Raw genomic sequence first — 144,179 nt, forward strand, 5'->3', positions numbered from 1 at the left:
GAGGAGAGAACAGGGATAGACAGACACATAGTTGACAGGCTACAGAAGAGGCTACGCTAATGCAAAGGAGATTGGAATGACAAGTGGACTACACGTCTCGAATGTTCAGAAAGTTGAGCTTACGTAGCAAGAATCTTATTGACTAAAATGATTAAAAATGATACAGTACTGCTGAAGTAGGCTAGCTGGCAGTGGCTGCGTTGTTGACTTTGTAGGCTAGCTGGCAGTGGCTGCGTTTGTGATTCGGGGGCTAGCTGGCTAGCTAGCAGTGTTGATTACGTTACGTTGCGTTAAAAGAACGACAATAGCTGGCTAGGTAACCTAGAAAATCGCTCTAGACTACACTATCTTTGATACAGAGACGGCTATGTAGCTAGCTATGTAGCTAGCTACGATCAAACAAATCAAACCGTTGTACTGTAATGAAATGAAATGAAAATGTGATACTACCTGTGGAGCGAGGCGGAATCATCGGAAACATCTCTGGAGAGACCTTGTCCTGTAGCCCATCCCAGCCTTGTGCAGGTCTACAATTGTATTCCTGATGTCCTTACACAGCGCTCTGGTCTTGGCCATTGTGGAGAGGTTGGAGTCTGTTTGATTGAGTGTGTGGACAGGTGTCTTTTATACAGGTAACGAGTTCAAACAGGTGCAGTTAATACAGGTAATGAGTGGAGAACAGGAGGGCTTCTTAAATAAAAACTAACAGGTCTGTGAGAGCCGGAATTCTTACTGGTTGGTAGGTGATCAAATACTTATGTCATGCAATAAAATGCGAATTAATTACTTAAAAATCATACAATGTGATTTTCTGGATTTTTGTTTTAGATTCAGTCTCTCACAGTTGAAGTGTACCTATGATAAAAATTACAGACCTCTACATGCTTTGTAAGTAGGAAAACCTGCAGTGTATTTAATTGTTATTTATTTATTTAACCTTTATTTAACCAGGTAGGCAAGTTGAGAACAAGTTCAAAGTATCAAGTATCAAATACTTGTTCTCCCCACTGTATATATGTGTGTATGTATGCATATGTGTATGTATATGGGTATATATATTTACCAAAAAAAGATATGGGGGATGATGAAATGATGCAGACAATTACATTGATGGAAGCAACAATCCTCCCGCAATATTAAGCTAATCCACAACAAACACACTGGAGCCAACACCCTGCGCAGCCAACACCCTGCGCAGCCAACACCCTGCGCAGCCAACACACCACAGCCAACATCCTGTGCAGCCAACACACCACAGCCAACACCCTGCACTATGCATAAAATAAAATATTAAAAAGAAACAACTAGGTTGCGTTTGCAAGCCAAGAGCTCTTAATCATAGAAAACACCAGACATAGACTGTCAATACACACCATCTTTCCTGTGACAGATCAGTGAAGCCAAGGTCCACCAGGGACCTATAGAGTTCTAAAACTATAACCCATTCATATTAGTTGCACGTTCCATATTTGTAATCAACTCAGAATGTTCTGCTGTACTCAGTGTCTCAAGTACCACCCTGCATCCCACTGTTGACTTGCTTCTGAAGCTAAGCAGGATTGGCCTTGGTCAGTCCCTGGATGGGAGACCAGATGCTGCTGGAAGTGAAGTAAAAAAGTTTTTAAAAATGTAATTCCCCAATGCAGAGATTAGGGACATTGCCCTGTGTAGGGTGCCGTCTTTCAGAGGGGATGTTAAACAGGTGTCCTGACTCTCTGTGGACACTAAATATCGATTGGCACTTATCGTAAGAGGAGAGATGTTAACCGTGGTGTCCTGGCTAAATTCCCAATCTGTCCCTCATACCATCATGGCCAGCTAATCACCTAACCATTTACAATTGGCTCATTCATCTCCCCTGTAACTATTACCCAGGTTGTTGCTGTAAATGAGAACATGTTCTCAGTCAACTTACCTGGCTAAATGACAAAATCAAAACTGAATTTAATCAAATGCTATTGAAAGATGAAGTGCTGTAACCATGATGGATATTATGCTAATTATGGAAAGGAATAAGTACAACAAACTATACTGAACAAAAATAGAAACACACATTCAACAATTTCAAAGATTTTACTGAGTTACAGATCATAGAAGGAAATCAGTCAATTGAAAAATTCATTAGGCTCTAATTTATGGATTTCACATGACTGGGCAGGAACGCACCCCTGGGAGGGCATAGGTCCATCCCCCGGGGAGCCAGGCCCAGCCAATCAGAATTAGCTCTGTTGGACATGACTGCAGTCAGCATGCCAATTGCACCCTCCTTCAAAATTTGAGACATCTAAGGCGTTGTGTATTTATTACGGATCCCCATAAGCTGCGGCCAAGGTAGCAGCTACTCTTCCAGAAAAATTAAGGCAGTTTATACAATTTTAAAAACATTACAGTACATTGACTGTGTGCCCGCATGCCCCAACTATCACATAAACTCAGCAAACAAAGAAATGTACTCTCACTGTAAACTGTGTTTATTTTCAGCAAACTTAACATGTGTTAATATTTGTATGAACATAACAAGTACCATGTACCTGTCTCGCAGGTGTGATGTTTGGATGTACCGATCCTGTGCAGGTGTTGTTACACGTGGTCTGACACAGCTGTCCATCCTGTAGCGTCTCACAGTACGGACATTGCAATTTATTGCCCTGGACACATCTGCAGTCCTCATGCCTCCTTGCAGCATGCATCATGGCTGTACGACCAAGGCATGTTCACGCAGATGAGCAGGGACCCTGGGCGTTTTTTAGAGTCAGTAGAAAGGCCTCTTTACTGTCCTAAATTTTCATAACTGTGACCATAATTGCCTACCATCTTAATGACCGTTCCACAGGTGCATGTTCATTCATTGTTTATGGTTCATTGAACAAGCCTGGGAAACAGTGTTTAAAACCATTTACAATGAAGATCTGTGAAGTTATTTGGATTCTTTTGAAAGACAGGGTCCTGAAAAAGGGACATTTATTTTTTGCTGAGTTTATATATAGTGCATATGCTATCGTGTTTGTTGCTTCACAGTCCCCGCTGTTCCATAAGATGTTTTTTTTTAATCTAATTGTACTGCTTGTGTGAGTTACTTGATGTGGAATAGAGTTCCATGTAGTCATGTCTCTATGTAGTACTGTGGAATAGAGTTCCATGTAGTCATGGCTCTATGTAGTACTGTGGAATAGAGTTCCATGTAGTCATGGATCTATATAGTACTGTGGAATAGAGTTCCATGTAGTCATGGCTCTATGTAGTACTGTGGAATAGAGTTCCATGTAGTCATGGCTCTATGTAGTACTGTGGAATAGAGTTCCATGTAGTCATGGATCTATATAGTACTGTGGAATAGAGTTCCATGTAGTCATGGCTCTATGTAGTACTGTGGAATAGAGTTCCATGTAGTCATGGATCTATATAGTACTGTGGAATAGAGTTCCATGTAGTCATGGCTCTATGTAGTACTGTGGAATAGAGTTCCATGTAGTCATGGCTCTATGTAGTACTGTGGAATAGAGTTCCATGTAGTCATGGCTCTATGTAGTAGAGTTCCATGTAGTCATGGCTCTATGTAGTAGAGTTCCATGTAGTCATGGCTCTATGTAGTACTGTGGAATAGAGTTCCATGTAGTTCCTATGTAGTACTGTGGATGGTTCTCTATGTAGTACTGTGGAATAGAGTTCCATGTAGTCATGGCTCTATATAGTACTGTGGAATAGAGTTCCATGTAGTCATGGCTCTATGTAGTACTGTGGAATAGAGTTCCATGTAGTCATGGCTCTATGTAGTACTGTGGAATAGAGTTCCATGTAGTCATGGCTCTATGTAGTACTGTGGAATAGAGTTCCATGTAGTCATGGCTCTATGTAGTACTGTGGAATAGAGTTCCATGTAGTCATGGCTCTATGTAGTACTGTGGAATAGAGTTCCATGTAGTCATGGCTCTATGTAGTACTGTGGAATAGAGTTCCATGTAGTCATGGCTCTATGTAGTACTGTGGAGTAGAGTTCCATGTAGTCATGGTTCTATGTAGTACTGTGGAATAGAGTTCCATGTAGTCATGGCTCTATGTATTACTGTGGAATAGAGTTCCATGTAGTCATGGTTCTATGTAGTACTGTGTTTCTCCCATAGTCTGTTCTGGACTTGGGGACTGAAGAGACCTCTGGTGGTATGTCTTGTGGGGCATGCATAGGTGTCCGAGCTGTGTGCCAGTAGTTTAGACAGACAGCTCGGTGCATTCAACATGTCAATACCTCTCATAAATACAAGTAGTGATGAAGTCAATCTCTCCTCCACTTTGAGCCAGGAGAGATTGACATGCATATTTGCTCTCTGTGTACAAATCAAATCAAATCCAAGGGCCAGTCGTGCTGCCCTGTTCTGAACCAATTGCAAAGTCCTTTTTTGTGGCACCTGACCACAGGACTGAACAGTAGTCCAGGTGAGACAACACTAGGGCCTGTAGGACCTGCCTTGTTGATAGTGTTGTTAAGAAGGTAGAAACTAGGGCCTGTAGGGCCTGCCTTGTTGATAGTGTTGTTAAGAAGGTAGAAACTAGGACCTGCCTTGTTGATAGTGCTGTTAAGAAGGTAGAAACTAGGGCCTGTAGGACCTGCCTTGTTGATAGTGCTGTTAAGAAGGTAGAAACTAGGGCCTGTAGGACCTGCCTTGTTGATAGTGCTGTTAAGAAGGTAGAAACTAGGGCCTGTAGGACCTGCCTTGATGATAGTGCTGTTAAGAAGGTAGAAACTAGGGCCTGTAGGACCTGCCTTGTTGATAGTGTTGTTAAGAAGGTAGAAACTAGGACCTGCCTTGTTGATAGTGCTGTTAAGAAGGTAGAAACTAGGGCCTGCCTTGTTGATAGTGCTGTTAAGAAGGTAGAAACTAGGGCCTGTAGGACCTGCCTTGTTGATAGTGTTGTTAAGAAGGTAGAAACTAGGGCCTGTAGGACCTGCCTTGTTGATAGTGTTGTTAAGAAGGTAGAAACTAGGGACTGTAGGACCTGCCTTGTTGATAGTGTTGTTAAGAAGGTAGAAACTAGGGCCTGTAGGACCTGCCTTGTTGATAGAGTTAAGAAGGTAGAAACTAGGGCCTGTAGGACCTGCCTTGTTGATAGTGTTGTTAAGAAGGTAGAAACTAGGGCCTGTAGGACCTGCCTTGTTGATAGTGCTGTTAAGAAGGTAGAAACTAGGGCCTGTAGGACCTGCCTTGTTGACAGTGCTGTTAAGAAGGCAGAAACTAGGACCTGCCTTGTTGATAGTGCTGTTAAGAAGGTAGAAACTAGGGCCTGTAGGACCTGCCTTGTTGATAGTGCTGTTAAGAAGGTAGAAACTAGGGCCTGTAGGACCTGCCTTGTTGATAGTGTTGTTAAGAAGGTAGAAACTAGGGCCTGTAGGACCTGCCTTGTTGATAGTGTTGTTAAGAAGGTAGAAACTAGGGCCTGCCTTGTTGATAGTGTTGTTAAGAAGGTAGAAACTAGGGCCTGTAGGACCTGCCTTGTTGATAGTGTTGTTAAGAAGGTAGAAACTAGGGCCTGTAGGACCTGCCCTGTTGATAGTGTTGTAAGAAGGTAGAAACGGGGGCCTGTAGGACCTGCCTTGTTGATAATGTTGTTAAGAAGGTAGAAACTAGGGCCTGTAGGACCTGCCTAGTTGATAGTGTTGTTAAGAAGGTAGAAACTAGGGCCTGTAGGACCTGCCTTGTTGATAGTGTTGTTAAGAAGGTAGAAACTAGGGCCTGTAGGACCTGCCTTGTTGATAATGTTGTTAAGAAGGTAGAAACTAGGGCCTGTAGGACCTGCCTTGTTGATAATGTTGTTAAGAAGGTAGAAACTAGGGCCTGTAGGACCTGCCTTGTTGATAGTGCTGTTAAGAAGGTAGAAACTAGGGCCTGTAGGACCTGCCTTGTTAGTAGTGCGGTCTAGAAGGCAGAGCAGCGCCTTATCATGGACAGAATTCTCCCCATCTTAGCTACTGTTGTATCAATATGTTTTGACCATTTATTTCACTTTTATTTAACCAGGTAGGCCAGTTGAGAACAAGTTCTCATCTACAACTGCGACCTGGCCAAGATAAAGCAAAGCAGTGTGACAAAAACACAGTTACACATGTACAGTCAATAACAAAAGAAAAATCTATGTAGGGAGGCGGGCAATAAATAGGTGAAAATAATTACAGCATTAATACTGGAGTGATAGATGTGCAGATATTTCCCCATTCTCATCGACGGGGCTGTAGTGGAGCAGGTCCAAACACACAAAGACAGTTGTGAAGAAGGGCACGACAACGCCTATTCCCCCTCAGGAAACTAAAACGATTTGGCATAGGTCCTGAGATGCTGCAACATCGAGAGCACAATACAGCTGAACTCAATTCTGCCTTCTAAATACCAGCTGAAAGCAAATTCTGACAGAATAGACCTCACTGTATTCTTGAGACATTTGTCATTAATCCCAACATGATGATACTCACTCAACTTCAAAAGCTGTTCCTCTGTAAACTGCAGAAGCAACTCTTCAAAAGGAGCACGGACAAAATCCTCAATAGACGCCATAATGCTACAACCAAAATGAACAGATTAATTGCCCAAACTTTGAACTGCCCTAATGAGCACATCGACTACATAACAAGTACATAGCATGCAAAAACAGATCAGTGTATCACTTGAGTTTCCCCAAAACCTATTGTTTACCCTTCGGTAGCTATTGATGCACTAGAACCCGTTGGCACGAAGAAGGAACCAGCTTGCAGGTAACCAACCCACGGATGTGCCCCCTCAGACAGCTGCTCTGACCGCTATCACCACACCAAAGTAATAAACGACACAACGTGCTCCCTGCAGGAACTCAACGCTATATCTAACAGGAGGAAAGACCATTAGCTCTGGGCAATGAGTTGTGTCATACACGGCACCTTCATAATCCCATGACCCAACAGGGAACAGAAACAAAGTGTCTCTAGACAGGAAAAGAAACTTCGTCATCTTCTCTCCACTGATGCACCACATCAAAACGTGTAATAAATGAACAAGTCATCAACCCGATACCTTAGAAGGCAATTTCTCTAAAACCAATTGAAGTGTTTAATTAAACACATAACTACAAAAAAGTCACCATGTAATAAACAATATCGCCATACAGGCTTCTGGGACAATAGCAGAACTAAGCAATCCACTTGACCCACCAAAGAGTCAGCAATTAGCGCTAACAAATTACAATATACCATGTATAGTAGGGATAATGTCAAAATAGCCAAGGCAAGAATCCCAGATGAGCCCTTGTCACAACCTGGCACTAGATGGTGACAAAAAGGGGAAGTTAAGGAGTAACAAAAATATTTATGAAATAACTAAGTATAAAACTACAAAGGAAAACTAACCCGTGAAGTGTGAAAGTAGGCATGTGAGGGGTGTAATGGAGTGTGGTAAAATGGTGCAAGGTGCAACCAGATCACAAAGCAAAATGGTGCTTGTGGAGAAGAGAGGGAGGACTGAGCACCAGGACCTTTTATCACCTAGTTGATCCCAAACCCAGGTGCAACTTGTCACCTTAACAACCCAATCAGCTCCACCTGTCCCCAATCTGAAAATAAAAACACAGAGGAGGCAGGGAGAGAGTAACAAACAGACTGGACCACAGCTCTGTCCTCTATAAACAGACTGGACCACAGCTCTGTCCTCTATAAACAGACTGGACCACAGCTCTGTCACCTATAAACAGACTGGACCACAGCTCTGTCCTCTATAAACAGACTGGACCACAGCTCTGTCCTCTATAAACAGACTGGACCACAGCTCTGTCCTCTATAAACAGACTGGACCACAGCTCTGTCCTCTATAAACAGACTGGACCACAGCTCTGTCCTCTATAAACAGACTGGACCACAGCTCTGTCCTCTATAAACAGACTGGACCACAGCTCTGTCCTCTATAAACAGACTGGACCACAGCTCTGTCCTCTAAAAACAGACTGGACCACAGCTCTGTCCTCTATAAACAGACTGGACCACAGCTCTGTCCTCTATAAACAGACTGGACCACAGCTCTGTCCTCTATAAACAGACTGGACCACAGCTCTGTCCTCTATAAACAGACTGGACCACAGCTCTGTCCTCTCTGAAGATATTGTAGGACCAGGGCTCCCGAGTGGCGCTGTGGTCTAGGCGTCACTGAAGTACCTGGTTCGAATCCAGGCTGTATCACATCCGGCCGTGATTGGGAGTCAGCGTCGTCTGAGTTTGGCCATCATTGTAAAGAAGAATGTGTTATTAACTGACTTGCCTCGTTAAATAAAATAAAAATGGTCCACAGTCCTGTCTTCACAACTCCTTGGTCCAGTATGACCTTTTATCTTTACGTTTGATGGAACATTATGCTTAGTTTAATGGGGATAGATGAACCACACACTAAAGATGCAGAACAGGACTTTGTGTTGGGCAAGTTGTACAGCAGAGATGGAGATGTATCTACTACTAAGGAGGCCACTGTTTCTCCAGTAACCAAGATAACTATGCAGCTTAATTTGATCACAGGAGCAAAGATCCATTCATGCTGCTGCAGTGTTAATACTGGGATGCTGGTTTGACGTGGCTTATGGAGCCCATATTCTATTAGTTAAATAGACATTTAGCAGTAACATCTTGATGTTAGCTATGGATGAGGACTCACAGGTGTGAAGACTGACTACAGTAACCGTTTAGGAGAAGCAGGAAGCCAAGGAAGACCTGGTGAGGTAAAGGACACATCGAGAGAACAGCACAGATATAACAGCCAACACTTGACCACGTGATGAATGAATGGCAGGTAAATAAAGATGCATCTTTAATGAGTTAATGCAGGCATTCTCTCAGACAACAATCTTTTTCCAACATTGCAACAGAACACAGAATGACTGAGTAATTCCATGTAAAAGGATGTCACTTTCTGTCATTTACAAAATCTTCTAAATAGGCATCTGCCATACCACATAACAGCAGCTATGACACACTGTTAACGACCAACATGTGACCCACCAATACACACATCATGGCTGTACGACCAATACACACATCATGGCTGTACGACCAATACACACATCATGGCTGTACGACCAATACACACATCATGGCTGTACGACCAATACACACATGGCTGTACGACCAATACACACATCATGGCTGTACGACCAATACACACATCATGGCTGTACGACCAATACACACATCATGGCTGTACGACCAATACACACATCATGGCTGTACGACCAATACACACATGGCTGTACGACCAATACACACATGGCTGTACGACCAATACACACATCATGGCTGTACGACCAATACACACATGGCTGTACGACCAATACACACATCATGGCTGTCCGACCAATACACACATCATGGCTGTACGACCAATACACACATCATGGCTGTACGACCAATACACACATCATGGCTGTACGACCAATACACACATCATGGCTGTACGACCAATACACACATCATGGCTGTACGACCAATACACACATCATGGCTGTACGACCAATACACACATCATGGCTGTACGACCAACGTGAACCATTCATGCAGGTTCAGATCAGGAAAAGTTTACATTTCTTCCATTGATGAATTGAATCATTTGAGGTCCTGACTGCTTAGAATGTGAAGCTGGCCTGACCGACCCCTGACCCCTATAACAAAGACAGTGATACTCAGCACCCTGTACACGTCTAAGACTGTTGGAGCCTAGTTTGCACTGAGACTGGACTCAATTAATTAAAATCCTTTACAGATACTTGTAGATAATTGCAGAAAAAAAATACAGGACCATGCATTAGTCTTTCCCACGTTTATCTTTTGCCAAGCACAATAGATTAAGAATATACCATGAGCGTACAAAACATTAGGGACACCTTCCTAATATTGAGTTTGCAACCCCCTTTTGCCCTCAGAACAGCCCCAATTCTTCAGGGCATGCTCTAGAAGGTGTTGAAAGAGTTCCTCACTGATGCTGACTCCAATGCTTTCCACAGTTGTGTGAAGTTGGCTGGATGTCCTTTGGGTGGTGGACTATTCTTGATACACACAGGAAACTGTTGAGTGTGAAAAACCCGGCAGCGTTGCAGTTCTTGACACACTCAAACGGGTGCACCTGGCTACCATACCCCATTCAAAGGCACTTAAATCTTTTGTCTTGCCCACTCACCCTCTGAATGGCACGCATACATAATGTCATGTCTCAAGGCTTAACAATCCTTATTTAACTTGTCTCCTCCCCTTCATCTACATGTCTCCTCCCCTTCATCTACATGTCTCCTCCCCTTCATCTACATGTCTCCTCCCCTTCATCTACATGTCTCCTCCCCTTCATCTACACTGATTGAAGTGGATTTAACAAGTAACATCAATAAGGGATCATATCTTTCACCTGGATTCACCTGGTCAGTCTATGTCATGGAAAGAGCAGGTGTTCCTAATGTTTTGTATACTCAGTGTATAAATATTTGCATGTTGGTAGTAGTATGGAAACCTAAATCTCTTGAAGTTGAATCTATAGATTGCTCTTTGCATAAGTCTCCCATCATCCAATGGGAGACTGTTTGGGGAAAGAGCCTTTCCTATTCGTCCAATACTTTTTCTAGTGTAGAGGCAGAGACTATCGACATGTTCAAGTCTTCCATACAATAATAACAGCATCAACACAGTCTTAACGCCAGGAAACACCTTCTGAAGATGGTTGAACAGTCATTTACATAGAAATGGTGCCATCAATATGGGGCATACTCATCTTTTAAAAAGTGTAAAGAATTGACTTTGCACTGAAAGTGTTCACGATTTTTAATGTCTAGTCACAAAATGGGCTTAACATTACAAATATATAATATTTCCCATGAATCAAACGCTTAACACGTCCCTATAGAACTCCATATCAAAATTACTATGGGAACTAGTGCAATCTGGAGGCAGCCTGGTCTGTGGGACGGGCAGTCTGGTCTGTGGGACGGGCAGTCTGGTCTGTGGGACGGGCAGTCTGGTCTGTGGGACGGGGCAGCCTGGTCTGTGGGACGGGGCAGCCTGGTCTCTGGGACGGGGCAGCCTGGTCTGTGGGACGGGCAGCCTGGTCTGTGAGACGGGGCAGCCTGGTCTCTGGGACGGGGCAGCCTGGTCTGTGGGACGGGCAGTCTGGTCTGTGGGACGGGGCAGCCTGGTCTGTGGGACGGGGCAGCCTGGTCTCTGGGACGGGGCAGCCTGGTCTCTGGGACGGGGCAGCCTGGTCTGTGGGACGGGGCAGCCTGGTCTGTGGGACGGGGTAGCCTGGTCTGTGAGACGGGGCAGCCTGGTCTGTGGGACGGGGCAGCCTGGTCTGTGGGACGGGGCAGCCTGGTCTGTGGGACGGGGCAGCCTGGTCTGTGGGACGGGGCAGCCTGGTCTGTGGGACGGGGCAGCCTGGTCTGTGGGACGGGGCAGCCTGGTCTGTGGGACGGGGCAGCCTGGTCTGTGGGACGGGGCAGCCTGGTCTGTGGGACGGGGCAGCCTGGTCTGTGGGACGGGGCAGCCTGGTCTGTGGGACGGGGCAGCCTGGTCTGTGGGACGGGGCAGCCTGGTCTGTGGGACGGGGCAGGTACAGAGTCAAATAGAGAGAACACAGTGGATCAGCTCCAATGGCAGATAGATTAAGGCCATTTGAAATTACAGAAAAATAGCGACAAAACTTGAGGACCAAAACCAAACGTTACTTTCTACCAGTTGTAGTCAGTCTCCCATGCTACCAGCCCTGTTCAGATAGAAACCAATAGGATGAGACGGGCAGTCTATGAGGGGACTGGGGGGGATCTCTTCTTCATAGTCCTGTGTCCCCATGGTGTCTCAGCTCTCAGTCTGGATCAGTGGGCTGCCTCAGCTCTCAGTCTGGATCAGAGGGCTGCCTCAGCTCTCAGTCTGGATCAGTGGGCTGCCTCAGCTCTCAGTCTGGATCAGTGGGCTGCCTCAGCTCTCTTTCTGGATCAGTGGGCTGCCTCAGCTCTCAGTCTGGATCAGAGGGCTGCCTCAGCTCTCAGTCTGGATCAGAGGGCTGCCTCAGCTCTCAGTCTGGATCAGTGGGCTGCCTCAGCTCTCAGTCTGGATCAGTGGGCTGCCTCAGCTCTCAGTCTGGATCAGAGGGCTGCCTCAGCTCTCAGTCTGGATCAGAGGGCTGCCTCAGCTCTCAGTCTGGATCAGTGGGCTGCCTCAGCTCTCAGTCTGGATCAGTGGGCTGCCTCAGCTCTCAGTCTGGATCAGTGGGCTGCCTCAGCTCTCAGTCTGGATCAGTGGGCTGCCTCAGCTCTCAGTCTGGATCAGTGGGCTGGATCAGTGGGCTGCCTCAGCTCTCAGTCTGGATCAGTGGGCTGCCTCAGCTCTCAGTCTGGATCAGTGGGCTGGATCAGTGGGCTGCCTCAGCTCTCAGTCTGGATCAGTGGGCTGCCTCAGCTCTCAGTCTGGATCAGTGGGCTGCCTCAGCTCTCAGTCTGGATCAGTGGGCTGCCTCAGCTCTCAGTCTGGATCAGTGGGCTGCCTCAGCTCTCAGTCTGGATCAGTGGGCTGCCTCAGCTCTCAGTCTGGATCAGTGGGCTGCCTCAGCTCTCAGTCTGGATCAGTGGGCTGCCTCAGCTCTCAGTCTGGATCAGTGGGCTGCCTCAGCTCTCAGTCTGGATCAGTGGGCTGCCTCAGCTCTCAGTCTGGATCAGTGGGCTGCCTCAGTCTGGATCTGGGCTGCCTCAGCTCTCGTCTGGATCAGTGGGCTGCCTCAGCTCTCAGTCTGGATCAGTGGGCTGCCTCAGCTCTCTTCCTGGATCAGTGGGCTGCCTCAGCTCTCAGTCTGGATCAGTGGGCTGCCTCAGCTCTCAGTCTGGATCAGTGGGCTGCCTCAGCTCTCTGTCTGGATCAGTGGGCTGCCTCAGCTCTCTTTCTGGATCAGTGGGCTGGATCAGTGGGCTGCCTCAGCTCTCAGTCTGGATCAGAGGGCTGCCTCAGCTCTCAGTCTGGATCAGAGGACTGCCTCAGCCCTCTGTCTGGATCAGTGGGCTGCCTCAGCTCTCTGTCTGGATCAGAGGGCTGTAGCAGTCAGGACTGTTTTAGGCGTTTCCTCGGCAGGCCGAAGGGCGGGCACTGTGCCGATGCCAAGGCTCTGAAGGCCTCGGCCACTAAGTGAGGGTGGGACTGGATCATTGACTTCCAGCCTGCCGTCTCCATTATGTCCGTGGCATGACTGCAATACAACCACACAGACAAGAAATTAACACAGAGACAATAAAAACCAATTTAGATGAATGGGGCTGTAATGATAGAATAAATACCCCCCTCCCGTCCAGGTAGTCTATTAACCTGTTACTCCTACCCCCTACTTTTTCGAACATTCTGTTAAAAATCGCGCAACATTTCAGCGCTCTGCTACTCATGCCAGGAATATAGTATATGCATATGATTAGTATGTGTGGATAGAAAACACTCAGACGTTTCTAAAACTGGTTAAATCACGGCTGTGACTATAACAGAACGTGCGTTTCATCGAAAAGTGCAGGAAAATCTGATCACTGAAAATGGAAAAATATATCCATGCGCCACTTCAACCCATTGATAAAGGTGAACCACATTAAATGGGGCCGAGGTTGCAATACCTACAGCTTCCACACGATGTCAACAGTCTTGTCATTTGCCTAGTATTTTTTTCTTGGTCAAACTGACGCAAGGCAGAGCCTTTCTTCCGGTCTCTGACCGGATATTTTGGTTGAGATTTACCCGGACATTATTTCCAGACGTACAGCTATAGAATTTACATCGCCTCGTGATCAATTTGATCGCTTATTAACGTTTACTAATACCTAAAGTTGCATTACAAAAGTATTTCGAAATGTTTTGTGAAAGTTTATCGTCGACTTTTTTAATTTAAAAAAATGACGTTGCGTTAAAAACAATGTTTTTTTCCTTGATTACAGTCTTCATAGATCGATATCTAGGCTATATATGGACCGATTTAAATGAAAAAAACACCAATAGTGATGTTTATGGGACATCTAGGAGTGCCAACAAAGAAGATGGTCAAAGGTAATGAATGTTTTATATTTTATTTGTGCGTTTTGTGTAGCGCTGACTATGCTAATTATTTTGTTTACGTCCCCTGCGGGTCTTTTGGGGTGTTACATGCTATCAGATAATAGCTTCTCATGCTTTCGCCGAAAAGCATTTTAAAAATCTGACTTGTTGCCTGGATTCACAACGAGTGTAGCTTTAATTCACTACCCTGCATGTGTATTTTAATGAACGTTTGAGTTTTAACTAGTACTATTAGCATTTAGCGTAGCGCATTTGCATTTCCAGATGTCTAGATGGGACGCCTGGCCCCCCTCGCCTGGCTCACTCGCTCTCCTTCTCCCCCCCTGCCTGGCTCACTCTCTCTCCTTCTCCCCCTGCCTGGCTCACTCTCACCCCCTGCCTGGCTCACTCTCACCCCCTGCCTGGCTCACTCTCTCTACCCCCTGCCTGGCTCACTCTCTCTACCCCCTGCCTGGCTCACTCTCTCTACCCCCTGCCTGGCTCACTCTCCCCCCCCCCTGCCTGGCTCACTCTCTCTACCACCCTGCCTGGCTCACTCTCCCCACCCTTGCCTGGCTCACTCTCTCTCCCCCTGCCTGGCTCAATCTCTCTCCCCCTGCCTGGCTCAATCTCTCCCCCCCTTGCCTGGCTCAATCTCTCCCCCCTGCCTGGCTCAATCTCTCTCCCCCCTGCCTGGCTCAATCTCTCTCCCCCCCTGCCTGGCTCTGAGGCTATAACAATGGATTATCTTTGGAAGAGATAAGAGTTTGTTATTAAGCTGGTGTCATATATGCATGTATATCAGCTAGTTCCATACTCCCCATTATTATTATTATGAGGTGTTGTGTCCAGACCATTATTATTATTATGAGGTGTTGTGTCCAGACCATTATTATTATTATGAGGTGTTGTGTCCAGACCTGCTATTATTATTATGAGGTGTTGTGTCCATACCATTATTATTATTATGAGGTGTTGTGTCCATACCTGCTATTCCAGTTGTTCCCATCTTTACAGCCCAGCTGTCGGAGGACGCTGCACCTACAGGAGATAACAGAGCAGCGCTGAGAGAAGGTAAACATGGCTGACGCTGCACCTACAGGAGATAACAGAGCAGCTCTGAGAGAAGGTAAACACGGAGGACGCTGCACCTACAGGAGATAACAGAGCAGCGCTGAGAGAAGGTAAACACGGAGGACGCTGCACCTACAGGAGATAACAGAGCAGCGCTGAGAGAAGGTAAACACGGAGGACGCTGCACCTACAGGAGATAACAGAGCAGCGCTGAGAGAAGGTAAACACGGAGGACGCTGCACCTACAGGAGATAACAGAGCAGCGCTGAGAGAAGGTAAACACGGCTGACGCTGCACCTACAGGAGATAACAGAGCAGCGCTGAGAGAAGGTAAACACGGAGGACGCTGCACCTACAGGAGATAACAGAGCAGCGCTGAGAGAAGGTAAACACGGAGGACGCTGCACCTACAGGAGATAACAGAGCAGCGCTGAGAGAAGGTAAACACGGCTGACGCTGCACCTACAGGAGATAACAGAGCAGCGCTGAGAGAAGGTAAACACGGAGGACACTGCACCTACAGGAGATAACAGAGCAGCGCTGAGAGAAGGTAAACACGGCTGACGCTGCACCTACAGGAGATAACAGAGCAGCGCTGAGAGAAGGTAAACACGGCTGGCGCTGCACCTACAGGAGATAACAGAGCAGCGCTGAGAGAAGGTAAACACGGCTGACGCTGCACCTACAGGAGATAACAGAGCAGCGCTGAGAGAAGGTAAACACGGAGGACGCTGCACCTACAGGAGATAACAGAGCAGCGCTGAGAGAAGGTAAACACGGAGGACGCTGCACCTACAGGAGATAACAGAGCAGCGCTGAGAGAAGGTAAACACGGAGGCGCTGCACCTACAGGAGATAACAGAGCAGCGCTGAGAGAAGGTAAACACGGAGGACGCTGCACCTACAGGAGATAACAGAGCAGCGCTGAGAGAAGGTAAACACGGAGGACGCTGCACCTACAGGAGATAACAGAGCAGCGCTGAGAGAAGGTAAACACGGAGGACGCTGCACCTACAGGAGATAACAGAGCAGCGCTGAGAGAAGGTAAACACGGAGGACGCTGCACCTACAGGAGATAACAGAGCAGCGCTGAGAGAAGGTAAACACGGAGGACGCTGCACCTACAGGAGATAACAGAGCAGCGCTGAGAGAAGGTAAACACGGCTGACGCTGCACCTACAGGAGATAACAGAGCAGCGCTGAGAGAAGGTAAACACGGAGGACGCTGCACCTACAGGAGATAACAGAGCAGCGCTGAGAGAAGGTAAACACGGCTGACGCTGCACCTACAGGAGATAACAGAGCAGCGCTGAGAGAAGGTAAACACGGAGGACGCTGCACCTACAGGAGATAACAGAGCAGCGCTGAGAGAAGGTGAAGAAGGTAAACACGGAGGACGCTGCACCTACAGGAGATAACAGAGCAGCGCTGAGAGAAGGTAAACACGGAGGACGCTGCACCTACAGGAGATAACAGAGCAGCGCTGAGAGAAGGTAAACACGGAGGACGCTGCACCTACAGGAGATAACAGAGCAGCGCTGAGAGAAGGTAAACACGGAGGACGCTGCACCTACAGGAGATAACAGAGCAGCGCTGAGAGAAGGTAAACACGGAGGACGCTGCACCTACAGGAGATAACAGAGCAGCGCTGAGAGAAGGTAAACACGGAGGACGCTGCACCTACAGGAGATAACAGAGCAGCGCTGAGAGAAGGTAAACACTGGGAGGACGCTGCACCTACAGGAGATAACAGAGCAGCGCTGAGAGAAGGTAAACACGGAGGACGCTGCACCTACAGGAGATAACAGAGCAGCGCTGAGAGAAGGTAAACACGGAGGACGCTGCACCTACAGGAGATAACAGAGCAGCGCTGAGAGAAGGTAAACACGGCTGACGCTGCACCTACAGGAGATAACAGAGCAGCGCTGAGAGAAGGTAAACACGGCTGGCAGGAGGGATTCATCACTGGGTCTTTCTACAGATACTTGCCTGTTGATAAAATCTATGGCTTGTGCTTTGAGCTGCTCGGCACTGTGTAAGTCCGCCAGGATCAGGGTATCAGCCACGTTCTCCACAGAGAGGCTGGTGCACAGAGCCTCTTCACACATCACCTTTAAACGCTCCAAGGCATACTGGTGGAGAGAGAGAGGAGAGGGTTAGGGGTGGTTAGGAGTCGGTCTGAATAGAAGAATAACACAGTCTAACAGTTTACTGGGAGAGAAGAGAATGTGACCTGCTGTTGTATCAGGCGCATGTGACAAATACAATTTGGTTTGATTGTAGGGTTACAGTCATCTTGGACCTGGTCCTGGACTCTGTCCCACGATTTCAAGGCTGCGTTGAAACAATGACTACAGCTCAGTTAATCCCCTACCATTGACTGGTAAATGATCCAGGAACAGCTCAGTTAATCCTACCATTGACTGGTAAATGATCCAGGAACAGCTCCTACCATTGACTGGTAAATGATCCAGGAACAGCTCAGTTAATCCCTACCATTGACTGGTAAATGATCCAGGAACAGCTCACCTACCATGGTAAATGAATCAGTTAATCCCTACCATTGACTGGTAAATGATCAAGCTCAGTAATCCCTACCATTGACTATAGGTAAATGATCCAGGAACTCAGTTAATCCTACCATTGACTGGTATAATCCCTACCATTGACTGGTAAATGATCCAGGAACAGCTCAGTTAATCCCTACCATTGACTGGTAAATGATAGGAACAGCTCAGTTAATCCCTACCATTGACTGGTAAATGATCCAGGAACAGCTCAATTACATTGACTGGTAAATGATCCAGGAACAGTTAATCCCTACCATTGACTGGTAAATGATCCAGGAACAGCTCAGTTAATCCCTACCATTGACTTTACTGCTCAGTTAATCCCTACCATTGACTGGTATATAGGAACAGCTCAGTTAATCCCTACTTTGGTAAATGATCCAAAAAATGATCCAGACATTGACTGGTAAATGATCCAGGAACAGCTCAGTTAATCCCTACCATTGACTGGTAAATGATCCAGGAACAGCTCAGTTAATCCCTACCATTGACTGGTAAATGATCCAGGAACAGCTCAGTTAGACTGGTAAATGATCCAGGAACAGCTCAGTTAATCCCTACCATTGACTGGTAAATGTTTAATCCCTACCATTGGTAAATGATCCAGGAACTCAGTTAATCCCTACCATTGACTCTAAATGATTTACCCTACCATTGACTGGTAAATTTTTTTAAATGATCAGGAACAGCTCAGTTATAAATAGGTCTTTGATCCAGGAACAGCTCAGTTAATCCCTACCATTGACTGGTAAATGATCCAGGAACAGCTCTTAAAAATGATCAGGAACAGCTCTACATTTTTGACTGGTAAATGATCGGAACAATTAATCACTGACTGGTAAATGATCCAGGAACAGCTCTTACCCTACCATTAATCACCTGACTTAAATATCAGGCTCAGTTAATCCCTATGTGACAAATACAATTTGGTTTGATTGTAGGGTTACAGTCATCTTGGACCTGGTCCTGGACTCTGTCCACGCATTTCAAGGCTGCGTTGAAACAATGACTGGTAAATGATCCAGGAACAGCTCAGTTAATCCCTACCATTGACTGGTAAATGATCCAGGAACAGCTCAGTTAATCCCTACCATTGACTGGTAAATGATCCAGGAACAGCTCAGTTAATCCCTACCATTGACTGGTAAATGATCCAGGAACAGCTCAGTTAATCCCTACCATTGACTGGTAAATGATCCAGGAACAGCTCAGTTAATCCCTACCATTGACTGGTAAATGATCCAGGAACAGCTCAGTTAATCCCTACCATTGACTGGTAAATGATCCAGGAACAGCTCAGTTAATCCCTACCATTGACTGGTAAATGATCCAGGAACAGCTCAGTTAATCCCTACCATTGTGACAATGAGTCGTCATAATGCGGCATTACAAGTACATTATCCTAGGGGCGTTGGCAGACACAATGTAAGTAACTTAATTTATGTCCCCCTAATTGTCCTGAATACCTTTGTTAATCCTACAGCTAATGTATGCAGTAATCATGCGCCTATGAACCAGAGTTACACTGTTAGCACTGAGGTGGTGTGTCCCAGTAGGGAGACCACTGAGGTGGTGTGTCCCAGTAGGGAGACCACTGAGGTGGTGTGTCCCAGTAGGGAGACCACTGAGGTGGTGTGTCCAATTAGGGAGACCACTGAGGTGGTGTGTCCAATTAGGGAGACCACTGAGGTGGTGTGTCCCAGTAGGGAGACCACTGAGGTGGTGTGTCCCAGTAGGGAGACCACTGAGGTGGTGTGTCCCAGTAGGGAGAACACTGAGGTGGTGTGTCCCAGGAGACCACTGAGGGAGACCACTGAGGTGGTGTGTCCCAGTAGGGAGACCACTGAGGTGGTGTGTCCCAGTAGGGAGACCACTGAGGTGGTGTGTCCCAGTAGGGAGACCACTGAGGTGGTGTCCCAGAGGTGGTGTGTCCCAGTAGGGAGACCACTGAGGTGGTGTGTCCCAGTACGGAGACCACTGAGGTGGTGTGTCCCAGTAGGGAGACCACTGAGGTGGTGTGTCCCAGTAGGGAGACCACTGAGGTGGTGTGTCCCAGTAGGGAGACCACTGAGGTGGTGTGTCCCAGTAGGGAGACCACTGAGGTGGTGTCCTAGTAGGAAGACCACTTTATGCAGCTCACCCTGCACTATCAGCTCCAATATGAATAACATGAGCAAGTCTACTTCTGATAAGCTTCCCAGTAAAGCATTTAAAAACAATCAAGCAACGAGGAAAAGTGCTAAAAATAGCCCATATTAAGAAACAAGGTCCATGAAGTGGAAAACTTGCTTGTAACAGATGACATTCATATTCTGACTATCTCTGACACTAATTTAGATAATACCTTTGATGATGCAGTGGTAACAAGACATGGTTATAGCATTTTCCGAAAATAAAGAAATGCCAATGGAGACGGTGATGCGATATATATTCAGAACCACATTCCTGTAAAGCTTAGTGAGGATCTCATGTTAAATACTGTTGTAGTAATATGGCTACAGGTTCATCTGCCTCACCTAAAGCCCATTCTGGAGGGAAGCTGCTGTAGACCAGTCAGTATCTGGATAATGTTAAATACTGTTGAAGTAATATGGCTACAGGTTCATCTGCCTCACCTAAAGCCCATTCTGGTGGGAAGCTGCTATAGACCAGTCATTATCTGGATAATGTTAAATACTGTTGTAGTAATATGGCTACAGGTTCATCTGCCTCACCTAAAGCCCATTCTGGTGGGAAGCTGCTATAGACCAGTCAGTATCTGGATAATGTTAAATACTGTTGTAGTAATATGGCTACAGGTTCATCTGCCTCACCTAAAGCCCATTCTGGTGGGAAGCTGCTATAGACCAGTCAGTATCTGGGTAATGTTAAATACTGTTGAAGTAATATGGCTACAGGTTCATCTGCCTCACCTAAAGCCCATTCTGGTGGGAAGCTGCTATAGACCACCAAGTGCTTACAGTCAGTATGTGGATAATGTTAAATACTGGTGAAGTAATATGGCTACAGGTTCATCTGCCTCACCTAAAGCCCATTCTGGTGGGAAGCTGCTATAGACCAGTCAGTATCTGGATAATGTTAAATACTGTTGAAGTAATATGGCTACAGGTTCATCTGCCTCACCTAAAGCCCATTCTGGTGGGAAGCTGCTATAGACCAGTCAGTATCTGGGTAATGTTAAATACTGTTGTAGTAATATGGCTACAGGTTCATCTGCCTCACCTAAAGCCCATTCTGGTGGGCTGCTAAGACCAGTCAGTATCTGGATAATGTTAAATACTGTTGTAGTAATATGGCTACAGGTTCATCTGCAAGTGCTTACAGTCAGTATGTGGATAATGTTAAATACTGTTGAAGTAATATGGCTACAGGTTCATCTGCCTCACCTAAAGCCCATTCTGGTGGGAAGCTGCTATAGACCAGTCAGTATCTGGGTAATGTTAAATACTGTTGTAGTAATATGGCTACAGGTTCATCTGCCTCACCTAAAGCCCATTCTGGTGGGAAGCTGCTATAGACCACCGAGTGCTAACAGTCAGTATCTGGATAATATGTGTGAAATGGTTGATAATGTATGTGACATCAACAAAGAGGTATATTTTCTGGGTGACCTATATTGACTGGCATTCATTAAGGTGTCCACTCAAGAAAAATATAAAAAATGTAACCAGTGGATGCAACCTGGTTCAGGTTATCAGTCAACCTACCAGGGTCGTTACAAACAGCACAGGAATTAAATCATGTATTGATCACATCTTTACTAATGCTGCAGAAATGTGCTTTAAAGCAGTATCCAGATCCATAGGATGTAGTGATCCCTATATAGTAGCCATGTCTAGGGAAACCAAAGTCCCAAAGGCTGGGCCTAATATAGTGTATAAGAGGTCAGGCTGGGCCTAATATAGTGTATAAGAGGTCAGGCTGGGCCTAATATAGTGTATAAGAGGTCAGGCTGGGCCTAATATAGTGTATAAGAAGTCATACAATACGTTTTGTAGTGATTCATATGTTGATGATGTAAAGAATATTTGCTGGTCTGTGGTGGATAATGAGGAGCAACCAGACGCTGCTGGTCTGTGGTGTGTAATGAGGAGCAACCAGACACTGCTGGTCTGTGGTGTGTAATGAGGAGCACTGCTGGTCTGTGGTGTGTACCAGACGCTGCTGTGGTCTGTGGTCTGTGTGTAATGAGGAGCAACCAGACGCTGGTCTGTGTCTGCTGGTCTGTAATGAGGAGCAACCAGACGCTGCTGGTCTGTGGTCTGTGGTGTGTAATGAGGAGCAACCAGACACTGCTGGTCTGTGGTGTGTAATGAGGAGCAACCAGACACTGCTGGTCTGTGGTGTGTAATGAGGAGCAACGAGGCTGGTCTGTGGTGTGTAGCAACCAGACGCTGCTGGTCTGTGGTGTGTAATGAGGAGCAACCAGACGCTGCTGGTCTGTGGTGTGTAATGAGGAGCAACCAGACGCTGCTGGTCTGTGGTGAGTAACGAGGAGCAACCAGACACTGCTGGTCTGTAACGAGGAGCAACCAGACGCTGCTGGTCTGTGGTGAGTAACGAGGAGCAACCAGACACTGCTGGTCTGTAATGAGGAGCAACCAGACGCTGCTGGTCTGTGGTCTGTAATGAGGAGCAACCAGACGCTGCTGGTCTGTGGTGTGTAACGAGGAGCAACCAGACGCTGCTGGTCTGTGGTGAGTAACGAGGAGCAACCAGACACTGCTGGTCTGTGGTGTGTAATGAGGAGCAACCAGACACTGCTGGTCTGTGGTGAGTAACGAGGAGCAACCAGACGCTGCACTTGACACATTTAAGAAACAACTTATTCCAGTTACTAATTACCTATTAAGAAAATGACTGTAAAAACAGTTAAATCCCTGTGGATTGATGAGGAATTGAAATTGATCCTCGTTGAGAGGGATGAGGCAAAAGGAATGGCAAATAAGTCTGGCAGCCCAACTGATTGGCAAACGTACTGCAAATTAAGAAATCATGTGACTAAACTCAATAAAAATAAACTATACTATGAAACAAAGATAAATTATATAAAGAATGATAGTACAACGCTTTTTTTAATTTTACCTTTATTTTACTAGGCAAGTCAGTTAAGAACAAATTCTTATTTTCAATGACGGCCTAGGAACAGTGGGTTAACTGCCTGTTCAGGGGCAGAACGACAGATTTGTACCTTGTCAGCTCGGGGATTAGAACTTGCAACCTTTCGGTTACTAGTCCAACGCTCTAACCACTAGGCTACCCTGCCGCCCCGCTTTGGGGCACCTTAAACAAAATTTTTGGAAAAAAAGCAGACTCGGCTCCATTATTCATTGAAACAGATGGCTCATTCATCACAAAGCCCACTGATATTGCAAACTACTTTAATGACTTTTTCCTTGGCAAGATAAGCAAACTTAGGGATGCCATACCAGCAACAAACACTGACACTACACATCCAAGTATATCGGACCAGATTACTTTTGAATTCCGTAAAGTGAGTGTGGAAGAGGTGAAAAAAATTGTCAATCAACAATGACAAGCCACATCGGTCTGACAACTTGGATGGAAAATTACTGAGGATAATAACAGACGATATTGCCACTCCTATTTGCCACATCTTCAATTTAAGCCTACTAGAGAGTGTGTGGCCCTCAGGCCTGGAGGGAAGCTAAAGTCATTCCGCTACCTAAGAATAGTAAAGCCCCCTTTACTGGCTCAAATAGCCGACCAATCAGCCTGTTACCAACCCTTAGTAAACTTCTGGAAAAAATGGTGTTTGACCAGATACAATGATATTTCACTGTATACTAATTGACAACAGACTTTCAGCATGCTGATAGAGAAGGACAATCAACAAGCACAGCACTTACACAAATGACTGATGATTGGCTGAGAAAAATGTATAATAAAATGATTGTGGGGACTGTCTTGTTAGACTTTGAATCAAATTGTATTTGTCACATGCGCCAAATACAACAGGTGTCGACCTAACAGTGAAATGCTTTACTTACAAGCCCTTAACCAACAATGCAGTTTTAAGAAAATACCTAAAAAAGTAAGAGTTAAGAATAACAACAAATAATTAAAGAGCAGCAGTAAATAACAAGAGGGAGGCTGTATACAGGGGGTACCGGTACAGAGTCAATGTGGAGGCTATATACAGGGGGTACCGGTACAGAGTCAATGTGGAGGCTATATACAGGGGGTACCGGTACAGAGTCAATGTGGAGGCTATATACAGGGGGTACCGGTACAGAGTCAATGTGGAGGCTATATACAGGGGGTACCGGTACAGAGTCAATGTGGAGGCTATATACAGGGGGTACCGGTACAGAGTCAATGTGGAGGCTATATATACAGGGGGTACCGGTACAGAGTCAATGTGGAGGCTATATACAGGGGGTACCGGTACAGAGTCAATGTGGAGGCTATATACAGGGGGTACCGGTACAGAGTCAATGTGGAGGCTATATATACAGGGGGTACCGGTACAGAGTCAATGTGGAGGCTATATACAGGGGGTACCGGTACAGAGTCAATGTGGAGGCTATATACAGGGGTACCGGTACAGAGTCAATGTGGAGGCTATATACAGGGGGTACCGGTACAGAGTCAATGTGGAGGCTATATACAGGGGTACCGGTACAGAGTCAATGTGGAGGCTATATATACAGGGGGGTACCGGTACAGAGTCAATGTGGAGGCTATATATACAGGGGGTACCGGTACAGAGTCAATGTGGAGGCTATATACAGGGGGTACCGGTACAGAGTCAATGTGGAGGCTATATACAGGGGGTACCAGTACAGAGTCAATGTGGAGGCTATATACAGGGTATTACGGTACAGAGTCAATGTGGAGGCTATATACAGGGGGTACCAGTACAGAGTCAATGTGGAGGCTATATACAGGGTATTACGGTACAGAGTCAATGTGGAGGCTATATACAGGGGGTACCAGTACAGAGTCAATGTGGAGGCTATATACAGGGGGTACCAGTACAGAGTCAATGTGGAGGCTATATACAGGGTATTACGGTACAGAGTCAATGTGGAGGCTATATACAGGGGGTACCAGTACAGAGTCAATGTGGAGGCTATATACAGGGGGTACCGGTACAGAGTCAATGTGGAGGCTATATACAGGAGTACTGGTACAGAGTCAATGTGGAGGCTATATACAGGGGGTACCGGTACAGAGTCAATGTGGAGGCTATATACAGGGGGTACCGGTACAGAGTCAATGTGGAGACTATATACAGGGGGTACCAGTACAGAGTCAATGTGGAGGCTATATACAGGGGGTACCGGTACAGAGTCAATGTGGAGGCTATATACAGGGGTACCGGTACAGAGTCAATGTGGAGGCTATATACAGGGGGTACCGGTACAGAGTCAATGTGGAGGCTATATACAGGGGGTACCGGTACAGAGTCAATGTGGAGGCTATATACAGGGGTACCGGTACAGAGTCAATGTGGAGGCTATATACAGGGGGTACCGGTACAGAGTCAATGTGGAGGCTATATACAGGGGGTACCGGTACAGAGTCAATGTGGAGGCTATATACAGGTGGTACCGGTACAGAGTCAATGTGGAGGCTATATACAGGGGGTACCGGTACAGAGTCAATGTGGAGGCTATATACAGGGGGTACCGGTACCGAGTCAATGTGGAGACTATATACAGGGGGTACCGGTACAATGTGGAGGCTATATACAGGGGGTACCGGTACAGAGTCAATGTGGAGACTATATACATGGGGTACCGGTACAGAGTCAATGTGGAGGCTATATACAGGGGGTACCGGTACAGAGTCAATGTGGAGGCTATATACAGGGGTACCAGTACAGAGTCAATGTGGAGGCTATATACAGGGGTACCGGTACAGAGTCAATGTGGAGGCTATATACAGGGGTACCGGTACAGAGTCAATGTGGAGGCTATATACAGGGGGGTACCGGTACAGAGTCAATGTGGAGGCTATATACAGGTGGTACCGGTACAGAGTCAATGTGGAGGCTATATACAGGGGGTACCGGTACAGAGTCAATGTGGAGGCTATATACAGGGGGTACCGGTACCGAGTCAATGTGGAGACTATATACAGGGGGTACAGACAATGTGGAGGCTATATACAGGGGTACCGGTACAGAGTCAATGTGGAGACTATATACAGGGGGTACCGGTACAGAGTCAATGTGGAGGCTATATACAGGGGGTACTGGTACAGAGTCAATGTGGAGGCTATATACAGGGGGTACCGGTACAGAGTCAATGTGGAGGCTATATACAGGGGGTACCGGTACAGAGTCAATGTGGAGGCTATATACAGGGGGTACCGGTACAGAGTCAATGTGGAGGCTATATATACAGGGGGTACCGATACAGAGTCAATGTGGAGGCTATATATACAGGGGGTACCGATACAGAGTCAATGTGGAGGCTATATACAGGGGGTACCGGTACAGAGTCAACGTGGAGGCTATATACAGGGGTTACCGGTACAGAGTCAATGTGGAGGCTATATATACAGGGGGTACCGGTACAGAGTCAATGTGGAGGCTATATACAGGGGGTACCGGTACAGAGTCAATGTGGAGGCTATATACAGGGGTACCGGTACAGAGTCAATGTGGAGGCTATATACAGGGGGTACCGGTACAGAGTCAATGTGGAGGCTATATACAGGGGTACCGGTACAGAGTCAATGTGGAGACTATATACAGGGGGTACCGGTACAATGTGGAGGCTATATACAGGGGGTACCGGTACAGAGTCAATGTGGAGACTATATACAGGGGGTACCGGTACAGAGTCAATGTGGAGGCTATATACAGGGGGTACTGGTACAGAGTCAATGTGGAGGCTATATACAGGGGGTACCGGTACAGAGTCAATGTGGAGGCTATATACAGGGGGTACCGGTACAGAGTCAATGTGGAGGCTATATACAGGGGTACCGGTACAGAGTCAATGTGGAGGCTATATACAGGGGTACCGGTACAGAGTCAATGTGGAGGCTATATATACAGGGGGTACCGATACAGAGTCAACGTGGAGGCTATATACAGGGGTACCGATACAGAGTCAATGTGGAGGCTATATACAGGGGTACCGGTACAGAGTCAACGTGGAGGCTATATACAGGGGTTACCGGTACAGAGTCAATGTGGAGGCTATATATACAGGGGTACCGGTACAGAGTCAATGTGGAGGCTATATACAGGGGGTACCGGTACAGAGTCAATGTGGAGGCTATATACAGGGGGTACCGGTACAGAGTCAATGTGGAGGCTATATACAGAGGGTACCGGTACAGAGCTAATGTGCGGGGCTATATACAGGGAGTACCGGTACAGAGTCAATGTGGAGGCTATATACAGGGGGTACCGGTACAGAGTCAATGTGGAGGCTATATACAGGGTATTACGGTACAGAGTCAATGTGGAGGCTATATACAGGGGGTACTGGTACAGAGTCAATGTGGAGGCTATATACAGGGGGTACCGGTACAGAGTCAATGTGGAGGCTATATACAGGGGTACCGGTACAGAGTCAATGTGGAGGCTATATACAGGGGGTACCGGTACAGAGTCAATGTGGAGGCTATATACAGGGGGTACCAGTACAGAGTCAATGTGGAGGCTATATACAGGGTATTACGGTACAGAGTCAATGTGGAGGCTATATACAGGGGGTACCAGTACAGAGTCAATGTGGAGGCTATATACAGGGGGTACTGGTACAGAGTCAATGTGGAGGCTATATACAGGGGGTACCAGTACAGAGTCAATGTGGAGGCTATATACAGGGGTACCAGTACAGAGTCAATGTGGAGGCTATATACAGGGTATTACGGTACAGAGTCAATGTGGAGGCTATATACAGGGGTACCAGTACAGAGTCAATGTGGAGGCTATATACAGGGGTACCGGTACAGAGTCAATGTGGAGGCTATATACAGGGGGTACCGGTACAGAGTCAATGTGGAGGCTATATACAGGGGGTACTGGTACAGAGTCAATGTGGAGGCTATATACAGGGGGTACCGGTACAGAGTCAATGTGGAGGCTATATACAGGGGTACCGGTACAGAGTCAATGTGGAGGCTATATACAGGGGGTACCGGTACAGAGTCAATGTGGAGGCTATATACAGGGGGTACCGGTACAGAGTCAATGTGGAGACTATATACAGGGGGTACCGGTACAATGTGGAGGCTATATACAGGGGGTACCGGTACAGAGTCAATGTGGAGACTATATACAGGGGTACCGGTACAGAGTCAATGTGGAGGCTATATACAGGGGGTACTGGTACAGAGTCAATGTGGAGGCTATATACAGGGGGTACCGGTACAGAGTCAATGTGGAGGCTATATACAGGGGGTACCGGTACAGAGTCAACGTGGAGGCTATATACAGGGGTTACCGGTACAGAGTCAATGTGGAGGCTATATATACAGGGGGTACCGGTACAGAGTCAATGTGGAGGCTATATACAGGGGGTACCGGTACAGAGTCAATGTGGAGGCTATATACAGGGGGTACCGGTACAGAGTCAATGTGGAGGCTATATACAGAGGGTACCGGTACAGAGCTAATGTGCGGGGCTATATACAGGGAGTACCGGTACAGAGTCAATGTGGAGGCTATATACAGGGGGTACCGGTACAGAGTCAATGTGGAGGCTATATACAGGGTATTACGGTACAGAGTCAATGTGGAGGCTATATACAGGGGGTACTGGTACAGAGTCAATGTGGAGGCTATATACAGGGGGTACCGGTACAGAGTCAATGTGGAGGCTATATACAGGGGGTACCGGTACAGAGTCAATGTGGAGGCTATATACAAGGGGTACCGGTACAGAGTTAATGTGGAGGCTATATACAGGGGGTACCGGTACAGAGTCAATGTGGAGGCTATATACAGGGGGTACCGGTACAGAGTCAATGTGGAGGCTATATACAGGGGGTACCGGTACAGAGTCAATGTGGAGGCTATATACAGGGGGTACCGGTACAGAGTCAATGTGGAGGCTATATATACAGGGGGTACCGATACAGAGTCAATGTGGAGGCTATATACAGGGGGTACCGGTACAGAGTCAACGTGGAGGCTATATACAGGGGTTACCGGTACAGAGTCAATGTGGAGGCTATATACAGGGGGTACCGGTACAGAGTCAATGTGGAGGCTATATACAGGGGTACCGGTACAGAGTCAATGTGGAGGCTATATACAGGGGGTACCGGTACAGAGTCAATGTGGAGGCTATATACAGGGGGTACCGGTACAGAGTCAATGTGGAGGCTATATACAGGGGGTACCGGTACAGAGTCAATGTGGAGACTATATACAGGGGGTACCGGTACAATGTGGAGGCTATATACAGGGGGTACCGGTACAGAGTCAATGTGGAGACTATATACAGGGGGTACCGGTACAGAGTCAATGTGGAGGCTATATACAGGGGGTACTGGTACAGAGTCAATGTGGAGGCTATATACAGGGGGTACCGGTACAGAGTCAATGTGGAGGCTATATACAGGGGGTACCGGTACAGAGTCAATGTGGAGGCTATATACAGGGGGTACCGGTACAGAGTCAATGTGGAGGCTATATATACAGGGGGTACCGATACAGAGTCAATGTGGAGGCTATATATACAGGGGGTACCGATACAGAGTCAATGTGGAGGCTATATACAGGGGGTACCGGTACAGAGTCAACGTGGAGGCTATATACAGGGGTTACCGGTACAGAGTCAATGTGGAGGCTATATATACAGGGGGTACCAGTACAGAGTCAATGTGGAGGCTATATACAGAGGGTACCGGTACAGAGCTAATGTGCGGGGCTATATACAGGGAGTACCGGTACAGAGTCAATGTGGAGGCTATATACAGGGGGTACCGGTACAGAGTCAATGTGGAGGCTATATACAGGGTATTACGGTACAGAGTCAATGTGGAGGCTATATACAGGGGGTACTGGTACAGAGTCAATGTGGAGGCTATATACAGGGGGTACCGGTACAGAGTCAATGTGGAGGCTATATACAGGGGGTACCGGTACAGAGTCAATGTGGAGGCTATATACAGGGGGTACCGGTACAGAGTCAATGTGGAGACTATATACAGGGGGTACCGGTACAATGTGGAGGCTATATACAGGGGGTACCGGTACAGAGTCAATGTGGAGACTATATACAGGGGGTACCGGTACAGAGTCAATGTGGAGGCTATATACAGGGGGTACTGGTACAGAGTCAATGTGGAGGCTATATACAGGGGGTACCGGTACAGAGTCAATGTGGAGGCTATATACAGGGGGTACCGGTACAGAGTCAATGTGGAGGCTATATACAGGGGGTACCGGTACAGAGCTAATGTGCAGGGGCACCGGTGTCGAGGTAATTGAGGTAATATGTAGATAGAGTTATTAAAGTGACTATGCATAGAGGACAACAGAGAGTAGCAGCAGCGTAGAAGAGGGGGGCAATGGAAATAGTCCCGGTAGTCATTTGATTAGATGTTCAGGAGTCTTATGGCTTCGGGGTAGAAGCTGTTTAGAAGCCTCTTGAACCTAGACTTGGTGCTCCGGTAGCAGATAAAACACCTTGACTAGGGTTGCTGGAGTCTGACAATTTTTAGAAGTTTGCTAGAGATCATTTGGATGATCCAGAAGAAGATTGGGAGAATGTCATATGGTCAGATGAAACCAAAATATAACTTTTTGGTAAAAACTCAACTCGTCATGTTTGGAGGACAAAGAATGCTGAGTTGCATCCAAAGAACACCATACCTACTGTGAAGCATGGGGGTGGAAACATCATGCTTTGGGGCTGTTTTTCTGCAAAGGGACCAGGACAACTGATCCGTGTAAAGGAAAGAATGAGTGGGGCCATGTATCGTGAGATTTTGAGTGAAAACCTCCTTCCATCAGCAAGGGCATTGAAGATGAAACATGGCTGGGTCTTTCAGCATGACAATGATCCCAAACACACCGCCCGGGCAAAGAAGGAGTGGCTTCGTAAGAAGCATTTCAAGGTCCTGGAGTGGCCTAGCCTCCAGATCTCAACCCCATAGAAAATCTTTGAAGGATTTGAAAGTCAATGTTGCCCAGCAACAGCCCCAAAACATCACTGATCTAGAGGAGACCTGCATGGAGAAATGGGCCAAAATACCAGCAACAGTGTGTGAAAACCTTGTGAAGACATACAGAAAACATTTGACCTCTGTCATTGCCAACAAAGGGTATATAACAAAGTATTGAGATAAACTTTTGTTATTGACCAAATAATTATTCTCCACCATAATTTGCAAATAAATTAATTAAAAATCCTACAATGTCATTTTCTGGATTTTTTTTTCTAATTTTGTCTGTCATAGTTGGAGTGTACCTATGATGAATATTACAGGCCTCTCTCATATTTTTAAGTGGGAGAACTTGCACAATTGGTGGCTGAATAAATACTTTTTTGCCCCACTGTATATTACCTGGTAGAACACTATGTATATTACCTGGTAGAACACCATGTATATTACCTGGTATATTACCTGGTAGAACACTATGTATATTACCTGATAGAACACTATGTATATTACCTGGTAGAACACCATGTATATTACCTGGTAGAACACCATGTATATTACCTGGTAGAACACTATGTATATTACCTGGTAGAACACTATGTATATTACCTGGTAGAACACTATGTATATTACCTGGTAGAACACTATGTATATTACCTGGTAGAACACTATGTATATTACCTGGTAGAACACTATGTATATTACCTGGTAGAACACTATGTATATTACCAGGTAGAACACTATGTATATTACCAGGTAGAACACTATGTATATTACCTGATAGAACACTATGTATATTACCTGGTAGAACACTATGTATATTACCTGGTAGAACACTATGTATATTACCTGGTAGAACACCATGTATATTACCTGGTAGAACACCATGTATATTACCTGGTAGAACACTATGTATATTACCTGGTATATTACCAGGTAGAACACTATGTATATTACCTGGTAGAACACTATGTATATTACCTGGTATATTACCAGGTAGAACACTATGTATATTACCAGGTAGAACACTATGTATATTACCTGGTAGAACACTATGTATATTACCTGGTAGAACACTATGTATATTACCTGGTAGAACACTATGTATATTACCTGGTAGAACACTATGTATATTACCTGGTATATTACCTGGTAGAACACTATGTATATTACCAGGTAGAACACTATGTATATTACCAGGTAGAACACTATGTATATTACCTGATAGAACACTATGTATATTACCTGGTAGAACACTATGTATATTACCTGGTAGAACACTATGTATATTACCTGGTAGAACACTATGTATATTACCTGGTAGAACACTATGTATATTACCTGATAGAACACTATGTATATTACCTGGTAGAACACTATGTATATTACCTGGTAGAACACTATGTATATTACCTGATAGAACACTATGTATATTACCAGGTAGAACACTATGTATATTACCTGGTAGAACACTATGTATATTACCTGATATATTACCTGGTAGAACACTATGTATATTACCTGGTAGAACACTATGTATATTACCTGGTAGAACACTATGTATATTACCTGGTATATTACCTGATAGAACACTATGTATATTACCTGGTAGAACACTATGTATATTACCTGGTATAACACTATGTATATTACCTGGTATATTACCTGGTAGAACACTATGTATATTACCTGATAGAACACTATGTATATTACCTGGTATATTACCTGGTAGAACACTATGTATATTACCTGGTAGAACACTATGTATATTACCTGGTATAACACTATGTATATTACCTTACCTGGTAGAACACTATGTATATTACCTGGTAGAACACTATGTATATTACCTGGTAGAACACTATGTATATTACCTGGTAGAACACTATGTATATTACCTGGTAGAACACTATGTATATTACCTGGTATAACACTATGTATATTACCTGGTATATATTACCTGGTAGAACACTATGTATATTACCTGGTAGAACACTATGTATATTACCTGGTAGAACACTATGTATATTACCTGGTAGAACACCTATGTATATTACCTGGTAGAACACTATGTATATTACCTGGTAGAACACTATGTATATTACCTGGTAGAACACTATGTATATTACCTGGTAGAACACCATGTATATTACCTGGTAGAACACTATGTATATTACCTGGTAGAACACCATGTATATTACCTGGTAGAACACCATGTATATTACCTGGTAGAACACTATGTATATTACCTGGTAGAACACTATGTATATTACCTGGTAGAACACTATGTATATTACCTGGTAGAACACTATGTATATTACCTGGTATATTACCTGATAGAACACTATGTATATTACCTGGTAGAACACTATGTATATTACCTGGTATATTACCTGGTATAACACCATGTATATTACCTGGTAGAACACTATGTATATTACCTGGTAGAACACTATGTATATTACCTGGTAGAACACTATGTATATTACCTGGTAGAACACCTATTATGTATATTACTGTGGTGGTATTGAACATGTTGTGGATATGTGGTGGTATTGAACATGTTGTGGATATGTGGTGGTATTGAACATGTTGTAGATATGTGGTGGTATTGAACATGTTGTGGATATGTGGTGGTATTGAACATGTGGATATGTGGTGGTATTGAACATGTTGTGGATATGTGGTGGTATTGAACATGTTGTGGATATGTGGTGGTATTGAACATGTTGTGGATATGTGGTGGTATTGAACATGTTGTGGATATGTGGTGGTATTGAACATGTTGTGGATATGTGGTGGTATTGAACATGTTGTGGATATGTGGTGGTATTGAACATGTTGTGGATATGTGGTGCTATTGAACATGTAGATATGTGGTGGTATTGAACATGTGGATATGTGGTGGTATTGAACATGTTGTGGATATGTGGTGGTATTGAACATGTTGTGGATATGTGGTGGTATTGAACATGTTGTGGATATGTGGGGGTGTTGAACATGATGTGGATATGTGGAGGTATTGAACATGTTGTGGATATGTAGTGGTATTGAACATGTTGTAGATATGTGGTGGTATTGAACATGTTGTGTTGTGGATATGTGGTGGTATTGAACATGTAGATATGTGGTGGTATTGAACATGTTGTGGATATGTGGTGGTATTGAACATGTGGATATGTGGTGGTATTGAACATGTGGATATGTGGTGGTATTGAACATGTTGTGGATATGTGGTGGTATTGAACATGTAGATATGTGGTGGTATTGAACATGTTGTAGATATGTGGTGGTATTGAACATGTGGATATGTGGTGGTATTGAACATGTTGTGGATATGTGGTGGTATTGAACATGTGGATATGTGGTGGTATTGAACATGTTGTGGATATGTGGTGGTATTGAACATGTTGTGGATATGTGGTGGTATTGAACATGTTGTGGATATGTGGTGGTATTGAACATGTTGTGGATATGTGGTGGTATTGAACATGTTGTGTTGTAGATATGTGGTGGTATTGAACATGTTGTGTTGTGGATATGTGGTGGTATTGAACATGTTGTGGATATGTAGTGGTATTGAACATGTTGTAGATATGTGGAGGTATTGAACATGTTGTGGATATGTGGTGGTATTGAACATGTTGTGGATATGTGGTGGTATTGAACATGTTGTGGATATGTGGAGGTATTGAACATGTTGTGGATATGTGGAGGTATTGAACATGTTGTAGATATGTGGTGGTATTGAACATGTGGATATGTGGTGGTATTGAACATGTTGTGTTGTAGATATGTGGTGGTATTGAACATGTTGTAGATATGTGGTGGTATTGAACATGTTGTGGATATGTGGTGGTATTGAACATGTAGATATGTGGTGGTATTGAACATGTTGTGGATATGTGGTGGTATTGAACATGTTGTGGATATGTGGTGGTATTGAACATGTTGTGTTGTGGATATGTGGTGGTATTGAACATGTTGTGTTGTGGATATGTGGGGGTGTAGGGATGTTATATGATATACTGTTTTATCTTTAACTCATTCAAAACAAACAGTTCACTGTTTTATCTGTTGTTTTATAGCTAATGGGGATCCCTAATAAACCCCAGGAAGAATAGCTAATGGGGATCCCTAATAAACCCCAGGAAGAATAGCTAATGGGGATCCCTAATAAACCCCAGGAAGAATAGCTAATGGGGATCCCTAATAAACCCCAGGAAGAGAAGCTAATGGGGATCCCTAATAAACCCCAGAAAGAGAAGCTAATGGGGTTCCCTAATAAACCCCAGGAAGAATAGCTAATGGGGTTCCCTAATAAACCCCAGGAAGAATAGCTAATGGGGTTCCCTAATAAACCCCAGGAAGAGAAGCTAATGGGGTTCCCTAATAAACCCCAGGAAGAATAGCTAATGGGGTTCCCTAATAAACCCCAGGAAGAATAGCTAATGGGGTTCCCTAATAAACCCCAGGAAGAATAGCTAATGGGGTTCCCTAATAAACCCCAGGAAGAGAAGCTAATGGGGTTCCCTAATAAACCCCAGGAAGAATAGCTAATGGGGTTCCCTAATAAACCCCAGGAAGAATAGCTAATGGGGATCCCTAATAAACCCCAGGAAGAGAAGCTAATGGGGTTCCCTAATAAACCCCAGGAAGAGAAGCTAATGGGGATCTCTAATAAATACAAATACACCATCTCCCCATAGCAGTAGTAGTGAGAGAGAAGATAATTGTAGGGTTACATGATCTCCCCATAGCAGTACAGGGTAGTGGGAAATAAGCACGGCACAGAACGTAGGGTTACAGTGTCCTCACGTAATTCAAGCTCTGACACAGCATTTGAAACAGGCAGATAATTTATTATAACTATGACTTACTTTGTCAGCAGCTGCCAGCAGGTTGTCTGCCATCTTCTCCAGGTTGGGAGCTTTCCCTGTGTAGATGAATCCCATCATCTCCTTAAACACGTCTGGCTCCACATCACTGATGTCCACACGGTTCTGAGACAGGACAACAGTGTGTTTGAAATCCCTGTGTCCACTATGTGGAGTAAAGCGGTAGTATCTTTAATCTCTGGAACGGTCGGTTCAAATAAAAGAGGTAAATAAAACTAGACCCACCTTTTTACTCTCCTCCATCTCATGTTCAAACATGGCGTTAAAGACGGGGGATCTTGCTGTCAATCAAAGACAACAACAGCAGTAAGACTCGAGGCAAAAACCCCATAACATATTAACACATTTTCATGTTGCAGCTACTGGCAATATTCAATTAGGGTGAGGGGATTAGAACCCAGGTACTGCTGGACGGAGAGTAAGGGAGATAGCCAGAGGGAGGGGAGGGCTAGGGTCAGGGGATTAGAACCCAGGTACTGCTGGACGGAGAGTAAGGGAGATAGCCAGAGGGAGGGGAGGGCTAGGGTCAGGGATTGGAACCCAGGTACTGCTGGACGGAGAGTAAGGGAGATAGCCAGAGGGAGGGAGGGCTAGGGTCAGGGGATTAGAACCCAGGTACTGCTGGACGGAGAGTAAGGGAGATAGCCAGAGGGAGGGGAGGGCTAGGGTCAGGGGATTAGAACCCAGGTACTGCTGGACGGAGAGTAAGGGAGATAGCCAGAGGGAGGGGAGGGCTAGGGTCAGGGGATTAGAACCCAGGTACTGCTGGACGGAGAGTAAGGGAGATAGCCAGAGGGAGGGAGGGCTAGGGTCAGGGGATTAGAACCCAGGTACTGCTGGATATGGAGAGTAAGGAGATAGCCAGAGGGAGGGGGGGGCTAGGGTCAGGCAATTAGAACCCAGGTACTGCTGGACGGAGAGTAAGGGAGATAGCCAGAGGGAGGGGAGGGCTAGGGTCAGGGATTAGAACCCAGGTACTGCTGGACGGAGAGTAAGGAGATAGCCAGAGGGGAGGGGAGGGCTAGGGTCAGGGGATTAAAACCCAGGTACTGCTGGACGGAGAGTAAGGGAGATAGCCAGAGGGAGGGGAGGGCTAGGGTCAGGGGATTAGAACCCAGGTACTGCTGGACGGAGAGTAAGGAGATAGCCAGAGGGAGGGGAGGGCTAGGGTCAGGGGATTAGAACCCAGGTACTGCTGGACGGAGAGTAAGGGAGATAGCCAGAGGGAGGGGAGGCTAGGGTCAGGGGATTAGAACCCAGGTACTGCTGGACGGAGAGTAAGGGAGATAGCCAGAGGGAGGGGAGGGCTAGGGTCAGGGGATTAGAACCCAGGTACTGCTGGACGGAGAGTAAGGGAGATAGCCAGAGGGAGGGGAGGGCTAGGGTCAGGGGATTAGAACCCAGGTACTGCTGGACGGAGAGTAAGGGAGATAGCCAGAGGGAGGGGAGCTAGGGTCAGGGGATTAGAACCCATGTACTGCTGGACGGAGCGTAAGGGAGATAGCCAGAGGGAGGGAGGGCTAGGGTCAGGGATTAAACCCAGGTACTGCTGGACGGAGAGTAAGGGAGATAGCCAGAGGGAGGGGAGGGCTAGGGTCAGGGGATTAGAACCCAGGTACTGCTGGACGGAGAGTAAGGGAGATAGCCAGAGGGAGGGAGGGCTAGGGTCAGGGGATTAGAACCCAGGTACTGCTGGACGGAGAGTAAGGAGATAGCCAGAGGGAGGGAGGGCTAGGGTCAGGGGATTAGAACCCATGTACTGCTGGACGGAGCGTAAGGAGATAGCCAGAGGAGGGAGGGCTAGGGTCAGGGGATTAAAACCCAGGTACTGCTGGACGGAGAGTAAGGGAGATAGCCAGAGGGAGGGGAGGGCTAGGGTCAGGGGATTAGAACCCAGGTACTGCTGGACGGAGAGTAAGGGAGATAGCCAGAGGGAGGGGAGGGCTAGGGTCAGGGGATTAGAACCCAGGTACTGCTGGACGGAGAGTAAGGGAGCTAGCCAGAGGGAGGGGAGGGCTAGGGTCAGGGGATTAGAACCCAGGTACTGCTGGACGGAGAGTAAGGGAGATAGCCAGAGGGAGGGGAGGGCTAGGGTCAGGGGATTAGAACCCAGGTACTGCTGGACAGTAAGGAGATGTGCCAGAGGGAGGGGAGGGCTAGGGTCAGGGGATTAGAACCCAGGTACTGCTGGATAGAGTAAGGGGAGCTAGCCAGAGGGAGGGGAGGGCTAGGGTCAGGGATTAGAACCCAGGTACTGCTGGACGGAGAGTAAGGGAGATAGCCAGAGGGAGGGGAGGGCTAGGGTCAGGGGATTAGAACCCAGGTACTGCTGGACGGAGAGTAAGGGGGAGGGCTAGGGTGAGGGGATTAAAACCCAGGTACTGCTGGAGGAAAGGTATTACCTGCTAGCATGGATTTGTGTGCCTTAAACTCCTGCCCTCTCACATAACGGGAACTAGTAGTTTAGTTGTAATAATGGTGTAGTAGTGGTGGTGTAGTAGTAGTGGTGGTGTCGTAGTAGTGGTGGTGTTGTAGTAGTAATGGTGTAATAATAGTAGTAGTGGTGGTGTCGTAGTAGTGGTGGTGTTGTAGTAGTAATGGTGTAATAATAGTAGTGGTGGTGTAGTAGTAGTAGTGGTGGTGTAGTAGTAGTGGTGGTGTCGTAATAGTAGTGGTGGTGTAGTAGTAGTGGTGGTGTAGTAGTAGTGGTGGTGTCGTAGTAGTGGTGGTGTCGTAGTAGTGGTGGTGTCGTAGTAGTGGTGGTGTTTTAGTAGTGGTAATGGTGTCGTAGTAGTGGTGTAGTGGTAGTGGTGTAGAAGTAGGGGTGGTGTAGTAGTAGTGGTGGTGTAGTAGTAGTGGTGGTGTCGTAGTAGTAGTGGTGGTGTAGTAGTAGTGGTGGTGTCGTAGTAGTGGTGGTGTCGTAGTAGTGGTGGTGTTGTAGTAGTGGTGGTGTTGTAGTAGTGGTGTAGTAGTAGTGGTGGTGTTGTAGTAGTGGTGGTGTTGTAGTAGTGGTGTAGTAGTAGTAATGGTGTCGTAATAGTGGTGTAGTAGTAGTAGTGGTGTAGTAGTAGTAGTGGTGGTGTAATAGTGGTGTAGTAGTAGTAATGGTGGGGTAGTAGTAGTGGTGGTGTAGTAGTAGGGGTGGTGTAGTAGTAGTGGTGGTGTAGTAGTAGTGGTGGTGTCGTAGTAGTGGTGGTGTCGTAGTAGTGGTGGTGTTGTAGTAATGGTGTCGTAATAGTGGTGTAGTAGTCGTAGTGCTGTAGTAGTAGTAGTGGTGGTGTCGTAATAGTGGTGTAGTAGTAGTAATGGTGGGGTAGTAGTAGTGGTGGTGTAGTAGTAGGGGTGGTGTAGTAGTAGTAGTGGTGTAGTAGTAGTAATGGTGGGGTAGTAGTAGCGGTGGTGTAGTAGTAGTGGTGGTGTAGTAGTAATGGTGGGGTAGTAGTAGCGGTGGTGTAGTAGTAGTGGTGGTGTAGTAGTAGCGGTGGTGTAGTAGTAGTGGTGGTGTAGTAGTAGCGGTGGTGTACTAGTAGTGGTGGTGTAGTAGTAGTGGTGGTGTAGTAGTAGCGGTGGTGTAGTAGTAGCGGTGGTGTAGTAGTAGCGGTGGTGTAGTAGTAGGGGTGGTGTAGTAGTAGCGGTGGTGTAGTAGTAGCGGTGGTGTAGTAGTAGCGGTGGTGTAGTAGTAGTGGTGGTGTAGTAGTAGTGGTGGTGTAGTAGTAGCGGTGGTGTAGTAGTAGCGGTGGTGTACTAGTAGTGGTGGTGTAGTAGTAGTGGTGGTGTAGTAGTAGTGGTGGTGTAGTAGTAGTAGTGGTGGTGTAGTAGTAGTAGTGGTGGTGTAGTAGTAGTAGTGGTGGTGTAGTAGTAGTGGTGGTGTAGTAGTAGTGGTGGTGTAGTAGTAGTAGTGGTGGTGTAGTAGTAGTGGTGGTGTAGTAGTAGCGGTGGTGTAGTAGTAGCGGTGGTGTAGTAGTAGCGGTGGTGTAGTAGTAGTGGTGGTGTAGTAGTAGCGGTGTTGTAGTAGTAGTAGTGGTGTAGTAGTAGTGGTGGTGTAGTAGTAGTGGTGGTGTAGTAGTAGTGGTGGTGTAGTAGTAGTGGTGGTGTAGTAGTAGTGGTGGTGTACTAGTAGTGGTGGTGTAGTAGTAGCGGTGTTGTAGTAGTAGTAGTGGTGTAGTAGTAGTGGCGGTGTAGTAGTAGTGGTGGTGTAGTAGTAGCGGTGGTGTAGTAGTAGTGGTGTAGTAGTAGCGGTGGTGTAGTAGTAGCGGTGGTGTAGTAGTAGCGGTGGTGTAGTAGTAGTAGTGGTGTAGTAGTAGTAGTGGTGTAGTAATAGTGGTGGTGTAGTAGTAGTAGTGGTGTAGTAGTAGCGGTGGTGTAGTAGTAGTGGCGTAATAGTGGTGTAGTAGTAGTGGTGTTGTAGTAGTAGTGGTGTTGTAGTAGTAGTGGTGGTGGTGTAGTAGTAGTAGCGGTGGTGTAGTAGTAGTGGTGTAGTAGTAGTAGCGGTGGTGTAGTAGTAGTGGTGTAATAGTGTTGGGGTAATAGCAGTGGTGTAGTAGTAATGTTGGTGTAGTAGTAGTGGCGTAATAGTGGTGTAGTAGTAGTGGTGTTGTAGTAGTAGTGGTGTTGTAGTAGTAGTGGTGGTGGTGTAGTAGTAGTAGCGGTGGTGTAGTAGTAGTGGTGTAGTAGTAGTAGCGGTGGTGTAGTAGTAGTGGTGTAATAGTGTTGGGGTAATAGCAGTGGTGTAGTAGTAATGTTGGTGTAGTAGTAGTGGCGTAATAGTGGTGTAGTAGTAGTGGTGTTGTAGTAGTAGTGGTGTTGTAGTAGTAGCGGTGGTGTAGTAGTAGTGGTGGTGTAGTAGTAGTGGTGTTGTAGTAGTAGCGGTGGTGTAGTAGTAGCGGTGTTGTAGTAGTAGTGGTGGTGTAGTAGTAGCGGTGTTGTAGTAGTAGTGGTGGTGTAGTAATAGTGGTGGTGTAGTAGTAGTAGTGGTGTAGTAGTAGCGGTGGTGTAGTAGTAGTGGCGTAATAGTGTTGGGGTAATAGCGGTGGTGTAGTAGTAATGGTGGGGTAGCGGTGGTGTAGTAGTAATGTTGGTGTCATAATTGTGGTGATGCCGTAGTAGTAGTGGTGGTGTCGTAATAGTGGCGGTGTAGTAGTAGTGGTGTAGTCCTGTAGTAGTAATTGTTTAATAGTGTAGTTTGGGGCGGCAGGTAGCCAGCCTAGTGGTTATAGGTTGCAAGATCGAATCCCAGAGCTGATAAGGTAAACATCTGTAATTCTGCCCCTGAACAAGGCAGTTAACCCACTGTTCCTAGTCCTGTAGTAGTGGAGCAGTTGTAGTATTAGGGTAGTAGTAGGAGGTGTGTATTGGTATTGGTAGTAGTGTAGTTGTAGAGTATTCGTAGGAGATGTGTATTGGTAGTAGTGTAGTTGTAATGGTGTAGTAGCGTAGTAGTATTTGCGCAGTAGCATAGTAGTAGTGAAGTGGTAATGGAGTAGCAGTGTAGAAGTTGTAAATTAGTGGTGTAGTTGTAGTGTATTAGTGGTGTAGTAGCACTAGTTGTAGTGTATTAGTGGTGTAGTAGCACTAGTTGTAGTGTATTAGTGGTGTAGTAGCACTAGTTGTAGTGTATTAGTGGTGTAGTAGCACTAGTTGTAGTGTATTAGTGGTGTAGTAGCACTAGTTGTAGTGTATTAGTGGTGTAGTAGCAGTAGTTGTAGTGTATTAGTGATGTAGTAGCACTAGTTGTAGTGTATTAGTGGTGTAGTAGCAGTAGTAGTAGTGGTGGTATTGAAGTAGTATTTGTAGAAGTGGTGCATTAGTGATGCAGTAGTAGTAGTATTGTAGTAGTACTAGCAGTAGAAGTAGTGTATTAGTGGTGTAGTAGTAGTGGTAGTGTAGCAAAAGTTTAGTAGCTGTGTATTAGTAGCAGTGTATTCGTTATGTGTTGTGTAGTAGTAGTAGTGTAGCAGTAGTAGTATTGTAGTAGTGGTGGTGTAGTAGTAGTAGTATTGGTGTAGTAGTTGTAGTAGTGTATATGTGATGTAGTAGTAGTAGTGGTGTAGTAGTATTATTGTAGTAGTAGTGTAGCAGTAGTTAAGTAGTGGTTTAGTAGAAATAGTGTTGTAGTAGTAGAAGTAGTAGTAGTAGTAGAAGAAAAGTATTGGTGGTGTAGTAGTTGAGTAGCAGTAGTTTAGTAGTAGTGTATTAGTGGTGTAGCAAAAGTATTGTAGTGGTAGTAGTAGTAGTAGTAGTAGTGTAGTGGTACTGTAGCAGTAGTTTAGTAGTGTATTAGTAATGTAGCAGTAGTTTAGTAGTGTTGTAGTAGTGTATTAGTAATGTAGCAGTAGTGGTGTATTAGTGATGTAGTAGTACTGTAGCAGTAGTGTACTAGTGGTGTAGCAGAGGTATCGTAGCAGTAGTTTAGTAGTAGTGTATTAGTACTGTAGCAGTAGTTTAGTAGTAGTGTATTAGTACTGTAGCAGTAGTTTAGTAGTAGTGGTGGTAGTTTAGTAGTAGTGTATTAATGTAGCAGTAGTTTAGTAGTAGTGTATTAGTACTGTAGCAGTAGTTAGTAGTAGCAGTAGTAGTGTATTAGTATTGTAGCAGTAGTTTAGTAGTAGTGTATTAGTACTGTAGCAGTAGTTTAGTAGTAGTGTATTAGTACTGTGTAGTTTAGTAGTAATTAGTACTGTGCAGTAGTTTAGTAGTAGTGTATTAGTACTGTAGTGTTTAGTTGGTGTATTAGTGGTGGCAGTAGTTTAGTAGTAGTGTATTAGTACTGTAGCAGTAGTTTAGTAGTGTGTATTAGTATTGTAGCAGTAGTTTGTAGTGGTGCAGCAGTATTGTAGTAATGTGGCAGTAGTTTAGTAGTGTTGTAGTAGTGTATTAGTGATGTGTAGTACTGTAGCAGTAGTTTAGTAGTGTTGTAGTGATGTAGTAGTACTGTAACAGTAGTGTATTAGTATTGTAGCAGTAGTTTAGTAGTGGTGCAGCAGTATTGTAGGTGCAGTAGTTTAGTAGTGTTGTAGTAGTGTATTAGTGATGTAGTAGTACTGTAGCAGTAGTTTAGTAATAGTGTAGCAGTAGTATTGTAGTATTACTGTAGCAGTAGTTTAGTAGTGTTGTAGTAGTGATGTAGTAGTACTGTAGCAGTAGTTTAGTAATAGTGTAGCAGTAGTATTGTAGTAGTGTATTGGTGGTGTAGCAGTAGTTTAGTATTGATGTAGTAGTAGTTTAGTAGTGGTACAGCAGTATTGTAGTAATGTAGCAGTAGTTTAGTAGTAGTGTATTATTATTGTAGCAGTAGTTTAGTAGTAGTGTATTAGTGATGTGTAGTAGTACTGTAGCAGTAGTTTAGTAGTAGTGTAGTAGTATTGTGGCAGTAGTTTAGTAGTAGTGTAGTAGTACTGTAGCAGTAGTTTAGTAGTAGTGTATTAGTACTGTAGCAGTAGTTTAGTAGTAGTGTATTGTACTGTAGCAGTAGTTTAGTAGTAGTGTATTAGTACTGTAGCAGTAGTTTAGTAGTAGTGTATTAGTATTGTAGCAGTAGTTTAGTAGTGGTGCAGCAGTATTGTAGTAATGTAGCAGTAGTTTAGTAGTGTTGTAGTAGTGATGTAGTAGTACTGTAAGTAGTTTAGTAGTGTTGTAGTAGTGTATTGTGATGTAGTAGTACTGTAGCAGTAGTTTAGTAATAGTGTAGCAGTAGTATTGTAGTAGTACTGTAGCGGTAGTTTAGTAGTGTTGTAGTAGTGATGTAGTAGTACTGTGGCAGTAGTTTAGTAATAGTGTAGCAGTAGTATTGTAGTAGTGTATTGGTGGTGTAGCAGTAGTTTAGTATTGATGTAGTAGTAGTTTAGTATTAATGTAGTAGTAGTTTAGTATTGATGTAGTAGTAGTTTAGTAGTGGTACAGCAGTATTGTAGTAATGTAGCAGTAGTTTAGTAGTAGTGTATTAGTACTGCAGTAGTTTAGTAGTAGTGTATTAGTACTGTAGCAGTAGTTTAGTAGTAGTGTATTAGTAATGTGGCAGTAGTTTAGTAGTAGTGTATTAGTACTGTAGCAGTAGTTTAGTAGTAGTGTGTTAGTACTGTAGCAGTAGTTTAGTAGTAGTGTATTAGTATTGTAGCAGTAGTTTAGTAGTGGTGCAGCAGTATTGTAGTAATGTAGCAGTAGTTTAGTAGTGTTGTAGTAGTGTATTAGTGATGTAGTAGTACTGTAGCAGTAGTTTAGTAGTGTTGTAGTGATGTAGTAGTACTGTAACAGTAGTGTATTAGTATTGTAGCAGTAGTTTAGTAGTGGTGCAGCAGTATTGTAGTAATGTAGCAGTAGTTTAGTAGTGTTGTAGTAGTGTATTAGTGATGTAGTAGTACTGTAGCAGTAGTTTAGTAATAGTGTAGCAGTAGTATTGTAGTATTACTGTAGCAGTAGTTTAGTAGTGTTGTAGTAGTGATGTAGTAGTACTGTAGCAGTAGTTTAGTAATAGTGTAGCAGTAGTATTGTAGTAGTGTATTGGTGGTGTAGCAGTAGTTTAGTATTGATGTAGTAGTAGTTTAGTAGTGGTACAGCAGTATTGTAGTAATGTAGCAGTAGTTTAGTAGTAGTGTATTATTATTGTAGCAGTAGTTTAGTAGTAGTGTATTAGTGATGTAGTAGTACTGTAGCAGTAGTTTAGTAGTAGTGTAGTAGTATTGTAGCAGTAGTTTAGTAGTAGTGTAGTAGTACTGTAGCAGTAGTTTAGTAGTAGTGTATTAGTACTGTAGCAGTAGTTTAGTAGTAGTGTATTAGTACTGTAGCAGTAGTTTAGTAGTAGTGTATTAGTACTGTAGCAGTAGTTTAGTAGTAGTGTATTAGTATTGTAGCAGTAGTTTAGTAGTGGTGCAGCAGTATTGTAGTAATGTAGCAGTAGTTTAGTAGTGTTGTAGTAGTGATGTAGTAGTACTGTAGCAGTAGTTTAGTAGTGTTGTAGTAGTGTATTAGTGATGTAGTAGTACTGTAGCAGTAGTTTAGTAATAGTGTAGCAGTAGTATTGTAGTAGTACTGTAGCAGTAGTTTAGTAGTGTTGTAGTAGTGATGTAGTAGTACTGTAGCAGTAGTTTAGTAATAGTGTAGCAGTAGTATTGTAGTAGTGTATTGGTGGTGTAGCAGTAGTTTAGTATTGATGTAGTAGTAGTTTAGTATTAATGTAGTAGTAGTTTAGTATTGATGTAGTAGTAGTTTAGTAGTGGTACAGCAGTATTGTAGTAATGTAGCAGTAGTTTAGTAGTAGTGTATTAGTACTGTAGCAGTAGTTTAGTAGTAGTGTATTAGTACTGTAGCAGTAGTTTAGTAGTAGTGTATTAGTAATGTAGCAGTAGTTTAGTAGTAGTGTATTATTATTGTAGCAGTAGTTTAGTAGTAGTGTAGTAGTACTGTAGCAGTAGTTTAGTAGTAGTGTATTAGTACTGTAGCAGTAGTTTAGTAGTAGTGTATTAGTACTGTAGCAGTAGTTTAGTAGTAGTGTATTAGTACTGTAGCAGTAGTTTAGTAGTAGTGTATTAGTATTGTAGCAGTAGTGTAGTAGTGATGTAGTAGTACTGTAGCAGTAGTTTAGTAGTAGTGTATTAGTGATGTAGTAGTACTGTAGCAGTAGTTTAGTAGTAGTGTATTAGTGATGTAGTAGTACTGTAGCAGTAGTTTAGTAGTAGTGTAGTAGTATTGTAGCAGTAGTTTAGTAGTAGTGTAGTAGTACTGTAGCAGTAGTTTAGTAGTAGTGTATTAGTATTGTAGCAGTAGTGTATTAGTGATGTAGTAGTACTGTAGCAGTAGTTTAGTAGTAGTGTATTAGTACTGTAGCAGTAGTTTAGTAGTAGTGTATTAGTATTGTAGCAGTAGTTTAGTAGTAGTGTATTAGTACTGTAGCAGTAGTTTAGTAGTAGTGTATTAGTACTGTAGCAGTAGTTTAGTAGTAGTGTATTAGTACTGTAGCAGTAGTTTAGTAGTAGTGTATTAGTACTGTAGCAGTAGTTTAGTAGTAGTGTATTAGTATTGTAGTAGTAGTGTATTAGTGATGTAGTAGTACTGTAGCAGTAGTTTAGTAGTAGTGTATTAGTACTGTAGCAGTAGTTTAGTAGTAGTGTATTAGTACTGTAGCAGTAGTTTAGTAGTAGTGTAGTAGTGGTGTTGTAGCAGTAGTTTTGTAGTAGTGTAGTAGTATTGTAGCAGTAGTTTAGTAGTAGTGTATTAGTACTGTAGCAGTAGTTTAGTAGTAGTGTATTAGTGATGTAGTAGTACTGTAGCAGTAGTTTAGTAGTAGTGTATTAGTACTGTAGCAGTAGTTTAGTAGTAGTGTATTAGTACTGTAGCAGTAGTTTAGTAGTAGTGTATTAGTATTGTAGCAGTAGTTTAGTAGTAGTGTATTAGTACTGTAGCAGTAGTTTAGTAGTAGTGTATTAGTACTGTAGCAGTAGTTTAGTAGTAGTGTATTAGTACTGTAGCAGTAGTTTAGTAGTAGTGTAGTAGTACTGTAGCAGTAGTTTAGTAGTGTTGTAGTAGTGTATTAGTACTGTAGCAGTAGTTTAGTAGTAGTGTATTAGTACTGTAGCAGTAGTTTAGTAGTAGTGTATTAGTACTGTAGCAGTAGTTTAGTAGTGGTGCAGCAGTATTGTAGTAATGTAGCAGTAGTTTAGTAGTGTTGTAGTAGTGATGTAGTAGTACTGTAGCAGTAGTTTAGTAGTGTTGTAGTAGTGTATTAGTGATGTAGTAGTACTGTAGCAGTAGTTTAATAGTAGTGTAGCAGTAGTGATGTAGTAGTACTGTAGCAGTAGTTTAGTAGTAGTGTAGCAGTAGTATTGTAGTAGTGTATTGGTGGTGTAGCAGTAGTTTAGTATTGGTGTAGTAGTAGATGTATTGTAGTAGTAGTAGTAGTAGTAGTAGTAGTAGTGTTGTTGTTGTAACATAAGTAATGTCTTGGTGTAGTAGTAGTAGTAGTGTATTAGTGATGTAGTAGTAGCAGTAGTTTAGTCGTAGTGTATTAGTGGTGTAGCAGTGGTATTGTAGTAGCAGTAGTAGTATATTGGTGGTGTAGTATTAGTAGCAGTGTATTAGTGGTGTAGTAGTAGTAGTAGTAGTAGTAGCAGTGTAGCAGTAGTTTAGTAGTGTTGTAGTAGTGTATTAGTAATGTAGCAGTAGTGGTGTAGTAGTACTGTAGCAGTAGTGTACTAGTGGTGTAGCAGAGATCGTAGTAGTAGTGTATAAAGTGATGTAGTAGTACTGTAGCAGTAGTTTAGTAGTAGTGTATTAGTACTGTAGCAGTAGTTTAGTAGTAGTGTATTAGTACTGTAGCAGTAGTTTAGTAGTAGTGTATTGGTATAGTACTGTAGCAGTAGTTTAGTAGTAGTGTATTAGTACTGTAGCATAGTGTATTGTATTAGTACTGTAGTAGTTTAGTAGTAGTGTATTAGTACTGTAATGGTTTAGTAGTAGTGTATTAGTATTGTAGCAGTAGTTTAGTAGTGGTGCAGCAGTATTGTAGTAATGTAGCAGTAGTTTAGTAGTGTTGTAGTAGTGTATTAGTGATGTAGTAGTACTGTAGCAGTAGTTTAGTAATAGTGTAGCAGTAGTATTGTAGTAGTGTATTGGTGGTGTAGCAGTAGTTTAGTATTAATGTAGCAGTAGTTTAGTATTAATGTAGTAGTAGTTTAGTAGTGGTACAGCAGTATTGTAGTAATGTAGCAGTAGTTTAGTAGTAGTGTATTATTATTGTAGCAGTAGTTTAGTAGTAGTGTATTAGTGATGTAGTAGTACTGTAGCAGTAGTTTAGTAGTAGTGTAGTAGTACTGTAGCAGTAGTTTAGTAGTAGTGTAGTAGTACTGTAGCAGTAGTTTAGTAGTAGTGTATTAGTATTGTAGCAGTAGTTTAGTAGTAGTGTATTAGTACTGTAGCAGTAGTTTAGTAGTAGTGTATTAGTATTGTAGCAGTAGTTTAGTAGTAGTGTATTAGTACTGTAGCAGTAGTTTAGTAGTAGTGTATTAGTACTGTAGCAGTAGTTTAGTACTGTAGCAGTAGTTTAGTAGTGTTGTAGTAGTGTATTAGTGATGTAGTAGTACTGTAGCAGTAGTTTAGTAGTAGTGTAGCAGTAGTATTGTAGTAGTGTATTGGTGGTGTAGCAGTAGTTTAGTATTGGTGTAGTAGTAGATGTATTGTAGTAGTAGTAGTAGTAGTAGTGTTGTTGTAACATAAGTAATGTCTTGGTGTAGTAGTAGTAGTAGTGTATTAGTGATGTAGTAGTAGCAGTAGTTTAGTCGTAGTGTATTAGTGGTGTAGCAGTGGTATTGTAGTAGCAGTAGTAGTATATTGGTGGTGTAGTATTAGTAGCAGTGTATTAGTGGTGTAGTAGTAGTAGTAGTAGTAGTAGCAGTGTAGCAGTAGTTTAGTAGTGTTGTAGTAGTGTATTAGTAATGTAGCAGTAGTGGTGTAGTAGTACTGTAGCAGTAGTGTACTAGTGGTGTAGCAGAGGTATCGTAGTAGTAGTGTATTAGTGATGTAGTAGTACTGTAGCAGTAGTTTAGTAGTAGTGTATTAGTACTGTAGCAGTAGTTTAGTAGTAGTGTATTAGTACTGTAGCAGTAGTTTAGTAGTAGTGTATTAGTACTGTAGCAGTAGTTTAGTAGTAGTGTATTAGTACTGTAGCAGTAGTTTAGTAGTAGTGTATTAGTACTGTAGCAGTAGTTTAGTAGTAGTGTATTAGTACTGTAGCAGTAGTTTAGTAGTAGTGTAGTAGTACTGTAGCAGTAGTTTAGTAGTGGTGCAGCAGTATTGTAGTAATGTAGCAGTAGTTTAGTAGTGTTGTAGTAGTGTATTAGTGATGTAGTAGTACTGTAGCAGTAGTTTAGTAGTAGTGTATTAGTACTGTAGCAGTAGTTTAGTAGTAGTGTATTATTATTGTAGCAGTAGTTTAGTAGTAGTGTATTAGTACTGTAGCAGTAGTTTAGTAGTAGTGTATTAGTACTGTAGTAGTACTGTAGCAGTAGTTTAGTAGTAGTGTATTAGTACTGTAGCAGTAGTTTAGTAGTAGTGTATTAGTATTGTAGCAGTAGTTTAGTAGTAGTGTAGTAGTATTGTAGCAGTAGTTTAGTAGTAGTGCAGCAGTATTGTAGTAATGTAGCAGTAGTTTAGTAGTGTTGTAGTAGTGATGTAGTAGTACTGTAGCAGTAGTTTAGTAGTGTTGTAGTAGTGTATTAGTGATGTAGTAGTACTGTAGCAGTAGTTTAGTAATAGTGTAGCAGTAGTATTGTAGTAGTGTATTGGTGGTGTAGCAGTAGTTTAGTATTAATGTAGCAGTAGTTTAGTATTGATGTAGTAGTAGTTTAGTAGTGGTGTATTAGTACTGTAGCAGTAGTTTAGTAGTAGTGTATTATTATTGTAGCAGTAGTTTAGTAGTAGTGTATTAGTGATGTAGTAGTACTGTAGCAGTAGTTTAGTAGTAGTGTAGTAGTATTGTAGCAGTAGTTTAGTAGTAGTGTAGTAGTACTGTAGCAGTAGTTTAGTAGTAGTGTATTAGTACTGTAGCAGTAGTTTAGTAGTAGTGTAGTAGTACTGTAGTAGTAGTGTATTAGTGATGTAGTAGTACTGTAGCAGTAGTTTAGTAGTAGTGTAGTAGTACTGTAGCAGTAGTTTAGTAGTAGTGTATTAGTATTGTAGCAGTAGTTTAGTAGTAGTGTATTAGTATTGTAGCAGTAGTTTAGTAGTAGTGTATTAGTACTGTAGCAGTAGTTTAGTAGTAGTGTAGTAGTATTGTAGCAGTAGTTTAGTAGTAGTGTATTAGTACTGTAGCAGTAGTTTAGTAGTAGTGTATTAGTACTGTAGCAGTAGTTTAGTAGTAGTGTATTAGTACTGTAGCAGTAGTTTAGTAGTAGTGTATTAGTACTGTAGCAGTAGTTTAGTAGTAGTGTATTAGTACTGTAGCAGTAGTTTAGTAGTAGTGTATTAGTACTGTAGCAGTAGTTTAGTAGTAGTGTATTAGTACTGTAGCAGTAGTTTAGTAGTAGTGTATTAGTACTGTAGCAGTAGTTTAGTAGTAGTGTATTAGTATTGTAGCAGTAGTTTAGTAGTGGTGCAGCAGTATTGTAGTAATGTAGCAGTAGTTTAGTAGTGTTGTAGTAGTGATGTAGTAGTACTGTAGCAGTAGTTTAGTAGTGTTGTAGTAGTGTATTAGTGATGTAGTAGTACTGTAGCAGTAGTTTAATAGTAGTGTAGCAGTAGTGATGTAGTAGTACTGTAGCAGTAGTTTAGTAGTAGTGTAGCAGTAGTATTGTAGTAGTGTATTGGTGGTGTAGCAGTAGTTTAGTATTGGTGTAGTAGTAGATGTATTGTAGTAGTAGTAGTAGTAGTAGTAGTAGTGTTGTTGTAACATAAGTAATGTCTTGGTGTAGTAGTAGTAGTAGTGATGTAGTAGTAGCAGTAGTTTAGTCGTAGTGTATTAGTGGTGTAGCAGTGGTATTGTAGTAGCAGTAGTAGTATATTGGTGGTGTAGTATTAGTAGCAGTGTATTAGTGGTGTAGTAGTAGTAGTAGTAGTAGTAGCAGTGTAGCAGTAGTTTAGTCGTAGTGTATTAGTGGTGTAGCAGTAGTATTGTAGCAGTAGTTTAGTAGAGGGTATTTGTGGTGTAGTAGTAGTAATATAGTAGTAGTGGTGGTGTAGTAGTAGTGTTACCTGCCAGGATGGATTTGTGTGCCTTGAACTCCTGCCCCCCCACATAGAGGGAACAGTCAGTGAAGCGGGAACACTGCCAGAGGTTCCCCAGGTCGTCGGACAGCTGGCACTCTGGTACCTTCAGCATGTTCATGTTGGACTGGCCAGAGATGTTCACAGAGTCCTGCACCACACTCACCTGTTATATAACATACAATACATGATCAATACTAAATCATGCTGGGCTGGCCAGAGATGTACACAGAGTCCTGAACCACATTCACCTTTTAATTGAATTTGTTTTATTTCACCTTTATTTTAACCAGGTAGGCCAGTTGAGAACAAGTTCTCATTTATAACTGCGACCTGGCCAAGATAAAGCAAAGCAGTGTGACACATACAACAACACTGAGTTACACATAAACAAACGTACACACTATAACACAATAGAACAATCTATGTACAGTGTGTGAGGATGGTAAGGCAATAAATAGGCCATAGTAGCGAAGTAATTACAGTTTAGCAGATTAACACTGGAGTGATAGATGAGCAGATGATGGTGTGTAAAGTAGTGATACTTGTGTGCAAAAGAGCAGCAAAGTTGATAAAACAATATGGGGATGAGGTAGGTAGATTGGATTACACCTACGCAAATTAAACAACACATTGTAAACCAAATAGAAAAGCATATTGTAACCCAACAAATTACCTTTCCGAAATTCTTAATTAATGAGGAGAGATATTCCATCATCAATTTGAATGTCATTTGTTTATGAAATTGCCATTTTCACTGAAAATGTTAGACCTGGCTGCAAACCTTGTCAGGCAAACTGGCAATTATTCCTAGCTGTATTCAGAAAAAAAATGCAAATTCATTGGACACTTCATTTAATTGTCCCTCAAAAGAGACATTTCAGAAAACACTTCAGCTGTGTTCGAATACTAATATTAACCTCACTATTTGCGACGTGAATTGAGTATATAGTAGGCTTATTGGTTATAGCATGGATATAGTTAGTATGCCAAAAGCTCCTGGATGTCGTACGACATTTACATTTGCCTGGATGTCGTCCTACAGTGGACACTAGTTCCGTGCTTTTCTTTTAGGACCCATAATGCAATTCTTCAGAAAGTGGGCGTGGCTTCAATGTTTTCAGATTTGAAGAAAATGGCGGAAAATATGTAGCCGAAGTCCGACTTGAGTGGATACAAATTCATTGCTTTAACTAATTATGACAAATGTTAAGAAAATGTTGAGCAATGGAATGAAGTAATTACTTTTCAAATAAGTTACGTTAAACTTTATGTTGGCTACGCTGTTCTTACGAACCACATACAGTGGGGCAAAAAAGTATTTAGTTAGCCACCAATTGTGCAAGTTCTCCCACTTAAAAAGATGAGAGAGGCCTGTAATTTTCATCATAGGTACACTTCAACTATGACAGACAAAATTAGGAAAAATATCCAGAAAATCATATTGTAGGATTTTTAATGAATTTATTTGCAAATTGCCCCGTTCTGTGCAACTGGGTCCTGGACTTCCTGACGGGCTGCCCCCAGGTGGTGAGGCTAGGAAACAACATCTCCACCACGCTGATCCTCAACACTGAGGCCCCACAAGGGTGCGTTCTCAGCACTCTCTTGTACTCCTTGTTCAACCATGATTACGTGGCCATGCACGCCTCCAACTCAATCATCAAGTTTGCAGACGACACTACAGTGGTAGGCTTGATGTTTCCACCCCCATGCTTCACAGTAGGTATGGTGTTCTTTGGATGCAACTCAGCATTCTTTGTCCTCCAAACACGACGAGTTGAGTTTTTACCAAAAAGTTATATTTTGGTTTCATCTGACCATATGACATTCTCCCAATCTTCTTCTGGATCATCCAAATGCTCTCTAGCAAACTTCAGACGGGCCTGGACATTAACTGGCTTAAGCAGGGGGACACGTCTGGCACTGCAGGATTTGAGTCCCTGGCGGCGTAGTGTGTTACTGATGGTAGGCTTTGTTACTTTGGTTCCTGCTCTCTGCAGGTCATTCACTAGGTCCCCCCGTGTGGTTCTGGGATTTTTGCTCACTGTTCTTGTGATCATTTTGACCCCACGGGGTGAGATCTTGCGTGGAGCCCCAGATCGAGGGAGATTATCAGTGGTCTTGTATGTCTTTCATTTCCTAATAATTGCTCCCACAGTTGATTTCTTCAAACCAAGCTGCTTACCTATTGCAGATTCAATCTTCCCAGCCTGGTACAGGTCTACAATTTTGTTTCTGGTGTCCTTTGACAGCTCTTTGGTCTTGGCCATAGTGGAGTTTGGAGTGTGACTGAGGTTGTGGACAGGTGTATTTTATACTGATAACAAGTTCAAACAGGTGCCATTAATACAGGTAACGAGTGGAGGACAGAGGAGCCTCTTAAAGAAGAAGTTACAGGTATGTGAGAGCCAGAAATCTTGCTTGTTTGTAGGTGACCAAATACTTATTTTCCACCATAATTTGCAAATAAATTAATTAAAATTCCTACAATGTGATTGTCTGGATTTTGTTGAAGTGTACCTATGAGGAAAATTACAGGCCTCTCTCATCTTTTTAAGTGGGAGAACTTGCACAATTGGTGGCTGACTAAATACTTTTTTGCCCCACTGTATATCCACAGTAAAACGAGTCCAATATCGACATAACCTGAAAGGCCGCTCAGCAAGGAAGAAGCCACTGCTCCAAAACCACCATAAAAAAGCCAGACTACGGTTTGCAACTGAATAAGGGGACAAAAATCGTACTTTTTGGAGAAGGTCTGAAGCAACAAAAATGTAACTATTTGGCCATAATGACCATCGTTATTTTTTTTATTTGACCTTTATTTCTACTTTTAATTTTTTTTTTTTACCTTTATTTCTCTCATTGAGATAATATCTCTTTTCCAAGAGAGACCTGGTCTAATAGCAGCAGGGGGAACAACGTGTCAGACAAAACAACTTACATACACTAACACAACATTAAACAAAACTTAGTGTATGTAAACTTCTGATCCACTGGAATTGTGATACAGTGAATTATAAGTGAAATAAATTGTCTGTAAACAATTGTTGGAAATTACTTGTGTCCTGCACAAAGTAGATGTCCTAACCGACTTGCCAAAACTGTAGTTTGTTAACCTCTTAACATTCTGTTAAAAATCGCGCAACATTTCAGCGCCCTGCTACTCATGCCAGGAATATAGTATATGCATTTGCTTAGTCTGTGTGGATAGAAAACACTCAGACGTTTATAAAACTGGTTAAATCACTGCTGTGGCTTTACCAGAACGGCATTTACATCGAAAAGCACAGGAAAAACTGATCACTGAAAATGGGAAAATATATCCATGCGCTACTTGAACCCATTGATAAAGGTGAACCACAATTAATTGACTGAGGTTGCAGTACCTACAGCTTCCACACGGTGTCTAGAGTCTTGTCATTTCCCTTCGAGTTTTTTCTTGGTCAAACACATGCAGGGCACCGTATCTCCTATGGTCTAGGACCGGATATTTTCGTTGAGTTTCTAGCCGGACATTTTTCCAGACGGACAGCTAATGATCTTTACATCGCCTCCTGATGAATTTTATCGCTTATTAACGTTTACTAATACCTAAAGTTGCATTACAAACGTATTTCGAAGTGTTTTGTGAAAGTTTATCGTCGACTTTTTGAATTTAAAAAAATGACGTTTTTTTTCGTTTATCACACAGTCTACATATAACGATATCTAGGCTTTATATGGACCGATTTAATTGAAATAAAGACCCAAATAGTGTTTATGGGACATCTAGGAGTGCCAACAAAGAAGATGGTGAAAGGTAATGAATGTTTTCTATTTTATTGTGCGGTTTGTGTAACGCCGAATTGCTAATTATTTTGTTTACGTCCCCTGTGGGTCTTTTTGGGTGTTACATGCTATCAGATAATAGCTTCTCATGCTTTCGCCGAAAAGCATTTTAAAAATCTGACTTGTTGCCTGGATTCACAACGAGTGTAGCTTTAATTCGATACCCTGCATGTGTATTTTAATGAACTTTTGAGTTTTAACTAATACTATTAGCATTTAGCGTAGCGCATTTGCATTTCCAGAGCTCTAGTTGGGACGCAAGCGTCCCGAGTAGAAGCAACAGGTTAACAAGACATTTGTGGAGTGGTTGAAAAATGAGTTTTAATGACTCCAACCTAAGTGAATGTAAACGTCCTACTTCAACTGTACGTAGTCAATGGTAGGCTTCGAGGGGACTCTTACGCTAGGTACACCTATAGCTAATCAGTAGACTACTTTATCACGGACCCCAACCCAGTCTCTCAGAGAGTTCACAGTCAACCCACTGATATCAGATCACAGCAAAATCACAGTCTACTTTTGGATTTGTATTTATTATGGATCACCATTTGGGGGATGGGGACTCCCAAGTGATGCAGCGGTCTAAGACACTGCATCTCAGTGCCAGAGGGTTCGATTCCAGGCTGTATCACAACTGGCCGTGATTTGGAGTCACATAGGACGGTGCACAATTGGCCCAGCGTCGTCCGGGTTAGGGTTTGGCCGGTGTGGGCCGTCATTGTAAATAAGAATTTGTTCTTAACAAACTTGCCTTGTTAAATAAAGGTTAAATAACAAATTAAATTAGCTGCTGTCAAGTAAGCAGCTACTCTTCCTGGGGTCCAGCGAAATTAAGGCAGTTTATACAATTTTAAAAACATAACAATGCATTCACAAATTTCACCCCAATTCCACCACTACCACATATTTACAGTACGTGTGTGCATAGTGCGTATGTTATCGTGTGTGTGCATGGATGTGTCTGTGCTTTGTTTGTGTTGCTTCACAGTCCCCGCTGTTCCAGAAGGTGTTTTTAATCTGTTTTTATCTAATTCTACTGCTGCATCAGTTACCTGATATGGAATAGAGTTCCATGTAGTCATGGCTCTATGTATTACTGTGGAATAGAGTTCCATGTAGTCATGGCTCTATGTAGTACTGTGGAATAGAGTTCCATGTAGTCATGGCTCTATGTAGTACTGTGGAATAGAGTTCCATGTAGTCATGGCTCTATGTAGTACTGTGGAATAGAGTTCCATGTAGTCATGGCTCTATGTAGTACTGTGGAATAGAGTTCCATGTAGTCATGGCTCTATGTAGTACTGTGGAATAGAGTTCCATGTAGTCATGGCTCTATGTAGTACTGTGGAATAGAGTTCCATGTAGTCATGGCTCTATGTAGTACTGTGGAATAGAGTTCCATGTAGTCATGGCTCTATGTAGTACTGTGGAATAGAGTTCCATGTAGTCATGGCTCTATGTAGAACTGTGGAATAGAGTTCCATGTAGTCATGGTTCTATGTAGAACTGTGGAATAGAGTTCCATGTAGTCATGGCTCTATGTAGTACTGTGGAATAGAGTTCCATGTAGTCATGGCTCTATGTAGTACTGTGGAATAGAGTTCCATGTAGGCATGGCTCTATGTAGTACTGTGGAATAGAGTTCCATGTAGTCATGGCTCTATGTAGTACTGTGGAATAGAGTTCCATGTAGTCATGGTTCTATGTAGTACTGTGGAATAGAGTTCCATGTAGGCATGGCTCTATGTAGTACTGTGGAATAGAGTTCCATGTAGGCATGGCTCTAGGAGTACTGTGCGCCTCCCAAAGTCTGTTCTGGACTTGGGGACTGTGAAGAGACCTCTTGTGGCATGTCTTGTGGGGTATGCATGTGTGTCCGAGCTGTGCGCCAGTAGTTCAAACAGACAGCTCGGTGCAATCAACATGTCAATACCTCTCACAAATAGTACTGATGAAGTCAATCTCTCCTTCACATTGAGCCAGGAGAGATTGGCATGCATATTATTAATGTTAGCTCTCTGTGAACATCCAAGGGCCGGCTGTGCTCCCCTGTTCTGAGCCAATTGCAATTTTCATAAGTCCCTTTTTGTGCCACCTGACCACACGACTTAACAGTTGTCCAGGTGCGACAAAACTAGGGCCTGTAGGACCTGCCTTGCTGTCTAGAAGGTAGAAACTAGGGACTGTAGGACCTGCCTTGTTGACAGTGCTGTCTAGAAGGTAGAAACTAGGGCCTGTAGGACCTGCCTTGTTGATAGTGCTGTCTAGAAGGTAGAAACTAGGGCCTGTAGGACCTGCCTTGTTGACAGTGCTGTCTAGAAGGTAGAAACTAGGGCCTGTAGGACCTGCCTTGTTGATAGTGCTGTCTAGAAGGTAGAAACTAGGACCTGCCTTGTTGACAGTGCTGTCTAGAAGGTAGAAACTAGGGCCTGTAGGACCTGCCTTGTTGATAGTGCTGTCTAGAAGGTAGAAACTAGGACCTGTAGGTCCTGCCTTGTTGATAGTGCTATCTAGAAGGTAGAAACTAGGGCCTGTAGGATATGCCTTGTTGATAGTACTGTCTAGAAGGTAGAAACTAGGGCCTGTAGGATCTGCCTTGTTGATAGTGCTGTCTAGAAGGTAGAAGCTAGGGCCTGTAGGACCTGCCTTGTTGATAGTGCTGTTAAGAAGGTAGAAACTAGGGCCTGTAGGACCTGCCTTGTTGATAGTGCTGTTAAGAAGGTAGAAACTAGGTTATGTAGGACCTGCCTTGTTGACAGTGCGGTCTAGTAGGTAGAGCAGCGCCTTATCATGGACATACGTCTCCCTATATTAGCTACTGCTGTATGAATATGTTGTGACCATGACAGTTTACAATCCAGGGTAACTCCAAGCAGTTTAGTCACCTCAACTTGCTCAATTTGCACATTATTCATTACAAGATTGAGGTTTAGTGAATGATTTGTCTCAAATACAATGCCTTTAGTTTTTAGAAATATTTAGGACTAACTTATTCCTTGCCACCCACTCTGAAACGAACTGCAATTCTTTGTTAAGTTTTGCAGTAATTTCAGTCGCTGTAGTAGCTGGCTTTACTCAAAGCCAGTGGCATGTCATTAGTAAAGATTTTAAAAAGTAAAGGGCCTAGACAGCTGCCCTGGGGAATTCCTGATTCTACCTGCTATTATGTTGGAGATGCTTCCATTAAAGAACACCCTCTGTGTTCTGTTAGACAGGTAACTCTTTATCCATAATATAACAGGTGGTTATAATGCCAAAACACATATGTTTTTCCAGCAGCAGACTATGATCGTTAAATGTCAAAAGCTAAACTGAAGTCTAACAAAACATATTTTTACCATCAATTTCTTGAACAGAGCTATGCTCAACCATTATGCATCAAAGCTAAAGGAACTGAATAATATTAAGAAATGCTATAGATGAAAGGAAAGTAGTGTGGAAACCTACCAAAAAAACAATTGGGCAAACAACAAATTCCATCCCTTTTAGACAACTTCTTGGACAAAAAAAATGCCACTGTAATAGTGAAGGTGTAAACTTGGGAGTAGAGAACCTAAACAGTATATTTGACCTATCAGCTTCAAATCAAATCAAACTTTATGAATTACCTGTTGCACAACATTCAGCGCAGGTATTGGTAACTGTTTCGCCATAAACTTGCGCCAAACGTTGTCATTCATAAGTTTACCTAAGTAGTTAGATGGTTTGTCATTAATTGTATTAGATAGACATGCCTCTAATATCCGTACATTATTGACCCGTGACTGACAATTTTGAAGTACGTTAGCTAAAACCGTCTATTTAAGTCGGCAATAGAAAAAATGCCTGTCTATCATGTTCCTTGATTGGGTAAAGACGAACCGTCACTCCAAAACTAGTGGACCAATGGAGATGTATTGTCTACACATCCCTCTAAACCCCGCCCTTCACGGAGAAATAATGCCAACACTCACAATCAAACAAACTGGCAGTGAAAACAAAGAAACAGACATCGAAAGCAAAGATATGAGTAGCGTAACCAAAGGGTAGTGCATGCAGGCAAGAGCAAAATGTATTCAATAGGATTGTTTGCAAAGAAAGTTTAACCAAAAACTATTTTTGTATTCGCTTGGAAATATATATTTTTTAATCGTCTGTCATAGTGTTTTGCTCTCGCTTTAAAATGATTTGCTTACAAGTTTTGGGGTTTTGCATTTGATGTCTTATTTTTGTTAACAATTCTATACATTTTGCTTTCGAATGTTTGGTTTTTGATTTCAACATCCATTATTTCACCTGTCCTCGAAAACATGTTTACATTCTCAACTTTACTTTTCATGTTCCCGATTTAGTTTATTTTGAATTCAATACATATGGCGTGAAATTGACCCCATACCATGTAGACTGTGTCAAAGAGCATCCTAAATAACTTCACCCTACACACACACACACACACAAAAAAAACTAACATTTTGAAACCAACTTCCCCCTAAAGCTAGAACAGAAGAATCCATGCTCATCTTCTGAAAACATCTAAAACCCTACCTCTTCAAAGAGTATATTTCCCCCCTTACCATCTCTGACTCTGCTTACTATGACTGTGATGTGTGGTTGTCCCACCTAGCTATCTGAAGATGAATGCACTAACCGTAAGTCACTCTGTATAAGTGTCTGCTAAATGACTCAAATGAAATGTCTTACCTCACAGAACAGGGTGAGTTTGTCATCAGGTAACAGCCCATTGGCTTCATCAAGCAGGAAATCTCTTCTAATAAACTTTTTGAAGCCCCAGTCTTTCCCCTGGACAAACCGATAGGCTCTTTGGCTTTCTGCAGGGAGGAGGAAGAATCCAAAACACACTTAGTTTGTGTCTATAAGGCTCTAACTAGGAGAATACAAGTAAATAGTATGTTATTTGAATGATGTGCTGGGGATGAATCAGAATTAGTTGGGTAACATAGATAAGATGTTTTATTTTCATTATATGCTTGTGAGTTACTTGTCATTTAGAATATATCTTGTTGTACTATAGTGGTGGCCATTTGCAGTTATCCTTTCTCTGTCCTGGGTTCAGTTACTTGGGCCGCAGAAGGGAGAGGTCAAGCTTGTCGTCATGTGTAAACGTATATTTTAAACCATGCGAAGGGATGATTGAGGGGGAACCAATTATATCTTGGCTCCACAATGTCTGTGTGCCAGTCACTCCCTACTTTTCCCATCTGGGAGAGGAGGATGGCAGTGTCTGGAACCATTCTATGTTCCCTCTCTGGTTGCCATTATCTTGACCTAGAGGCTCACTTTCCTCTCCGTGAGCTTGTCCAGAATGGTTTTTTATTTGGGATGGGAGTGTCTAAAATGACAATTGATATATATCATTGGGCGAGGTAATGTCTTGGTACCATTTTGTACCAAGAACGAGATAAGAGCTTTGTTTAGGAGACCAAACGGAATGATAATTTATAGCCAATGCTGTCTGGCTATGGGATACTCCTCTCTGAAGTAAAGTCTTTCTTTGTGTAAGTTCCTAAGACCTGTGGTTTGTCATGTCGACTAAGGGGGTGGGTGGATCTTTGCTATAAAAGATCTCAGTTGCCATTATGTTGGCCACTCTCAACTTTTCATTAAAGATACTGAAATGTTGAAAGTCAAAATGCTATTGCAAAAGCTTAATTATTATTAAAGGTGAAGATGAATCATAACTCTGACTGGTGTGTGATTTGCTCTCTCACCACGACAGATGATATCCATAAAGTAACAGTTTTGTCTGTTACTTACCCATAGCTTTAGTCTCTTCTCTTTTAGTGTTCAATAAGGAAAACTTGAACTTTGCTCTGACTTCACTTTTTGGACAACTAACAAGAAGTAAATACAACGACAGATAATCTTTGCTTTCATCATCCAGTCCTTTTGGGTTGACTCTCAGACACCTGGGCAGGAAACAGAGGAGGAACCAAACAGAATATTAGTTCAGCGGAGGCTGTATCACTTCAGTCGTTATTCACAAAGAAACAACAAGCTGTTGAGATCAAGATGATACTCTTTCTCCTGACTATAAGCAAGTTATAATGAAAGTTTACCATTTCATCTTGTCGTTGGGTCCAGAGGAGAAGGTGGAACTCTTTAAGACCTCCCCCATCTCCTCTCTACAGAAACTGAAGTTGTTGATGGTCCACATGTAGGAGAACTTGACTACTTTCACCTGAAACAAAAAGGCAACAATCACAATGCTTCCATCCACTTCAAAAGACAGCCTTTCTTTTTTATTTAGATCCTGTGATGCAGTTGGAATCAGTTGCTGGGACTGCTAGTCTCTGTCCAGTGATCCTGCCAACCAAGGCCAGGTCTGAGGAGCTATTTGGCGTAGCAGCTAGCCTAGCTGCTAGCTAGCGGGGTTTCCTTGAGGGCTTGAACACAGCCCACAACGCGGTTAGCCATTGTAGCTGGGACTGGGGATTGGGTTTATGGCTGTCTAGTTCCCTTCTGTTTGTTGTTTTCCATCTTCCCTGTGACCTGCCCAAAATGCGTTTTTTGGGCAGAAATGCCTGGAACATGTGAACTTTCATGTGCCTTAACATCAAACTTGTATGCCATCTATAAATACGAATAAAATTGTTAAATTACGCGCCTACTTGGTTTAGCCACAGAAACAGTTAGCAACCTTCCCGCTAGCCATGATTGGCTTAGGGGCTGGACATGCCGAGAGATGAGTTTGGATTGGTCTACCATATAGCACACATCTGTCTATTGGACCTGGTCAGTATGTTTAGGTAATCATTTCTAACGCTGCTTTAAAAATATATATATTGTTTAGTGATACTGCATAAACCTAATGTCAAGTTAAAGTACTGTTAGCTAGCTAATGTTAGCAGGCTGGCTCGCTAGCTAACATTATGTGTTTGCTTCCCACTTTCTGGAGGACCGAGTTTTGAAATCAGTGGAATTCGAGTATGATAACTAAGGAGATGGAGAAAACACCAGTCTGGATTACATCGTCTAACTAAGGCATCAGACAGGAGACCCGTCCAACCATGATGTATACTGGTAAGATTTTCAGATATTACAATTTTTAGTTTTGACAGAAAGTGGTTTAATTTCAAGTGTCCTTCAACGTTTTGTGTATAATCTTATTCTTCGTATCTCAGACACATGCTTGACTAGTTATAGTCATAGAACCTGGTTGGTTAGCTACCTGCAGATTCATGCAGGGTAGTAATGTCATAAGTTGTGATCATGGTCCATTGTTTAGCTAGCTAGCTATCTAGCTACATGTCTTAAAAAAACACACATTTTGACAAAGGATTTTCATTTCAAGTTAAAGTGTACTGTTAGCTAGCTAGCTAACAGTAGCTAGCTGGCTCACTAAGTAATGTTACGTCATGCGTAGCTATCTAGCTACATTTCTTAACAAAAGACTCTCGGCTTAGTGTGCCAGAGCGCAGAATAATTGAATAATTTTTAAATGCTAACATGGATAACATGAAAACAGCCTAACCAGCTCTGCTAGGGGGGGGGGTAAAATGGTCAGAGTGGGGTGTTCTCTCATTATGTGTCTGGAAGTAGCTAGCCAACGTTAGCCAGTTAGCTTGGGTGCTTGACTGTAGTTGTGAGGTCAGAGCTTTCGGAACAACTCATTGGCCAGAGCGTCCAGTGTGCGTTCTGAACGTGAAACTACAAATAGAGCGATAGGGTGATTAATGTTCAGAGAGCTGTTCTCTCTCTCTTAGATGTCTGGAAGTAGCTAGCAAGTTAGTACAGAACGCTCAGATCAACCCTTAAAAGAGATGGGTGGGGCTAAGTCTTGAGAGGGTGTGAACAATGCTGAATGGCTGTAGACAAATAAGGGCTCTCCAATTGTAGTACCAAAACATTGAAAGACGGTTTCCTCAAAAGTGAGTTTACAAGTTGATCAAATAGTGTATAATAGAGCATACAAATATTCTGATGTGACTCATGTGGATTCTGTTAAAAATATTTGTTGGTCTGATGTGATTAATGAGGAGCATCCAGACGCTGCACTTGATGAATTTATGGAATTGTTGATTATTGATAAACATGAACCTGTTAAGAAACTGACTGTTAGAACTGTTAAGGCTACATGGGGCAAAAGGAGTGGCTAATAAGACTGTCTGTACATCTGACTGGCTGATTTACTGCAAACTGAGAAATTATGTGACTGAACTCAACAAAAAGAAGAAACTGTATTATGAAGCCAAGATCAATGATATAAAGAACGATGGGAAAAAAAATTAAGTACTTTTAATGAAATTATGGGCAGAAAGACAAATTCAACTCCATCTTTCAACAATCAGATGGCTTATTCATCACAAAACCATTTGATGTTGCAAATAATTTTAATGCTTACTTCATTGGCAAAGTGGGCAAACTTGAGCAGGAAATGCCAACAACGAACAGTAAGCCATCGTAGTCATGCATAAAAAAAAACTAATAATGAAAGAAAAGCATTGCAAGTTAGAATTTTGTAAAGTTGGTGTGGGAGAGGTGGACAAATGATTGTTATCGATCAATAATGACAAATCTCCTGGCATTGACACCTTAGAAGGAAAGCTACTGAGGATGGTAGCTGACTCTATAGCTACTCCTATCTGTCATATCTTTAATCTGAGCCGAGAGGAAAGTTTTTGTCCTCAGGCCTGGAGGGAAGCCAAAGTAATCCCGCTACCCAAGAGTGGTAAAGCAGCCTTTACTGGTTCTAACAGCAGACCTATCAGCTTGCTGCCAGCTCTTAGCAAACTGTTGAAAAAATGGTGTTCGACCAAATACAATGCTATTTCTCTAAACAAATGAACAGACTTTCAGCATGCTTATAGAGAAGGGCACTCAACATGTACAGCACCGACACAAATGACTGATGATTGGTTGAAATAAATTGATAATAATAAGATTGTGGGAGCTGTACTGTTAGATTTCAGTGCAGCCTGTAATATTATTGACCATAAATGGTTGTTGAGAAAACGTATGTTGGATTGAGAGATACCTAATAGAACAGAGGGTTTTATTCAATTTTAGCTTCTCTAATGTTAAACATGTAAAGTGTGGTGTACTGCAGGGCCGCTCTTTAGGCCCTGTGGTCTTTTCTATTTTTACCAATGACCTGCCACTGGCATTAAACAAAGCCTGTAATATTATTGACTTTAGCCAGTTGTTGAGAAAACGTAAAGTATGTGTTATGGCTTTTCATCTTGTTATTACAATGGTTGTCCCGTGCTCTGTTATTGTAACACTTTATGTGAAAATCTTTGTGGTGGGCAGATCACAGGCCAGAAAGGTATTTTCTAAAGAGGCTGCCAGTGTGTCTGGTGTTAAAACTGTACAGGCAAATAAGTCTGAGACAAAAGCAGCAAAAACTCTAGCTATTGTTGCACCACAGACTGTCCAGGAGTTGGCGGATGCTTTAGTCCAGGTCTGGGAGGAGATCCCTCAGGAGACCATCCGCCACCTCATCAGGAGCATGCCCAGGCGTTGTAGGGAGGTCATACAGGCACGTGGAGGCCACACACACTACTGAGCCTCATTTTTGACTTGTTTTAAGGACATTACATCAAAGTTGGATCAGCCTGTAGTGTGGTTTTCCACTTTTTTGGATTCCTTTGTTTGCATGTTGAACAAGTGGATTACTGAAATCAATAGCACCAACTAAAAATACTTTTTTGGGAAAAAAAAAAGGACTTCATCGAACAAAACGACCATTCATTGTGTAGCTGGGACCCTTTGGATCGCAAACAGAGGAAGATCTTCAAAAGGTAAGGGATTTATTTATTCGCTATTTGTGATTTTGTGAAGCCTGTGGTGGTTGAAAAATATGTTGTGGAGCGCCGTCCTCAGACAATCGCATGGTATGCTTTCGCCGTAAAGCTTTTTGAAATCTGACAATGCTGAATACTTATGTAAATGTGATGTCAGTTTTTTAGTTTTTATAAATCTGTAAAAATGTCTAAAAACCTGTTTTCACTTTTTGTCGATGAAATGCCCTGTATAAGAAATATTAATAATGAAATATTTTATTTAACAACAAAAAAGAAATAAGAAAACTCGCACTAAACCTCTTCCATATACACCTTCCTGATATTGAGTTTGCACCCCATTCTGCCCTCAGACCTTACAGATAAATTGTATGTGTGGGGTACAGAGTTAAGATAGTAATTTTAAAAAATCAAGGTAAACACTATTATTGAACATGGAATGAGTCCATGCAACTTATTATGTAATTTGTTAAGCACATTTTTACTCCTAAACGTATTTAGGCTTGCCATAACAAAGGGGTTGAATACTTATTGACTCAGCTTTTCATTTTTAATTAACTTGTAAAAAATGTCTAAAAATATAATTCCACTTTATAATTCTAGTGGTTTCTTTGAGCATTAGATGTTAATAAACGAGAGACAGTGGACAGACACACACCTACCTGTGTGTAACACCAGCTCTCTGCCACAGGTCCAGTAGACATGTCCCCTGGTGGAGGAGGGACATGTGACATGGCCAGCTTCCCCCTCAGCAGCAGCTTTAACACTTAACCTTTCCTACAGGGGAGCAGAGGAACGGTTAAGACTAATAAACAACCTCCTAAACCTAAACGTCAGACTGGGACTGGGCCATCAGCACTCCATTACCACATCAGATGACAAGTCACAACATTCTACTGAAACCAGGTTAGAGGTTAAGGAACAGGGTTTGAAGAGGGGAAGGGGAGAGAGAGATGGGGAAGAGGAGAGAGAGGGAAGGGGAGAGAGCGGGGAGAGAATGATAGAAAGAGAGGGGAAGGGGGAAAGGGGTGAGAGAGAGGGGGAAGGGAAGAGAGAGGGGAAGGGAGAGAGAGAGAGAGGGGAAGGGAGAGAGATTGAGAGAGGGAGGGAAGGGGAAAGTGTGAGAGGGAAGGGGAGAGATCGAGAGATGGGGGGAGGGGACATAGAAAGGAAAGGGGAGAGAGACCGACCGGGAGAGACCGAGACCGAGAGAGAGAGACACCGAGAGAGAGACACACAGAGAGACCGAGAGAAAGAGACAGACAGACTGAGATAGACAGACAGAGAGACAGAGAGACAGACAGACAGACAGACAGCGAGAGAGAGAGAGAGAGAGACAGCCAGACAGAGAGAGACAGAGAGAAGGGGAGCAAAATCCCAATCTACTTGAACGGAGCTCAAATCAACCATGAGGCATCGAAGCCAAACAGTTAAGAAATGATATAGATGGAAGGTGTAGAAACCAAAAAACTATTGGCCAAGAACAAATAGAATCCCTACGACAAAACTTCCTGGACAAAATATTTTCCTGCAATAGTGAAGGTGTAAACTTAGCAGTAAAATACATTTGTATTTCATATACCTTTGACTATTGGATGTTCTTATAGGCACTTTAGTATTGCCAGTGTAACAGTATAGCCTCCGTCCCTCTCCTCGCTCCTCCCTGGGCTCGAACCAGCAACACAACAATAACAACAGCCACCCTCGAAGCAGCGTTACCCATGCAGAGCAAGGGGAACAACCACTCCAAGTCTCAGAGCGAGTGACGTTTGAAACGCTATTAGCGCGTACCCCGCTAACTAGCTAGCCATTTCACATCGGTTAAACAAGCCTAATCTCGGGAGTTGATAGGCTTGAAGTCATAAACATAGACTTAGTTATAACATAATAACACACAGAAATACGAGCCTTAGGTCATTAATATGGTAGAATCCGGAAACTATCATCTCGAAAACAAGACGTTTATTCTTTCAGTGAAATACGGAACCGTTCCGTATTTTATCTAAGGGGTGGCTTCCATTAGTCTAAATATTCCTGTTACATTGCACAACCTTCAATGTTATGTCATAATTACGTACAATTCTGGCAAATTAGGCGGCCCAAACTGTTAAATATACACTGACTCTGCGTACAATGAACGCAAGAGAAGTGACACAATTTCACCTGGTTAATATTGCCTGCTAACCTGGATTTCTTTTAGCTAAATATGCAGGTTTAAAAATATATACTTGTGTGTATTGATTTTAAGAAAGGCATTGATGTTCATGGTTAGGTACACATTGGAGCAACGATACGCACCGCATCGATTATATGCAACGCAGGACACGCTAGATAAACTAGTAATATCATCAACCATGTGTAGTTAACTAGTGATTATGATTGATTGATTGATTGTTTTTTATAAGATAAGTTTAATGCTAGCTAGCAACTTACCTTGGCTTACTGCATTCGCGTAACAGGCAGTCTCCTCGTGGAGTGCAATGAGAGGCAGGTGGTTAGAGCGTTGGACTAGTTAACTGTAAGGTTGCAAGATTGAATCACCCGAGCTGACAAGGTGAAAATCTGTCGTTCTGCCCCTGAACGAGGCAGTTAACCCACCGTTCTTAGGCCGACATTGAAAATAAGAATGTGTTCTTAACTGACTTGCCTAGTTAAATAAAGGAGTAAAAAAATATATATATATATATCTGTGTTTAAAAATACTGATTTCCGATTGTTATGAAAACTTGAAATCGGAATGGGTCGAAATAGGTCGGTGGTCAAACGACCACCCCTCATCACTGTCAAACGCTCCCTAAAACACTTCAGCAAGCAGGGCTTTCTAATCGACCTGGCCCGGGTATCCTGGAAGGATATTGACCTAATTCCACAAGTAGAGGATGCCTGGTTATTCTTTTAAAGTGCTTTCCTCACCATCTTAAATAAGCATGCCCCATTCAAAAAAAATCTAACTAAGAACAGATATAGTCCTTGGTTCACTCCAGACTTGACTGCCCTTAAACCTCTTGCAACGAGCAATCCCGTATCTGGGAGCGTAATCATAGCCTCAAATGCATTAGCATAACGCAGCAGACATAAATACCCCTAGTAACTTTTCCTATTCATGAAAATCGCAAATGAAATGAAATAAATATATTCAAACATAAGCTTAGCCTTTTGTTAACAACACTGTCATCTCAGATTTTCAAAACATACGTTACAGCCAACGCTAGACAAGCATTTGTGTAAGTTTATCATGGCATAATGCTATGCTAGCTCTGCTGGCAGCAGGCAACATTTTCACGAAAATAAGAAAAGCAACCAAATTAAATAATTTACCTTTGAAGAACTTCAGATGCTTTCACTCAGGAGACTCCCAGTTAGATAGCAAATGTTCCTTTTTTCTTTTAAATATTATTTTTGTAGGCGAAATAGCTCCAGTTTGTTCATTATGCTTGGATGAGAAATCGACCGGAAAATGCTACCATTACAACACCGAAGTTTTTTCAAAATTAACTCCATAATATCGACAGAAACACGGCAAACGATGTTTAGGATCCATCCTCAAGGTGTTTTTAACATATATATTAGATAATATATCCGTCGAGGCAATTGGTTTCTCATAAGAAGCGATTGGAAAAATAGCTACCTCAGTATTTTACGCAAGATTTTCTGCGGGAGACACCATGTGACCACTTGCTAAATATGGTCCCTTACGGCTATTCTTCAATGGAAATGCGTAAAAATACGTCACAATGCTGTGGACACCTTGGGGAATACGTGGAAAACGCGCGATATGCAACTTTTCAGGGAAGTTAGGAACCGGAAAGCAAAGGCTAACTTTGTCAAACAGAAATTACTTCTCAGATAGAGTTCAGTGTGTCAAATCGGAGGGCCTGTTGCCTGTTGTCCGGACCTCTATGGAGGTGCCACAGGGTTCAATTCTCGGGCCGACTCTCTTTTCTGTATACATCAATAATGTCGCTCTTGCTGCTGTTGATTCTCTGATCCACCTCTACGCAGACGACACCATTCTGTATACTTCTGGCCCTTCTTTGAACACTGTGTTAACAAACCTCCAAATGAGCTTCAATGAGATACAACACTCCTTCCGTGGCCTCCGACTGCTCTTAAACGCAAGTAAAGCTAAATGCATGCTCTTCAACTGATCGCTACCAAGACCCGCACACCCGTCTAGCATCACTACTCTGGACAGTTCTGACTTAGAATATGTGGACAACTACAAATACCTAGGTGTCTGGTTAGACTGTAAACTCTCCTTCCAGACTCACAATAAGCATCTCCCATCCCAAATTCAATCTAGAATCGACATGCTATTTCGCAACAAAGCATCCTTCACTCATGCTGCCAAACATACCCTCGTAAAACTGACTATCCTACCGATCCTTGACTTCGGCGATGTCATTTACAAAATACCCTCCAACACTCTACTCAGCAAATTGGATGTAGTCTGTCACAGTGCCATCCGTTTTGTCACCAAAGCCCCATAAACTACCCACCACTGTGATCTGTATGCTCTCATTGGCTAGCTCTCGCTTCATATTCGTCGCCAAACCCACTGGCTCCAGGTCACCTACAAGTCCATGCTATGTAAAGCTCCGCCTTATCTCATTCACATATCATATCTTATTCACTGGTCACGATAACAACACCCACCCGTAGCACGCGCTCCAGCAGGTATATTTCACTGGTCATCCCCAAAGCCAACTCCTCGTTTGGCCGCCTTTCCTTCCAGTTCTCTGCTGCCATTGACTGGAACGCATTATGAGACTCCAGCTTCAGTGATTTTTACATCTCCCTCACTAACTTCAAGCATAGCTGTCAGAGCAGCTTACTGATCATTGAACCTGTACACAGACCATCTGTAAATAGCCTATCCAACTTCTTTTTTTTTGTTTTGCTCCTTCACATTTCAGTATCTCTACTTGCACATTCATCTTCTGCACATCTATCACTCCAGTGTTAATTGCTAAATTGTAATTATTTCACCACTACGGCGCCACTACGGTGCTTTTACACCTGCATTGTTTGCTGTTTGGGGTTTTAGGCTGGGTTTCTGTACAGCACCTTGAGATATCAGCTGATGTACGAAGGGCTATATAAATACATTTGATTTGATTTGATATTTATTGCTGTACCTCCCAAATCTTACTATATTTGCACACACTATATATAGATTTTCTATTGTGTTATAGTCTGTACATTTGTTTATGTGTAACTCTGTGTTGTATGTGTCGAACTGCTTTGCTTTATCTTGGCCAGGTCGCAGTTGTAAATGAGTACTTGTTCTCAACTGGTCTACCTGGTTAAATAAAGGTGAAATAAAATAAAATAAAAAGAGAGACCTAGACAACAACATAGCATGACAACACAGCATGGTAGCAACACAACATGGCAGCAGCACAACATGACAACACAACATGACAACACAACATGACAACACAACATGACAACACAACATGACAACACAACATGACAACAACACAACATGGCAGCAGCACAACATGACAACACAACATGACAACACAACATGACAACACAACATGGTAGCAACACAACAACACAACATGGTAGCAACACAACATGACAACACAACATGGTAGCAACACAACATGACAACACAACATGACAACACAACATGACAACACAACATGACAACACAACATGACAACACAACATGGTAGCAACACAACATGACAACACAACATGGTAGCAACACAACATGACAACACAACATGGTAGCAGCACAACATGACAACAACATGGTAGCAACACAACATGACAACACAACATGGTAGCAACACAACATGGCAGCAGCACAAAACATGGTACAAACATTATTGGGCCCAGACAACAGCACAAAGGGCAAGAAGGTAGAGACAACAATACATCACGCAAAACAGCCTCAACTGTCAGTAAGAGTGTCCATGATGGAGTCTTTGACTGAAGAGATTGAGATAAAATCGTCCAGTTTGAGTGTTTGTTGCAGTTCGTTCCAGTCACTAGCTGGAGCGAACTGAAAAGAGGTGCGACCCAGAGATGTGTGTGCTTTGGGGACCTTTAACAGAATGTGACTGGCAGAACGGGTGTTGTATGTGGAGGATGAGGGCTGCAGAAGATATCTCAGGTAGGGGGAGTGAGGCTTAAGAGGGTGTTATAAATAAGCATCAACCAATGGGTCTTGTGACGGGTATACAGAGATGACCAGTTTACAGAGGAGTATAGAGTGCAGTGATGTGTCCTGTAAGGAGTATTGGTGGCAAATCTGATGGCCGAACGGTAAAGAACATCTAGCCATTCGAGAGCATCCTTACCTTAATACCTACATTTCTATCAACATTCATCAGTGTTGCTGCTAATATGTATATTATTCCTTTTTTGTTTTATTTCACTCAATCCTGCTGCTCCCCCTATGGTCATTATTCCTCCTGCTGCTCCCCTATGGTCATTATTCCTCCTGCTGCTCCCCTATGGTCATTATTCCTCTTGCTGCTCCCCCTATGGTCATTATTCCTCCTGCTGCTCCCCTATGGTCATTATTCCTCTTGCTGCTCCCCCTATGGTCATTATTCCTCTTGCTGCTCCCCCTATGGTCATTATTCCTCCTGCTGCTCCCCTATGGTGATTATTCCTCTTGCTGCTCCCCCTATGGTTATTATTCCTCCTGCTGCTCCCCCTATGGTCATTATTCCTCCTGCTGCTCCCCTATGGTCATTATTCCTCCTGCTGCTCCCCTATGGTCATTATTCCTCCTGCTGCTCCCCTATGGTGATTATTTCTCCTGCTGCTCCCCCTATGGTCATTATTCCTCCTGCTGCTCCCCTATGGTGATTATTTCTCCTGCTGCTCCCCCTATGGTCATTATTCCTCCTGCTGCTCCCCTATGGTCATTATTTATCCTGCTGCTCCCCCTATGGTCATTATTCCTCCTGCTGCTCCCCTATGGTCATTATTTATCCTGCTGCTCCCCTATGGTCATTATTTATCCTGCTGCTCCCCTATGGTCATTATTCCCCCTGCTGCTCCCCTATGGTCATTATTCCTCCCGCTGCTCCCCTATGGTCATTATTCCTCCCGCTGCTCCCCTATGGTCATTATTCCTCCTGCTGCTCCCCCTATGGTCATTATTTATCCTGCTGCTCCCCCTATGGTCATTATTCCTCCTGCTGCTCCCCTATGGTCATTATTTATCCTGCTGCTCCCCTATGGTCATTATTTATCCTGCTGCTCCCCTATGGTCATTATTTATCCTGCTGCTCCCCTATGGTCATTATTCCCCCTGCTGCTCCCCTATGGTCATTATTCCTCCCGCTGCTCCCCTATGGTCATTATTCCTCCTGCTGCTCCCCCTATGGTCATTATTTATCCTGCTGCTCCCCCTATGGTCATTATTCCTCCTGCTGCTCCCCTATGGTCATTATTTATCCTGCTGCTCCCCCTATGGTCATTATTTCTCCTGCTGCTCCCCTATGGTCATTATTCCTCCTGCTGCTCCCCTATGGTCATTATTCCTCCTGCTGCTCCCCTATGGTCATTATTCCTCCTGCTGCTCCCCTATGGTCATTATTCCTCCTGCTGCTCCCCTATGGTCATTATTTATCCTGCCGCTCCCCCTATGGTCATTATTCCTCTTGCTGCTCCCCTATGGTCATTATTCCTCCTGCTGCTCCCCCTATGGTCATTATTCCTCCTGCTGCTCCCCTATGGTCATTATTCCTCCTGCTGCTCCCCTATGGTCATTATTCCTCCTGCTGCTCCCCTATGGTCATTAATCCTCCTGCTGCTCCCCTATGGTCATTATTCCTCCTGCTGCTCCCCCTATGGTCATTATTCCTCCTGCTGCTCCCCTATGGTCATTATTTATCCTGCTGCTCCCCCTATGGTCATTCCACCCCACAACATCAGTCTTTACTCTGCCTCTACCCCAATGGACATTTATTCATCACTACTACAGTTATGATGTACAGTTGAAGTCGGAAGTTTACATACACTGAGGTTGGAGTCATTAAAACTCGTTTTTCAACTAAGCCACACATTTGTTTACAATCTATAATGTTTGCAAGTCGGTTAGGACATCTACTTTGTGCATGACACAAGTCATTTTTCCAACAATTGTTTACAGACAGATTATTTCACTTGAATTCACTGTATCACAATTCCAGTTGGTCAGAAGTTTACATACACTAAGTTGACTGTGCCTTTAAACAGCTTGAAAATTCCAGAAAATTATGTCATGGCTTTAGAAGCTTCTGATAGGCTAATTGATATAATTTGAGTCAATTGGAGGTGTACCTGTGGATGCATTTCCTTGACATAGGAAAATCAAAAGAAATCAGCCAAGACCTCCGGAAAAAAATCGTAGACCTCCACAAGTCTGGTTCATCCTCGGGAGAAATTTCCAAACGTCTGAAGGTACCACATTCATCTGTACAAACAATAGTACACAAGTATAAACACCATAGGATCACACAGCCGTCATACCACTCAGTAAGGAGACTTCGTTCTGTCTCCTAAAGATGAACGTACTTTGGTGCAAAAAGTGAAGAACAACAGCAAAGGACCCTGTGAAGATGCTGGAGGAAACTGGTACAAAAGTATCTATATCCACAGTAAAACGAGTCCTATATCGATATAAACTGAAAGGCCACTCAGCAAGGAAGAAGCCACTGCTCCAAAACCGCCATAAAAAAGCCAGACTACGGTTTGCAACTGCACATGGGGACAAAGATCGTACTTTTTGTAGAAATGTCCACTGGTCTGATGAAACAAAAATAGAACTGTTTGGCCATAACGACCACATAACGTTGAGGAAAAGGTGGAGGCTTGCAAGCTGAAGAACACCATCCCAACCGTGAAGCACGGGGGTGGCAGCATCATGTTGTGGGGGTACTTTGCTGCTGGAGGGAGTTTGTTTTACCTTTATTTAACCAGGCAAGTCAGTTAAGAACAAATTCTTATTTTCAATGACGGCCTAGGAACAGTGGGTTATCTGCCTGTTCAGGGGCAGAACGACAGATTTGTACCTTGTCAGCTCGGGGGTTTGAACTTGCAACCTTCCGGTTACTCGTCCAACGCTCTAACCACTAGGCTACCCCTTATGGGGTGGCAGGGTAGTGGTGCACCTTACAAAATAGATGTTATCATGAGGAGGACAATTACATGGATATATTGAAGCAACATCAAGACATCAGTCAGGAAGTTAAAGCTTGGTCGCAAATGGGTCTTCCAAATGGACACTGACCCCAAGCAAAAATGGGGACACTGACCCCAAGCATACTTCTTCAAATGGACACTGACCCCAAGCATACTTCCAAATGGGTCTTCTTCAAATGGGTCTTCCAAATGGACAATGACCCCAAGCAAATAAATGGACTTGACCAAATGGGTCTTCCAAATGGACAATGACCCCAAGCATACTTCCAAATGGGTCTTCCAAATGGACACTGACCCCAAGCATACTTCCAAATGGGTCTTCCAAATGGACAATGACCCCAAGCATACTTCCAAATGGGTCTTCCAAATGGACACTGACCCCAAGCATACTTCCAAATGGGTCTTCCAAATGGACAATGACCCCAAGCATACTTCCAAATGGGTCTTCCAAATGGACACTGACCCCAAGCATACTTCCAAATGGGTCTTCCAAATGGACAATGACCCCAAGCATACTTCCAAATGGGTCTTCCAAATGGACAATGACCCCAAGCATACTTCCAAATGGGTCTTCCAAATGGACAATGACCCCAAGCATACTTCCAAATGGGTCTTCCAAATGGACACTGACCCCAAGCATACTTCCAAAGCTGTGATAAAATGGCTTAAGGACAACAAAGTCAAAGTATTGGAGTGGCTATCACAAAGCCCTGACCTCAATCCTATAGAAAATGTGTGAGTGTAACGGATGTGAAATGGCTAGCTAGTTAGCGGTGTTCGCGCTAAATAGCGTTTCAATCGGTGACGTCACTGATTGAAACGCTATTTAGCGCGCACCGCTAACTAAGCTAGCCGTTTCACATCCGTTACACTCACCCCCCTTTTGACCTCCTCCTTTTTCCGCAGCAACCAGTGATCCGGGTCAACAGCATCAATGTAACAGTATAATTTTAGACCGTCCCCTCGCCCATACCCGGGCGTGAACCAGGGACCCTCTGCACACATCAACAACTGACACCCACGAAGCATCGTCCACAAAAGCCGCGGCCCTTGCAGAGCAAGGGGAACTACTACTTCAAGGTCTCAAAGCAAGTGACGTCACCGATTGAAACGCTATTTAGCGCGCACCGCTAACTAAGCTAGCCGTTTCACATCCGTTACATGGGCATAACTGAAAAAGTGTGTGCGAGCAAGGAGGCCTACAAACCTGACTCAGTTACACCAGCTCTGTCAGGAGGAATGGGCCAAAATTCGCCCAACTTATTGTGGGAAGCTTGTGGAAGGCTACCCGAAACGTTTGACCCAAGTTAAACAATTTAAAGGCAATGCTACCAAATACTAATTGAGTGTATGTAAACTTCTGACCCACTGGGAATGTGATGAAAGAAATAAAAGCTGAAATAAATCATTCTCTCTACTATTATTCTGACATTTCACATTCTTAAAATAAAAGTGGTGATCCTAACTGACCTAAGACAGGGAATTTTTACTAGGATTATATGTCAGGAATTGTGAAAAACTGAGTTGAAATGTATTTGGCTGAGGTGTATGTAAACTTCCGACTTCAACTGTATATAGTGTTACAGTTGTTATGATTTATATAGTGTATTTATTCATCACTACTACAGGTGTTGTGTATTTTGTGTATTTATTCATCACTACTACAGGTGTTATGTATATAGTGCTATATCTATTTCTAAAATATCATTTTATTTCACTAGTCCTGCATCTTGGAGCTCGAAACCTAAGATTTTCACTGTACACTGCAATCACGCCTGCAACCATATACATGTAACTATTAAACACTCCATGTGAATCTGAAAACCTCCTTCAATTGTATGACCACATTAGAGACACATAGAGTGCACTCAACTACAGCCTCCTTGATGTTAATGGGGGTGTGTTCGGCCCTCCTTTCCTGTAGTCTACGATCAGCTCCTTTGTCTTGCTCACATTGAGGGAGAGGTTGCCGTCCTGGCACCACACTGCCAGGTCTTTGACATCCTCCCTATAGCCTGAGTTCAATTTCGAGTCTATTAGCAAAGGGTCTGAATACTAATGTAAATAACCTCCTTTTTATTTTATATACACATACACATTTTCAAACATTTATAAAAACCTGTTTTCACTTTGTCGTTATGGTGTAGTGTGTGTAGATTGATGAGGCAAAAAATGATTTGATCAATTTTAGAATAAGGTAACGTAACAAAATGTGGAAAAAGGGGAAGGGGTCTGAATACTTTCCGAATGCCCTGTATTTCCCACAAATAGCACAAACCCACAAAGAATTGAAAACAAGTCAAATATTGATCAACTATCATATCTGTTAGGTGAAATAGCAGTGTGCCATCACCGCAGCAAGATGTGTCCAGTTGCTATGAGAAAAGGCAACCATACTTCAACTATTCACACATTTTTACAACAATGTTGGAGACATTGCTACTCAGTGTCCCTCGGGCTATAAGGAAAGTGTACTGCCATCAATCAAAAATAAAAATGTTAAACGGGGCCAGGACTCAGGTGGAATCATCATTTGGCATAAGCAGGACTGGACTAAAACTTAACAAAAGGTACAATCTATTGTAACAATGATGTATACATATGTGCAGCTTATGCTCCTTCAGATTCATCATATTACGATGATCAGTTTGACGACAATCTCCTTACAGAAATCAATCCATTTCAGGCAGATGGTAAAGTGCTTCTTTGTGTTGATTTGAACCTGCAAGAACAGGTTCTGAGCCTGACTACACTGATGCGGGAGGTAACCACCACATATTTGAACACCCCTCCTTGTACAGTAGCCCTATTATAAATAAGAGAAACAGTCCTGACCAAATACTGAACAAAAACAGGAAGGAGTTAGTGCATCTCTATCGAGCCTTACGCCTGTACATGCTTAATGGTAGAATCAGAGGGGACTCTTTAGGTCAGTTTACTTACTGCTCAGATTATGCCACCACTGACATCGACCCCTCCTCCATTAGTGCATTCACTGTCCGACCACAGACACCATTGTCCGATCACAGTCAGATTGTGTTTCTGAAGAAATTAACCAGCAATACTCATTAAAAAAACAGCCCAATAAACTCTACATAAACCAATCGTACTGATGGGCTCCAAACAGTGCAAAGAGATTAATTCAAATTAAATGATGAACTCTATACAGTTCTTCAATAAGTCACAATACCAAAACAATAAAGAAGGTGTCAATTCGGCTACTCAAAACATAAATTGCATATTCCAAAAAGCAGCATCAAAAGCAAATTTGAGAAAACCAGAGAATGCATCAGTAAAAAAAAAAAGTAAAAAAAATCTGAAAAATGGTTTGATAACGAATGTAAAACAATTAGAAAACACCTAGACAAATGTCAAATGGAAAACATAAGCAGCAAAACAACCCAGAACTACGCTATGAATACTGTGAAACTCTGAAACAGTATAAACATACACTGAAATACATTAATTTGGAAAACGTATATTGATAATCTATACAAAAACATCCCACAAAAAGACTTACAACATAACCAATTAGAAATTCAAGAAATATTGAACATCCTTGAATCAGTCATTATAAACCAAAATCCATTAGATTACCCAATAACCCAACAGGAACTAAGTGAAAAGCTCAAATCTATAAAACCAAAGAAGGCTTGTGGTCTAGATAACATCAGAAATGAAATGCTGCACACCTGAGTTGCAAAATGCTGTGCTTAAATTGTTCAACAATGGTACTAACTTCTGGCTGCTTTACTGATGTCTGGAACCAGACATCTCCCCTATCCACAAAAGTGGAGACAAATCAGACCCAACAATTACAGGGGAATTTGTGTAAACAGCCACCTGGGAAAGGTTTTCTGAAGTATTTTGACTTCAAACGTTTCTTCAAGAAAGAAATGTAATAAGTAAATGTCAATTTGGCTTTCTCCCCAACCAAGGTGTGAGACAAGGCTGCAGTTTGAGTCCAAACCTTTTTAACATTTATATCAATGAATTAGCAGACATGTTGGACCAATTTCAGCCCCAGGACTGAACTATTTGAGGTAGAGAGGTAAAATACCTGCTATATGCTGAAGATTTGGTTCTTATATCACCAACCAAAGGTCCTTAACATTCAGCAATATTGCCATAACTGGGCCCTGGCAGAAAATTATTTTCCAGAAAACGTCAGAAACACAAATATAAATTCACCCTGAACAACACCATTATCGAACACACAAAGTCTGACCATATGTGCAGTGATTTAAAAAATAAATAAATGAACCTTTATTTAACCAGGCAAGTCAGTTAAGAAAACAATTCTTATTTACAATGACGGCCTACACCGGCCAAACCCGGACAACGCTGGGCCAATTGTGCACCACCCTATGGGACTCCCAATCACGACCGGTTGTGATACAGCCTGGATTGGAACCAGGGTGTCTGTAGTGACGCCTCTAGCACTGAGATGCAGTGCCTTAGACCGCTGCACCACTCTGGAGCCCAGTCAATGCACTGAAGAAAAAGCCTGCAGAGCATTGTATGAAATTATTAAAAATCAACTAACCATTTGGATCAAAATATTTGAGAGTGTAATCCTACCTCACTACCTCAAAGGAAGTGATGTTTGGGGGCCACTCAATAAACTGGACTTTAAAATGTGGGACGAACATCCAATTGAAGCCCTCCCTACATGCAGAATTCTGTTGGAAAATTCTAAAGAAGTCCAAAGAAATACACCAACTAATGCGTGTAGGGCAGAATTGGGACCCTTTCCAGTGGTAATGAAAATGCAGAAAAATATTGGAAAGATGAAACAAAATCCCAAAGCCGACTAAATTGCTATTTGGCACTAAACAGAGAATATGAATTGGCTGATTCCCCTCACCTCAGGCACCCCAATAGCAGGACTATCCTCCCCCCTGCCTGCCTACAACCACCAGAGCCAAGACCACACTACCATCAACCTGCTGAGAGACAGGCTGGCTCTGTTAGAGGTATGGGTTACTGAGCTGAAGGAGCAGCCCCCCAGCTACACCACCTCCAGACTGCTGAGAGACAGACTGGCTCTGTTAGAGGTATGGGTTACTGAGCTGAAGGAGCAGCCCCACCCCCAGCTACACCACCTCCAGACTGCTGAGAGACAGACTGGCTCTGTTAGAGGTATGGGTTACTGAGCTGAAGGAGCAGCCCCCCAGCTACACCACCACCAGACTGCTGAGAGACAGACTGGCTCTGTTAGAGGTATGGGTTACTGAGCTGAAGGAGCAGCCCCCTCCCCCCCAGCTACACCACCTCCAGACTACTGAGAGACAGGCTGGCTCTGTTAGAGGTATGGGTTACTGAGCTGAAGGAGCAGCCCCCCAGCTACACCACCTCCAGACTGCTGAGAGACAGACTGGCTCTGTTAGAGGTATGGGTTACTGAGCTGAAGGAGCAGCCCCCCCCCAGCTACACCACCTCCAGACTGCTGAGAGACAGACTGGCTCTGTTAGAGGTATGGGTTACTGAGCTGAAGGAGCAGCCCCACCCCCAGCTACACCACCTCCAGACTGCTGAGAGACAGGCTGGCTCTGTTAGAGGTATGGGTTACTGAGCTGAAGGAGCAGCCCCCCAGCTACACCACCTCCAGACTGCTGAGAGACAAGCTGGCTCTGTTAGAGGTATGGGTTACTGAGCTGAAGGAGCAGCCCCCCAGCTACACCACCTCCAGACTGCTGAGAGACAGACTGGCTCTGTTAGAGGTATGGGTTACTGAGCTGAAGGAGCAGCCCCCCAGCTACACCACCTCCAGACTGCTGAGAGACAAGCTGGCTCTGTTAGAGGTATGGGTTACTGAGCTGAAGGAGCAGCCCCCCAGCTACACCACCTCCAGACTGCTGAGAGACAAGCTAGCTCTGTTAGAGGTATGGGTTACTGAGCTGAAGAAGCAGCCCCCTCCCCCCCAGCTACACCACCTCCAGACTACTGAGAGACAGGCTGGCTCTGTTAGAGGTATGGGTTACTGAGCTGAAGGAGCAGCCCCCCAGCTACACCACCTCCAGACTGCTGAGAGACAGGCTGGCTCTGTTAGAGGTATGGGTTACTGAGCTGAAGGAGCAGCCCCCCCCCCCCCCAGCTACACCACCTCCAGACTGCTGAGAGACAAGCTGGCTCTGTTAGAGGTATGGGTTACTGAGCTGAAGGAGCAGCCCCCCAGCTACACCACCTCCAGACTGCTGAGAGACAGACTGGCTCTGTTAGAGGTATGGGTTACTGAGCTGAAGGAGCAGCCCCCCAGCTACACCACCTCCAGACTGCTGAGAGACAAGCTAGCTCTGTTAGAGGTATGGGTTACTGAGCTGAAGGAGCAGCCCCCAGCTACACCACCTCCAGACTGCTGAGAGACAAGCTAGCTCTGTTAGAGGTATGGGTTACTGAGCTGAAGGAGCAGCCCCTCCCCCCAGCAACACCACCTCCAGACTACTGAGAGACAGGCTGGCTCTGTTAGAGGTATGGGGTACTGAGCTGAAGGAGCAGCCCCCCAGCTACACCACCTCCAGACTGCTGAGAGACAGACTGGCTCTGTTAGAGGTATGGGTTACTGAGCTGAAGGAGCAGCCCCCCAGCTACACCACCTCCAGACTGCTGAGAGACAGACTGGCTCTGTTAGAGGTATGGGTTACTGAGCTGAAGGAGCAGCCACCCCCCCAGCTACACCACCTCCAGACTGCTGAGAGACAGACTGGCTCTGTTAGAGGTATGGGTTACTGAGCTGAAGGAGCAGCCCCCCAGCTACACCACCTCCAGACTGCTGAGAGACAAGCTGGCTCTGTTAGAGGTATGGGTTACTGAGCTGAAGGAGCAGCCCCCCCAGCTACACCACCTCCAGACTGCTGAGAGACAAGCTGGCTCTGTTAGAGGTATGGGTTACTGAGCTGAAGGTGCAGCCCCCCAGCTACACCACCTCCAGACTGCTGAGAGACAGACTGGCTCTGTTAGAGGTATGGGTTACTGAGCTGAAGGAGCAGCCCCCCAGCTACACCACCTCCAGACTGCTGAGAGACAAGCTAGCTCTGTTAGAGGTATGGGTTACTGAGCTGAAGGAGCAGCCCCCCCCCCAGCTACACCACCTCCAGACTGCTGAGAGACAAGCTAGCTCTGTTAGAGGTATGGGTTACTGAGCTGAAGGAGCAGCCCCCAGCTACACCACCTCCAGACTGCTGAGAGACAAGCTAGCTCTGTTAGAGGTATGGGTTACTGAGCTGAAGGAGCAGCCCCCCAGCTACACCACCTCCAGACTGCTGAGAGACAAGCTGGCTCTGTTAGAGGTATGGGTTACTGAGCTGAAGGAGCAGCCCCCCAGCTACACCACCTCCAGACTGCTGAGAGACAGACTGGCTCTGTTAGAGGTATGGGTTACTGAGCTGAAGGAGCAGCCCCCAGCTACACCACCTCCAGACTGCTGAGAGACAGACTGGCTCTGTTAGAGGTATGGGTTACTGAGCTGAAGGAGCAGCCCCCCAGCTACACCACCTCCAGACTGCTGAGAGACAGACTGGCTCTGTTAGAGGTATGGGTTACTGAGCTGAAGGAGCAGCCCCCCAGCTACACCACCTCCAGACTGCTGAGAGACAGGCTGGCTCTGTTAGAGGTATGGGTTACTGAGCTGAAGGAGCAGCCCCCCAGCTACACCACCTCCAGACTGCTGAGAGACAAGCTGGCTCTGTTAGAGGTATGGGTTACTGAGCTGAAGGAGCAGCACCCCAGCTACACCACCTCCAGACTGCTGAGAGACAGACTGGCTCTGTTAGAGGTATGGGTTACTGAGCTGAAGGAGCAGCCCCCCAGCTACACCACCTCCAGACTGCTGAGAGACAAGCTAGCTCTGTTAGAGGTATGGGTTACTGAGCTGAAGGAGCAGCCCCCTCCCCCCCAGCTACACCACCTCCAGACTACTGAGAGACAGGCTGGCTCTGTTAGAGGTATGGGTTACTGAGCTGAAGGAGCAGCCCCCCAGCTACACCACCTCCAGACTGCTGAGAGACAAGCTAGCTCTGTTAGAGGTATGGGTTACTGAGCTGAAGGAGCAGCCCCCCCCCCCAGCTACACCACCTCCAGACTGCTGAGAGACAAGCTAGCTCTGTTAGAGGTATGGGTTACTGAACTGAAGGAGCAGCCCCCCAGCTACACCACCTCCAGACTGCTGAGAGACAAGCTAGCTCTGTTAGAGGTATGGGTTACTGAGCTGAAGGAGCAGCCCCCCCCAGCTACACCACCTCCAGACTGCTGAGAGACAGACTGGCTCTGTTAGAGGTATGGGTTACTGAGCTGAAGGAGCAGCCCCCAGCTACACCACCTCCAGACTGCTGAGAGACAGACTGGCTCTGTTAGAGGTATGGGTTACTGAGCTGAAGGAGCAGCCCCCCAGCTACACCACCTCCAGACTGCTGAGAGACAGACTGGCTCTGTTAGAGGTATGGGTTACTGAGCTGAAGGAGCAGCCCCCAGCTACACCACCTCCAGACTGCTGAGAGACAGACTGGCTCTGTTAGAGGTATGGGTTACTGAGCTGAAGGAGCAGCCCCCCAGCTACACCACCTCCAGACTGCTGAGAGACAGGCTGGCTCTGTTAGAGGTATGGGTTACTGAGCTGAAGGAGCAGCCCCCCAGCTACACCACCTCCAGACTGCTGAGAGACAAGCTGGCTCTGTTAGAGGTATGGGTTACTGAGCTGAAGGAGCAGCCCCCCAGCTACACCACCTCCAGACTGCTGAGAGACAGACTGGCTCTGTTAGAGGTATGGGTTACTGAGCTGAAGGAGCAGCCCCCAGCTACACCACCTCCAGACTGCTGAGAGACAAGCTAGCTCTGTTAGAGGTATGGGTTACTGAGCTGAAGGAGCAGCCCCTCCCCCAGCTACACCACCTCCAGACTACTGAGAGACAGGCTGGCTCTGTTAGAGGTATGGGTTACTGAGCTGAAGGAGCAGCCCCCCAACTACACCACCTCCAGACTGCTGAGACACAGGCTGGCTCTGTTAGAGGTATGGGTTACTGAGCTGAAGGAGCAGCCCCCCAGCTACACCACCTCCAGACTGCTGAGAGACAAGCTGGCTCTGTTAGAGGTATGGGTTACTGAGCTGAAGGAGCAGCCCCCCAGCTACACCACCTCCAGACTGCTGAGAGACAAGCTGGCTCTGTTAGAGGTATGGGTTACTGAGCTGAAGGAGCAGCCCCCCAGCTACACCACCTCCAGACTGCTGAGAGACAGACTGGCTCTGTTAGAGGTATGGGTTACTGAGCTGAAGGAGCAGCCCCCCAGCTACACCACCTCCAGACTGCTGAGACACAGGCTGGCTCTGTTAGAGGTATGGGTTACTGAGCTGAAGGAGCAGCCCCCCAGCTACACCACCTCCAGACTGCTAAGAGACAAGCTGGCTCTGTTAGAGGTATGGGTTACTGAGCTGAAGGAGCAGCCCCCCAGCTACACCACCTCCAGACTGCTGAGAGACAAGCTGGCTCTGTTAGAGGTATGGGTTACTGAGCTGAAGGAGCAGCCCCCCAGCTACACCACCTCCAGACTGCTGAGAGACAGACTGGCTCTGTTAGAGGTATGGGTTACTGAGCTGAAGGAGCAGCCCCCCAGCTACACCACCTCCAGACTGCTGAGAGACAAGCTAGCTCTGTTAGAGGTATGGGTTACTGAGCTGAAGGAGCAGCCCCTCCCCCAGCTACACCACCTCCAGACTACTGAGAGACAGGCTGGCTCTGTTAGAGGTATGGGTTACTGAGCTGAAGGAGCAGCCCCCAGCTACACCACCTCCAGACTGCTGAGACACAGGCTGGCTCTGTTAGAGGTATGGGTTACTGAGCTGAAGGAGCAGCCCCCCAGCTACACCACCTCCAGACTGCTGAGAGACAAGCTGGCTCTGTTAGAGGTATGGGTTACTGAGCTGAAGGAGCAGCCCCCCAGCTACACCACCTCCAGACTGCTGAGAGACAGACTGGCTCTGTTAGAGGTATGGGTTACTGAGCTGAAGGAGCAGCCCCCAGCTACACCACCTCCAGACTGCTGAGAGACAAGCTAGCTCTGTTAGAGGTATGGGTTACTGAGCTGAAGGAGCAGCCCCCCAGCTACACCACCTCCAGACTGCTGAGAGACAAGCTAGCTCTGTTAGAGGTATGGGTTACTGAGCTGAAGGAGCAGCCCCCCAGCTACACCACCTCCAGACTGCTGAGAGACAAGCTAGCTCTGTTAGAGGTATGGGTTACTGAGCTGAAGGAGCAGCCCCCAGCTACACCACCTCCAGACTGCTGAGAGACAGACTGGCTCTGTTAGAGGTATGGGTTACTGAGCTGAAGGAGCAGCCCCCAGCTACACCACCTCCAGACTGCTGAGAGACAAGCTAGCTCTGTTAGAGGTATGGGTTACTGAGCTGAAGGAGCAGCCCCTCCCCCAGCTACACCACCTCCAGACTACTGAGAGACAGGCTGGCTCTGTTAGAGGTATGGGTTACTGAGCTGAAGGAGCAGCCCCCCAGCTACACCACCTCCAGACTGCTGAGACACAGGCTGGCTCTGTTAGAGGTATGGGTTACTGAGCTGAAGGAGCAGCCCCCCAGCTACACCACCTCCAGACTGCTGAGAGACAAGCTGGCTCTGTTAGAGGTATGGGTTACTGAGCTGAAGGAGCAGCCCCCCAGCTACACCACCTCCAGACTGCTTAGAGACAAGCTGGCTCTGTTAGAGGTATGGGTTACTGAGCTGAAGGAGCAGCCCCCCAGCTACACCACCTCCAGACTGCTGAGAGACAGACTGGCTCTGTTAGAGGTATGGGTTACTGAGCTGAAGGAGCAGCCCCCCAGCTACACCACCTCCAGACTGCTGAGACACAGGCTGGCTCTGTTAGAGGTATGGGTTACTGAGCTGAAGGAGCAGCCCCCCAGCTACACCACCTCCAGACTGCTAAGAGACAAGCTGGCTCTGTTAGAGGTATGGGTTACTGAGCTGAAGGAGCAGCCCCCCAGCTACACCACCTCCAGACTGCTGAGAGACAAGCTGGCTCTGTTAGAGGTATGGGTTACTGAGCTGAAGGAGCAGCCCCCCAGCTACACCACCTCCAGACTGCTGAGAGACAGACTGGCTCTGTTAGAGGTATGGGTTACTGAGCTGAAGGAGCAGCCCCCCAGCTACACCACCTCCAGACTGCTGAGAGACAAGCTAGCTCTGTTAGAGGTATGGGTTACTGAGCTGAAGGAGCAGCCCCCTCCCCCCCAGCTACACCACCTCCAGACTACTGAGAGACAGGCTGGCTCTGTTAGAGGTATGGGTTACTGAGCTGAAGGAGCAGCCCCCCAGCTACACCACCTCCAGACTGCTGAGACACAGGCTGGCTCTGTTAGAGGTATGGGTTACTGAGCTGAAGGAGCAGCCCCCCAGCTACACCACCTCCAGACTGCTGAGAGACAAGCTGGCTCTGTTAGAGGTATGGGTTACTGAGCTGAAGGAGCAGCCCCCCAGCTACACCACCTCCAGACTGCTGAGAGACAGACTGGCTCTGTTAGAGGTATGGGTTACTGAGCTGAAGGAGCAGCCCCCCAGCTACACCACCTCCAGACTGCTGAGAGACAAGCTAGCTCTGTTAGAGGTATGGGTTACTGAGCTGAAGGAGCAGCCCCCCAGCTACACCACCTCCAGACTGCTGAGAGACAAGCTAGCTCTGTTAGAGGTATGGGTTACTGAGCTGAAGGAGCAGCCCCCTCCCCCCCAGCAACACCACCTCCAGACTACTGAGAGACAGGCTGGCTCTGTTAGAGGTATGGGTTACTGAGCTGAAGGAGCAGCCCCCCAGCTACACCACCTCCAGACTGCTGAGAGACAAGCTAGCTCTGTTAGAGGTATGGGTTACTGAGCTGAAGGAGCAGCCCCCCAGCTACACCTCCTCCAGACTGCTGAGAGACAGACTGGCTCTGTTAGAGGTATGGGTTACTGAGCTGAAGGAGCAGCCCCCCCCCAGCTACACCACCTCCAGACTGCTGAGAGACAGACTGGCTCTGTTAGAGGTATGGGTTACTGAGCTGAAGGAGCAGCCCCCCAGCTACACCACCTCCAGACTGCTGAGAGACAAGCTAGCTCTGTTAGAGGTATGGGTTACTGAGCTGAAGGAGCAGCCCCCCAGCTACACCACCTCCAGACTGCTGAGAGACAAGCTAGCTCTGTTAGAGGTATGGGTTACTGAGCTGAAGGAGCAGCCCCCCCCAGCTACACCACCTCCAGACTGCTGAGAGACAAGCTAGCTCTGTTAGAGGTATGGGTTACTGAGCTGAAGGAGCAGCCCCCTCCCCCCCAGCAACACCACCTCCAGACTACTGAGAGACAGGCTGGCTCTGTTAGAGGTATGGGTTACTGAGCTGAAGGAGCAGCCCCCCAGCTACACCACCTCCAGACTGCTGAGAGACAAGCTAGCTCTGTTAGAGGTATGGGTTACTGAGCTGAAGGAGCAGCCCCCCCAGCTACACCACCTCCAGACTGCTGAGAGACAGACTGGCTCTGTTAGAGGTATGGGTTACTGAGCTGAAGGAGCAGCCCCCCAGCTACACCACCTCCAGACTGCTGAGAGACAGACTGGCTCTGTTAGAGGTATGGGTTACTGAGCTGAAGGAGCAGCCACCCCCCCAGCTACACCACCTCCAGACTGCTGAGAGACAGACTGGCTCTGTTAGAGGTATGGGTTACTGAGCTGAAGGAGCAGCCCCCCAGCTACACCACCTCCAGACTGCTGAGAGACAAGCTGGCTCTGTTAGAGGTATGGGTTACTGAGCTGAAGGAGCAGCCCCCCAGCTACACCACCTCCAGACTGCTGAGAGACAGACTGGCTCTGTTAGAGGTATGGGTTACTGAGCTGAAGGAGCAGCCCCCCAGCTACACCACCTCCAGACTGCTGAGAGACAAGCTAGCTCTGTTAGAGGTATGGGTTACTGAGCTGAAGGAGCAGCCCCCTCCCCCCCAGCTACACCACCTCCAGACTGCTGAGAGACAAGCTAGCTCTGTTAGAGGTATGGGTTACTGAGCTGAAGGAGCAGCCCCCCAGCTACACCACCTCCAGACTGCTGAGAGACAAGCTAGCTCTGTTAGAGGTATGGGTTACTGAGCTGAAGGAGCAGCCCCCCAGCTACACCACCTCCAGACTGCTGAGAGACAGACTGGCTCTGTTAGAGGTATGGGTTACTGAGCTGAAGGAGCAGCCCCCAGCTACACCACCTCCAGACTGCTGAGAGACAGACTGGCTCTGTTAGAGGTATGGGTTACTGAGCTGAAGGAGCAGCCCCCCCCAGCTACACCACCTCCAGACTGCTGAGAGACAGGCTGGCTCTGTTAGAGGTATGGGTTACTGAGCTGAAGGAGCAGCCCCAGCTACACCACCTCCAGACTGCTGAGAGACAAGCTGGCTCTGTTAGAGGTATGGGTTACTGAGCTGAAGGAGCAGCCCCCCAGCTACACCACCTCCAGACTGCTGAGAGACAGACTGGCTCTGTTAGAGGTATGGGTTACTGAGCTGAAGGAGCAGCCCCCCAGCTACACCACCTCCAGACTGCTGAGAGACAAGCTAGCTCTGTTAGAGGTATGGGTTACTGAGCTGAAGGAGCAGCCCCCTCCCCCCCAGCTACACCACCTCCAGACTACTGAGAGACAGGCTGGCTCTGTTAGAGGTATGGGTTACTGAGCTGAAGGAGCAGCCCCTCAGCTACACCACCTCCAGACTGCTGAGACACAGGCTGGCTCTGTTAGAGGTATGGGTTACTGAGCTGAAGGAGCAGCCCCCCAGCTACACCACCTCCAGACTGCTGAGAGACAAGCTGGCTCTGTTAGAGGTATGGGTTACTGAGCTGAAGGAGCAGCCCCCCAGCTACACCACCTCCAGACTGCTGAGAGACAGACTGGCTCTGTTAGAGGTATGGGTTACTGAGCTGAAGGAGCAGCCCCCCAGCTACACCACCTCCAGACTGCTGAGAGACAAGCTGGCTCTGTTAGAGGTATGGGTTACTGAGCTGAAGGAGTAGCCCCCCAGCTACACCACCTCCAGACTGCTGAGAGACAGACTGGCTCTGTTAGAGGTATGGGTTACTGAGCTGAAGGAGCAGCCCCCCAGCTACACCACCTCCAGACTGCTGAGAGACAAGCTAGCTCTGTTAGAGGTATGGGTTACTGAGCTGAAGGAGCAGCCCCCTCCCCCCCAGCTACACCACCTCCAGACTACTGAGAGACAGGCTGGCTCTGTTAGAGGTATGGGTTACTGAGCTGAAGGAGCAGCCCCCCAGCTACACCACCTCCAGACTGCTGAGACACAGGCTGGCTCTGTTAGAGGTATGGGTTACTGAGCTGAAGGAGCAGCCCCCCAGCTACACCACCTCCAGACTGCTGAGAGACAAGCTGGCTCTGTTAGAGGTATGGGTTACTGAGCTGAAGGAGCAGCCCCCCAGCTACACCACCTCCAGACTGCTGAGAGACAGACTGGCTCTGTTAGAGGTATGGGTTACTGAGCTGAAGGAGCAGCCCCCCAGCTACACCACCTCCAGACTGCTGAGAGACAAGCTAGCTCTGTTAGAGGTATGGGTTACTGAGCTGAAGGAGCAGCCCCCCCCCAGCTACACCACCTCCAGACTGCTGAGAGACAGACTGGCTCTGTTAGAGGTATGGGTTACTGAGCTGAAGGAGCAGCCCCCCAGCTACACCACCTCCAGACTGCTGAGAGACAGACTGGCTCTGTTAGAGGTATGGGTTACTGAGCTGAAGGAGCAGCCCCCCAGCTACACCACCTCCAGACTGCTGAGAGACAGACTGGCTCTGTTAGAGGTATGGGTTACTGAGCTGAAGGAGCAGCCCCCCAGCTACACCACCTCCAGACTGCTGAGAGACAGGCTGGCTCTGTTAGAGGTATGGGTTACTGAGCTGAAGGAGCAGCCCCCAGCTACACCACCTCCAGACTGCTGAGAGACAAGCTAGCTCTGTTAGAGGTATGGGTTACTGAGCTGAAGGAGCAGCCCCCTCCCCCCCAGCTACACCACCTCCAGACTACTGAGAGACAGGCTGGCTCTGTTAGAGGTATGGGTTACTGAGCTGAAGGAGCAGCCCCCCAGCTACACCACCTCCAGACTGCTGAGACACAGGCTGGCTCTGTTAGAGGTATGGGTTACTGAGCTGAAGGAGCAGCCCCCCAGCTACACCACCTCCAGACTGCTGAGAGACAGACTGGCTCTGTTAGAGGTATGGGTTACTGAGCTGAAGGAGCAGCCCCCCAGCTACACCACCTCCAGACTGCTGAGAGATAAGCTAGCTCTGTTAGAGGTATGGGTTACTGAGCTGAAGGAGCAGCCCCCCCCCCAGCTACACCACCTCCAGACTGCTGAGAGACAGACTGGCTCTGTTAGAGGTATGGGTTACTGAGCTGAAGGAGCAGCCCCCAGCTACACCACCTCCAGACTGCTGAGAGACAGGCTGGCTCTGTTAGAGGTATGGGTTACTGAGCTGAAGGAGCAGCCCCCCAGCTACACCACCTCCAGACTGCTGGGAGACAGACTGGCTCTGTTAGAGGTATGGGTTACTGAGCTGAAGGAGCAGCCCCCCAGCTACACCACCTCCAGACTGCTGAGAGACAGACTGGCTCTGTTAGAGGTATGGGTTACTGAGCTGAAGGAGCAGCCCCCCAGCTACACCACCTCCAGACTGCTGAGAGACAGGCTGGCTCTGTTAGAGGTATGGGTTACTGAGCTGAAGGAGCAGCCCCCAGCTACACCACCTCCAGACTGCTGAGAGACAAGCTAGCTCTGTTAGAGGTATGGGTTACTGAGCTGAAGGAGCAGCCCCCTCCCCCCCAGCTACACCACCTCCAGACTACTGAGAGACAGGCTGGCTCTGTTAGAGGTATGGGTTACTGAGCTGAAGGAGCAGCCCCCCAGCTACACCACCTCCAGACTGCTGAGACACAGGCTGGCTCTGTTAGAGGTATGGGTTACTGAGCTGAAGGAGCAGCCCCCCAGCTACACCACCTCCAGACTGCTGAGAGACAAGCTGGCTCTGTTAGAGGTATGGGTTACTGAGCTGAATGAGCAGCCCCCCAGCTACACCACCTCCAGACTGCTGAGAGACAGACTGGCTCTGTTAGAGATATGGGTTACTGAGCTGAAGGAGCAGCCCCCCAGCTACACCACCTCCAGACTGCTGAGAGACAAGCTGGCTCTGTTAGAGGTATGGGTTACTGAGCTGAAGGAGCAGCCCCCCAGCTACACCACCTCCAGACTGCTGAGAGACAGACTGGCTCTGAGGTATGGGTTACTGAGCTGAAGGAGCAGCCCCCCAGCTACACCACCTCCAGACTGCTGAGAGACAAGCTAGCTCTGTTAGAGGTATGGGTTACTGAGCTGAAGGAGCAGCCCCTCCCCCAGCTACACCACCTCCAGACTACTGAGAGACAGGCTGGCTCTGTTAGAGGTATGGGTTACTGAGCTGAAGGAGCAGCCCCCCAGCTACACCACCTCCAGACTGCTGAGACACAGGCTGGCTCTGTTAGAGGTATGGGTTACTGAGCTGAAGGAGCAGCCCCCCAGCTACACCACCTCCAGACTGCTGAGAGACAAGCTGGCTCTGTTAGAGGTATGGGTTACTGAGCTGAAGGAGCAGCCCCCCAGCTACACCACCTCCAGACTGCTGAGAGACAGACTGGCTCTGTTAGAGATATGGGTTACTGAGCTGAAGGAGCAGCCCCCCAGCTACACCACCTCCAGACTGCTGAGAGACAAGCTGGCTCTGTTAGAGGTATGGGTTACTGAGCTGAAGGAGCAGCCCCCCAGCTACACCACCTCCAGACTGCTGAGAGACAGACTGGCTCTGAGGTATGGGTTACTGAGCTGAAGGAGCAGCCCCCCAGCTACACCACCTCCAGACTGCTGAGAGACAAGCTAGCTCTGTTAGAGGTATGGGTTACTGAGCTGAAGGAGCAGCCCCCTCCCCCCCAGCTACACCACCTCCAGACTACTGAGAGACAGGCTGGCTCTGTTAGAGGTATGGGTTACTGAGCTGAAGGAGCAGCCCCCCAGCTACACCACCTCCAGACTGCTGAGACACAGGCTGGCTCTGTTAGAGGTATGGGTTACTGAGCTGAAGGAGCAGCCCCCCAGCTACACCACCTCCAGACTGCTGAGAGACAAGCTGGCTCTGTTAGAGGTATGGGTTACTGAGCTGAAGGAGCAGCCCCCAGCTACACCACCTCCAGACTGCTGAGAGACAGACTGGCTCTGTTAGAGGTATGGGTTACTGAGCTGAAGGAGCAGCCCCCCAGCTACACCACCTCCAGACTGCTGAGAGACAAGCTAGCTCTGTTAGAGGTATGGGTTACTGAGCTGAAGGAGCAGCCCCCCAGCTACACCACCTCCAGACTGCTGAGAGACAGACTGGCTCTGTTAGAGGTATGGGTTACTGAGCTGAAGGAGCAGCCCCCCCCAGCTACACCACCTCCAGACTGCTGAGAGACAGACTGGCTCTGTTAGAGGTATGGGTTACTGAGCTGAAGGAGCAGCCCCCAGCTACACCACCTCCAGACTGCTGAGAGACAGGCTGGCTCTGTTAGAGGTATGGGTTACTGAGCTGAAGGAGCAGCCCCCAGCTACACCACCTCCAGACTGCTGAGAGACAGACTGGCTCTGTTAGAGGTATGGGTTACTGAGCTGAAGGAGCAGCCCCCCAGCTACACCACCTCCAGACTGCTGAGAGACAGACTGGCTCTGTTAGAGGTATGGGTTACTGAGCTGAAGGAGCAGCCCCCCAGCTACACCACCTCCAGACTGCTGAGAGACAGGCTGGCTCTGTTAGAGGTATGGGTTACTGAGCTGAAGGAGCAGCCCCCCAGCTACACCACCTCCAAACTGCTGAGAGACAGACTGGCTCTGTTAGAGGTATGGGTTAATGAGCTGAAGGAGCAGCCCCCCAGCTACACCACCTCCAGACTGCTGAGAGACAAGCTGGCTCTGTTAGAGGTATGGGTTACTGAGCTGAAGGAGCAGCCCCCCCCCAGCTACACCACCTCCAAACTGCTGAGAGACAGACTGGCTCTGTTAGAGGTATGGGTTAATGAGCTGAAGGAGCAGCCCCCCAGCTACACCACCTCCAGACTGCTGAGAGACAAGCTGGCTCTGTTAGAGGTATGGGTTACTGAGCTGAAGGAGAAGCCCCCCAGCTACACCACCACCACACTGCTGAGAGACAGGCTGGCTCTGTTAGAGATATGGGTTACTGAGCTGAAGGAGCAGCCCCCCCCCCCCCAGCTACACCACCTCCAGACTGCTGAGAGACAGACTGGCTCTGTTAGAGGTATGGGTTACTGAGCTGAAGGAGCAGCCCCCAGCTACACCACCTCCAGACTGCTGAGAGACAGGCTGGCTCTGTTAGAGGTATGGGTTACTGAGCTGAAGGAGCAGCCCCCTCCCCCCCAGCTACACCACCTCCAGACTACTGAGAGACAGACTGGCTCTGTTAGTGGTATGGGTTACTGAGCTGAAGGAGCAGCCCCCCAGCTACACCACCTCCAGACTGCTGAGAGACAGGCTGGCTCTGTTAGAGATATGGGTTACTGAGCTGAAGGAGCAGCCCCCCCCCCCCCAGCTACACCACCTCCAGACTGCTGAGAGACAGACTGGCTCTGTTAGAGGTATGGGTTACTGAGCTGAAGGAGCAGCCCCCAGCTACACCACCTCCAGACTGCTGAGAGACAGGCTGGCTCTGTTAGAGGTATGGGTTACTGAGCTGAAGGAGCAGCCCCCTCCCCCCCAGCTACACCACCTCCAGACTACTGAGAGACAGACTGGCTCTGTTAGTGGTATGGGTTACTGAGCTGAAGGAGCAGCCCCCCAGCTACACCACCTCCAGACTGCTCACCTATTGGCCACAGTACAGTAGATTACAGACATTGACCCTTTCTCTCTCCGCTCATTCACCATGAAGCCACTAACACTGTCTGATCACAGCTAAATTACGTTGTTCCTCAAAAGAACAGACATGGACACAACCACACATTCACAGCCCAGTAAGCTGTACAACATCAGAAATTCACACAGATGGGCCCAAAACAGCACAGAAGAATAACAGAAAGCAACCTGGAACCAAAAAAAACAGAACACTATCCAACCAAAAACAGAGACCCAAATAATGGTGAATTACACCTTCAGTACTGTGAGACTTTAAAACTCTATAAACGTACATTCAGAACCAAAAAAAGCAAGAAAGCACGCAGGGCAATCTACACCATGAAAAAACAAATTAAAATACCTATTAATACCTACCAAAACAAGATTTTACCAAATGGGAAAAACACCCCATTGAAACCCTGCATGCAGAGCTCTATAAGATTCTCCTACATGTCCAGAGGAAAACTACAAACCCTGCATGCAGAGCTCTATAAGATTCTCCTACATGTCCAGAGGAAAACTACAAACCCTGCATGCAGAGCTCTATAAGATTCTCCTACATGTCCAGAGGAAAACTACAAACCCTGCATGCAGAGCTCTATAAGATTCTCCTACATGTCCAGAGGAAAACTACAAACCCTGCATGCAGAGCTCTATAAGATTCTCCTACATGTCCAGAGGAAAACTACAAACAATTAAACCAATATCCACTAATAATAAAGATTCAAAAAAGAGCAATTAAAGTTTTGGAAACATCTAAAATACAGTGAGCCCCTCTCATATCATTACCAAGTCCTGCAATGCCAAGAGCTGAGCAAAGAAAAGAGTCCTCTCATCCAGCTGGTCCTGGGGCTGAGTTCACTAACCTGTTCTACTAACACACTGAAGCCTCAGTCCCCTCATCCAGCTGGTCCTGGGGCTGAGTTCACTAACCTGTTCTACTAACACACTGAAGCCTCAGTCCCCTCATCCAGCTGGTCCTGGGGCTGAGTTCACTAACCTGTTCTACTAACACACTGAAGCCTCAGTCCCCTCATCCAGCTGGTCCTGGGGCTGAGTTCACAAACATGTTCTACTAACACACTGAAGCCTCAGTCCCCTCATCCAGCTGGTCCTGGGGCTGAGTTCACTAACCTGTTCTACTAACACACTGAAGCCTCAGTCCCCTCATCCAGCTGGTCCTGGGGCTGAGTTCACAAACCTGTTCTACTAACACACTGAAGCCTCAGTCCCCTCATCCAGCTGGTCCTGGGGCTGAGTTCACAAACATGTTCTACTAACACACTGAAGCCTCAGTCCCCTCATCCAGCTGGTCCTAGGGCTGAGTTCACAAACATGTTCTACTAACACACTGAAGCCTCAGTCCCCTCATCCAGCTGGTCCTGGGGCTGAGTTCACTAACCTGTTCTACTAACACACTGAAGCCTCAGTCCCCTCATCCAGCTGGTCCTGGGGCTGAGTTCACAAAGATGTTCTACTAACACACTGAAGCCTCAGTCCCCTCATCCAGCTGGTCCTAGGGCTGAGTTCACAAACATGTTCTACTAACACACTGAAGCCTCAGTCCCCTCATCCAGCTGGTCCTGGGGCTGAGTTCACAAAGATGTTCTACTAACACTCTGAAGCCTCAGTCCCCTCATCCAGCTGGTCCTGGGGCTGAGTTCACTAACCTGTTCTACTAACACTCTGAAGCCTCAGTCCCCTCATCCAGCTGGTCCTGGGGCTGAGTTCACAAAGATGTTCTACTAACACTCTGAAGCCTCAGTCCCCTCATCCAGCTGGTCCTGGGGCTGAGTTCACTAACCTGTTCTACTAACACACTGAAGCCTCAGTCCCCTCATCCAGCTGGTCCTGGGGCTGAGTTCACTAACCTGTTCTACTAACACACAGAAGCATCAGGACCAGAACATCCAATCAATCAGAATAAATCAAATTACAACATAGTAAAAAAAAATACATTACTTATTGGGCAACACAAGCACAAAGCAAAATGCAGTGCTATCTGGCCCTAAATTGACAGTACACCGTGGCAAACTATTTGACCATGGTTACTGAACAAAACCTAAACAAAGTACAGGCTCAGTGAGCACAGCCTTGAAAACATGGCTCCCTGTAGAGGAAAGGCTGTGCAACCACTGCAAACTCCCACTAGTCCATGCCTTCACCAATCCAATTCTTTCAGATGTGGAAAGTAGTGAACGAATGCACACTTTGGGTGAAAGGAGATAATATTGGGATGCACCCCTAATCTCAACAGTCTCCTCAGCATCTAGCTAGTTGTTTCATGGTCTGTCTCAACTATCTCCTTGGCATCTAGCTAGTTTTTTAATGGCCTGGCTCCTTAGCATCTAGCTAGTTGTTTCATGGCCTGTCTCAACTTTCTTCTTAGCATCTAGCTAGTTGTTTCATGGCATGTCTCCTTAGCATCTAGCTAGTTGTTTCATTGCCTGTCTCCTCAGCATCTAGCTAGTTGTTTCATTGCCTGTCTCCTTAGCATCTAGCTAGTTGTTTCATGGCCTGTCTCCTCAGCATCTAGCTAATTGTTTCATAGCCTGACTCCTTAGCATCTAGCTAGTTGTTTCATGGCCTGTCTCAACTTCCTCCTTAGCATCAAGGTAGTTGTTTCATGGGCTGTCTCAACATTCTCCTCAGCATCTAGCTAATTGTTTCATGGCCTGTCTCCTTAGCATCAAGCTAGTTGTTTCATGGGCTGTCTCAACATTCTCCTCAGCATCTAGCTAGCTGTTTCATGGCCTGACTCCTCAGCATCTAGCTAGTTGTTTCATTGCCTGGCTCCTTAGCATCTAACTAGTTGTTTCATGGCCTGACTCCTTAGAATCTAGCTAGTTGTTTCATGGCCTGGCTCCTTGGCATCTAGCTAGTTGTTTCATGGCCTGGCTCCTTAGCATCTAGCTAGTTGTTTCATGGCCTGTCTCATTAGCATCTAGCTAGTTGTTTCATAGCCTGACTCCTTAGCATCTAGCTAGTTGTTTCATGGCCTGTCTCAACTTCCTCCTTAGCATCAAGGTAGTTGTTTCATGGGCTGTCTCAACATTCTCCTCAGCATCTAGCTAATTGTTTCATGGCCTTTCTCCTTAACATCTAGCTAGTTGTTTCATGGCATGTCTCAACTTTCTCCTTAGCATCTAGCTAGTTGTTTCATTGCCTGTCTCCTCAGCATCTAGCTAGATGTTTCATTGCCTGTCTCATTAGCACCTAGCTAGTTGTTTCATTGCCTGTCTCATTAGCATCTAGCTAGTTGTTTCATGGCCTGACTCCTTAGAATCTAGCTAGTTGTTTCATGGCCTGGCTCCTTGGCATCTAGCTAGTTGTTTCATGGCCTGGCTCCTTAGCATCTAGCTAGTTGTTTCATGGCCTGGCTCAACTTCCTCCTTAGCATCAAGGTAGTTGTTTCATGGGCTGTCTCAACATTCTCCTCAGCATCTAGCTAATTGTTTCATGGCCTGTCTCCTTAGCATCAAGCTAGTTGTTTCATGGCCTGTCTCAACTTGCTCCTTGGCATCTAGCTAGCTGTTTCATAGCCTGACTCCTCAGCATCTAGCTAGTTGTTTCATTGCCTGGCTCCTTAGCATCTAACTAGTTATTTCATGGCCTGTCTCAACATTCTCCTCAGCATCTAGCTAATTGTTTCATGGCCTTTCTCCTTAACATCTAGCTAGTTGTTTCATGGCCTGTCTCAAATTTCTCCTTAGCATCTAGCTAGTTGTTTCATTGCCTGACTCCTTAGCATCTAGCTAGTTGTTTCATTGCCTGTCTCCTCAGCATCTAGCTAGTTGTTTCATTGCCCGTCTCATTAGCATCTAGCTAGTTGTTTCATGGCCTGACTCCTTAGAATCTAGCTAGTTGTTTCATGGCCTGGCTCCTTTGCATCTAGCTAGTTGTTTCATGGCCTGGCTCCTTAGCATCTAGCTAGTTGTTTCATGGCCTGGCTCCTTAGCATCTTGCTAGTTGTTTCATGGCCTGTCTCATTAGCATCTAGCTAGTTGTTTCATAGCCTGTCTCATTAGCACCTAGCTAGTTGTTTCATGGCCTGTCTCAACTTCCTCCTTAGCATCAAGGTAGTTGTTTCATGGCATGTCTCCATAGCATCTAGCTAGTTGTTTCATTGCCTGGCTCCTTAGCATCTAGCTAGTTGTTTCATGGCCTGTCTCCTCAGCATCTAGCTAATTGTTTCATAGCCTGACTCCTTAGCATCTAGCTAGTTGTTTCATGGCATGTCTCCTCAGCATCTAGCTAGTTGTTTCATTGCCTGTCTCCTTAGCATCTAGCTAGTTGTTTCATGGCCTATCTCCTCAGCATCTAGCTAATTGTTTCATAGGCTGACTCCTTAGCATCTAGCTAGTTGTTTCATGGCCTGTCTCAACTTCCTCCTTAGCATCAAGGTAGTTGTTTCATGGGCTGTCTCAACATTCTCCTCAGCATCAAGCTAGTTGTTTCATGGCCTGTCTCAACTTGCTCCTTGGCATCTAGCTAGTTGTTTCATGGCCTGACTCCTCAGCATCTAGCTAGTTGTTTCATTGCCTGGCTCCTTAGCATCTAACTAGTTGTTTCATGGCCTGTCTCAACATTCTCCTCAGCATCTAGCTAATTGTTTCATGGCCTTTCTCCTTAACATCTAGCTAGTTGTTTCATGGCCTGTCTCAACTTTCTCCTTAGCATCTAGCTAGTTGTTTCATTGCCTGACTCCTTAGCATCTAGCTAGTTGTTTCATTGCCTGACTCCTTAGCATCTAGCTAGTTGTTTCATTGCCTGTCTCCTCAGCATCTAGCTAGTTGTTTCATTGCCTGTCTCATTAGCACCTAGCTAGTTGTTTCATTGCCTGTCTCATTAGCATCTAGCTAGTTGTTTCATGGCCTGACTCCTTAGATTCTAGCTAGTTGTGTCATGGCCTGGCTCCTTGGCATCTAGCTAGTTGTTTCATGGCCTGGCTCCTTAGCATCTAGCTAGTTGTTTCATGGCCTGGCTCCTTGGCATCTAGCTAGTTGTTTCATGGCCTGGCTCCTTGGCATCTAGCTAGTTGTTTCATGGCCTGTCTCATTAGCATCTAGCTAGTTGTTTCATAGCCTGTCTCATTAGCACCTAGCTAGTTGTTTCATTGCCTGTCTCATTAGCATCAAGGTAGTTGTTTCATGGCCTGGCTCCTTAGCATCTAGCTAGTTGTTTCATGGCCTGGCTCCTTGGCATCTAGCTAGTTGTTTCATGGCCTGTCTCCTTAGCATCTTGCTAGTTGTTTCATGGCCTGTCTCCTTAGCATCTTATACTGTATTATTGACTGTATGTTTGTTTTACTCCATGTGTAACTCTGTGTCATTGCATCTGTCGAACTGCTTTGCTTTATCTTGGCCAGGTCGCAATTGTAAATGAGAACTTGTTCTCAACTTGCCTACCTGGTTAAATAAAGGTGAAATAAAAAATAAATAAAATAAAAAAATCTAGCTAGTTGTTTCATGCCCTGTCTCCTCAGCATCTAGCTAGTTGTTTCATGGTCTGTCTCAACAGACCTGCCACCACTCTAGATATGCCTGGAAGACAACACTGATTCTGCTAGACTATTGCACCTAACTTCTGTTTCTTATTTGCCTGTACATACTATTTTAATTTAGACAAGTGAGACAGTAATACAAATACACATTAATGTGAATAACTGGATAAATGCATAGTGAAATTGTGAACTACAGATCTGTCAGCTCGTGTCTTCTTAATTAACAACATTATCAACAAGGCAGGCCCTACAGGCCCTAGTTTCTGCCTTCTTAACAACAAGGCAGGTCCTACAGGCCCTAGTTTCTACCTTCTTAACAGCACTATCAACAAGGCAGGTCCTACAGGCCCTAGTTTCTGCCTTCTTAACAACATTATCAACAAGGCAGGTCCTACAGGCCCTAGTTTCTACCTTCTTAACAACACTATCAACAAGGCAGGTCCTACAGGCCCTAGTTTCTACCTTCTTAACAACACTATCAACAAGGCAGGTCCTACAGGCCCTAGTTTCTACCTTCTTAACAACATTATCAACAAGGCAGGCCCTACAGGCCCTAGTTTGTGCCTTAACAACACTATCAACAAGGCAGGTCCTACAGGCCCTAGTTTCTACCTTCTTAACAACACTATCAACAAGGCAGGTCCTACAGGCCCTAGTTTCTACCTTCTTAACAACACTATCAACAAGGCAGGTCCTACAGGCCCTAGTTTCTACCATCTTAACAACACTATCAGCAAGGCAGGTCCTACAGGCCCTAGTTTCTACCTTCTTAACAACACTATCAACAAGGCAGGTCCTACAGGCCCTAGTTTTGTCGCACCTGGACTACTTTTCAGTTGTGTGGTCAAGTGCCACAAAGAGGGACTTGGGAAAATTGCAATTGGCTCAGAACAGTGCAGCATGGCTGGCCCTTAAAAGTACAGGGAGAGCTAACATTAATTGACATGCATGTCAATCTCTCCTGGCTCAAAGTTGAAGAGATATTGACTTCATCATTACTCGTTTTTGCAAGCTGAATGTACCAAGCTGTCTATTTAAAATACACCCACGCATACCCCACAAGACATGTCACCAGACGTCTCTTCACAGTCCCCAAGTCCAGAATAGACTATGGGAGGCGCACAGTACTACATAGAGCCATGACTACATTGAACTCTATTCCACATCAGGTAACTGATGGAAGCAGTAGAATCAGATCAAATAAAAAACATAAAATACACCTTATGGAACAACGGGGAGTGTGAAGAGACACAAAAGTACATGCATATGCACACATTGTGATATTGGTGTATGGTGGTATCAATCAGTTTCTATTGTAGATATGTAGTAATGTAATAATTGTATATGATGTACTGTTTTATCCTTTGTTTTATATGTAATGTAAGTATTTTAACATGTTTGGACCCTAGGAAGAGTAGCAACTCATGGGAATCCATAATAAACCCCAGGAAGAGTAGCTGCTACCTTGGCAGGAACTAATGGGGATCCATAATAAACCCCAGGAAGAGTAGCAGCTAATGGGAATTCATAATAAATCCCAGGAAGAGTAGCTGCTCATGGGAATCCATAATAAACCCCAGGAAGAGTAGCTGCTACGTTGGCAGAAACTAATGGGGATCCATAATAAACCCCAGGAAGAGTAGCTGCTGCCTTGACAGGAACTAATGGGTATCCATAATTTTATTTTTTTATTTTACCTTTATTTTACTAGGCAAGTCAGTTAAGAACAAATTCTTATAATAAACCCCAGGAAGAGTAGCTGCTAATGGGGATCCATAATAAACCCCAGGAAGAGTAGCTGCTGCCTTGACAGGAACTAATGGGGATCCATAATAAACCCCAGGAAGAGTAGCTGCTGCCTTGGCAGGAACTAATGGGGATCCATAATAAACCCCAGGAAGAGTAGCTGCTGCCTTGGCAGGAACTAATGGGGATCCATAATAAACCCCAGGAAGAGTAGCTGCTGCCTTGGCAGGAACTAATGGGGATCCATAATAAACCCCAGGAAGAGTAGCTGCTGCCTTGGCAGGGATCCCCATGTCATTCTATTTATGGTATCCCATGTGTGCACCTCTCAGGGAGGATGATCTAATTAATGGGAATGATTCAGTCTTCCCTGACTGCTTCATGGTCCAGTCTGGAGGCCCCGCTCTGAGGACAGAACATTCAGACATTTGTTGGAACCAATCAACAATCAGTTTGATATACAAGCGGCACAGCAGTCTAAGGAACTGGTTCGATTCCAGGCTGTATCACAACCGGAGTGATTGGGAGTCCCATAGGGCTGCGCACAATTGGCCCCAGAGTCATCCGGGTTTGGCCAGGGTAGACCGTCATTGTAAATAATAATTTGTTCTTAACTGACTTGTCTTGTTAAATAAAGGTTACAAAACCCTCGCTGTCTGACCCTGAACTGAAGTGTCTTTCAAATAGCAGCACTGACCTGATATGGCCACAGATCAAGCAATGCCCAGATAATAGCCAACAGAAATGGTCAGAATAAGTTAATTCTATTCCATGTATGTTAGCATTTTGTTTATGATGATGTAGCTATGACTTACTGTCAAATGGCACAGCTAGTCTGATACTCTTGAGCTAGCTAACTAACTAGCTGACGTTAGTTCTCAAAATGATCCACGTTTACCTTGATCATCAGGCATCCCCCAACTATTTTTGGGGGGCTTCATTAATGTAATTTGATGTGACTCATTTTACTATATATAATGCCACATATTTCAGGCAAAACTAACTAATGTTAGCTAGCTAGTCGAGGAGCATTGCTAGCCAGACAGCTACCGGTCTTTTTGTATTTTTATCAGTAGTGAAATATCAACTGTGAAGAACGAGGTATTGTCTGCCCGTCTACGATTAATTTGACACTATGAGCCAGAAGATGTCCTTGGTTTGGCCCAGATTTAGTTCTGATGTTTTTGTTGACTAACAACGTTAACTGGTTTTGAAGTTAACCAACGAGATTCAAAATAGCTAACTAGCCAGTGTCCTCAATAACAAGTTAAAAGGCTGTTGATACGGGCTGTTAGCTAGCTGGTGAAGCTGTATTCTGCCTTGCTAGGTAGAAAGATAGTTATTTAACTAATTAACTGGTTTACTAGTAACAATACCATGATGGTATAACTCATGGATAACTAAATGGAAAGTGTAGCTAGCTAACAAGGTTGCTCTGCTTGACCAGGCCTGGCTAACCAAGTTAGCTTGCGATAGCTAAAATCAATGGTCAATATCAAGCACCGTTTAGAAACAAAAGGCCCCTCACCGTAATATATATATTTTTAAACTCACTGGTGTTGCCAACTATCATCGTACACGTTGGTTCGAGATGCTAAAAAAAGTCATGATTGAAATGAGCTACAAGGCATGTTTGCGCATATTGTTTTAGAAATATATCGGCGTCCAACGACATGTTTATTCTTTGAGGGGAAAACATAGTACTGGTAGCTAGCTAGCTACGGGAAATGGAAAAATATGTTTAACTACGAACCTTTCATGTCCATGCTTCCACTAAAAGGCAACGAATCTTATCTCAGCCGTTCATTTCCACCATCAGTTATTTAACTAGCTAAACAATGGAAAACTGCGTTGTAACCATTCTCAGGCGCAGCGCTATGTAAAAACGTATATGTTTTTCAGAGTCTAACATCATAGGCTACTTTACTAGGTAGGTGGAGGCAGATTAGGAAGCAGCTTCCCAGATAACAAAAAAAATGTCCTCCCGCTTCCTATTTGCCGCTTTCCTTTACGCCCAGGTCAACATCAAGTCTCGGACCACCTGTCTCAAACCCAGTCTCTACCCCAAGCCACAAGACTTCCCCAACAGCTGACTCCTGCACCCTACCACACACTTATTAACATGTATTCATATTCTTTACACACTGAAGTCAGTGTTGTCTACCTGACCAATGCAATAGTTCTGTCACCTTACTGCACTACTAATGTATATACTTACATATAATATCAGTATATGCTGCAAGTGCATTGTACTGAGGGGCACAACTTTCATTTGGGGATGGGGGACATGACCACCCCAACCATATTCTGAAATTTCATTTTTGTCACCCCTCAGTTTGATCATGCAGTGATATAAAATGCGGCATCGGTGTGCTTTAGGTTGTGTTTGAGGAGTCGACTCCAAAATAATCGATTCTCAACTCCTTTGCGGTCGACTTGCATTTCTGGGCGTCAAGCTTGACTCCTAAGATTCAGTATTTTTGCAACGGAGGAAACTATTTGCCGCAGTCTACTTCGGGCTCCCGAGTGGTGCAGCGGTCTACGGCAATGCATATCTGTGTTAGAGGGGTCACTACAGAACCAGGTTCGACTCCAGGCTGTATCACAACGGCTTTGGCTGGGGTAGGCTGTCACTGACTTGGCTAGTTTAACAAATAAACACAAACTATCTCATCTTTCACAGCAAGGAGTGAGCTAGCGAGGGAGGGGGTAGGGGCATAGGTAGGTGTGTCTACCACCAGGCTGAACTGTGCATCATTAATCAAATTATTTAGGGTGTAGACTACAACAATGTTGTATTTTGCAATTTCTTGGCTTGCAATGTCTATAGTAGGGGCTATCAATGAGGAGGCTGAGCTATTCTACCTGCAACAGACCGAAGACCAAACACACACGAAAACCCTGGCTGGCTGTTGATGTCTTAAATTAGGGCTCTCCAACCCTGTTCCTGGAAAGCTACCTTCCTGTAGGTTTTTGCTTCACCCCCAGTTGTAACTAACCTGATTCAGTTTATCAACCATCATTATTTAATCAGATGCGATAGATTAGAGTAGCTGGGTCATTTGGACCTCAAAACCTTTGGGGGAAAAAGTTTTTTTTTGTATTCTATCAGAAAAAGGACATGTTTGACTTTAAGAAAAACATATTGGTCAAGCTCAGGCACAGATTTTTGGATGCATTTTCCAATTTGTGCATAATTCTAACAGGGTGGAAATTTTGAGCCTAAATTAATTACTCTGTGAGTAAGCGAGATTGAGCTAGCATAATAGTGAAAACTTCTCAATCAAACATATTTTAACATTTCAATTTTTTTTCTATATAATTTTGCCTAACAGGGTGGAAATGTATGAGTGGGACATACAAACTAACTACATGAAACATGGGCAAATACAATGCCTTCTGAAAGTATTCAGACCCCTTGACTTTTTCCACACTTATCCAAGATGGCGTAGCAGTCTTTGTCCTGTCGTGTCCCTTGTATATATCTTTTTCTTTGCATATCTTTTAAAAGTATTTTCCTAAACCTCAACTTCTAAATACTCTGCTGCAACCGGCCTCACCCAATGTGGCGTGGATCTGTTTTTTTCTAAAGTATTTCTATTTACTTCGGATCTGGAATCCCTCAACTGAAGCTAGTCCTTAACTACCTACCAGATATCAGTCAGCAAACTACTGCTAGCGGTCATCAGCTAACCTTTAGCTCAGAAAGCTCTCACCAGTTTGTACAATCGTGACTCAAACCAGAGCATAACGGACCTATTTTTTTTCTCCCCATATCCCTGGATTCCTACCGCAAACTCTGAACATTTTCATCTGGATCTTCGCAACTAGCTAACCGCAATCCCGGGTGACTATTAGCCTGAAGCCAGCCTGGCTAGGGCTCCTGGGCTACAATATCTGGACCCCTCCTACTACCGGTACGGGGCACAGAACCCCGCCGATCCTCTACGACTGGAATACCGACATAATCTGCCCGAGGATTCCTCAGGCGCGACGCCCGCTGAAGGCCCATTCTGCTAACCGCAGCCTGCTAGCTACCTAGAGCTACTTGGAACCTTACTAATCCACGACTGGTCTATCGACGTCACCGAACGAAGAGGCAAAAACAGACTTACCTTACTTGAAAAAGCTAGCCTTAGCCTTCCTAACTGCCTGTGTATATTTGTTCCTAACTTTCCTGAAAAGTTGAATATCACGAGTGCTATTCGATGCTAATGCAGAATGCCACAGGATGTTTTCGTGCTGGTCAAGGGCAGTCAGGTCTGGAGAAGGGCTATATCTGTTCCTGGTTCAATTTTTTTTGAAAGGGGCATGCTTATTTAAGATGGTGAGGAAGGCACTTTTAAAGAATGACCAGGCATCCATGAGGGTAGCCTAGTGGTTAGAGCGTTGGACTAGTAACCAGAAGGTTGCAAGTTCAAACCCCTGAGCTGACAAGGTACAAATCTGTCATTCTGCCCCTGAACAGGCAGTTAACCTGCTGTTCCTAGGCCGTCATTGAAAATAAGAATTTGTTCTTAACTGACTTGCCTGGTAAAATAAAAAATTTAAAATAAAAACTGACGGGATGAGGTCAATATCTTTCCAGGATACCCCGGCCAGGTCGATTAGAAAGGCCTGCTGGAAGTGTTTTAGGGAGCGTTTGACAGTGAGGAGGGGTGGTCTTTTGACCGCAGACCCGTTACGGATGCAGGCAATGAGGCATTGATCGCTGAGATCTTGGTTGAAAACAGCAGAGGTATATTTGGAGGGCAAGTTGGTTAGGATAATATCTATGAGGGTGCCCGTGTTTACAGATTTGGTGTTGTACCTGGTGGGTTCATTGATAATTTGTGAGAGATTGAGGGCATCAAGCTTAGATTGTAGGATGGCCGGGGTGTTAAGCATGTCCTAGTTTAGGTCATCTAGCAGCACGAGCTCTGAAGATACATGGGGGGGCAGTCTGTTCATTAATGGTGTCTTTGGCTCAGCTGTGGGCAGAGGGTGGTCTACACTAAGTGGCAACAGTGAGAGACTTGTTTCTGGAAAGGTGGATTTTTAAAAGTAGAACCTCGAATTGTTTGGGTACAGACCTGGATAGTAAGACAGAACTCTGCAGGCTATCTCTGCAGTAGATTGCAACATCGCCCCCTTTGGCAGTTCTATCTTGTCGGAAAATTTTATAGTTAGGGATGGAAATGTCAGGGTTTTTGGTGGTCTTCCTGAGCCAGGATTCAGACATGGCTAGGACATCCGGGTTGGCAGAGTGTGCTAGGGCAGTGACTCGGGTGATGAAGATGGAAATCTTGATTTCTAAGCAAGCGGAAGAAATCTCCTCTTGCTCCGTACTCAAGACCTCTATCTGCAAACCATGACAGATACGTTTGAGACCGAAAGGAGCAAGTGCGACACTCACGTGTCCAAACTCAGCACTCTAAGTGCTCAAGTGGACTCTGCAATGCAGCAGAATCCCACCCTTAGATACCATCTGGAGGAAGTCCAGAATGATCACGCTCCACAGCATGAATATCCATCCAAGCAACCGGAGCCCTGTACTCAAAGGAGTGAAGATGATAGGTTTCAGACCTTGCCTCCATTAAGTGCCCCTCAGTCTTCTCCTCTTGGCCATTTGGCACTGAGTAATATGGCGCCTCTTGGCCAACAAAGCCAAAGCTTGGCTTCTCCTCTTGGCCTTTCGGCCCCACTTTCCCTACAAGATGATGCCAACCCTCTCCGCCCGCTTGACGCGGAATACCTTCACAAACTCGTCAAGAATTTCCCCACCTTTGACCCCGTTCCAGGTCAGCCAAACGATACTGAGATGTTCCTAGCTGACATAGAGGACGCGTTGGATGGCTACCTGAACACTACAGGTTCTGACGTGAAGCGCACGTCGAACGTGACAAGGTTAATTCGCCTACAACAGCAACACGTGCTAAATCACTACGCTAAACTTGCCACAGCATTGAAATTAGAATTCAGTGGTTCTGCAACTCACAAACACAATAGCTCACTGGCTAACACGGTCAAACAAGCTCAGAATGAACACCCACAAGCTTACTATCATAAGCTTCGTTCAGCTTACTTTGGCCTACTCACTGAAACAGGCATCGAAGACCTGTTACCATTTAAACAGATGTTCCTGTTAAACATGTATCCCACCTTCATTACCTACTTGGGCCCTGCCCCACACGTTGGCTTGCCTATCTTACAACTCAGAGAGCTTGCAAGCACAACTTTTGAGGCATCAAAAGTTCACAACGCTAAGAGCCCTGACCACTCGGGTTTTGAAGTTTGACCAGGAGCACTCACATCAGTCAGAGGGTGCATTATCAGGTATTGGAGCGTTGAGATGACGCACAACAACAGTTTCTACCGCGAAACCATGATTCCAATAACCTCCGCGGTCTAAATAACTGTTAAGTACGTTGCCATCAACATGACTACCGCTACAATCGACCTGTTCGCTACGTTCCTGCACCCAACCCACACAAAACGACTACCGCTACAATCGACCTGTTCGCTACGTTCCTGCACCCAACCCACACAAAACGACTACCGCTACAATCGACCTGTTCGCTACGTTCCTGCACCCAACCCACACAAAACGACTACCGCTACAATCGACCTGTTCGCTACGTTCCTGCACCCAACCCACACAAAACGACTACCGCTACAATCGACCTGTTCGCTACGTTCCTGCACCCAACCCACACAAAACGACTACCGCTACAATCGACCTGTTCGCTACGTTCCTGCACCCAACCCACACAAAACGACTACCGCTACAATCGATCTGTTCGCTACGTTCCTGCACCCAACCCACACAAAACGACTACCGCTACAATCGACCTGTTACCTACGTTCCTGCACCCAACCCACACAAAACGACTACCGCTACAATCGACCTGTTCGCTACGTTCCTGCACCCAACCCACACAAAACGACTACCGCTACAATCGACCTGTTCGCTACGTTCCTGCACCCAACCCACACAAAACGACTACCGCTACAATCGACCTGTTCGCTACGCTACATTCTGAACAAGTTGTCATCTGCCAGGATACTTGGTTTCCTTCCCTTGACATGTGTGCTTGTGTAAGTATAAATGCACATGCACAACGGAACATCCAATTAGGATTTATGCTAGGATCACTTAAGGGTCTGAGCAAAATACCGGCCTTAGTAAAGTTGAACATTTATTTTGAGGCCTTTGACTCTACAGCTACAGTACTCACCAGTTTTCTTCTCAGAACTCCATAGGTCATCCCTGTAGACTGCCCAAAACTAGTGCCTTACAGCTGTAAACTTATCATATAGTTATCAACTTAGGATAGTACCCTAAGCAACACCCCGCAAATTAGGAAAGCCCTAGATATGACATTAGACAATGCCATGATCGGGTCATTTTGCCAAGACCATGGACGTAGATAAAATACAGTCCAATTAGATGATTAATGTGGCATAACTATATTTTGTTTTGTTTATGCTTTCATTCATTTTGTTTCATTTTCTTCGGCACGTAGAAAGTGATAGAGCCATAAACAACTTCCACATACAACCATCAGTTAGTGCCACAACGCAGCTCATTTGGAAGGAAATGTAATGATATATTGCATGAGTGTGTGTGTGCGTTGAGTTAGCAACAGCCGCTGCAAACGAGGATTAGGAAGGAACAGACAGAGTATCCCGTCTACCACACAACGATGTTACTACAATGTATTAAATTTACCAGCAGAGACATTCTTCAAAGGACGAAGGACTCGGTTGGGCAACACGGCCTTCCATCTACCACCAACCTACCGAAGCGCAGCTCAGATGAAATATTTATTGCATTTTCCTTTTCCAAATGGGCGGTAATTTAGAATGCATAAGATACTGTACATACGATAGCACAGTTCTTCAGTCTTCCCGCTCTTTCACTCAAACCCATCCCCTTTTCTTTTGTGTAACAAGCTGTCCTATCTGTTCCGCCCGCTAGGGACGTTTTCCTTTAGGACGTCATTTGTAATCAAGTTATGATTTAATTATGTGTATGTGTAATTCTGTGTGATTAGTTAGGTATTTAGTAAATAAATAATTAAACACAATTTTGTATTGCTGGTTGAACTTGTTAGCCAGGGTTCGTGCAGATAACCAAGAATTTACAACTTTCAGATGAAACTGAATTAAGATGACGATTAATATTGACTGCTATTGATGTAAAATATTACTAGGTCTTTAAGAGTTTATTCGGAAGATAACAGCTCTATAAATATTCCTTCGTGGTGCCCGACTCTCTAGTTAATTACATTTACATGATTAGCTCAATCAGGTAATATTAATTACGGAGAAATTATTTTATATAGCATGTCATATCACTTAATCCGGCATAGCCAAAGACACGACAGAGTGTTCAAACTGTCACTACATTTCAAAAGTTGCCACTCATGTCAGATAACCCTGAGTTTAACGGTCTGTTGAAACAAATCTACATCTCTAGCATTCTTTATGTTTGGAGTGTTTAGATGTTCCCTATTATGGTGCACTGTTATTACATTCTAAAAGCATGTTTACCCCTTAGGATCACCGTACCATTCTACAGTATGTCTACCATTTGGAGATATTTAATCCTATCTCTAATCTCATTTGTTGATTTTAACAGCAGATTTGGAAAGTGTTTACCAGTATATTTGAACATCACATTACGGGGCAGACAGGTGCATCCCTCCACACGTTACAGCCAGCATCATTTATTGTTGATTCATGCAGATGCCTTCCACTTGGCTCTCACAGGCTACCTGGAGTCTATTTGGTGTGCATTACTGATGCCATTTCACTGGGTCAGAGTGGCTCTGTCCAATAAACTAGAGTCTGGGAGCGGTCTGGCTCAGAGTGGCCCTGTCCAATAAGCTAGTGTCCGGGAGCGATCTGGGATCAGGCTGGGGCCCCACACCACTCATCTGATGGCAGGAACCACTAAAGCTTTTAATTGCCTTCTGTGCAAATGGTTCTTCTGCACTTGATCAAGAGTCTGGGAAGTTGGGCACGCCTACCGTCTGTGTGTGAGGGAGAGGGAGAGAGAGGGAGAGAGGGAGGCAGAGAGAGAATGACATAGGGAGGGAGAGAGGGAGGCAGAGAGAGAGAATTAGAGATTACAGTCAGGTCTAAATCGTGTTCTACTAAATTCCTGATTGCATTACATTAAAGGGAAACTTCACCTCTAGACAAGGGTCACGTTGCATTCATCAACACATGGTTGCGTTCCACATCATTGACTGTGTCATCGACTGACAGATTGCTATAACATACTGATGCATAAAATACCTATCCAGGCAGTGTAAGATCTGGCAGGGCGTCAGTAATGGCTGGGCATACGAATGCACCCACTATTAGGGGTGGTTGTCCAGTCTCCCTACATAATTATGAGTGATGAGAGGGTGTTTCAGACATAATTATGAGTGATGAGAGGTGTTTCAGACATAATTATACACTATAGCTCTATTTTTGAATTTTCCCACAATTTTTGTGGCCTTTGTGTTTCGCAGATTGCATGGTCATAGAGACATTGGACTTATCCTATCTGCCAGGACATTGCAGGTTGACTCATTTTCCCTGGCTTTGTAAAGAAGGGAGCCCTACTTCTTTGTCCAATTGTGTTCCCACCCTTGTTTCAAAACGGGGACAGTCTATTTTCTAGTTTCATGGAAGCGATGTTACATTGTCTATCCGAGACAGGTAAATAACTACAATGGCTGCTTCTGATGTTCCAAGAAGAGCTGGACAACTAAACATTTCTTTATGTTATTTTATGCTGAACAAAGACATAAACGCAACATGTAAAGTATTGGACCCATGTTTCATGAGCTGAAATAAAAGATCCCGGAAATTTTCCATCCGCAAAAAAAGCTTATTTCTCTTAAATTTTGTGCAGAAATTTGTTTACATCCCTGTTAGTGAGCATTTATCTTTTGCTAAGATAATCCATCCACCTGACAGGTGTGGCATATCAAGAAGATGATTTAACAACATGATCATTACACAGGTGTGCACCCTGTGCTGGGGTCAATAAAAGGCCACTATAAAATGTGGAGTTTTGTCATACAACACAATGCCATAGATGTCTCACGGTTTGAGTGGGCCGTGTAATTGGCGTACTGACTACAGGAATGTACAACAGAGCTGTTGCCAAAGAATTTAATGTTAATTTCTCTACCATAAACTTCCTCCAGTACGTCCAACCAGCCTCACAACCACAGACCACGTGAAACCACGCCCTCACAGGACCTCCACATCTGGCTTCTTCACCTGGGGAATCGTCTGAGACCAGCCACCTGGACAGCTGATAAAAGGAGGAGTATTTATGTCTGTTATAAAGCCCTATTGTGGGAAAAAACATATTCTGATTGGCTTGGCCTGGCTCCCAGGTGGATGGGCCTGGCTCCAGAGTGGATGGGCCTGGCTCCCCAGTGGGTGGGCCTGGCTCCAGAGTGGATGGGCTCCAAAGTGGATGGGCCTGGCTCCCCAGTGGGTGGGCCTGGCTCCGGAGTGGATGGGCCTGGCTCCCCAGTAGATGGGCCGGGCTCCCGAGTGGATGGGCCGGGCTCCCGAGTGGATGGGCCTGGCTCCCCAGTGGATGGGCCTGGCTCCGGAGTGGATGGGCCTGGCTCCCCAGTGGGTGGGCCTGGCTCCCCAGTGGGTGGGCCTGGCTCCCCAGTGGATGGGCCTGGCTCCCCAGTGGATGGGCCTGGCTCCCCAGTGGGTGGGCCTGGCTCCCCAGTGGATGGGCCTGGCTCCCCAATGGATGGGCCTGGCTCCCCAATGGATGGGCCTGGCTCCCCAGTAGATGGGCCTGGCTCCCCAGTAGATGGGCCTGGCTCCCCAATGGATGGGCCTGGCTCCCCAATGGATGGGCCTGGCTGCCCAGTGGATGTTGCCTGGCTCCAGAGTGGATGGGCCTGGCTCCGGAGTAGATGGTTTCTCAAATGACTACCTCGCCTGGTTCACCAACTACTTCGCAGACAGAGTCCAGTGTGTCAAATCTGAGGGCCTGTTGTCTGGACCACTGACTCTATGGGGGTACCACAGGGTTCAATTCTCGGGCCGACTATTTTCTCTGTATATATTAATGAGGTCGCTCTTGCTGCTGGTGATTCCCTAATCCACCTTTACGTAGATGACACCATTCTATATACATCTGGCCCTTTTTTGGACACTGTGTTAACTACCCTCCAAATGAGCTCCGATGCCATTCAACACTCCTTCCATGGCCTCCAACTGCTCTTAAACGCTAGTACATTTACATTTACATTTAAGTCATTTAGCAGACGCTCTTATCCAGAGCGACTTAGTAAAACCAAATGCATGCTTTTCAACCGTTCGCTGCTCGCAACCGCCCGCCTGACTAGTATCAGTACACTGGACGCTTCAGACCTAGAATAAGTGGACAACTACAAATACCTAGGTGTCTGTCTAGACTGTAAACTCTCCTTCCAGACTAATATTAAACATTTCCAAAATCAAATCTAGAATCGGCTTTCTAATTTGCAACAAAGCGCCAAACTTACCCTAGTAAACTTACCCTCACTCACACCGCCAAACTTACCCTAGTAAAACTGACTATCCTACCGATCCTAGACTTCGGCGATGTCATCTACAAAATAACTTCCAATACTCTACTCAGCAAACTGGATGCAGTCTATCACAGTGCCATCCGTTTTGTCACCAAAGCCCCTTATACCACCCACCACTGCGACCTGTATGCTACAGTCGGCTGGCCCTCGCTACATATTAGTCGCCAGACCCACTGGCTCCAGGTCATCTATAAGGTTATGCTAGGTGAAGCTCTGCCTTATCTCAGCTCACTTGTCACGATAACAACACCCACCCATAGCACGCGCTCCAGCAGGTATATCTCACTGGTCATCCCCAAAGCCAACACCTCCTTTGGTCGCCTTTCCTTCCAGTTCTCTGCTGCCAGTGACTGGAACGAATTGCAAAAATTGCTGAAGCTGGAGAATTATATTTCCCTCAATAGCTTTAAACATCAGCTATCTGAACAGCTAACCAATCGCTGCAGCTGTACATAGTCCATCTGTAAATAGCCCACTCAATATACCTACCTCATCCCCATATTGTTTTTATTTATTTATTTCTGCTCTTTTGCACACCAGTATGTCAACTTGCAAATCATCACCTGCTCATTTATCACTCCAGTGTTAATCTGCTAAATTGTAATTAATTCGCTACTATGGCCTATTTATTGCCTTACCTCCTCACGCCATTTGCACACACTGTACATAGACTTTATTTTTTCTATTGTGTTATTGACTGTACGCTTGTTTATTCCATGTGTAACTCTGTGTTGTTGTTTGTGTCGCACTGCTTTGCTTTATCTTGGCCAGGTTGTCACGTTTTGACCTTTATTTCCTTTGTTTTGTCATTATTTAGTATGGTCAGGGCGTGAATTGGGTGGGCAGTCTATGTTTGTTTTTCTATGTTTTGGGGTATTTCTATGTTTCGGCCTAGTATGGTTCTCAATCAGAGGCAGGTGTCATTAGTTGTCTCTGATTGAGAATCATACTTAGGTAGCCTGGGTTTCACTGTGTGTTTGTGGGTGATTGTTCCTGTCTCTGTGTTTTGCACCAGATAGGGCTGTTTTTTTGGTTTTCCACGTTTATTGTTTTGTAGTGTTCATGTTTATCTGTTTTTATTAAACATGAATCAATATAACCACGCTGCGTTTTGGTCCTCCTCTACTTCACCACAGGAAAACCATTACAGAATCACCCACCACAACAGGACCAAGCGGCGTGGTAACGGGCAACAGCAAAAGCAGCAGCAGGAGAAGCAACAGAGGCAGCAGCAGCAGGAGCAGCAGCAGCAGCAGTGGGAGAGGCTGCATTATTTGGAGGAATGGACATGGGAGGAAGAATTGGAAGGTAAAGGACCCTGGGCACAGCCTGGAGAATATCGCCGCCCCAAAGAAGAGCTGGAGGCGGGGAAGGCGGAGAGGCGCTGGTATGAGGAGGCAGCACGGCGGCGTGGATGGAAGCCCGAGAGTCAGCCCCCAAAATTTCTTGGGGGAGGGCACACAGGAAGTGTGGTGAAGCCAGGTAGGAGACCTGCGCCAACTTCCTGTGCTTACCGGGGGGCTGGAGAGACCGGGCAGGCACCGTGTTATGCTGTGAAGCGCACGGTGTCCCCAGTGCGGGTGCATAGCCCGGTGCGGTACATTCCAGCTCCGCGTATCGGCCGGGCTAGAGAGGGCATCGAGCCAAGTGCCATGAAGCCGGCTCTACGCATCTGGTCTCCAGTGCGTCTCCTTGGGCCGGCTTACATGGCACCAGCCTTGCGCACGGTGTCCCCGGTTCGCCTGCATAGCCCAGTGCGGGCTATTCCACCTCGCCGCACTGGCAGGGCGACCGGGACCATTCAACCGGGTAAGGTTGGGCAGGCTCGGTGCTCAAGAGCTCCAGTGCGCCTGCACGGTCCGGTCTATCCGTCACCACCTCTACGCACCAGCCCTCCAGTGGCAGCCCCCCGCACCAGGCTGTCTCTCCGGCTCATCCTTACAGAGGCTCCCGCCTCTCCAGCGCTGCCGGAGTTTTCCTCCTCTCCAGCGCAGCCGGAGTCTCCCGCCTGTTCGGCGCTACCAGAGCTCCCGCCCCTCAGTCCAGAGGCGCCAGAGCTACTCAGTCCAGCGCTGTCAGAGCCTTCCTCTCCAGCGTTGCCAGAGCTTCCCGTCTGCTCAGCGTTGCCGGAGTCTCCCGCCTGTCCGGCGCTGCTGCCGGAGTCTCCCGCCTGTCCGGCGCTGCTGCCGGAGTCTCCCGCCTGTCCGGCGCTGCTGCCGGAGTCTCCCGCCTGTCCGGCGCTGCTGCCGGAGTCTCCCGCCTGTCCGGCGCTGCTGCCGGAGTCTGAGGCGCCAGAGCCCCTCAGCCCAGAGGCGCCAGAGCCCCTGCCCCTAGAAAGCCACGGAGGCGGACAATAAAGCGGACTAAGACAATGGTGAAGTGGGGTCCGCGTCCCGCGCCAGAGCCGCCACCGTGGACAGACGCCCACCCAGACCCTCCCCTATAGATCATTTACATTTACATTTAAGTCATTTAGCAGACGCTCTTATCCAGAGCGACTTACAAATTGGTGCTTTCACCTTATGACATCCAGTGGAACAGCCACTTTACAATAGTGCATCTAGGTCTTTTAAGGGGAGGGGGGTGAGAAGGATTACTTTATCCTATCCTAGGTATTCCTTAAAGAGGTGGGGTTTCAGGTGTCTCCGGAAGGTGGTGATTGACTCCGCTGTCCTGGCGTCGTGAGGGAGTTTGTTCCACCATTGGGGGGCCAGAGCAGCGAACAGTTTTGACTGGGCTGAGCGGGAACTGTACTTCCTCAGTGGTAGGGAGGCGAGCAGGCCAGAGGTGGATGAACGCAGTGCCCTTGTTTGGGTGTAGGGCCTGATCAGAGCCTGGAGGTACTGAGGTGCCGTTCCCCTCACAGTTCCGTAGGCAAGCACCATGGTCTTGTAGCGGATGCAAGCTTCAACTGGAAGCCAGTGGAGAGAGCGGAGGAGCGGGGTGACGTGAGAGAACTTGGGAAGGTTGAACACCAGACGGGCTGCGGCGTTCTGGATGAGTTGTAGGGGTTTAATGGCACAGGCAGGAGCCCAGCTAACAGCGGTTGCAGTAATCCAGACGGGAGATGACAAGTGCCTGGATTAGGACCTGCGCCGCTTCCTGTGAGGCAGGGTCGTACTCTGCGGATGTTGTAGAGCATGAACCTACAGGAACGGGCCACCGCCTTGATGTTATTTGAGAACGACAGGGTGTTGTCCAGGATCACGCCAAGGTTCTTAGCGCTCTGGGAGGAGGACACAGTGGAGTTGTCAACCGTGATGGCGAGATCATGGAACGGGCAGTCCTTCCCCGGGAGGAAGAGCAGCTCCGTCTTGCCGAGGTTCAGCTTGAGGTGATGATCCGTCATCCACACTGATATGTCTGCCAGACATGCAGAGATGCGATTCGCCACATGGTCGTCAGAAGGGGGAAAGGAGAAGATTAATTGTGTGTCGTCTGCATAGCAATGATAGGAGAGACCATGTGAGGTTATGACAGAGCCAAGTGACTTGGTGTATAGCGAGAATAGGAGAGGGCCTAGAACAGAGCCCTGGGGGACACCAGTGGTGAGAGCACGTGGTGAGGAGACGGATTCTCGCCACGCCACCTGGTAGGAGCGACCTGTCAGGTAGGGACGCAATCCAAGCGTGGGCCGCGCCGGAGATGCCCAACTCGGAGAGGGTGGAGAGGAGGATCTGATGGTTCACAGTATCGAAGGCAGCCGATAGGTCTAGAAGGATGAGAGCAGAGGAGAGAGAGTTAGCTTTAGCAGTGCGGAGCGCCTCCGTGATACAGAGAAGAGCAGTCTCAGTTGAATGACTAGTCTTGAAACCTGACTGATTTGGATCAAGAAGGTCATTCTGAGAGAGATAGCGGGAGAGCTGGCCAAGGACGGACACGTTCAAGAGTTTTGGAGAGAAAAGAAAGAAGGGATACTGGTCTGTAGTTGTTGACATCGGAGGGATCGAGTGTAGGTTTTTTCAGAAGGGGTGCAACTCTCGCTCTCTTGAAGACGGGAGGGACGTAGCCAGCGGTCAGGGATGAGTTGATGAGCGAGGTGAGGTAAGGGAGAAGGTCACCGGAGATGGTCTGGAGAAGAGAGGAGGGGATAGGGTCAAGCGGGCAGGTTATTGGGCCGGCCGTCACAAGACGCGAGATGTCATCTGGAGAGAGAGGGGAGAAAGAGGTCAGAGCACAGGGTAGGGCAGTGTGAGCAGAACCAGCGGTGTCGTTTGACTTAGCAAACGAGGATCGGATGTCGTCGACCTTCTTTTCAAAATGGTTGACGAAGTCATCTGCAGAGAGGGAGGGGGGGGGAGGGGAGGAGGATTCAGGAGGGAGGAGAAGGTGGCAAAGAGCTTCCTAGGGTTAGAGGCAGATGCTTGGAATTTAGAGTGGTAGAAAGTGGCTTTAGCAGCAGAGACAGAGGAGGAAAATGTAGAGAGGAGGGAGTGAAAGGATGCCAGGTCCGCAGGGAGGCGAGTTTTCCTCCATTTCCGCTCGGCTGCCCGGAGCCCTGTTCTGTGAGCTCGCAATGAGTCGTCGAGCCACGGAGCGGGAGGGGAGGACCGAGCCGGCCTGGAGGATAGGGGACATAGAGAGTCAAAGGATGCAGAAAGGGAGGAGAGGAGGGTTGAGGAGGCAGAATCAGGAGATAGGTTGGAGAAGGTTTGAGCAGAGGGAAGAGATGATAGGATGGAAGAGGAGAGAGTAGCGGGGGAGAGAGAGCGAAGGTTGGGACGGCGCGATACCATCCGAGTAGGGGCAGTGTGGGAAGTGTTGGATGAGAGCGAGAGGGAAAAGGATACAAGGTAGTGGTCGGAGACTTGGAGGGAGTTGCAATGAGGTTAGTGGAGGAACAGCATCTAGTAAAGATGAGGTCGAGCGTATTGCCTGCCTTGTGAGTAGGGGGAAGGTGAGAAGGTGAGGTCAAAAGAGGAGAGGAGTGGAAAGAAGGAGGCAGAGAGGAATGAGTCAAAGGTAGACGTGGGAGGTTAAAGTCGCCCAGAACTGTGAGAGGTGAGCCGTCCTCAGGAAAGGAGCTTATCAAGGCATCAAGCTCATTGATGAACTCTCCGAGGGAACCTGGAGGGCGATAAATGATAAGGATGTTAAGCTTGAAAGGGCTGGTAACTGTGACAGCATGGAATTCAAAGGAGGCGATAGACAGATGGGTAAGGGGAGAAAGAGAGAATGACCACTTGGGAGAGATGAGGATCCCGGTGCCACCACCCCGCTGACCAGAAGCTCTCGGGTGTGCGAGAGCACGTGGGCGGACGAAGAGAGAGCAGTAGGAGTAGCGGTGTTGTCTGTGGTGATCCATGTTTCCGTCAGTGCCAAGAAGTCGAGGGACTGGAGGGAGGCATAGGCTGAGATGAACTCTGCCTTGTTGGCCGCAGATCGGCAGTTCCAGAGGCTACCGGAGACCTGGAACTCCACGTGGGTCGTGCGCGCTGGGACCACCAGATTAGGGTGGCGGCGGCCATGCGGTGTGGGAGCGTTTGTATGGTCTGTGCAGAGAGGAGAGAACAGGGATAGACAGACACATAGTTGACAGGCTAGAGAAGAGGCTACGCTAATGCAGAGGAGATTGGAATGACAAGTGGACTACACGTCTCGAATGTTCAGAAAGTTAAGCTTACGTAGCAAGAATCTAATTGACTAAAATGATTAAAATGATACAGTACTGCTGAGGTAGGCTAGCTGCGTTGTTGACACTACCCTAATCAAGTCGTTCCGTTGAGTGTGAAGTTTCTACAATGCTGCTTTTCGGGGGCTAGCTGGCTAGCTAGCAGTGTTGGTTACGTTACGTTGCGTTAGGAGAACGACAATAGCTGGCTAGCTAACCTAGAAAATCGCTCTAGACTACACAATTATCTTTGAAACAAAGACGGCTATGTAGCTAGCTATGATCAAACAAATCACACCGTTGGGACTGTAATGAAATGAAATGAAAATGTGATACTACCTGTGGAGCGAAGCGGAATGCGACCGGAATGCGAAAGTTCTATTCAGTAGACGTTGGCTGGCTGTTGGCTAGCTAGGAGTGTCTCCTACGTTAAGGACGACAAAATAGCTGGCTAGCTAACCTCGGTAAATTAAGATAATCACTCTAAGACTACACAATTATCTTGGATACGAAGACAGCAAAGACAACTATGTAGCTAGCTAATACTACACTAATCAAGTCGTTCAGTTGAGTGTGATAGTTACTACAGTGCTACGGTAGCCGGTGAACGTATGCTAGCTGGCTAGCTGCTAGGCAGATAGGAGGACGACGAAATACGATAATAACGCAATTATCACTCTAAGACTCCACACTCTAAACTACACAATTATCTTGGATACGAAGACAGCAAAGACAACTATGTAGCTAGCTAACACTACACTAATCAAGTCGTTCAGTTGAGTGTGATAGTTACTACAGTGCTACGGTAGACGGTGAACGTGTTGGGCAGATAGGAGGACGACGAAATACGATAATTACGCAATTATCTTTGATACAACGACGACTATGTGGCTAGCTAAGAAGAAATTGCTAAGATTAGACAAATCAGACCGTTGTACTATAATGAAATGTAATGAAATGTAATGAAAAAGTTATACAACCTGCAGACCGAAGCGCGGATGCGACCGGCTCGCTCCAACCCGGAAATTACGATAGGTTAAGGTTTTGCGGCCGGAGTCCGCACCTTTGGGGGGGGAGGGGTACTGTCACGTTCTGACCTTTATTTCCTTTGTTTTGTCATTATTTAGTATGGTCAGGGCGTGAATTGGGTGGGCAGTCTATGTTTGTTTTTCTATGTTTTGGGGTATTTCTATGTTTCGGCCTAGTATGGTTCTCAATCAGAGGCAGGCGTCATTAGTTGTCTCTGATTGAGAATCATACTTAGGTAGCCTGGGTTTTACTGTGTGTTTGTGGGTGATTGTTCCTGTCTCTGTGTTTTGCACCAGATAGGGCTGTTTTTTTGGTTTTCCACGTTTATTGTTTTGTAGTGTTCATGTTTATCTGTTTTTATTAAACATGAATCAATATAACCACGCTGCGTTTTGGTCCTCTACTTCACCACAGGAAAACCATTACACAGGTGGCAGTTGTAAATGAGAACTTGTTCTCAACTAGCATACCTGGTTAAATTAAGGGTTAGGGTTATATATATAAATACCTGGTTAAATAAAGGGTTAGGGTTATATATATAAATACCTGGTTAAATAAAGGGTTAGGGTTATATATATAAATACCTGGTTAAATAAAGGGTTAGGGTTATATATAAAATACCTGGTTAAATAAAGGGTTAGGGTTATATATATAAATACCTGGTTAAATAAAGGGTTAGGGTTATATATATAAATACCTGGTTAAATAAAGGGTTAGGGTTATATATATAAATACCTGGTTAAATAAAGGGTTAGGGTTATATATATAAATACCTGGTTAAATAAAGGGTTAGGGTTATATATATAAATACCTGGTTAAATAAAGGGTTAGGGTTATATATATAAATACCTGGTTAAATAAAGGGTTAGGGTTATATATATAAATACCTGGTTAAATAAAGGGTTAGGGTTATATATATAATATATAAATACCTGGTTAAATAAAGGGTTAGGGTTATATATATATATATAAATACCTGGTTAAATAAAGGGTTAGGGTTATATATATCAATACCTGGTTAAATAAAGGGTTAGGGTTATATATATATATATAAATACCTGGTTAAATAAAGGGTTAGGGTTATATATATATATATATAAATACCTGGTTAAATAAAGGGTTAGTGTTAGATATATATATATAAATACCTGGTTAAATAAAGGGTTAGGGTTATATATATATATATAAATACCTGGTTAAATAAAGGGTTAGGGTTATATATATCAATACCTGGTTAAATAAAGGGTTAGGGTTATATATATATATATATAAATACCTGGTTAAATAAAGGGTTAGGGTTATATATATAAATACCTGGTTAAATAAAGGGTTAGGGTTATATATATAAATACCTGGTTAAATAAAGGGTTAGGGTTATATATATAAATACCTGGTTAAATAAAGGGTTAGGGTTATATATATAAATACCTGGTTAAATAAAGGGTTAGGGTTATATATATATAATATATTAATACCTGGTTAAATAAAGGGTTAGAGTTATATATATCAATACCTGGTTAAATAAAGGGTTAGGGTTATATATATAAATACCTGGTTAAATAAAGGGTTATATATATAAATACCTGGTTAAATAAAGGGTTAGGGTTATATATATAATATATCAATACCTGGTTAAATAAAGGGTTAGGGTTATATATATAATATATAAATACCTGGTTAAATAAAGGGTTAGGGTTATATATATAATATATAAATACCTGGTTAAATAAAGGGTTAGGGTTATATATATAATATATAAATACCTGGTTAAATAAAGGGTTAGGGTTATATATATAATATATAAATACCTGGTTAAATAAAGGGTTATATATATAATATATAAATACCTGGTTAAATAAAGGGTTAGGGTTATATATATCAATACCTGGTTAAATAAAGGGTTAGGGTTATATATATAAATACCTGGTTAAATAAAGGGTTATATATATAAATACCTGGTTAAATAAAGGGTTAGGGTTATATATATAAATACCTGGTTAAATAAAGGGTTAGGGTTATATGTATAATATATTAATACCTGGTTAAATAAAGGTGGGAAAAAAAACAAAATAAACTCCCTGTTCACTCATGACCTCACGGCCAGGCATGACTCCAACACCATCATTACATTTGCAGATGACACAACAGTGTTAGGCCTGATTACCGACAACGATGAGACAGCCTATAGGGAGGTAGTCAGAGATCTGGCTGTGTGGTGCCAGGACAATAACCTCTCCCTCAACGTGATCAAGACGAAGGAGATGATTGTGGACTACAGGAAAAAGAGGACCGAGCACGCCCCCATTCTCATTCTCGGAGCTGCAGTGGAGCAGGTTGAGAGCTTCAAGTTCCTTGGTGTCCACATCACCAACAAACTAACATGGTCCAAGCACACCAAGACAGTCGTGAAGAGGGAACAACAAAACCTATTCCCTCTCAGGAGACTGAAAACATTTGTCATGGGTAATCAGATCCTCAAAAGGTTCTACAGCTGCACCATCGAAAACATCCTGACTGGTTGCATCACTGCCTGGTATGGAAACTGCTCGGCCTCCGACCGCAAGTCACTACAGAGGGTAGTGCGAACGGCCCAGTACATCACCGGGGCCAAGCTTCCTGCTATCCAGGACCTCTATTCCAGGCGGTGTCAGAGGAAGGCCCTAAAAATGGTCAAGGACTCCAGCCACACTAGTCATAGACTGTTCTCTCTGCTACCACATGGCAAGCGATACCGAGTGCCAAGTCTAGTTCCAAGAGGCTTCTATAAACAGCTTCTACCCCTGTTATGGGATTTTTTTTATCAATAATGACTAAATGAGGTATACTACACTATAACTGGCAAGAATTCTACCCTGTCTTTCTTGTAGTATTAAATAATGTTTGTTCATTAGGAAGGGGTTATATGGCATGGACCTAGGAAGAAAGGAATGTATGTGGAGATAAGAGAGGACAGGGAGGGGGAGAGTTATTGTGTCTGGGGGAGCCTGGAACGGTCAGTTGAGGGGTTATAAACTGTGGTTAGACTCATGAGAAAATCCATGTTGGTGTGTATGTGTGTGCGTAGTTTAGGATGATATAAGAAGGAATGGATTTGTGAAAACTTTGGAGCTCTCGCAAATAAATTGGAACCTGATCAATTGTGAGCTGGAAATTCTGTCTGTTTTATTTAAGACCAAAACTTTACAAACTATATCAGGGTATAAGATAGATAAATATAATTGGAATTTATGAACACTGATTAAATAATTACTTGACAACCCCCAAGCCATAAGACATCAAATGGCTACCTAGACTATCCCCCTCTTTTACACGGCTGCTAATCTTTGTTGTTGTCATCTATGCATAGTCACTTTAATACCTCTACCTGCATGTACATATTACCTCATCTAACCCTAACCCTCATCTCATCTAACCCTAACCCTCATCTCATCTAACCCTAACCCTCATCTCATCTAACCCTAACCCTAACCCTCATCTCATCTAACCCTAACCCTCATCTCATCTAACCCTAACCCTCATCTCATCTAACCCTAATCTCATCTAACCCTAACCCTCATCTCATCTAACCCTAACCCTCATCTCATCTAACCCTAACCCTCATCTCATCTAACCCTAACCCTAACCCTCATCTCATCTAACCCTAACCCTAACCCTCATCTCATCTAACCCTAACCCTCACCTCATCTAACCCTAACCCTCATCTCATCTAACCCTAACCCTCATCTCATCTAACCCTAACCCTCATCTCATCTAACCCTAACCCTCATCTCATCTAACCCTAACCCTAACCCTAACCCTAACCCTCATCTAACCCTAACCCTAACCCTCATCTCATCTAACCCTAACCCTAACCCTCATCTCATCTAACCCTAACCCTCACCTCATCTAACCCTAACCCTCATCTCATCTAACCCTAACCCTCATCTCATCTAACCCTAACCCTCATCTCATCTAACCCTAACCCTCATCTCATCTAACCCTAACCCTCATCTCATCTAACCCTAACCCTCATCTCATCTAACCCTAACCCTCATCTCATCTAACCCTAACCCTCATCTCATCTAACCCTAACCCTAACCCTCATCTCATCTAACCCTAACCCTAACCCTCATCTCATCTAACCCTAACCCTCATCTCATCTAACCCTAACCCTCATCTCATCTAACCCTAACCCTAACCCTCATCTCATCTAACCCTAACCCTCATCTCATCTAACCCTAACCCTAACCCTCACCTCATCTAACCCTAACCCTCATCTCATCTAACCCTAACCCTCACCTCATCTAACCCTAACCCTAACCCTAACCCTCACCTCATCTAACCCTAACCCTAACCCTCATCTCATCTAACCCTAATCTCATCTAACCCTAACCCTAACCCTCATCTCATCTAACCCTAACTCTCATCTCATCTAACCCTAACCCTAACCCTCATCTCATCTAACCCTAACCCTAACCCTCATCTCATCTAACCCTAACCCTCATCTCATCTAACCCTAACCCTAACCCTCACCTCATCTAACCCTAACCCTCATCTCATCTAACCCTAACCCTCATCTCATCTAACCCTAACCCTCATCTCATCTAACCCTAACCCTAACCCTCATCTAACCCTAACCCTAACCCTCATCTCATCTAACCCTAACCCTAACCCTCATCTCATCTAACCCTAACCCTCATCTCATCTAACCCTAACCCTCATCTCATCTAACCCTAACCCTCACCTCATCTAACCCTAACCCTCATCTCATCTAACCCTAACCCTCATCTCATCTAACCCTAACCCTCACTTTAATAACTCTATCTTTATGTACATATTACCTCATCTAACCGGTGCCCCCGCACATTGACTCTGTACCGGTAGGTAATAACATTTTATTTTATTTGCCAACCCCATTCTTTGATGTTTGTGTGCTGTGCCTTTTTTTCTCCACACATAGTGTTGTGTGTTACTTCCAAACAACACAACTTTTGTTTCATATCTCCACATAATATTTTGCCAGTAGTGCTGTGGCACATTTAGGTGCAGCAATGTTTCAGACGTGCAGCAATGTTTTTTCTGGACAGCAGTAACTTCTTCCATGGTGTCCTCTCATGAACACCATTCTTGTTGAGTGTTTTATGTATTGTAGACTCGTCAACAGATATGTTAGCATCTTCCAGAGATTTCTGTAAGTCTTTAGCTGACACTCTAGGATTCTTCTTAACCTCATTGCAAAATAGTAGGGATGAGATTTTTGACGTACCGATTCCATGGCACATGGTTTACGAACTGATACACAAAATGACGCCGGATTCAAAACTTAGAATTTTCCTATTTTAATTATTATACAAAAATTCTTGCAAACAATAAAATGTTATTTATATGGGGGATACAACCTTCCCAGCTCTGCAGATTTTGCTACGAAAAGACAGAATAATTAGATAATTTGTTTTGGTATTGTCCATGTAGCTTGTTTTTGGTCACAGGTCCAGGAATGGCTGAAGAATTACAATATTTACCTGGAGCTAAACCTGCAGATAGCACTTCTGGGCGATCTGAAAAGTCAATCGATCAATAATACAATACTTTTAGCAACAACGTTTATCTTTAATTTACAATCTGTAGAAGAATCTGCATCACAGCACAGTCCAATCTGTAGAAGCTATGAGAATAGAAAGGTTCAGTACTTAATGTGAAGCATCACAGCACAGTCCAATCTGTAGAAGCTATGAGAATAGAAAGGTTCAGAACTTAATGTGAAGCATCACAGCACAGTCCAATCTGTAGAAGCTATGAGAATAGAAAGGTTCAGAACTTAATGTGAAGCATCACAGCACAGTCCAATCTGTAGAAGCTATGAGAATAGAAAGGTTCAGAACTTAATGTGAAGCATCACAGCACAGTCCAATCTGTAGAAACTATGAGAATAGAAAGGTTCAGAACTTAATGTGAAGCATCACAGCACAGTCCAATCTGTAGAAGCTATGAGAATAGAAAGGTTCAGTACTTAATGTGAAGCATCACAGCACAGTCCAATCTGTAGAAGCTATGAGAATAGAAAGGTTCAGAACTTAATGTGAAGCATCACAGCACAGTCCAATCTGTAGAAGCTATGAGAATAGAAAGGTTCAGAACTTAATGTGAAGCATCACAGCACAGTCCAATCTGTAGAAGCAATGAGAATAGAAAGGTTCAGTACTTAATGTGAAGCATCACAGCACAGTCCAATCTGTAGAAACTATGAGAATAGAAAGGTTCAGTACTTAATGTGAAGCATCACAGCACAGTCCAATCTGTAGAAGCAATGAGAATAGAAAGGTTCAGAACTTAATGTGAAGCATCACAACACAGTCCAATCTGTAGAAGCTATGAGAATAGAAAGGTTCAGAACTTAATGTGAAGCATCACAGCACAGTCCAATCTGTAGAAGCTATGAGAATAGAAAGGTTCAGAACTTAATGTGAAGCATCACAGCACAGTCCAATCTGTAGAAGCTATGAGAATAGAAAGGTTCAGAACTTAATGTGAAGCATCACAGCACAGTCCAATCTGTAGAAGCTATGAGAATAGAAAGGTTCAGAACTTAATGTGAAGCATCACAGCACAGTCCAATCTGTAGAAGCTATGAGAATAGAAAGGTTCAGAACTTAATGTGAAGCATCACAGCACAGTCCAATCTGTAGAAGCTATGAGAATAGAAAGGTTCAGAACTTAATGTGAAGCATCACAGCACAGTCCAATCTGTAGAAGCTATGAGAATAGAAAGGTTCAGAACTTAATGTGAAGCATCACAACACAGTCCAATCTGTAGAAGCTATGAGAATAGAAAGGCTCAGTACTTAATGTGAAGCATCACAGCACAGTCCAATCTGTAGAAGCTATGAGAATAGAAAGGTTCAGAACTTTTGTGAAACATCACAACACAGTGGAAAAATATATGGCAATAAAGAAATCCAACATGGATGGTGTTGAGAGATAGATGGGAGGGGTTGAATGGAGCTGAAGTTTGGGACTAATAACAACAAAACAAGCTAACTAATGTAAAACATACCGCACTCAACCACAAGGCTCTCCAGAGGGTTGTGCGGTCTTCCCAACACATCACTGGGGGCAAACTACCTGCCCTCCAGGACACCTTTAGCACCCGATGTCACAGGAAGGCCATAAAGATCATCAAGGACAACAACCACCCGAGCCGCTGCCTGTTCACCCTGCTATCATCCAGAAGGCGAGGTGAGTACAGGTGTATCAAAGCGGGGACAGAGAGACTGAGAAACAGCTTCTATCTCGAGGCCATCACACTGCTAAACAGCAATCACTAACTCAGAGAGGCTGCTGCCCACATTGAGACCCAATCACTGGACACTTTAATAAATTCACCCCTTTAGATTTGTATGTATTAGTTAGTTGTTGGGAATTGTTAGATTATTTGTTAGGTATTACTGCACTGTTGGCAGTAGAAGCAAAAGCATTTCGCTACACTCGCATTAACATCTTTATGTGACCAATAACATTTGATTTGATTTGATTTGAAGTAGTCTTGTTTAGGTCTTCGATCAGTGTCAGGAAAGGAATTATCATTCATTTTAGAGCTTTTTGTTGGTCGGTTGCTATTTACTGGGTAACAGGTTAATCTGCATGTGAAAGAAACGCACACCTGTTTCGGCAAGCCAAAGGTTAGCAAAGTAGAACACTTGAAAGATAAAAGGAGAGCCGCATACTCTAGGAGCTCATAACCAACATTTTGACAGACAAGCTGTCTTCATCAGGGTATAACGACAAACACTACGGGTCACTAGTATATATAGTGTCAAAGGGCACACACAGGTGTCTGTAATCATGGCCGGTGTGGCTTGATATCGTTGGTTAATTTACAGTGTGGCTTGATATCATTGGTTAATTTACAGTGTGGCTTGATATCATTGGTTAATTTACAGATAGAAATAGAACATATAAAAAACATTGTGATACTACCATGTTGTGTTGCTACCATGTTTTGTGCTGCTACCCAGTTGTGCTGCTACCATGTTGTTGTCATGTTGTGTTGCTACCATGCTGTGTTGACATGTGTTGCTGCCTTGTTATGTTGGTGTCTTAGGTCTCTCTTTATGTGGTGTTGTGTCTCTCTTGTTGTGATGTGTGTTTTGTCCTATATTTCCCCGCAGGAGGCCTTTTGGTAGTCCGTCATTGTAAATAAGAATTTATTCTTAACTGACTTGCCTAGTTAAATAAAGGTTAAATAAGAATAAATAAATTGAACCAGATGGCTCATTCATCACAAAACCCACTGATATTGCCAACTACTTTAATGATTTTTTCATTGGCAAGATTAGCAAAGTTAGGCATGACATGCCAGCAACAACCGCTGAAACTACACTTCACTCCTATACGTCCCAAAAACATCACAAATGGTCCTATTGTTCGATTAATTCTGTCGATATATATCCAAAATGTCGATTTATTTGGCACGTTTGATCCAGAAAAACCCGCTTCCAACTTACGCAACGTCGCTACAAAATATCTCAAAAGTTACCTGTAAACCTTTCCAAAACATTTCAAACTACTTTTGTAATACAACTTTAGGTATTTCTAACGTATATAATCGATCAAATTGAAGACGGGATGATCTGTGTTCAAAACAAACGCTACTTTTCTGGTTACGCGCCTCTATCAAAAGGTACACATGAAGTGACTCTCGTTCTGAGCTATGGTACTTCTTCATTACACAAAGGAAACACCTCAACCAATTTCTACAAACTGGTGACATCCAGTGGAAGCGGTAGGAAATGCAGGAAAGTCGATTAGAATCCTGGATTCCCCATGAAAACGTATTGAAAAGACAGTGACCTCAAAAAAGTTTAATTTTGAATGGTTTGTCCTCGGGGTTTCGCCTGCTAAATAAGTTCTGTTATACTCACAGACATGATTCAAACAGTTTTAGAAACTTCAAAGTGTTTTTTATCCAATACTAATAATAATAGGCATATATTAGGATCTGGGACAGAGTAGGATGCAGTTCAGTTTGGGCACGCTATTTATCCAAAAGTGGAAATGCTGCCCCCTACCTCAAACAGGTTAACAAAGAGCTGCAGTTAGTTACAGAATGGTTGGCAAGGAATAAGTTAGTCCTAAATATTGAAAAAACTTAAAGCATTGTATTTGGGACAAATCATTCACTAAACCCTAAACCTCATTGCAATGAAATTGATTAAGTTGAGGAGACTAAACTGCTTGGAGTAACCCTGGAGTAACCCTGGATTGTAAACTGTCATGGTCAAAACATATTGCTACAACAGTAGCTAAGATGCAGCACTACAAACAAAGAAGGTCCTACAGGTCCTAGTTTTGTCGCACCTGGACTACTGTTCAGTCGTGTGGTCAGGTGCCCCGAAGAGGGAATTGGCTCAGAACAGGACAGCACGGCTGGCACTTGGATGTACACAGAGAGCTAACATTAATAATATGCACGTCAATCTCCCTTGGCTGAAAGTGGAGGAGAGATTGACTTCATCACTACTTGTATTTGTGAAAGGTGTTGACATGTTGATTGCACCGAGCTGTCTGTGTAACGGTTTTCTTCTATCTCCTCCTCGGAAGAGGAGGTGTAGCAAGGATCGGACCAAAATGCAGCGTGGCTATTGCAATCCATGTTTATTTAATAATAAAGAAACACGAACTTTACAAAAAAAACAATAAACGTAATGAGAAAACCGAAACAGCCTAAACTGGTGCAAACTAACAACGAGGACACTAAGGACATCAAGACTCTAAGGACAATCACCCACCATACAACCAAAGAATATGGCTGCCTAAATATGGTTCCCAATCAGAGACAACGATAAGCACCTGCCTCTGATTGAGAACCACTCCAGACAGCCATAGACTTTCCTAGAACACCCTACTAAGCTACAATCCCACTAACATACACACCAAAACCCCCAGACAAAACACACCACAATACAAAAACTCCATGCCACACCCTGGCCTGACCCAATACATAAAGATAAACACAAAATACTTAGACCAGGGCGTGACAGTCTGTTTGAACTAATGGAGCACAGCTCAGACACCCATGCATACCCCACAAGACATGCCACCAGAGGTCTGTTTAAACTACTAGCACACAGCTCAGACACCCATACACACCCCACAAGACATGACACCAGAGGTCTGTTTAAACTACTAGCACACAGCTCAGACACCCATACATACCCCACAAGACATGACACCAGAGGTCTGTTTAAACGACTAGCACACAGCTCAGACACCCACACATACCCCACAAGACATGCCACCAGAGGTCTGTTTAAACGACTAGCACACAGCTCAGACACCCATACATACCCCAAAAGACATGCCACCAGAGGTCTCTTCACAGTCACCAAGTCCAGAACAGACTACGGGAGGTGCACAGTACAACATAGAGCAATGACTACATATAACTCTATTCCACAACATGTAGCTCATGCCAGCAGGAAAATCTAATTTTAAAAAACAGATACAAAAATACACCTTTACGGAACAGCGGGGACTGTGAAGCAACACAAACAAAGACACACGCATACAAACACACGATAACACAAGCACTATACATGTACACATGGATTTTGTGTTATAGATATGTGGTCATTTTGCTGGACCCCTTGGCAGCAGCTAATGGGGATCCATAATAAATCAAAATTATATATGTGTTGTAATAGTAGGTGTATCTGGTGTGACACTGTGTTGTAGTAGTAGGTGTATCTGGTGTGACACTGTGTTGTAATAGTAGGTGTATCTGGTGTGACACTGTGTTGTAGTAGTAGGTGTATCTGGTGTGACACTGTGTTGTAGTAGTAGGTGTATCTGGGGTGACACTGTGTTGTAATAGTAGGTGTATCTGGTGTGACACTGTGTTGTAGTAGTAGGTGTATCTGGTGTGACACTGTGTTGTAGTAGTAGATGTATCTGGGGTGACACCGTGTTTTAGTAGTAGGTGTATCTGGTGTGACACTGTGTTGTAATAGTAGGTGTATCTGGTGTGACACTGTGTTGTAGTAGTAGATGTATCTGGTGTGACACTGTGTTGTAGTAGTAGGTGTATCTGGTGTGACACTGTGTTGTAATAGTAGGTGTATCTGGTGTGACACTGTGTTGTAGTAGTAGGTGTATCTGGTGTGACACTGTGTTGTAATAGTAGGTGTATCTGGTGTGACACTGTGTTGTAATAGTAGGTGTATCTGGGGTGACACTGTGTTGTAGTAGTAGGTGTATCTGGTGTGACACTGTGTTGTAGTAGTAGGTGTATCTGGTGTGACACTGTGTTGTAATAGTAGGTGTATCTGGGGTGACACTGTGTTGTAGTAGTAGGTGTATCTGGTGTGACACTGTGTTGTAATAGTAGGTATATCTGGGGTGACACTGTATTGTAATAGTAGGTGTATCTGGTGTGACACTGTGTTGTAATAGTAGGTGTATCTGGTGTGACACTGTGTTGTAGTAGTAGGTGTATCTGGTGTGACACTGTGTTGTAGTAGTAGGTGTATCTGGTGTGACACTGTGTTGTAGTAGTAGGTGTATCTGGTGTGACACTGTGTTGTAATAGTAGGTGTATCTGGGGTGACACTGTGTTGTAGTAGTAGGTGTATCTGGTGTGACACTGTGTTGTAGTAGTAGGTGTATCTGGTGTGACACTGTGTTGTAGTAGTAGGTGTATCTGGTGTGACACTGTGTTGTAATAGTAGGTGTATCTGGTGTGACACTGTGTTGTAATTGTAGATGTATCTGGTGTGACACTGTGTTGTAATAGTAGGTGTATCTGGTGTGACACTGTGTTGTAGGTGTATCTGGTGTGACACTGTGTTGTAATAGTAGATGTATCTGGTGTGACACTGTGTTGTAATAGTAGGTGTATCTGGTGTGACACTGTGTTGTAATAGTAGGTGTATCTGGTGTTACACTGTGTTGTAATAGTAGGTGTATCTGGTGTGACACTGTGTTGTAATAGGAGGTGTATCTGGTGTGACACTGTGTTGTAATAGTAGATGTATCTGGTGTGACACTGTGTTGTAATAGTAGGTGTATCTGGTGTGACACTGTGTTGTAGTAGGTGTATCTGGTGTGACACTGTGTTGTAGTAGTAGGTGTATCTGGTGTGACACTGTGTTGTAATAATAGGTGTATCTGGTGTGACACTGTGTTGTAATAGTAGGTGTATCTGGTGTGACACTGTGTTGTAATAGTAGGTGTATCTGGTGTGACACTGTGTTGTAATAGTAGGTGTATCTGGTGTGACACTGTGTTGTAATAGTGTATCTGGGTGACACCGTGTTGTATCTAGGTGTATCTGGTGTGACACTGTGTTGTAATAGTAGGTGTATCTGGTGTGACACTGTGTTGTAATAGTAGGTGTATCTGGTGTGACACTGTGTTGTAGTGTAGGTGTATCTGGTGTGACACTGTGTTGTAATAGTAGATGTATCTGTATCTGGTGGTGACACTGTGTTGTAATAGTAGGTGTGACACTGTGTTGTAATAGTGACACTGTGTTGTAATAGTGTATCTGGTGTGACACTGTGTTGTAATGTAGACTGGTGTGACACTGTGTTGTAATAGTAGGTGTATCTGGTGTGACACTGTGTTGTAATAGTAGGTGTATCTGGTGTGACACTGTGTTGTAATAGTAGGTGTATCTGGTGTGACACTGTGTTGTAATAGTAGGTGTATCTGGTGTGACACTGTGTTGTAATTGTAGGTATCTGGTGTGACACTGTGTTGTAATAGTAGGTGTATCTGGTGTGACACTGTGTTGTAATAGGTGTATCTGGTGTGACACTGTGTTGTAATAGTAGGTGTATCTGGTGTGACACTGTGTTGTAATAGTAGGTGTATCTGGTGTGACACTGTGTTGTAATAGTAGGTGTATCTGGTGTGACACTGTGTTGTAATAGTAGGTGTATCTGGTGTGACACTGTGTTGTAATAGTAGGTGTATCTGGTGTGACACTGTGTTGTAATAGTAGGTGTATCTGGTGTGACACTGTGTTGTAATCTGGTGTGACACTGTGTTGTAATAGGTGTATCTGGTGTGACACTGTGTTGTAATAGTAGGTGTATCTGGTGTGACACTGTGTTGTAATAGTAGGTGTATCTGGTGTGACACTGTGTTGTAATAGTAGGTGTATCTGGTGTGACACTGTGTTGTAATAGTAGGTGTATCTGGTGTGACACTGTGTTGTAATAGTAGGTGTATCTGGTGTGACACTGTGTTGTAATAGTAGGTGTATCTGGTGTGACACTGTGTTGTAATAGTAGATGTATCTGGTGTGACACTGTGTTGTAGGTAGGTGTATCTGGTGTGACACTGTGTTGTAATCTGGTGTGACACTGTGTTGTAGGTGTATCTGGTGTGACACTGTGTTGTAATAGTAGGTGTATCTGGTGTGACACTGTGTTGTAATAGTAGGTGTATCTGGTGTTACACTGTGTTGTAATAGTAGGTGTATCTGGTGTGACACTGTGTTGTAATAGGAGGTGTATCTGGTGTGACACTGTGTTGTAATAGTAGATGTATCTGGTGTGACACTGTGTTGTAATAGTAGGTGTATCTGGTGTGACACTGTGTTGTAATAGTAGGTGTATCTGGTGTGACACTGTGTTGTAGTAGTAGGTGTATCTGGTGTGACACTGTGTTGTAATAGTAGGTGTATCTGGTGTGACACTGTGTTGTAATAGTAGATGTATCTGGTGTGACACTGTGTTGTAAGGTGTATCTGGTGTGACACTGTGTTGTAATAGTAGGTGTATCTGGTGTGACACTGTGTTGTAATAGTAGGTGTATCTGGTGTGACACTGTGTTGTAATAGTAGGTGTATCTGGTTGACACTGTGACTGGTGTGACACTGTGTTGTAATAGTAGGTGTATCTGGTGTGACACTGTGTTGTAATAGTAGGTGTATCTGGTGTGACACTGTGTTGTAATAGTAGGTGTATCTGGTGTGACACTGTGTTGTAATAGTAGATGTATCTGGTGTGACACTGTGTTGTAATAGTAGGTGTATCTGGTGTGACACTGTGTTGTAATAGTAGATGTATCTGGTGTGACACTGTGTTGTAATAGTAGGTGTATCTGGTGTGACACTGTGTTGTAATAGTAGATGTATCTGGTGTGACACTGTGTTGTAGTAGTAGGTGTATCTGGTGTGACACTGTGTTGTAATAGTAGGTGTATCTGGTGTGACACTGTGTTGTAATAGTAGGTGTATCTGGTGTGACACTGTGTTGTAATAGTAGGTGTATCTGGTGTGACACTGTGTTGTAATAGTAGGTGTATCTGGTGTGACACTGTGTTGTAGTAGTAGGTGTATCTGGTGTGACACTCTGGTGTGACACTGTGTTGTAATAGTAGGTGTATCTGGTGTGACACTGTGTTGTAATAGTAGGTGTATCTGGTGTGACACTGTGTTGTAATAGTAGGTGTATCTGGTGTGACACTGTGTTGTAATAGTAGGTGTATCTGGGGTGACACTGTGTTGTAATAGTAGATGTATCTGGTGTGACACTGTGTTGTAATAGTAGATGTGACACTGTGTTGTAATAGTAGATGTATCTGGTGTGACACTGTGTTGTAGTAGTAGATGTATCTGGTGTGACACTGTTGTAATAGTAGATGTATCTGGTGTGACACTGTGTTGTAGTAGTAGGTGTATCTGGTGTGACACTGTGTTGTAATAGTAGGTGTATCTGGTGTGACACTGTGTTGTAATAGTAGGTGTATCTGGTGTGACACTGTGTTGTAGTAGTAGGTGTATCTGGTGTGACACTGTGTTGTAATAGTAGGTGTATCTGGTGTGACACTGTGTTGTAATAGTAGGTGTATCTGGTGTGACACTGTGTTGTAATAGTAGGTGTATCTGGGGTGACACTGTGTTGTAGTAGTAGGTGTATCTGGTGTGACACCGTGTTGTAATAGTAGGTGTATCTGGTGTGACACTGTGTTGTAATAGTAGGTGTATCTGGTGTGACACTGTGTTGTAATAGTAGGTGTATCTGGTGTGACACTGTGTTGTAATAGTAGGTGTGTGACACTCTGTATCTGGGTGACACTGTGTTGTAATAGTAGATGTATCTGGTGTGACACTGTGTTGTAATAGTAGGTGTATCTGGTGTGACACTGTGTTGTAATAGTAGATGTATCTGGTGTGACACTGTGTTGTAATAGTAGGTGTATCTGGTGTGACACTGTGTTGTAATAGTAGGTGTATCTGGTGTGACACTGTGTTGTAATAGTAGGTGTATCTGGTGTGACACTGTGTTGTAATAGTAGGTGTATCTGGTGTGACACTGTGTTGTAATTGTAGATGTATCTGGTGTGACACTGTGTTGTAATAGTAGGTGTATCTGGTGTGACACTGTGTTGTAGGTGTATCTGGTGTGACACTGTGTTGTAATAGTAGATGTATCTGGTGTGACACTGTGTTGTAATAGTAGGTGTATCTGGTGTGACACTGTGTTGTAATAGTAGGTGTATCTGGTGTTACACTGTGTTGTAATAGTAGGTGTATCTGGTGTGACACTGTGTTGTAATAGGAGGTGTATCTGGTGTGACACTGTGTTGTAATAGTAGATGTATCTGGTGTGACACTGTGTTGTAATAGTAGGTGTATCTGGTGTGACACTGTGTTGTAGTAGGTGTATCTGGTGTGACACTGTGTTGTAGTAGTAGGTGTATCTGGTGTGACACTGTGTTGTAATAATAGGTGTATCTGGTGTGACACTGTGTTGTAATAGTAGGTGTATCTGGTGTGACACTGTGTTGTAATAGTAGGTGTATCTGGTGTGACACTGTGTTGTAATAGTAGGTGTATCTGGTGTGACACTGTGTTGTAATAGTAGGTGTATCTGGGTTGACACCGTGTTGTAATAGTAGGTGTATCTGGTGTGACACTGTGTTGTAATAGTAGGTGTATCTGGTGTGACACTGTGTTGTAGTAGTAGGTGTATCTGGTGTGACACTGTGTTGTAATAATAGGTGTATCTGGTGTGACACTGTGTTGTAGTAGTAGGTGTATCTGGGGTGACACCGTGTTGTAGTAGTAGGTGTATCTGGTGTGACACTGTGTTGTAATAATAGGTGTATCTGGTGTGACACTGTGTTGTAATAGTAGGTGTATCTGGGGTGACACTGTGTTGTAGTAGTAGGTGTATCTGGTGTGACACTGTGTTGTAATAGTAGGTGTATCTGGGGTGACACTGTGTTGTAATAGTAGATGTATCTGGTGTGACACTGTGTTGTAATAGTAGGTGTATCTGGTGTGACACTGTGTTGTAATAGTAGATGTATCTGGTGTGACACTGTGTTGTAGTAGTAGGTGTATCTGGTGTGACACTGTGTTGTAATAGTAGGTGCATCTGGTGTGACACTGTGTTGTAATAGTAGGTGTATCTGGTGTGACACTGTGTTGTAATTGTAGGTGTATCTGGGGTGACACTGTGTTGTAGTAGTAGGTGTATCTGGTGTGACACTGTGTTGTAATAGTAGGTGTATCTGGGGTGACACTGTGTTGTAGTAGTAGGTGTATCTGGTGTGACACTGTGTTGTAATAGTAGGTGTATCTGGTGTGACACTGTGTTGTAGTAGTAGGTGTATCTGGGTTGACACCGTGTTGTAATAGTAGGTGTATCTGGTGTGACACTGTGTTGTAATAGTAGGTGTATCTGGTGTGACACTGTGTTGTAATAGTAGGTGTATCTGGTGTGACACTGTGTTGTAATAGTAGATGTATCTGGTGTGACACTGTGTTGTAATAGTAGGTGTATCTGGGGTGACACTGTGTTGTAATAGTAGATGTATCTGGTGTGACACTGTGTTGTAGTAGTAGATGTATCTGGTGTGACACTGTTGTAATAGTAGATGTATCTGGTGTGACACTGTGTTGTAGTAGTAGGTGTATCTGGTGTGACACTGTGTTGTAATAGTAGGTGTATCTGGTGTGACACTGTGTTGTAGTAGTAGGCAGAGCATGCGCAGACCAGCTGGCCGGTGTGTTTACGGACATATTCAATCAATCCCTATACCAGTCTGCTGTTCCCACATGCTTCAAGAGGGCCACCATTGTTCCTGTTCCCAAGAAAGCTAAGGTAACTGAGCTAAACGACTACCGCCCCGTAGCACTCACTTCCGTCATCATGAAGTGCTTTGAGAGACTAGTCAAGGACCATATCACCTCCACCCTACCTGACACCCTAGACCCACTCCAATTTGCTTACCGCCCAAATAGGTCCACAGACGATGCAATCTCAACCACACTGCACACTGCCCTAACCCACCTGGACAAGAGGAATACCTATGTGAGAATGCTGTTCATCGACTACAGCTCGGCATTCAACACCATAGTACCCTCCAAGCTCACACATCAAGCTCGAGACCCTGGGTCTCGACCCCGCCCTGTGCAACTGGGTACTGACTTCCTGACGGGGCCGCCCCCAGGTGGTGAGGGTAGGCAACAACATCTCCTCCCCGCTGATCCTCAACACGGGGCCCCACAAGGGTGCGTTCTGAGCCCTCTCCCTGTACTCCCTGTTCACCCACGACTGCGTGGCCACGCACGCTCCAACTCAATCATCAAGTTTGCGGACGACACAACAGTGGTAGGCTTGATTACCAACAACGACGAGACGGCCTACAGGGAGGAGGTGAGGGCCCTCGGAGTGTGGTGTCAGGAAAATAACCTCACACTCAACGTCAACAAAACTAAGGAGATGATTGTGACTTCAGGAAACAGCAGAGGGAACACCCCTATCCACATCGATGGAACAGTAGTGGAGAGGGTAGCAAGTTTTAAGTTCCTCGGCATACACATCACAGACAAACTGAATTGGTCCACTCACACTGACAGCGTCGTGAAGAAGGCGCAGCAGCGCCTCTTCAACCTCAGGAGGCTGAAGAAATTCGGCTTGTCACCAAAAGCACTCACAAACTTCTACAGATGCACAATCGAGAGCATCCTGGCGGGCTGTATCACCGCCTGGTACGGCAACTGCTCCGCCTCAACCGTAAGGCTCTCCAGAGGGTAGTGAGGTCTGCACAACGCATCACCGGGGGCAAACTACCTGCCCTCCAGGACACCTACACCACCCGATGTTACAGGAAGGCCATAAAGATCATCAAGGACATCAACCACCCGAACCACTGCCTGTTCACCCCGCTATCATCCAGAAGGCGAGGTCAGTACAGGTGCATCAAAGCTGGGACTGAGAGACTGAAAAACAGCTTCTATCTCAAGGCTATCAGACTGTTAAACAGCCACCATTGAGTGGCTGCTGCCAACACACTGTCATTGACACTGACCCAACTCCAGCCACTTTAATAATGGGAATTGATGGGAAATGATGTAAATATATCACTAGCCACTTTAAACAATGCTACCTTATATAATGTTACTTACCCTACATTATTCATCTCATATGCATACGTATATACTGTACTCTACATCATCGACTGCATCCTTATGTAATACATGTATCACTAGCCACTTTAACTATGCCACTTTGTTTACTTTGTCTACATACTCATCTCATATGTATATACTGTACTCGATACCATCTACTGTATGCTGCTCTGTACCATCACTCACTCATATATCCTTATGTACATATTCTTTATCCCCTTACACTGTGTATAAGACAGTAGTTTTAGAATTGTTAGTTAGATTACTTGTTGGTTATCACTGCATTGTCGGAACTAGAAGCACAAGCATTTCGCTACACTCGCATTAACATCTGCTAACCATGTGTATGTGACAAATAAAATTTGATTTGATTTGATTTGATTTGATCTGGGGTGACACCGTGTTGTAGTAGTAGGTGTATCTGGTGTGACACTGTGTTGTAATAGTAGATGTATCTGGGGTGACACTGTGTTGTAATAGTAGGTGTATCTGGTGTGACACTGTGTTGTAATAGTAGATGTATCTGGTGTGACACTGTGTTGTAGTAGTAGGTGTATCTGGTGTGACACTGTGTTGTAGTAATAGATGTATCTGGTGTGACACCGTGTTGTAGTAGTAGGTGTATCTGGTGTGACACTGTGTTGTAATAGTAGGTGTATCTGGTGTGACACTGTGTTGTAATAGTAGGTGTATCTGGTGTGACACTGTGTTGTAATAGTAGATGTATCTGGTGTGACACTGTGTTGTAGTAGTAGGTGTATCTGGTGTGACACTGTGTTGTAATAATAGGTGTATCTGGTGTGACACTGTGTTGTAGTAGTAGGTGTATCTGGGGTGACACCGTGTTGTAGTAGTAGGTGTATCTGGTGTGACACTGTGTTGTAATAGTAGATGTATCTGGGGTGACACTGTGTTGTAATAGTAGGTGTATCTGGTGTGACACTGTGTTGTAATAGTAGATGTATCTGGTGTGACACTGTGTTGTAGTAGTAGGTGTATCTGGTGTGACACTGTGTTGTAATAGTAGATGTATCTGGGGTGACACTGTGTTGTAATATAGATGTATCTGGGGTGACACTGTGTTGTAATAGTAGGTGTATCTGGTGTGACACTGTGTTGTAATAGTAGGTGTATCTGGGGTGACACTGTGTTGTAATAATAGATGTATCTGGGGTGACACTGTGTTGTAATAATAGATGTATCTGGGGTGACACTGTGTTGTAATAGTAGGTGTATCTGGTGTGACACCATGTTGTAGTAGTAGGTGTATCTGGTGTGACACTGTGTTGTAATAGTAGGTGTATCTGGTGTGACACTGTGTTGTAATAGTAGGTGTATCTGGTGTGACACTGTGTTGTAATAGTAGGTGTATCTGGTGTGACACTGTGTTGTAATAGTAGGTGTATCTGGTGTGAAACTGTGTTGTAATAGTAGGTGTATCTGGTGTGACACTGTGTTGTAGTAGTAGGTGTATCTGGGGTGAAACTGTGTTGTAATAGTAGGTGTATCTGGGGTAAAACTGTGTTGTAATAGTAGGTGTATCTGGGGTGAAACTGTGTTGTAATAGTAGGTGTATCTGGGGTAAAACTGTGTTGTAATAGTAGGTGTATCTGGTGTGACACTGTGTTGTAGTAGTAGGTGTATCTGGTGTGACACTGTGTTGTAGTAGTAGATGTATCTGGTGTGACACCGTGTTGTAATAGTAGGTGTATCTGGTGTGACACTGTGTTGTAATAGTAGGTGTATCTGGTGTGACACTGTGTTGTAATAGTAGGTGTATCTGGTGTGACACTGTGTTGTAATAGTAGATGTATCTGGTGTGACACTGTGTTGTAGTAGTAGGTGTATCTGGTGTGACACTGTGTTGTAATAATAGGTGTATCTGGTGTGACACTGTGTTGTAGTAGTAGGTGTATCTGGGGTGACACCGTGTTGTAGTAGTAGGTGTATCTGGTGTGACACTGTGTTGTAATAGTAGATGTATCTGGGGTGATACTGTGTTGTAATAGTAGGTGTATCTGGTGTGACACTGTGTTGTAATAGTAGATGTATCTGGTGTGACACTGTGTTGTAGTAGTAGGTGTATCTGGTGTGACACTGTGTTGTAATAGTAGATGTATCTGGGGTGACACTGTGTTGTAATATAGATGTATCTGGGGTGACACTGTGTTGTAATAGTAGGTGTATCTGGTGTGACACTGTGTTGTAATAGTAGGTGTATCTGGGGTGACACTGTGTTGTAATAATAGATGTATCTGGGGTGACACTGTGTTGTAATAATAGATGTATCTGGGGTGACACTGTGTTGTAATAGTAGGTGTATCTGGTGTGACACCATGTTGTAGTAGTAGGTGTATCTGGTGTGACACTGTGTTGTAATAGTAGGTGTATCTGGTGTGACACTGTGTTGTAATAGTAGGTGTATCTGGTGTGACACTGTGTTGTAATAGTAGGTGTATCTGGTGTGACACTGTGTTGTAATAGTAGGTGTATCTGGTGTGAAACTGTGTTGTAATAGTAGGTGTATCTGGTGTGACACTGTGTTGTAGTAGTAGGTGTATCTGGGGTGAAACTGTGTTGTAATAGTAGGTGTATCTGGGGTAAAACTGTGTTGTAATAGTAGGTGTATCTGGGGTGAAACTGTGTTGTAATAGTAGGTGTATCTGGGGTGAAACTGTGTTGTAGTAGTAGGTGTGGTAATAGGAGACTGACTGATTTGTGTAGCTCCACATTAGGAGAGATTATTCCTGTTAAGATTCCTATCACTCCGATTATGTTCTTCCAAAGTCACTTTTCCCAGGCTTTTGTCCTGGGAATTTTGCTGCCATCAATTAGGGGGCTGTCGGTTCCAATCTGGCTGGTGTTTCTCTGGTCTCCTCCTAATACGTTCCCCTCTCCTCTCTCCCTCATCTCTTCGTCCTCTCATCCTCTCCCCTCTCTCTGCCCCCCCCCACTCCTCTCTTCCTCCTTCACTCCTCTCATCCTCTCCTCTCCCTCTCCTTTCCTCTCCCTCTCCCTGCCCCCCCCACTCCTCTCATCCTCTCCTCTCCCCTCTCCTTTCCTCTCCCTCTCCCTGCCCCCCCCACTCCTCTCTTCCTCCTTCACTCCTCTCATCCTCTCCTCTCCCCTCTCCTTTCCTCTCCCTCTCCCTGCCCCCCCCACTCCTCTCTTCCTCCTTCACTCCTCTCATCCTCTCCTCTCCCCCTCTCCTTTCCTCTCCCCTCTCCCTGCCCCCCCCACTCCTCTCTTCCTCCTTCACTCCTCTCATCCTCTCCTCTCCCTCTCCTTTCCTCTCCCTCTCTCTGCCCCCCCCACTCCTCTCTTCCTCCTTCACTCCTCTCATCCTCTCCTCTCCCCTCTCCTTTCCTCTCCCTCTCCCTGCCCCCCCCCCACTCCTCTCATCCTCTCCTCTCCCCTCCTTTCCTCTCCCCCTGCCCCCCCTCTCCTCTCATCCTCTCCCCTCTCTCTGCCCCCCCTACTCCTCTCTTCCTCCTTCACTCCTCTCATCCTCTCCTCTCCCCTCTCCTTTCCTCTCCCTCTCCCTGCCCCCCCCACTCCCTCTCTTCCTCCTTCACTCCTCTCATCCTCTCCTCTCCCCTCTCCTTTCCTCTCCCCTCTCTCTGCCCCCCCACTCCTCTCATCCTCTCCTCTCCCCTCTCCTTTCCTCTCCCTCTCCCTGCCCCCCCCACTCCTCTCATCCTCCCTCTCCCCTCCCTCTCCCCTCTCTCTGCCCCCCCCTCCTCCCCTGTCCCCCAGACCCATGCAGTGATACTGATCTACCATCTACCACGCTATAGAGGAGACATAGAGGGGACAATCATTAGAGGTGGCATTTACTCCCAGTCACACACGTAGGCACACTTAGGACTCACACACACTTTCCCAGTCAGCCTCTCTCTCTCAGAGATCTGAATCTGCAATTACCTCCCAGTGAATAGTGTTGTCCGAGCAGGCCAGTGTTAATAATGGCTCATCCCAGAGTGGATACAGAACCAATCATTTCCACTGATGCCGTTCCTTGATTGTTTATCGCTCCCCACTACCCAGGGTTATCAGGCACTACTGTAACAAATACAGGAAGAAATGTATTTGAGACATATCCTGATATCACAACTTTGATATCACACACTTTAAAGGGACATTTCCTCACTGCTCTATATGTCCATTAATGTGTTACTAACATATCATGTGTTATAAAAATCTAGAATTTCCTCACTATTCGCAAATACGAGCATTTCTGCATCTCACCAGTAGAAACGGGCCATCTACATTTCCTGGTTGTAAGCAAACCACAATATCCAGGTGGATTCCGTTTATGTGAATACTCCCATGGAGAAATATCAAAACATCTGTGTTTGTAGCCAGCATTTTCAGCAGGAGAATTTCGAAATGGACCTGAAGTCGCAAATGATGGGGGTGACAGGACGTCGAACTTTGAAAAGTTATGTTATTCCAGCGATTTTCCCTTCACTTAAAAGAGGACGGCATCCGATCAGACAACATCAGGTCAGCAGAAAATAAGTTGAGCTGGGGTAACGTAGCTAACTACATTTATTTATCTAAACCAACATCTAGCAGCTAGCTTTCATAATACGCTGGCTAGACATTCCAAATCAGTGTAATTAGCCAGCTTCCATCTGCGATGTGATTTGTAACTTTTCAAGCTAAAGTTAGCTACGTCAGGTTACGTTAGCTACAGCCAACCGAACCATATCCAACCGCTAACTAGCTAGCAACTACAACTATCTACCAAACAAAAGAGGCTAACATGACTATGTGTTCTATTTACAAGGTCCGATCCCATCAACATCTGCAGCTGTATCATCATCAAGCTCGGCACCAGGAACGGGTCTAAGTCACTTTTGCTAAATCTTTCCATGACTAACTCTTTCCATGACTAAATCTTTCCATGACTAAATCTTTCCATGACTAACTCTTTCCATGATGAGCAAATAAAAACTGTATCTAGGCACAAACATGATCCGTGTCTTGTAATAGTGGATGTGTTTTCAAGTAGGCTACCGCTTCTACTGTAGTTTTCTCTGTATTATGGAGGCTTAGATGATTGTTAATACAAGGCTTGAAGTCTAATTTGGAGAAAGGTATTAGTAAGGAGGGGATGGTGTGGGTCAGGGTTTCCCAAACTTGGTCCCGGGTCCCCCCGGGTGCACGTTTTGGTTTTTGCCCTAGCACTACACAGCTGATTCAAATCATCAAAGCTTGATGATGAGTCGGTTATTTGAATTAGCTGTGAAGCTATATAGTCAATCAATCAAATGTATTTATAAAGCCCTTTTTACATCAGCCGATGTCACAAGGTGCTATACAGAAACCCAGCCTAAAACCCCAAACAGCAAGCAATTGATGTAGAGGCACAGTGGCTAGGAAAAACTCTTTATAAAGGCAGGAACCTAGGAAGAAACCTAGAGAGGAACCAGGCTCTGAGGGGTGGCCAGTCCTCTTCTGGCTGTGCCGGGTGGAGATTATAATAGAACATGGCCAAGATGTTCAAACGTTCATAGAGACCAGCATGGTCAAATAATAATAATCACAGTGGTTGTAGAGGGTGCAACAGGTCAGCACCTCAGGAGTAAATGTCAGTTGGCTTTTCATAGAGGAGTTCGAGACAGTAGGTGCCGTAGAGAGAGTTGAAAACTGCAGGTCTGAGACAGGTAGCACATCCAGTGAAGAGGTCAGGGTTCCATAGCCTCAGGTAGAACAGTTGAAACTGGAGCAGCAGCACGACCAGGTGTACTGGGGACAGCAAGGAGTCATCAGGCCAGATAGTCCTGAGGCATGGTCCTAGAGCTCAGGTCATCCGAGTGAAGAGAGAAAGAGAGAAAAAGAGAGAGAGAAAATTAGAGGGAGCATATTTAAATTCACACAGGACACCGGATAAGACAGGAGAAATACTCCAGATATAACAGACTGACCCTAGCCTCCCGACACAAACTATTGCAGCATAATTACTGGAGGCTGAGACAGGAGGGGTCTGGAGACACTGTAGCCCTGTTCGACGATACCCCCGGACAGGGCCAACCAGGCAGGATATTACCCCACCCACTATGCCAAAGCACAGCCCCCACACCACTAGAGGGATATCTTCAACCACCAACTTAATACCCTGAGACAAGCCCGAACTATAGACCACGAAGATCTCCCCCACGGCATGAACCCGAGGTGGGAGCCAACCCAGACAGGAAGATCACGTCAGTGACTCAACCCACTCAAGTGACGCACCGCTACAAAGGACGGCAAGCTAGAGCACCAGTAAGCCAGTGACTCAGCCCCTGTAATAGGATTAGAGGCAGAGAAACCCAGTGGAGAGAGGGGAACCAGCCAGGCAGAGACAGCAAGGGCGGTTCATCGCTCCAGTGCCTTTCCGTTCACCTTTACACACCCATTTTTTATTAAATGTAACCTTTATTTAACTAGGCAAGTCAGTTAAGAACAAATTCTTATTTACAATGACGGCCTACTGGGGAACAGTGGGTTAACTGCCTTGTTCAGGGGCAGAACCACAGATTTGACCTTGTCAGCTCGTGGATTCGATCTAGCAATTTTTGGTTACGGTCCCAACACTCTAACCACTAGGCTACCTGCCGCCACAAATAAAGACTTAAAGGTTGAGACCGAGTCTGTGTCTCTCACATGGGTAGGCAGACCATTCCATAAAAATGGAGCTCTATAGGAGAAAGCCCTGCCTCCAGCTGTTTGCGTAGAAATTCTAGGGACAATTAGGAGGCCTGCTTCTTGTGACCGTAGCGTACGTGTAGGTATGTACGGCAGGACCAAATCGGAAAGATAGGTAGGAGCAAGCCCGTGTTTTGTAGGTTAGCAGTAAAACCTTGACATTTTTGTAGTGCTAGGGGAAAACCAAACGTGCCCCAGGAACAAGTTTGGGAAACCCTGGTGTGGGTGACTGACTGGTGTCTGTTAGGGGTGTGTGAAGGTTAGTATGTATGATCTATTGACATGAGGGGGTGGGTGGATATATTACCTTGTTTGTGTATTGACTGGAACAAAGTAGTAAAATGTTGGCTAATCCCTGACTACTGTGTTTCCTACAGACTAATCCTGCTGCTGACCTGAACAACAGCTTTAGTAGTACAAAACCTGTAGACCCATTGGATGAAAACGTTCAGCTTGGAATAAGCTGAAGCTCAACATCATCTGACTTGAATACAAGTTATTTATAAAAGCACAATCGCCAATCAACTACCAGGAACCAAAAAGGGTCCTTCAAAGGGTTATCTTATGGGGACAGCAGAAGAACCCTTCTAGGTTCTAGATAGATAAAAGGTGCCAAGAGTTGTTATGTTCCAGAGCAACAAAATGTTGCTCAAACAGAAGGGGAAACTAACAAAGAGTCACTGACAACAACCAAAACGAAACAGGTGTGGTTTTAGGAGGGTTTCTGAAAGACACTCATTGGGGTGTCTACTGAAAGTTGACTAGCAACACCAAATGGGACCTAAAAGACACCCACCATGAGCGCCCACTAAATTTGCTCACTAAGAAAAACCCACACCAAACTTAAAGACAGGAAGCAAACCAAAATGTGAAGCAATCTTCACCCAGTTTCCCAGGAAGGAAAGCAGATGGTGGACAGAAGATGGCAGTGCTGAATACCTCATGAGAAATCGCAAAATTCAATATCTCTAAAATTGACTAAATAGTAATACTACACTGATCTATTTACTCGTGGACAATAACATTCAAGCTGGAAAATAACTCCCAAAAATGTATTAGGCTAGTGTAGTGTCTTTACTATCATTAACTGAAGACTGATAGTTTTAATCAAAGATCCTCTGTAATTAGTTACTACGTGATCAACTGATTAATCACATTACTAATTAACTAGGAAGTCGGGGCACCAAGGAAAAATATTCCGATTACAAAGTTATAATTTCCTAAAATAACTTTTCAGATATTTTATCTGATCAATTAGTCTTCGAATTAATGAATGATTTACTTTACCTCACGTTAGTCTCATTCCAAACGTCGTAAATTGTTGGTTATCTGCACAAACCCAGTCTTCACTATGAGTCATCCATACATCAATTGTCTTAAATAATTTGTTTATTACTAACTAAGTAATTCACAGAAATGCATAAACAAACAAATAAACAAGGTAAATGTAATGATAGGAGAATGTGCCCTAGTGGGCTACCCAAAATGGCGGCTTGTTAGACAAAAGGGGCAGTGGGGGTCGACTAAGAAGTCACTACAGAGTGATAATTATAACAATTGAAATGCTAATCCTTTACACATGAACTGTCAC

The 144,179-nt window shown here is 44.9% G+C and overlaps 1 protein-coding gene across 2 annotated transcripts; it reads right to left on the reverse strand.

The window, feature by feature from the left end:
• Positions 1–12,769: 12,769 nt before the first annotated feature.
• LOC115126410 (speckle-type POZ protein-like A) lies at positions 12,770–101,316 on the reverse strand. Of its 2 annotated transcripts, XM_065019806.1 has the most exons (11): positions 101,009–101,316; positions 64,600–64,714; positions 60,254–60,375; positions 59,952–60,103; positions 58,878–59,005; positions 50,352–50,529; positions 35,901–35,956; positions 35,658–35,780; positions 17,096–17,238; positions 15,020–15,073; positions 12,771–13,208 (listed from the first exon to the last, which is right to left on the reverse strand). In XM_065019806.1, the coding sequence occupies exons 2-11, from the start codon at positions 64,669–64,671 to the stop codon at positions 13,064–13,066; spliced, it is 1,173 nt and encodes a 390-aa protein (XP_064875878.1). In that variant the 5' UTR covers positions 64,672–64,714; positions 101,009–101,316; the 3' UTR covers positions 12,771–13,063. The 2 variants fall into 2 exon arrangements, with proteins under 2 accessions (XP_064875879.1, XP_064875878.1); XM_065019807.1 differs by lacking the exon at positions 101,009–101,316 and having other exon boundaries at positions 12,770–13,208; positions 64,596–64,682.
• Positions 101,317–144,179: the final 42,863 nt, after the last annotated feature.

This window comes from Oncorhynchus nerka, linkage group LG1, assembly GCF_034236695.1.
Source record: "Oncorhynchus nerka isolate Pitt River linkage group LG1, Oner_Uvic_2.0, whole genome shotgun sequence".
NCBI classification, from domain to species: domain Eukaryota; kingdom Metazoa; phylum Chordata; class Actinopteri; order Salmoniformes; family Salmonidae; genus Oncorhynchus; species Oncorhynchus nerka.

Bases quoted from the DNA above. Each gene is read 5' to 3' on its own strand.
- LOC115126410 (XM_065019806.1), bottom strand. From the start codon at position 64,671: ATGTCACATGTCCCTCCTCCACCAGGGGACATGTCTACTGGACCTGTG. The intron at 35,781-35,900 runs GTGGGTCTAGTT...GTCCTGTCTCAG, and splicing joins AGATGGAGGAGAGTAAAAAG to AACCGTGTGGACATCAGTGA. The intron at 13,209-15,019 runs GTATGGACACAA...GTTGTATTGCAG, and splicing joins GGGAACAACTGGAATAGCAG to TCATGCCACGGACATAATGG.